Source organism: Arvicola amphibius, chromosome X (genome assembly GCF_903992535.2).
Source record: "Arvicola amphibius chromosome X, mArvAmp1.2, whole genome shotgun sequence".
NCBI classification, from domain to species: domain Eukaryota; kingdom Metazoa; phylum Chordata; class Mammalia; order Rodentia; family Cricetidae; genus Arvicola; species Arvicola amphibius.
Genome location: NC_052065.1, coordinates 90,546,949 through 90,690,175, shown reverse-complemented (window position 1 = coordinate 90,690,175; position 143,227 = coordinate 90,546,949). Strand labels below are relative to the sequence as shown.

At 40.5% G+C, this 143,227-nt stretch overlaps 1 protein-coding gene and 2 pseudogenes across 1 annotated transcript; 2 read left to right on the top strand and 1 right to left on the bottom strand.

Annotated features, from left to right (window-relative positions):
• Positions 1-23,715: 23,715 nt before the first annotated feature.
• Radx (RPA1 related single stranded DNA binding protein, X-linked) lies at positions 23,716-102,246 on the bottom strand. The gene is given in 17 exon segments (XM_038317327.1): positions 23,716-23,846; positions 31,172-31,339; positions 32,977-33,267; positions 51,161-51,228; positions 72,165-72,340; positions 72,991-73,157; positions 74,377-74,538; positions 75,990-76,094; positions 82,310-82,375; positions 82,378-82,431; positions 82,537-82,576; positions 82,578-82,604; positions 82,606-82,630; positions 82,826-82,934; positions 89,790-89,982; positions 92,825-92,967; positions 101,610-102,246. Coding segments are annotated over 17 exon segments (2,562 nt in total).
• A 14,022-nt stretch (positions 102,247-116,268) lies between these two features.
• On the top strand, positions 116,269-117,149 carry LOC119805558 (annotated as a pseudogene).
• A 23,190-nt stretch (positions 117,150-140,339) lies between these two features.
• Positions 140,340-141,046, top strand: LOC119805512 (annotated as a pseudogene).
• Positions 141,047-143,227: the final 2,181 nt, after the last annotated feature.

Genomic DNA, 143,227 nt, shown 5'->3' with positions numbered 1-143,227 from the left:
AGGGTTTCTCTTTAGGTTCTCTACATTGCACTTCCAGAGAACAAGAATGAAATGGTCAAACTATAGGGCTTCCTTCAGCCAAAATACCATTTGCCAGTCTCTCGTCTAGGGCCGCTTTTCAAAAGCTCTTACATGTCACATGTGTCCCTGTTGCCTTTCCTATTTTTGTCCTCTCAGGAGTGCCTTTCTAGTTTTTTGACCTCTGCACACTCCCACTTCAATACATGTGCAAGAAAGGGTGCTGGGGTGGGAGGGTTCCAGTAGGGATAGGGGGCAGCGACCGCTGAGAGAGGCAAGGGAACACAACTAAGTATATATGAGAAAGCCATAAGGAAACTTGCTCTTGCGTAATGTAATTTTGAAAACAATGTATAAAAAAGACAAAAACTTCTTAGGAAGCATCTTAGTAAAGATGGCCTTTTTTTCGTCTTCCTGGCTTTTCAGACGAGATTACTTTCCTATGACTATTTGCCTGTCTGTGTAAGTTCGTCACTGTGGCCTCCAGCTGCAGTAGATGTTTCTGTCCATAAGTTACTGACTATGGCTATTCACACCAGCTGAAAGGCCATTTCTGAAAAAAAAATAGTTAACTGACCCATGTTGACATTTTTAGAGTTAAAATGATGTCAAACACTCTCCTTGATTCTACACTCCTCCTCAGCTGAACCTACTGCTTTAAGGAAAAGAACTCAATTTACATTTCCATTTAAAAGCTAAAAATACACACAAGTAAATGTAGACTGGATTGAACACAATAACGGAATGCAGGCATTTAATGCCAGCGATTTTGACATCTGAAGGTCGTAACTACGTTTCTCCTTTTCCTAAAACTCCTCATCTTCTCCACGAAAAGATAGGTAATTACCACTAGTCACAACAAATATTATTTCTCAGAATGTATAATTTATTAAAATGGTTCCAGAGAGCTCTGTCTTCAGCTCAGTCTTTATAATGATTTCCTATTGCTATGCCACGTCCTCCAGATCTCCAGGTAGCACCCAGGTTAAGGACTGACTGGCACCTGGGTTGCCGCTTTAAAACCGCTCAGTTGCAAACCTCTCCTGGGTTCCTTTCATATGCAGGCGATTCCACATCACCTGCTGCTTTCCACTGTACCCCATCCACATCCACTTCTGTCCTTGTTCTATGCAATCAACATGCTTCTCTTGCATCCTTGTGACATGCAGTCTGCCAGCTGCATTCAGGTGTAGGCACAAACCGTCTGAATTACGTTCTTCTACTAATCTTCGAGATATTCAGCTCATGTCCTTCAAATGGGCCTGCTGCCTCTCACGTTTTTAAATATTAGGTATGTGTGTGTGTGTGTGTGTGTTTGTACACGTGTGTGTTACTATGCTCCCATTGAGTTCAGAGGCTGAACTGTGGGGGTCAGTTCTTTACTTCATGTAGGTCCAAAGGATCAAACTCAGGTTGACAGCAAGTACCTGTTGAGAAGAAACTTTTTGTACACTGTGAAGATGGATCTCTGCTGAAGCACTTTCTTATTGGTTTATTAAAGAGCTGAATGGTCAATAGCTAGGCAGGAAGAGATTAGGTAGGACTTCTGGGGACAGAAAGGTTTTAGGAAGAGGAAAGGAGGACTTGCCAGCTGGCCCAGAGGAAGCAGGACATGCAGGAGGAGAGGTAAAAAGTCACAAACCATGCAACAGCACATAGATGAATAGAAATGGGTTAATTCAAACTGTAAGAGCTAGTTAGAAACAAGCCTAAGCTAAGGTCAAGTTTTCATAATAAATAAGTCTCTGTGTCATGATTTGGGGGGCTGGTGGTTCAAAAAAGCTTGTTACAAATGGCACCCAACCCAGTTGGTAGAATATGAGACTCTTAATCCCAGGGTTATGGGTTCAAGCCCTTCATTGGACAGCACGTGTAAATGGATTATTTGGGGGAGGGCTGCCAGCTCACAAAAATGACATGGAGTCTTATTATTAATTATGACAGCTCTATAGTTTAGACTTATAATTTAAACTAACTCTTATAATTTAAACTCTTATAATTTAAACTAACCCATTTATGTTAATCTACATTTTGATGTTGATTCCCAGACAGCACTCCATGTCTCCAATTTCACATTTATAAGGACATTGCCATTACGATCACAATGAGTCCTGAGTCTACCTAAAGCCAGCACCATAGCCTCCACTGGCTCCATTTCAGGGATTTTGCCTCCATTCTATCTTCTTTAGCTCATTGCCATGCAGACTCTCTACATTATCATTGCTCTCTCTAGGCAACCTCTGAGATTTCTCATTGTCTACTAAAACTCTCTCATTTTCAATTCCCCAGTACTGATCTTTGAGTTAATCATTGTCATGTTTATTATTATCATAATGTGTGTTCACGTATGATACGCACATATATATGTGAGTGTGTATACACATGAAACAGTACTCATGACAACCACTTTGCTGAGTTGATTCTTTCCTTCCTTCGTGGTATCTGGGAATCAACTCATGTTATCAGCCTTGTGCAGCTGAGCTATCTCACCAGCTCATGTTGCCATGATTTAATAACCTGAACTCTCATATTTATAACCCTTACAATACTCTCAGTTCACAATCTCTTAACTCTAATAACATTAATATTCAATGATCTGCTTTCTAGCAGTTTATATAATATTTTCCCTTGCCACATTTCCCCTTTTGAACTCCATAATGTTTTTGTATTAATTTTTAGTGCTTTGCATGGGATATGATGTATAATAATTAAAAGTATGGGATGTGGAGTCAGAATATCAGGTTTCAAATCTTGTATTTGAAAACTACCAGTTCCTTTTCCATGGGAGAAGTCAATCAGCTTGTCTGTATCTCAGTTCTGTTCTTTATAAAATGGACATGCTGATACTAGGACTTCAAATTGTCCTTGAGATTGTCACACTTAGAATACTTGGCACACAACTAACAGAGTACTCAGTATTAACAACTGTCCTCACAAAGGGGAAGAACACAGGTGTTTTTCTTTTCTCATTGTTTGTGGTCCTAGGGATTGTATCTTGGGGCCTTGTAAAAGTGTCAGGCAAGCACTCTATCATTGGGCACCTTAAAAAAATCTATCTGAGGAATGGAGAGACAGCCCAATGATAGAGTTCTTTCAGAACATAAGAGCTTCAGTTATTATGAGTGACAATAATGAGAAATAAAAAAGAATTAGAATGGACAGAATATGAATTTTATTTTATTTTATTATTTTCTTGGTTTTTCGAGACAGGGTTTCCCTGTAGTTTCTAGAGCCTGTCCTGGAACTAGCTCTTGTAGACCAGGGTGGCCTCGAACTCAGAGATCCACCTGCCTCTGCCTCCCGAGTGCTGGGATTAAAGGCGTGCGCCACCACCGCCCGGCTCCAGAATATGAATTTTAAAGAATGGTTTCATTTCCCCCATGTCTTGTTTTCCCCACCAAGATGGCAATATAGTAGTTATTTGGGCATGAAGTTTATAATTGCATTGTGAATTCATTACATAGGTCTCGTTAAGAAGATTTAATATTAGATATTTAGATTAACAGATGATATAAATCTAAAGAGTAATTGACATCACTTCATTATTCACCATTTATGTACTGAAAGCAGAACACGAGAATTGGTGAACTACCTTTTTGCCAACATGCTCTGAAATACAATTCCCCCAGTGCACTCTTCCACAGTTATTTCCAAAGTCCTGATGTTCTCACCTGTTACATTTGTTCCCTTTTAAGGTGCATTGCTTAGAGGTGCCACAATTAAAAGGCCTCCTTATAGGAAAATGAAGAGATCTGCCAACTATTAAATTAACCCAAGACTCAGAAAGAGAAAAATCTCATACTTTCTCCTCATTTACAGATCTTAGCTTAAAAACATTTATATGTATGCACCTGAGTGGGAGTAGGTGTAGGTATAGGCTTGAAACTGGGAAGGGGACTGTGGTAGTTTGAATGTAATTGGCCCCCACAGGCTCATAGGAAGTGGTGCCATTAGAAAGCATGAACACGGAGTAAGTATGGCTTTGTTGGAGGAAGTGTGACACAGTCTCCTTCTGCTGCCTGCGGATCCAGATGGAGACCTCTCAGTCCCCCTTTCAGCACTATGTCTGCCTGCATGTCTGTGCTTCCTGCCATGATGATACTGGACTAAACCTCTGAAACTCTAAGGCATCCCCAAATAAATATTTTCCTTTAGAAGAGTTGCGGTGGTCATGGTGTTTCTATACAGCAATAAAACCCTAACTAAGACAGAAGTTGGTACCAGGAACTGGGGTATTTCTGTGATGGGCCTGACTGAGGTTTTGTTTGGAGGAATGTAGATTTGAGGATTTTGGATTAGGGAAGCAGTGGAATGCTTTAAGTAGGACTTAATGGGCCATACCTGTAGGCACATGGAGGACAGTGGTGCTGAGGGTCATTTGAGTTGTGGGGGCCTGGCTGAAGAGGTTTCAGAGGAGAAGAATTTTAGTATGTGGCCTACAGACTGTTTTGTGATATTTTGCAAAAGAATGTGACTGCTTTCTGCCCTTGTCCGAAAAGTTTGCATAAAGCTAAATTGAAGAGTTTTAGCTTGATTTTGTTGGCAAAAGAACTCTCAAAACAGCTTAGTATAGACTCTGTTGTGTGGTTATTAGTGTTCATTCTTATGAATATCTATAATGAAAAGGAGCAAGTTGAGCAAGGAAAAATCTAAAATGTACAATTTGAGGGTCCCAGGAAGTGGAATGGAGCTAAATCCTGTGTTCTGGGAGATAAACAGATTAAAGATATTAAGTGGAATAAAGGAAGTGGTGACCTTAGAGCAAGACTCCACTCAGCTTAGGCTTCCAACTTGTGAAACGGAATTAAAGAACAATTAGGTCCAGGTGTGGTGGTACACACCTTTAATCCCAGCACTCAGAAGACAGAGGAAAGTAGATCTCTGAATTGAAGGCCAGCCTGGTATATAAAGCAAGTTCCAGGACAGCCAAGCTTAGGCGGTGAAGGAAATCATCAAAAACAGAAAGCTGGCGAAGATGGACTTGAACATGGGGGACATGTTCCAGCCCCAGCAAGCCGTAGAACTTGGCAGCTTTGGTCATGTGGTTCTGGCTTTAGAGTCAAGGATAGAAGAAAGGGGTTATGGAATTCCCCTCCCCCCACCCGCCAGGACTAAGGAAAGCCACTGAGAACAGATGTTTGGCAGGGGTGCCCCTGCGTGGAGGCCCAGATGCCATTGTGTGAAGTTCAGAAGGTGAAGTCAGATTGCCTTGGATACACCAAGATTTTGCAGATTCCAGAGCTGTGAAATACTTTGCCAAGGAAAGCTGCTAATAGAAAGTGGAACCAGCCCAAAAAGAAGAAGTGTGTGGCAGTCAACAAAGCTGAAAGGAATAGAAGATCTTAAGAGCACTTTGATATTAGACATGGAAATGCAGAGTTCGAAGTTTGCCCATCTGGTTTTCAGTCTTGTTGTAGTACAGTATTTCCTCACAATGCTACCTTTTCTCCAATTTAGAATAGTAATGTATATCTTATGCAATTATATGTTGGAAGTATGTGATCTGATTTTTATCTGATTACAGTTAAGAGATTGCTATTAGTCTCAGAAGAGACTTTGGACTTCTATAGACTATTTTGAAGGGACTTTTGAAGTCTATAAATGCACTTTGCATTATGATATTATTACAAGCTTATGGGACCCAGGAGTAGAATGCAGTAGTTTGAATGTAAATGCCCCCCCCCCCAGGCTCATAGGGTGTGAGCCTATTTGTTGGAGTAGTTTTGGTATTATTACAGGAAGTGCATCACTGTGTGGATGGGATTTGAGATCTCATAAACTCAAGGCCAATGTGGCACACACCTCTGAAACTGTAAGTTGCCCTAATTAAATATTTTCTTTTATAAGAGTTGCCATGGTCATGGTGTCTCTTCAAAGCAATAGAACTCCTAACTAAGGCAGACACTAAGAGTGGGGGTATTATGGAAGAGAGGGGGGGCAAAAGGGCACATGAGATATAAAAGTGGAGAGAAGCTTTGGAGGATGAAATGATACAAGGTGGGGCAGGCTGGAGAAGTACATGAAAGAGAAGAATCAGTGAAAAACTGAAAATGCCCCGGCGAGAGAACGCAGCTCACCAAATCAACTAAGCAGGGTTCACATGGGCTCACAGAGACTGAAACAGCAAGCACAGGGCCTGCATGGGTCTGCACCAGCTCCTCTGTATAGATCTTTTGGCTGGTAGCATGGTGTTTTTGTGGGACTCCTAATAGTGGAAGCAGGTGTGTGTCTGACTCTTTTGCCTGTTCTTCGGACTCTTTTCCTCCTATTAGGTTGCCTTGTCCAGCCTTGGCATGAGGCTGTTGCCTTGTCTTAATGTATCTTAGTGTATCTTGTTTTGTTGTGTTTGGTTGTGGTTTCTTGGAGGCCTGCTCTTTTTTGATAGGAGACAGAGGGGGAGCAGATCCAGGAAACGGGTAGTAGGGGGAGCTGGGGGAAGTGGAGGGAGGGGAAACTGCAGTCAGGATGCACTGCATGAGAGAAGAATCTATTTTCACCGTGAAATGTAGGACTGTGTATGCTAATTTAAAATTAGTTAATAAAAACTCAGGTTGCCTTATCAACATAATCCATGAATACATTAACAGTTCCCTGAATGGGTAAGTCATAGGGCTTGCAAATATTGATACAGACTGACACAGCACTGTCAATCAGATTTCTTGCTGCCTAGGATAGGAATATTTGAATCATAAAGGATGGGGGAAGTAGGTGTGAGGCTAGAGGAAGCTAGGGCTGCTGAAAGAGTGCGGGAAGACCTGAGCAGCACTAGACTATTTAGTACCGTCTTCCTTATCCACTTACTCTATGTATTTGCACATATACACATATATACACACGCTTTCCTAATTATCAGTAATTATAAAAAAACTAAAGGGCTAACAGACAGCAATAATATAATACATGACACATTAACTTAGGCAGAAGATGCCAAAAGTTAAGCAAAGACCATGTTAAGGAATAAAAGTAAAGCACATCCTGCTTGGGGAGGGCTGGCGCACGCCTTTAATCCCAGCACTCAGGGGGCAGAGGAAGATGGATCTCTGTGAGTTCGAGCCCAACCTGGTCTACAAGAGCTAGTTCCAGAACAGCTAGGACTACACAGTGAGACCCTGTCTCCAACAACAACAACAGCAAAAAAAGCACATCTTTTCTGACAAAATATTATCCATTCCTCAATTCTAAAATGAAGAAAATGTATACTTTGAAGAAATCACAATGATTATACTCATTTTAATCTGTCTGGAAATCAGGGTCCACAAAACAGTATACCTTTATGTCTTTTTAAACAAATAATTGTTTATGGAGCTATGTTTCTAGGTACCTGGACCCCCCAGGTGAGGTGGGAAGCATTTAGACCTGCCTGGAAGTATGAGAAAGGCACTAAAACCTTGTTATGGGGAAGGTGTTATAGAAGAGCTTCGAATGTTTACACAGATTCATGAATTACACAGATGACTTATTTCCTAGCTCCGACATGTCATGTTCCTGTCAGTTTTTAAAACATTATTTTAAAAAATTATTACACTAATTTACTTGTGTGTGTGAGCATGTGCCACAGAGCATGAGTATGTAGAAAAAATGGGGAAAGCCTAAGAAGTTACATATGGAATAACAATCAGAGTTGGTAGTCAAAGGAGGACTCTAATCAGATACTGTTTTCATGCAGAGAAACAGTTCATTTGCAATTTATATCTGTAAAAATGACAATGATTTCAAGTACAATAGTTTGCTAAATTTATCTAATCAAATTTATTTAATTATACCCATCATTTCTTCTACAGAGGGGAATTCCTCTTCAATCTTTTAAACCGCTGGTTCTCTACCTTCCTAATGCTGTCATCCTTTAATATGGATTCTCACTCATGTTGTGGTGACCTCCAACAAAAAATTATCTTCGTTGCTGCTTCATAACTGTAATTTTGCTCCTGTTATGAATTTATATATATATATATATATATATATATATATATATATATACATACATACATATATATGGTTTTCTATGGTTTTAGGTGACCCCTGTGAAATGGTCATTTGATGTCCAAAGGGGTTGAGACCCAGAGGTTGAGAACCGCTGACTTAAGCTTTAGTACTTTAAGGAGTGAAGCTAATGTTGCAGCCTCAGCCCAAGAAAATACAAAGACATTTGTGGTTTATATGGTCTTAGAACTCACAGTGTGAGTGGATAGACAGGCAGTCAGCAAGTGAGAATTAATTGTGCATTTTAAGAGATTTTAAAAACAATTGGGAAATAATGCAGGTATGCTTAAGGAAAACCTCTTAGAAAAGATATTTCAACTGGGATTCAGAGACAGAAAGACAAGCAAGCAAAAAGGAGTTCATGTAGCAAAGCTTCCTAAATTGGACAGATTGTTAGACGGTCATGGCAGTTGATGTGGACTGGATTGCTGGGTTGGGGGAGTAAGGTAAGTGATGCAAATCCTTTCAGGTGTGGGAACATTTAGATTTTATCTGACGAATCAAAAAACAATCCCTAGGGGATTCGGAGGAGATGACTGGTGTAGCTGACCCATATAGGAAGGCAATAACCCTGGCCGTGGTACAGAGAATACTAAGAGCAGAAATAACAAACCCAACTTGGAAGATTTGGGGATTGTTCTTTTGGGGGATGCTAGTAAATAACATTCACTAGACTGGTTGTCATAGTCATTTTGGAGTCAACATTGCGGTACAAAGAATCAGAAATGACTCACACGGGGGGAAAGGGAAGTGAAATACATAGAGCTCACTGAGGGAAGTGCTTGCTGCATAATAGCGAGGACCTGAGATTAGGTTCCTGGCACCCATGTGGTAAGCCGTGTGTCATAGACTGTGTCTGTAACCTCGGCACTATGGGAGTGTTCAAACAGGCAGGTCCTGGAGTGATGCCAGTGAGTCCTTGTCTCAAAAAGTAAGAAGGAGGGGAAGGAAGAAGGGAAAGGCAGGAAAAAAACCCACAGCCAAACAACATAAAAACAAAAGAACAACCAACCCCAGTGGAGAGAAACAGGAGAAGGAACCCAAGGCCAACCTCTGGCCTCCACATGTGCACGCACAGGAGAATATACCTGCAAACATACATGCTCAAAAACCACACATACACATGCACGCAAGCACACACACCAGAAAGAATACCAGAAAGAAGCTTGGCAGTGTAAGACATTATCGCATGCCCAGAGAAAGTCTGGATATTAATAAAGATGGGGTTAAGTATATTTTTTATAAGCCACTTTCCCAGACACTGCGGAGGGTGAGAGTCACAAGGAGACCAGCTGGGAGGCTCGCAGTGGTTTGGGTAAGAGATGATGCTGACCTGGACTTGAATAAGATCAGCAGAGGTAGGAAAAGAAAAAGGGTGTAAGGAAGGGTATTGGAGGTAGAATGAGCAGGGTTTCATGCTGATTGAGATGTAAGAGAGAAGGTCAAGGAATGTCAAAGGTTACTTTCATGCTGATTGAGATGTAAGAGAGAAGGTCAAGGAGTGTCAAAGGTTACTTTCAGGTACTAAGACAGAAAGCATTTTTCAGGTACTGGACATGGAGACGCGAAAAGAAGCCACTGTGGTTAGTACTCGGAGCGTGAGGTGAAGTCAGAATGGCAGGCAGTAGTCCTGTGGGTCCTGGATGAGTAATGGCTTCATAAGGTGTTTCCCTCACAGCAGGATGGCAGACAGCTGAGACTTGCCTCTCCTGAAAAGCTATTTTGGGAGCTAGCGATGGATCTTAGGTGCTGGCATGCTTGTCCACCATGCACAAAGTCCTGGGCTCAATCCCCAGCACCGCGCAAATCAGAGAAGCAGCACACAGGCTTGGAATCTCAGCACTCCAGAAGTGCAAGCAGAAGGATTGTGAGCTCAAAGTCCTCCTCAGCTACAAAGAGTTCTGAAACCAGTGTGGGCAACACGAAACCCTGGCCCCAGAAAATGACTTTGGTTGCAGGATAGGTTTGGATTGAGATGGGGGAGATCAGTTAGAATCTCTTGTGGTGGCCTGAGAATGAGGATGACGTCATGGGAATGGATCTAGCCAGTCAGATCTAATGCTCATGTAGGGCAGAATTAGTCAGTTCATTTGGATTACCGTCTTGTTTATATACATAGTGAAGTCCAGATCTTATTGGGGGAGTTTATTGTCCTCTAACTTCACCTGTATAGTGTGGCTTTATTTCCCCTTTCGTTTCCACAGAAAGCATTTTTATACAGCGGGTGAATTTTCCACACTGATCAAATCCTTCATTTCCACATAATTTGTTGCTCTAAAATTGGTGAGAGCTGGGGATTCTGAAATGCTGTGAATCTCACCCTGCAATTCACTTCATTAGATACAGTCAAAAAGATAAGAAGTACTAGTTTATCCTTCTCAAATTATTAGCTTTGCTGACATAAACTGCAATTCAAATATAAGCATTTCTTAAGGCAACTTATCCATAAATAGCTTATTTAACTTAAAAAAAAAACTTGTCTGATCAGCAAATGAGTACTTACATGTCCTAAAATTTCAGTTTAAATAACTCAGGAGCTCTGACTTTTCCTGTATATCTGGGATAGAATTTGGTGCCTGTCTCTGGAGTGTTTAGAAAGCATTGGTGGACATTTGTGGGCTGGTAAGAAGACTCAGTGGGTAAAGGCACCTGCTGTCAAGTTAAATTCTTGGAACCTACGTGGTGCAGGGAGGAGGGAACCAGCTCCCACAAATGTCCTTTGACTTCCACACACATTTGATGATGATCAGAAGTTCAAGGTCATCCTTGGCTACATAGTGAGTTTGAGGGCAGCCTCGAATATGTGAGACACTGTCTCAAAAAACAGGAGGAGGTGAAGTATGGTGAAAGCTTGTTTTGATGAAGAGTAAGATAAAACACTTGAAAGTCATAGCTTGAATCAGGGGATAATACTCATGAAAAGAATTCAATAAGAAAATCAATTACTCTGTTAAAATTGACAATAGACAGGTTGGAGAGACGGCTTAGCAGTTAAGAGCACTGGCTGTTCTTCCAGAAGTCCTGAGTTCAATTCCCAGTAACCACATGGTGGCTCACAGCTATCACTGGCATAAAGTTCTACAGGCATAAAATTCACACTCTTAAATACATTAATCTTTGAAAAAATATTTATGATTCATTAAAGATAACATTCATTGTTTAAAAAATTGACAGAGACATGAAGAGATATTTCTTAAAAAGAAGACATATAGTCAACAGATATATAGGAAATTCTTTAAATCTCTGCTCATTAGAGAAGTGCAAACCAAAACTCTGAAGACTACATTTGATACCTGTTAGATTGTAGTATATACATAAAATAAATGCAAACCAATTTTTAAAAAAGGTGTGCCTTCCAATTGGTTATCCAATATCAAATAGCTAGCCCTGAAAACATATATACAGATAGCATTATACAGACTAAGCATGTTAGTTAAGAATATACATTCATGTGCATACACATATATGCACACACTAACAACTAGTGAAGAAAAGTTGGCGAAGAATTTGAAAATGAACGAGGTACCTCTCCTTGGGAGATTTTGTAGGGAGGATATGGAAGAGAGAAATTTTGTTAATTATAATTTTGAGAAAATGTTGAAATAAAATTTGGTCCCTTAATCTATGGCTAGGTAAGTTTATTTCTAATGTCATGAATATGTGTTCCACTGATGACAAGAAGTTGCGCTTATGAAGACAGCATGATTTCCTAAGCAAGACCTGCACAATAATTACACCAACTGATGCGCCAACATGGATAATGAAAATCTCACAAGGCTTGATGAAGAGTTATATGCAATTAATGGATACCAGAAAAGGGAGAATCAGTCTTTTCCAGGGACGAGCCCCATGATAAGTTATCCAATCCCAAGTAGTCATCTCTAGAAGCGAATACATATGAGCACACTCAATGGACTCAGCAGATAGTGCTTTTATATGCATGTATATATAGATATGTAAAAACATAATTGATGAAAAGCTCATGAAGTTGAGGAGGAATAGAGGGAGGAACATGGGAGGAGTTATGGGACCTTGTGGGATGAAAGGGATGTGAACACATTACATTCTCAAAGTGTTTAAAATACAGAAAAAATGCCAAGTCAAGCACACAGTGACTTGGGAGACTGCATCAGGTGTTTATCTCCAAGGGCGAATTCATAGATTATCATTATCATTGCTATTATTAGTATTATTTTTCTTTCTCCTGTAGCTGCAGGTATCATTTATAGAGACATGCCAGATGAAGAACATAATTATCCAGGGTGCAGGAGTAAGGACATTTGGTTCCTATATCACAAAACTATGATGAGCAAGGAGTGCACAAAGTCCTGGAGGTGTATTGCATCCTTGGAGACAGCCTCTTTGGGTCAGGGAGGCCCAGAACTATGCAAAGTAACTGGGGAGATAGATCACAGGTACACAACTGTATGGGCATGCACAAAATAGATTGTCATTGGGGAAGAAAGAAGTGTCTGTCCCCTATTGTCCACAACTTAGCATGGCACTAGCAGTTTGGCCTTGCTTATTCTTACTGACAATAAATTATTTTGTAGAGTATCAGCAACAGAGAAGGTCATTCCATGACCATGATGCATCAAGGCAGTAGCGATAAATTATGAATACAGACTAAATGTGAACAATGTCAAAGCCACAAAATAAAAATTGACTATTTATATTTATTATGTATACAATATTCTGTCTGTATGTAGGCCAGAAGAGGGCAGCAGACCTCATTTGGTTGCCGGGAATTGAACTGAGGACCTTTGGAAGAGCAGGAAAAAAAATTGACTAAGTAGCCCCTATCTAGCTAGTGTAAATGGCTATTGCTTTTTCCAAAATGATGGTAGTGTCTGGCTGATCTTTGCCATTTATAAAAAAAAAAGAACTTATTTAGAAACCACCAACGACTTTTCCTGACTTTCTGACAGCATGCAAATCCAAAATCAACCCAGATATGTTCAATATGTTCTGCTTTGGCCTGGAGCTTCCTCGTTTTTGCACTGAAAGCCCAACATCCTGGTAATTGCCATAATTTCAACCAAATAAGATGGTTAGCCAATATCCTGCTTCCTTAAATCACCTAAAGCATGCATAGTCTTACGGAGATCCTTCATGGTCTCTAACAGTGCACATTTGTCTTTTGTTGTACTGAGTGATTAACTCAACATTTTTAAACTACAGGCTTTCTTACATTTTATTTCTGTGATTATAATGCAATTACATCACTTCTCCATTTATTTGCCTACTTCCAAACCCTCCCGTATACCATTCAAGAGAAAGGACTAGGCAGGTCTAGTGGGAAACTGGAGCTGAAGGAAAGGGGGGAGGAACCAGAGAGGAATGAGTGGTTAGGATCATGAGTTGCAGGTACTAGATTGCTTTTCTGGAATGGTGGTCTCCAGCTTTGACAAAGCACGAGGTGGCGGAAAGTCAGTCCATATGCTTTTGTGGGAGGGAACATTGTTCCTTCACCCTCTGCGGCAAAGCAAATAGAAGAAAACACTAAGGAAAAGATGGCACGTACAAATTCACTTCTCCTTAAGTAGTGAAATAAGCACTCTGTGTTATATATATCAACTGCATTACAAGGAGTTTCTATATGAGGGCCATTTCTAGGAAGGAAGAAATCCTTCCTACTTAGCAGTGACAATACTAACAAGGACAAAGCTGAAGTTACAGGTTTAATCATTCACAGTTGACATCATTCATTGTTAAAGGTACAATACTCGTTGAAAGAAATAAGGGTGTCTTGTTATATGCCAAAAATGTTAATTATTGCAGTTATGATTTCTTTGTCTTTTCTCATTTAGGTTGTTATTTCAATTGACACATAAAACATAAAAGTTGTATATGTTAATGTGATTTATGTTTTGATATACATACATACATACATACGTATGGGTAAATCTTTAACCCCTCAAACATTTATTTATGATGAAACCATAAAAATGTCCTTCTTTTGCTTCAAATACAGCTTACAGCATCTTGTTATCTCAAGTCCCCACTGTGCAATAACAGAAATGCAGAACTTCTTGATCTAGCTGCAGCGATGTTTCTCTAGCCCTCCTTATTTAATTGTTTTTTTTTCCTTTTTACCTTTCTCTATTTCTTTTTCCTCATCATTCATCCCTTCTTCCTTCTCTCTTTTCTCCATTCCTCTCTCCCTCCTTTTTGATCTAGGATCTCACTGTGTAGTTCAGGCTGACTCTGAACTTAGGATCCTCTTGCCCCTGCCTTCCAAGTGTTGGAATTATAGCCACGAATCACTGCCACCTGGCTTCTATGCTAACTTTTTAGAGTCCGTTTATTTTATTTTGCATGCGTTTTAAGGTGGGGTTCTCATTTTATTTCGTATACTGCCCTCAAATTCTTCATTCCTGGGCCTCAGCCTCCTGAACAGTTCTGATATCAGGGTTGTATCATGATACTTGGCTTAGCGTGCTTAATATCAAAACAGATTAGTTAATGGTGGTCTTTAGGAAAGTGTTGCTCATGCAAGTATCATATAAGTAGGAGTGCTTCCTGTTAGAAAGTCTGTTCAGAGACACATATTAACATGAGGGTCTGTATGTCTTTTGAAGAGATTTACCACGAGTGACCTGTGGTAAATAATTTAAATTCAGCAGCAGGGCACTCATATTTCAGACAATATTAGTTCCTACTGTACACTTGCGAAGAAAGTTTCAACAACAGGACTAATATTTACCTAGATACTGTTTGTATTTCTAAAACAACAGGAGAGTCAATAGTAGAATATGGTTGTGCACAGCCAAAGAAACCGGAAGCACCAAGGATCTCGAAGCTCGAATAAAAAGGAAGTTTTTGTTTGTTTGTTTGTTTTTTCCCAGACTAGGCTTAATCTCCAATCTTCACTAGAAAAATGCATTACTCTATTTTTACAAAGTCCAAGGACATATAAAAGTAGAAAAATCTTCAGCGGAGGCTAATGAGATTGTTTTAGCTTGAAAAGGAAATGTACTCAGCTGAACCCCTAGCAATGCCTAGGGCAGATTACAAGAGACAGCCAGTAGAGTGCTGGGGTGGTTTGAATAATTGGGTGCTGCTGAAAGACTCCTCCCAGCGACAGTCCTCGAGTCAGAAGAGGAGCAGCCTGCCTTCCGAACAGTGTTAGAAACGGCCATATTTCAGGTGCTATTATTAAGTCAGGGTCTATTCCTTCCTTTTCATGGTTCTGAAGTCTACTTAAATCTATTTTCGTTATTTTCTTACAGACAATTCTTGCCTATGATAAACACCAAATACTAAATTCATTTGCTTATAGCCCTTTCTCTGAAATAACCCTCCCTCACAGGCCCTCTGGCTAAGTCTGGGTTAAATAAATACATACACCTAGTCACAGTATAAATGACTGGGTTCTGAAGTCTGCTTCTTCACAGCGTTAGAAAAAAATTTACTTTTCTGCTATGTTTTAAGTTTTTTTAATTAATTAACTTTTCATTCTATGTGCATTGCTATTTTGCCTGCAGGTATGTCTGTGTGAGGGTATCAGATCCTCTGGAACTGGAATTACAGATAGTTGTGAGCTGTCATGTGGGTGCTGGGAGTTGAACCCGGGTCCTCTGGAAGAGAAATCAATGTTCTTAACCACTGGGCCCTCTCTCCAGACCCCCCCCCCCCAAACCATTTACTTTTAAAGTGACTTCTCAGAAGTACCTTCCCTCGTACAGTTAATAAAGAGGATGCATTGGTTTACTGAAGAACTCATTAGGACACCTTTCCAAAGGAAAAAGCTTTAGTTCTGATAAGAATTATTCTTCTGTGGACTTTTTAATGGGGGACATTTCTTTTTTTCTTTTTTTGGTTTTTCGAGACATTTCTTATGGAGTCATTTGCATGTATTCATCCCTTAGATAGACCCAAATCTTCATGCACACCTTCCTGTCAGTTTCACTAGCTTACAGTATGCTATTGTCTAATAGTACTAATGGATCGGTTTTACAGTTTCACGGAAGCACACAGAACCAGTTGCCAGGAGACAGTGAATCCAGCTGAGAAATTTGAAATAACACCGAAATTGAAATGTTATTTCGATGTTGACAGAGGTAAAGGCGCAGCATAGTAAAAGGCAGTTGTCTACCACATGCTGAAGAGACTAATACAGGTATGTAAACCTGAAAGTAGGAATCATTTCCCTAGGTCTTCCTGTCCTTGGGACAAATTAAGAATATTGACTAAGAGTAAAATAATTGCAAGTAGTTCTGGGCCAGGAAACTTAATGTAAAATTGTAATACTTAAATTTCTTTGCCAGATCGTCCATTAATTCTAGACGGGAATACAATTTTAAGTGAAACGTAAACAGGAATTCTCTCAGGACTCAATCAGGACTTACCAAAATTTGCCATCTGTATTGTCTGGTTGCCAGTCTTTGGAGAATTGAAAATCACAACTGCATCAGCATTCTTTCCACTCGCTGTTTTAATTTTATCAGTAAATGTGCAATTGCCTCTTTCTATCAATGCAATCCAGGGCTTATCAGTGTTAGTAAATTCAGTGTTCTGGTCGCAAGCTTGATAGTTATCATCCTTGGGGATGCCCACCACTCCCATCGCATTAGCCACTCGTGAAGCTAAGCCGTAGACACCACACTCACATGTATCTGTTATGGTATCGTTGCTGGTTGTGTTGAAGTAAGTCACAGTCACATAGGCATTCATTGAAAACGATGCTGTACTTTGAAGTAAAACGGCAAAAATTGCCAGGCAATGAAAAAACCTGTTCTTCGTCTTCCAATCCATTGCTTGTTCATTTGATCATAAAACTTAAGATGTCTGCAGATATTTCCAACTACCAGTCACCATTGTCCACTAATGTCCTCTCTAAACAGAAGTTTGAAATTTCAGTTGCAGGCAGGTAACTGATCTCACCTCCAGCAACATAAGCTCTGAATGCACCAGCTCTTTTTCACTTTATCTACATTCCCTTCTGCCTGTCCCTCCTCCAGCTGTACACACCCAGACTCACAACCTTTAGCCAGACTCTCTTCGTAATTATAACACTATCAACTTTACTCTGCCTATCGATATATTAGGATTGGATGACTTCCTGCCGAAAAGTTTTTTTTTTTCTTACCGTTCCAGCTAATGCACTTTCATAAACACGGAGTGAATTGGAATGACTCTTGGGAATCCCACGTGACAAGTCTGAAAGTCACCTCTCCTGGAATATTTCAAACACAAAACTGGTTTTCCAAGCCCTGCTGAAATACGCTATCAGCGATTGAGCCAGGAGTAAGTTCAAATCCCTACTTTTAATTGCTATGACACTAGCAGAAAGGATTTTACTACCCGTTCCTCTCCAATTCTCTTTGTGAGTTATTTTTTAAGAAGGTTCCCCAAGGAGTAGCCTCTGTTACCTCATTTACTCATTAGAAGTAAACATACTTTGGTAGTTTGCAATCTCTTTGAGTACAGTGCCTTGCTCACGGTAGACAATCAAATATTTGTTCATTGTTATCTACAGGCTGCTGGGTTCCATAATTTCCCCTCAGGTTTTACACTCTGCAAGGGAGTGTTCAAGCCTTCCTTTTCAACACTGAGAGCTTTTACATTCCTCACCCCCCTCCAAATGTATAGACAGGTTTATTTCACTGGCTTCTTTGTTTCGAGCACGGCTTTAACTTGAGACTACAATAGATCCTGGCAGCAGTTGCACACATATTGCCAGAACGTCAAAGGGTCCAGGCAATTTTCTGGGATGGGGTGATTACAATGTGTGCTAAGGGCTGCTGAAGGAATAGATGAGCAGACAAGGCAACAAATGTCAGGAGTCTCATTGGGCCAAGAGTTAGCAATCTATACAAACAGGTATCAGGCTGTTGGAAGAAGCAGAATGCTACCAGGTCAAAATGAAACTAGCTATACTGGCGGTCCAAAGTCCAAGGCAAGTAGTCAGGGGCACTGGGGGAATCTAGCAAACAGTCAAACCGAAAATAAGAAAAACTGTTGATGGGCAGGAATAATGAAAGGGTTTCTTTTTGTCTTTTCTTGTGTAACTAAGATATTAATGTAAACATATTCATAATATACTAATAACTACGACTGAATTGAAAAATGTCAAGGCCTATGTTCTATTCAAAAGTAAACCCAGGGTGTTCATAGTTTTTCCGTGGACACCACCATGGTGGTGTGCTAAATACAATGGAAATGATAACACTGAAAAGTTATTATTGCTAATATGTTCCCGCCCCAAACTTTCTGATGGTCAGTTATTAGTGGGAAATTTCCCATCAGCATTCAGTCTGCAACATAATGAAGTTGCAGAAAGTTAATTTAAACTTTTCTATCAGGAAAATGAGATCATTTAAACACAGATTCATGACAAGCTAGTGAAATATGATGGGTGAGCCCCCAAACACTCCTTTCAACCCACATTTTCCTTCTGGACATCATTCTGGGCCTTCCAAACATCAGCTCTCCCATAACATTTTGTGGCAGAGCTGCTGTACCGAAGACAGTGTCACTACACTCTTCGGCTAAATTGCTCAGGTGACGTGCGTGACTTTATATGGTTACCAGAACTATATGACTTGTATCTGAGCACATTTATGTTTTTATTTTTATGGTATTCTTATAGTCACAACTTTGATAATTTTAAATTGCTCTTAAAGCTTTCGTGGTTAAGATTTAACAGAATAAAAATACTCAATTTTCACTCTAACTTTTTTTTTTTTTTTTTTTTTTTTGGTTTTTCGAGACAGGGTTTCTCTGTAGCTTTGGAGCCTATCCTGGAGCTAGCTCTTGTAGACCAGGCTGGTCTCGAACTCACAGAGATCCGCCTGCCTCTGCCTCCCGAGTGCTGGGATTAAAGGCGTGCGCCACCGCCGCCCGGCTCACTCTAACTTTTAAAGTAATTTGTGGGGAGGTATTAGTAGTTTCCACACTTGTTTAGTGGTTTTATAGTTTTGTTTGTAGAACACCGAAAACACAGCCCTTCAGAAAGTTACTAGAATGATGATTCATGGCTCCCTTACTCTAACATCCTGCATCAGGACCTGCGGGGATGGGGGAGTGCAAAAAAATTGATTTTATTTTACTTTACTTTGCGGTGCTGGGAACTGAGACCAGGGCCCCATACATGTCAGATAAACACTCCATTGCTGGGCTAGACTTTTAGTATATATTTCTCCTTTTACGTAACACTTCCAGGTAATTCCTTTGCACAGAGCCTTGCGTTTCATCTCTAGCACCAAAGAATCCAGTGTGGCGGTCCATTTTCTCTAATCCCAGCACTTGGGAGGTAGAGGCTGGCAGATCAAAGTTCAAGGTCATCCTTGAATATGCTGAGTTTGAGAACAACCTAGCATACATGAGACCTTGCTTCACAAGACACCTGGATGCTTATTTGTATTAAGCTTGATATTCTGAGTATTTATGAAGTATCTGACACACTACACTTTTCACAAATGCCAATTCTACAACTAGTGTCACATTTTTCTGCAAATACAAATCTCTCTGGGACCCTTTGTCTCCATGTGTACACAAAAGCGGGTCAAACTAAGATCTACCTATAATACTTTTACCATATTTAAAACAAGATAAACCTATGAAAATGAAAGTTACATGAGCCTGAGGGGCAAACATGTTGTGGGGAAGCCTAGAAGAAGCTGATATGACCAAAACACATTATATATGTCTATGAAACTTTCAAAGAATACAGAAATATTATCTTAAAAAAATACTATTGCTTGTGTCATTAGCTGCACAAGACTGGGCCTTGCCAACATTTCATGGGGGCGGGCATGAGATTCTATCTTCTCCCAGTTGCTGGGCACTGAAAAGTAGCCTATGTTCCAGTAAAAAAAAAAAGCCTCCATTCATGTTCATAGAAGCAACCTTAATTCAGTGTGTCATATCCAAAATGAGAATGCTGGAGGGGGACTTCTTAGGAAGAAGGAGGGCTTCAGTAGAAGAGGTAGAAAGAGTGAGGGTGGGAATTAGTAAAAAATACCATATATGTATGAAACTAGAAAAATGTACTTGCTCGATATTTTTACCAAAACTATGTATGTATGAACATAGGTGTGTATGTGTATACTACTGCAATACAAACAAGTAGGTCATTAAATTCAGTGATTTTTATGATTATTTGTGATGTAGTGATCTATTACAGTTGGTATCTTAATTATTGTAAGATGTTCTTAACAGAAAAGCTCATTTTCAGAAACATATGGCTATAATGAAAAGAGAGAGAGAGAGAGAGAGAGAGAGAGAGAGAGAGAGAGAGAGAGAGAGAGAGAGAGAGAGAGAGAGAATAAAGGCAGGTAAAAAGTTGAGGCTAGAGGTAGCATTGCTATAGGGATAAATGGCATACACTTTCTATCTAGTGTTTTATGTGTGTAGCTGTGACACACACACACTCAAATATAACCTCAAGTGAATAAAATCATCACACAATCCCCAAATCTCATTTTTACCTATTTTCAAACATTTTTTTCTAAATGTGTTTTACTAAAACAGCTGATCACTGAAGTAATGAAGTGCATTTCACCTCCTCATTAATTTACCTACATAATCTTTGGTACTCATGCTTATGAGAGAAAGGAGAAAATGCTGAAGGTACCTAAAAAGATGATCGGTGAAACAGCAAACACAAATCACAAAATAACTTCAGAAAAATAGACATTCAGACCAGAGACAACCTAATGATGCGAGAATGTCTTTGCAAACTACACAGCTAACAACAGATTAATATCAAGGTAAAGAATTTCGAGTTAAACACAAAAAAGTTAAATCAACCAACCTATACATGATCTAATGATCTGAATGGAGAGTTCTTAAAATAAGAAACAGAAATGGCAAATCAATACTTTAAATTGCTGACCTCAGCCATTAAGAAAACGTAAATTAAAACTACTGCTAGATTCCATTTCTCCCAGCCATGCTGGCTACCATCAAGAAGACAGATGGCAATGAATACTGGAAAAAATGTCCAAAAAAAGTGGAAACCATATTTACTACTGGTAAGAATGTAAATTTGTCAGAAGTAAATTTGTGCAGCCCGTGTGGAAATGTGTATGGATCTGTCTCAAAGCAATGGAAATAGAACAGTCGCAACCAAGATATACCACTCTAGGGTGCAGAGCCAAAGTCCTCAAATCAAAAGTCCACAAATCAAAAGGTACTTTATGCTGTGACCGTGACTCCAGTCTAGGCACTCTGATGTCCTCTTTTGGACACTTCAGTTGCAGGTGCCCTTACTAACATGTGCCTATACCTCTTCCCCATCCCCACATAATTAAAAAAAATAAGAAATCAGAGTTCTGCTGGGAAGAGGCTTCCCATTTAGTCAGCATGTTAATCATTCTTTAATAAAAATTACTTAAAGCAAAAAGCAAATTAAATACATATTTGGCAGAGAATATGTTTTCAAATTATCGCTTCACCAACTTGCCCAAGTATTTTAATATCTACCTCTCATGTGCTATTCAAAAATTAGAAATTCTAGGGAAAGACTATGGTCCTTGAGTGCATAGTATTTTGTCATTCACCAACTGACTTGTTTCTTGGAAGATGGCATCACACTCGTATATTTGAAATTAATAGTCTTCGGATGGTAGTTTGCCGCTTTCTTTTGGAAACAGCTACAGCAAATATGTACCTTCTGCAATAGCCAGAAATATGAACACAGATGTTTAACTCTGAATTTTGATAAATATATTACATAGATTATTTATATTAGTAAAATATAAATTTCTTAAAAACTTAAAAACATTTATGCTATTTTATGTGTATGAATGTTTTCCTTACGTATATTCATGTGTCCCGCATTCATGCCTACTACCTACAGAGGTCAGCAGAGGGGGTTAGATACTCTGGAACTGGCTTTAGAGATGGTTGTGAATCAATATGTTGGTGCTGGGAACCAAACCCTGGTTCTCTGCAAGAGCAATAAGTTCTCTTAATCACAGAGTTACCTCTCCATCCCCAGCCCCTGGCATATAAACTTCAATATAAGAACAGAAAGTATGCCTGTGTAGACTTTTTATATCTTTGTGCCTTTCAATTAACAGCTATGTCAATTCCCCCTTATGTACGTGGTTCTAAAATCAAACTGCCCTTTAAAAATAAACCCCAGAAGGACGGAAAACATGAGCAAGGAAGTCTGGACTGCGAGGAGTGCTCCCACCCACTGAGATGGTGGGGCTGGTCTATTCGGAGCTCACCAAGCCCAGCTGGACTGGGACTGAAAAAGCACAGGATAAAACCGGACTCCCTGAACATGGAGGACAATGAGGGCTGCTGAGAAGCCAAGGACAATGACACGGGATTCGGACCCTACTACACATACTGGCTTTGGGGGGGCCTGGCCTATTTGGATGCTCACCTTCCTGGACCTGGATGGAGAGGGGAGGAACTTGGACTTCCCATAGGGCAGGGAACCCTTAGTGCTCTCTGGACAGGAGAGGGAGGGAGAGTGGAGGAGGGAGGGGGTAAATGGGAGGCAGGTAAATGGGAGGCAGGGAGGAGGAGGAAATTTTTACTAAATAAAAAAAAATAAAAAATAAAAATAAACCCCAAATCCTAAATTCTACTTGAAAAATGACAGTCTTGAAACCAGTGAGAGAAAATCACCTTGGATCACTTATAACCACACGTACACATATATGTGTGTCATTCAATATGGAAGACACACATGAACTGCATTCAAAATAAGACAGGAGAACAAAAGAGTTATTGCATGTTCACTTATTTAATACCGCTACGAAACTAGTAACACAAGGATTCACAGTTTAACCCTCAATACAGTTACAAAGAAAATTGAACACCTTTATGAACAAAATACAGTATGCCTTTAAGTTTGTAGGCTGCCTATCACACTGTATAGCACACATGATGTCACAAAATTATAGGGCCATAAAGAATTCTTGCCAGTTTAGACCTCAACCACAATCAGATTCATCTTGATACAGAAATATTTACTCTCATTTGACATCTCACTTATTTAGCCACATGTCTACGGCATGGGTGGGCTCTGTGTGTGCATTGTCAATTTGGATGCTCACCTTCCTGGACCTGGGGGGAGTTGGGAGGACCTTGAACTTCCCATAGTGTAGGGAACCCTGACTGCTCTTTGGCCTGGAGAGGGAGGGAGTGGAGGTGTGGGTGGAGGGGAGGGGAGGGAAGTGGGAGGAGGGGAGGAGATGGAAATTTTTAATAAAAATAAAAAACTTATATGATAACGTTCTTCAATATATTCATTTTATAGCAAATGTAGAGAAGGGAGGGCAGCTGGATCATTATAATCTGTATGCAGGTTTCTGGACATGATAGGAATTACTTTGTTTACAATAAATGTAGGTGATCACTTTTGGAGAATGATAACTCGGTCTTTGAATTTGTAAAGCAAGATTTATCACCATATGTGAATAAAATCAGGGAGATGTTAAATTGTGTTGGCCAGGATGCATTGTACCGAGATGTTTGAACAAAAATACACTTTGCAAAAGGAACAGTATAACATAAATTGTTACAAGTTAATAGTCACACACCACTGAAGAAACGTCTGACAGAAAATTGTCTTGATGGTTTTTCCAATAATGAATCTAGTATGAAGTGAGAATGTCAAATACAAGATGAACTGAAAACCACTTAACTTTAGAGTTCTTGGAATATTCTGATGAAAATACCAAGAAAAGAATAGATTCTCTTTAAAGCAGTATTCTACATATACCCTATAATTATTTTGTGTGCTAATCTTTAAGAAGCCCATTCCGGACTATAAATTTTCTGCAAGCAGACCTCCACTTTATTGTTACCCAAATTACAGATATCCAAGATACAGATGATGTGGACTCTATCCAGTTCAGCTGCTGCTTTTATAATATCACCTAAAAGTGAAAAACAGATGGTAAGCATTGTAAAATAGTTAAATATTTACTTGGATTTATAATCACACAAACTGATGATCTTTTTCTTACAATATTAATGATGGCTCTAATCTTCTTTGTAGTTCATCACATGCATTTACGAAACTTCTCCAGACAGAAAGCACATCTATCAATAGGTGCAGTCAATAATATTTTTACATGCATTTCCTAGAATATTTAGTTTTCTGTTTCCTTTTCTTTTTTACAGAGTAAAGCAAATCTACATATTTTCAAGGTCACAGACAAACATCTTAGATTTTAAAGAAGTTTGAAGATTAGCTATCTTATTTTTTTTATATTCTTCTCCTTTTTTTAAAGCAGCAGAAGCAGAGACACTGATGTTATGACTGATACCAGTCTTTTTAAAAAATATTTCTTATGGTTTATTTAACTTTATTTTATGTTCATTGGTGTGAAGGTGTCAGATCCCCTGGATCTGGGTCTTCAGACAGTTGTGAGCTGCCATGTGGGTGCTGGGAACTGAACTCTGGGTCCTCTGGAAGAGCAGTCAGTGCTCTTAACTGATGAGCCATCTCCCCAGCCCCTAGTTATCTTATTTTTATATGCAATTAATTATTATTTTGGAAAAATCTACAAGGTCTAAAGCAAGTTACTGACTGATTGCATTACACTTGAGCAAGAAACTGTACTCATGCTCAGCCACTGTGGCTTTAGAGCTGCTTTGTAACTACAGCACAGTTCAACCTACCACATACAGTACAGTAATTCTCATCTCTGAAATCCATATAGGGAACCCTCGTTACACAGAGGATAAAGTGTTTTCTAAATATATGAACATTATTCTGTATTACACTACAGTTACGAACTGTTGTTCAATGGGTACATTAACAATAATTTCGCCGGGCGGTGGTGGCGCACGCCTTTAATCCCAGCACTCGGGAGGCAGAGGCAGGCGGATCTCTGTGAGTTCGAGGCCAGCCTGGTCTACAAGAGCTAGTTCCAGGCCAGGCTCTAAAAAAGCTGCAGAGAAACCCTGTCTTGAAATACCAAAAAAAACCCCCAAAACAAAACAATAATTTCATGTATACATATATATGTAAATATGTATATCCTTCTACTTCATGATTAAAATTACATCAAGAAATATTTTATATCAGTAAGATTTGCTAAATGATTTGTGATAAATGGCTAAACATTTACAAAATATAAAGCTAGATCCTTATCTCACCCTCCACGTGAACTAATTCTAAATGGGTTAAAAATTTAAACTGGCAAAGCAAAGCCCCATTAATGACAACTTAGCCCACTAAAAATTAAAAGGTGAGCAAAGGACCTGAATATAAAGTTCTCCAACGACATATATGTGGCCTATATGTCCATGAAAAGCTACTGAAACCATTAGTAATTATGAGAAATTTAGAACTAAGAATACCACCTGTCCATTCGTACAGCTATAAACAAAACAACAGACTTCAAGATGTCCCAAGGATAAGGGTACATGGGGGAAGTCTTGCGTTTGATCCCTGGAATTCACAGAATTGAAGAGGAAAACTGAATCCTACAAGATGTCCTCTGACCTCCACATGTACTCCCATGGCATACATGTGTGTGTGACACAGTGTGTGTATGTGTGTGTGTCTGTGTGTGCACGTGTGTGTGAACATAGACACATGCACGCACACACACACACACACACACACACACGGGGATACAATTTAAAAATAAACTTTTAATTATTTAAAAATTAACCAAAACAATCAGAAATTAACGAATTTTGGTAAGGCTGTGGAGAAACTAGGCTATGCATATATTGCTGGTGGGATATGTTAAATAGTGTAATTGCTATAGAAAACAGTTTATTTCTCAAAAACTTACACATAAGAATAACATATAATTGAGTAATTCTATTTCTAGGTATTTATATGCACCTGAAGAACTGAAGACATGGATCCAAAGGCATGCATGTATACAAATGATCATAATTGAATTATTTACAATATCAAAAGTTGTAAATAAGCTAAATTTCTAGAAATTTAACAGATGAATGGATAAACAAAATGTGACATATAATCCAATGAGAAATCATTCAGCTATAAAAAGAAATAACATTGTGATACATATTCTAACACGGATGAACCCTGACCATGTTATGCTAAGGTAACCAAGCCAAAAACAATAGGGCAAATATTTTATGATTTAAATAAAATACCTTTAATAGGGCAATTTAAAGAGAAAGTGGAAGAGTTACCAAGGAGTTGGGGAAGAGGAAATGAGAATTACTGCTTAAGTTTCTGGCATTTCATCACAATAACAATATATATGGAAGGAAAAAAACTATAAAAAATAGCCTCAAAACAGCAATTAGGGTATATGTATGTATATGTGCATGTGTGCGTGTGTTTGTGTGTGGAGGTCAGAGGTCAACCTTAGGTATCATTCCTCTAGAGATAAAGAACCTTGTGAGAGTCTCTCACTGGGGCCAAGTACTTGCTGAACAGTTTGTGCTGGCTGACCTCCAAGCACCCAGGGATCTGCCTGTCTCTGCCTGTCACCAAGCCCACATTTTACATAAATGCTAGGGAATCTGAACTCAGGTCATCATGCATGTACAGCAAACATTTTACTGAATGAGCCATCTCCCCAAAAGAGGAGTGAATTTTTATAGTTTTGAACCAGTTATGCCTTTGAATATGACATAAAACGAGGAACCACAAATATATCATTATTTAGCTGAGTACTTAGAATAAAATTATTTGAATACCAAAGTATGCCCTCCTTTCAATAATTGTCAAACTGGGTAAAAGTACTTTTAATATACAATGAAAGATATTTTTTTCAATATGAAAAGACAGGCCACAAGTTAATAATAACATGAATAATATTTGCTGGGTGGTAGTGGCACACACCTTTAATCCCAGTATTCAGGAGGCAGAGGCAGGTGGATCTCTGTGAGTTCGAGGCCAGCCTGGTCTACAGAGCGAGTGCCAGGACAGGCTCCAAAGCTACACAGAGAAACCCTGTCTCGAAAACAAAGAGAATAATATTCGTAGGAAAATGTAAAAAATGCTAGCAGTAAAGTTTCTAGAAAAGACAAAAATAAGCAAATAATTAGGTGACTTATTTATACATAACATGCCTGGCCTGGCTGGAACCAATCTTTAACACTCTTCAGTGGGGGCCCATTAAAGCAAATTTTGATTTGGTCACACTGTAGAATATTTTGTTGTTCCTGAGTAGAATGAGAAAGCTCTTTCTATAACGGCATGACAATTTTCCAAGGTGTACTTAGGGGGAGCTGATTAAAAAACTGTGTCTATTGAATTCCAAAATACAACATCCCTTCATAATAAAGGTCTTACAGGGATGCAAGGAACATACCTAAACATAATAAAGGCAATATACAGCAAGACGACAGCCAACATCCCCTTCTAAAATCAGGAACAAGACAAGGTTGTCCACTCTCTCTATATCTATTCAATATAGTTCTTGAGGTCCTAGTTAGAGCAATAAGACACCAAAAGGAGATCAAGGGGATACAAATCAGAAAAGAAGTCAAGCTCTAACTATTTGCTAATGATAAGATAGTTTACATAAGCAACCCCAAAAATTCTACCAAGAAACTTCCTTATAACTCATAAACATTTTCAGTAATGTAGCAGGATACAAGATTAACTTAAAAAAGTCAGTAGCCCTCCTGTACACAGATGATAAAAGGGCTGGGAAAGAAATCAGAGAAACATCGCCCTTCACAATAGCCACAATTAGCATAACATATCTCAGAGTAACTCTAATCAAACAAGTGGAAGACTTGTATGACAAGAACTTTAAATCTTTGAAGAAAGAAATTGAGTAAGACACCAGAAAGTGTAAAGATCTTCCATTGTCTCGGGTAGACAGAATTAACATAGTAAAAATGGCAATCTTACCAAAAGCAATTTACAAATTCAATGCAATGCCCATTAAAATCCCAGCAAAATTCTTCACAGACCTCGAAAGAATAGTATTCAACTTCATATGGAAAAGCAAAAAACCCAGGATATCCAAAACAATCCTGTACAATAAAAGAACTTCTAGAGGCATCTCAATCCCTGACTTCAAACTCTACTACAGAGCTACAGTACTGAAAACAGCCTGGCATTGGCATAAGAACAGACAGGAACTGAATAGAAGACTCGGATGTTAATCCATACACCTTTGAACACCTGATTTTTGACAAAGAAGCAAAATAATAACAAATGGAAAAAAGAAAGCATATTAAACAAATGATGCTGGCATAACTGGATAGCAAAATGAAGAAGAATGAAAATAGACCCCTATCTATCACCATGCACAAAACTCAAGTCCAAATGGATCAAAGACCACAACATAAAGCCAGCCACATTGAACCTCATAGAAGAGAAAGTGGGAAATACACTTGAACGCATTGGCACAGGAGACCACTTCCTAAATATAACCCCAGCAGCACAGATACTGAGAGAATCAATTAATAAATGGGACCCCCAGAAACTGAAAAGCTTCTGTAAAGCAAAAGACAGTCAACAAGACAAAATAGCAGCCTACAGAATGGGAAAAGATCTTCACTAACCCCACATCAGATAGAGGTCTGATCTCCAAAATATACAAAGAACTAAAGAAATTGGTCATCAAAAGAACAAATTATCCAATAAAAAAATGGAGTACAGACCTAAATAGAGAACTCTCAACAGAGGAATCTAAAATGGCTGAAAGACACTTAAGGAAATGTTCAACATCCTTAGTCATCAGAGAAATGCAAATCAAAACAACTCTGAGATTCCATCTTACACCTGTAAGAATGACCAAGATCAAAAACACCGATGACAACTTATGCTGGGGAGGTTCTGGGGAAAAGGGAACACTTCTGCATTGCTGGTGGGAATGCAAGCTGGTACAGCTCCTTTGGATGTCAGTGTAGCAATTTCTCAGAAAATTAGGGAACAACCTTCCTCAAGACCCAGTAATACCACTTTTTGGTATATATCCAAATGATGCTCAATCATGCCACAAGGACATGTGCTCAACCATGTTCATAGCAGCTTTGTTTGTCATAGCCAGAACCAGGAATCAACTGAAATGTCCCTTTACTGAAGAATGGATAAGGAAAATGTGGTACATTTACACAATGGAGTACTAGATAGAAGAAAAAATAATGACATTTTGAATTTTGCAGGAAAATGGATGGAGCTAGAAAACATTATTTTGAGTGAGGTAACCCAGAAACAGAAAGACAATTATTACATGTACTTACTTATAGGTGGTTTTTAAACATAAAGCAAAGAAAACCAGCCTACAAACCACAATCCCAGGGAACTTAGACAACAATGCAGACACTAAGAGAGACTTACATAGATCTAATCTACATGGGAAGTAGAAAAAGACAAGATCTCCTGAGTAAATTGGAAACATGGGGACTTTGGGGGAGGGTTGAAGGGAGAGGGGAGAGGCAGGAAGGGGAGCAGAGAAAAATGTAGAGCTCAATAAAAATAAAAAACTATGTTCCTAGAATTCAACTTATGTGCATTTATTTGATGGAAAAATTTAATCAGTAAACATGGCAAACAAGTGCGAAAGAACAGACAAGGGAAGACAAGGGGAACTGTCACTGTTACACAGGATTTTTCTGCAACTGTTAGAAATTTTAAATTATTACTGTGTGTAGCCTTTGTGATTGAAAAGAGAGTCGCTATTTGTGTTTACAAGATGACAACAGTGAGGCCGGGCGGTGGTGGCGCACGCCTTTAATCCCAGCACTCGGGAGGCAGAGGCAGGTGGATCTCTGTGAGTTCGAGACCAGCCTGGTCTACAAGAGCTAGTTCCAGGACAGGCTCCAAAGCTACAGAGAAACCCTGTCTCAACCCGCCCCCCCCCCCCAAAAAAATAGATGACAACAGTGTTATCCCATGAGCCACTGCTTTAGAGCACCAAGCCTATTTGATCTCTTACATTAGAAGTGGGAAAGGAATGGGAAAGTTTGGAATTGGGCCAACTTTCAGATTCCAATCCTAGCTCTGTAATTCATGTTGGCGAGACACTGAATTCCAGTGTAGTTACCTTTAAACAGGGGGTAGCAGTATTCACTGTGTCAGGCTCTCTAAGAGCATTAGTTAGTTGAAAGGCCAGGCACACTGTTCAACACAGAACGACACCAACACTATCATTTTTACTGCTGTGCCATAAAAAAGTGTTATCTCACTCACAATGAATCACTTTGTTTTTTTTTTCTCCTCTAGTGATCTGTGTCCTTCATGTCCAAATATTAACTACCTAGCAGACTAGTACCAGGCACTTTTCATGTGACCACGCTAATGACGACTGGAAGAATACTGGCACTAGCCATGAGCAGATAAGTGAGAACTCTGACCTACAAATGTATATCAATAATTGCATATGCATATCCCAGAAAGTATGTGACAGGGCAGATATGACACAAAGGGAAAATATGAATACAGAAATATTTCCACTAGTTAGGGGATTTAAGACTACTGAAAACCCAAGGGGTTGCAATATAGGAAATGATATTACAAATTAATTAATCATCTCTAAAATAGAAAAAAAATTCCGAATCTCATAAATTTAGATACTGAAACTCAGTTTGTACAAGCAGGCATGCCAAGTGACATCATCAGGAAGAGTTAATAAAATATGCTCCAAATCAAGAGAACTTCCAGAGTTTCATCAGTTTGGAGGGACCCACCCGAAACTTGCAATAAATGGCTTTCTTAAATGCTCTTTCAACTGTATTATCCTGTTGCACTCAATGAAAATGACTAGAAGCTTTACCACTTGCTCAAGAAATAGAGACTACAACAGAATAAACAACCATAATTGCAGAGTTAAGTTTTTAAGCAAAGAATGGAGAACTTGGTATTGTAGGAAGAAGCATAAATAGCTAGAGTTTCATTATTGGGCTCACATATAGTCTTAGCTGTCCTGAAGGAGCAGAATGTATACATAGCACTTGAATAACCAAACATTTATGAGAAACCAATTATTCTGTAGAATTGCTAGCATATTATAATTTGAGGCAATTATACAGCAAAAATATAAAGGACAAAAGGGAAGATTTACACTAATTCATGTACATACCCTGTCAGTCTGATGAAGTAATTATAACCATAAAAGGGTTCTTTATGGCTCACTGGAATGGAAACACGCTATTTAATTTATTTAAAAGACACACTCACATTTAAGTCTTAGGGGATACACTTAGCAAATGAGTTAAGGCTACAGTAGTTTAAATAATAAAATTGAGAAAAGGTGACAGTTCTTTATAGTATTTTTTTTTTCTGAACAAAAAGAAGAGTTACCTGCAATTGCCTTGGGATCTGGCACTCTTTCACGGCCACGTGCTTGTGGTGGGTACACACAACTGTAATTCATGCAGGTCAATAACGTGTCTATTTGAGATGTTTTCACATCCTCTGGAGAATACATAGGTAGGAATGGAACATCAATCGCAATCTCATGGTTCAAACCTGTGAGTGAAAGATCACACATTATTAAATGTTCAGTAGAGTAGCATATTTTGCTAGTTTCAGTTTCCTGGTTTGATCATAATGTGTGTCTAATAGTTTGAGACCTGTAAAAACCTGTTTACCCATAGGGAACGAAACTCAAATTGATTTTGATAAGCTGTACCTTCTCACCAAGGTTGCCTGACAATCAAAAGACCCTTTACCATACCTTAGCTCTATACCTTTTATCTCTGTATTAAGTTAAAGCATGAAAGAGCAGAATTTATGGGTTATAAAATAACATGATATAATATACTCATTTGTGAGATTTATTTAGATATGCCTCACTGTTATAGGTGACTATGTATGTTATAAAGTTAAGGTAGGAATAAGGTATCTCATATATTTTCATTGCTTTGCAAATCAAAACTAGTTGAACATAAAAGCTCATTTGTAACTGTGTTAATAATAACTTTACATGGTATATTTAGACTTAAATTTTGTTTTAATTAGAAAATATTATTCTAATATTGAATACTTGTTTTCTCTGAAACAAAAGTGGTTAAGAGACTCAGGAAATGTGATTTTTAATCATGGCCTGCTTTCTGCTCAACTTGAATGTGAGACTTGAAGCCGTATAATTTTTCTTTAGCTCTAAATTGAATAGGCAATCAAATAAATAAAAGAATGTTCTTTCTCCATTCCAGAAAGCTCAGGGAAAATTACTGCCAAATGGTAGTAAATTGGTTATCTTTATGGATCTAGTAACAACTACATTCTATCCTTCCTTTAAAATTCATAAATGCCTCATGTTTCATCTCTAAACCACCCTTGAAAACAGGTAAGATATCATTTATATAAAAATAGCACAGTTCTAACATTGATCCGATCTGGTGAACAGAATGACAAATTTGTGTTCCTTATACCCTTGCTTTTAGCCGACTCATAGCCAAAGCTAATAAAAAGTGACAATTACATATGAGTCAGATGAGAAGTACAGTCAATCTGCTTCAGTCTGTAGCATGTTAAAAAAAAACCATTCAGTCTCTGTGTTTCTTTATGACTCTTTGTTTCTGTGGTTATTTTATGTGACTTATGGGAAATCTTGGGCTAAGTTTTATTTCCTAGATATGGAACAAAGTTTGGTAGTGTACGTGACGAGCTCAAGCACCATTATCAAGAGAAAACCATCTGAAAGTTAGATCTTTCGTTATCTATGGATATTTATACCTTGTACTAGATGCACGCATATTTACATTAGAGGAAACAGGAAGGAATGGACAGAAGGGAATAATGGTGAAAACACCACTGGCAAAAGTTAGGACCAAGATCAACAGAGTAGTTATGTCAGTCATGGGTAAAGGACTCCCTTAGTTCCCATTCTCATCACCCCCCAAATTTCTAAAGACTTGCCAGTGTTGAGACGCCAACCAAGCTGATCTTAATTTCATAATTAGTGCTTCCCTCATTTAGTTTGAGCCAAAGAGAAATCCCCCCTTGGACTTGTGTCTGGGAGAGGGTGCTTATATATTTTAAGTCTAACTTCTAACTATATTTAATAAGTACATTAAATTTTACACAAATACACAGATAAATAAATACAAGTAAATACATTCAATTAATAATATTCAAGAATAAGAAAAAAGCAGTTCACTTACCTAGGATGGTTACTTCAAAATGGCCAAGGCTTCGAGCACTCGGAAATTCATCGAGTTTGGGTGGCTTCCCTTCTGGGGGTACGTACTTTGCAGGTTGAGTATTAAACTGCTGGGCGAGAAACTTCCCATGCTCCAAAATAAATTTCCGTGGAATACTTTCAGGATAAACATGACTGTAGTGTAGGTGGTCTCTCAAGCAGAACATCTTGTCTCTCCACAGCTGACTCTCCCAGCCATCGCTTGTTGTTCTTCTGGACCTCCCTCTGTAACTAACGCTTGAACTTTTGCAACCTGTTCAAAGCACAATGTGACAAGCACAATGGGCCCATAAACTAGCTAAATCGAGGCATTCATTACATTAGAGATTAACGAGGAAGAGTTAAGCAGCTTTAAGATGAAAACCGAGTATCCAAAAGGTACTTCTTATTGAAGTAAGGAAAGGGGAGTCTGCAGTGATGGCTCAGTGGTTAAGAGCACTTGTTCTTGCAGAGGACCTAGGTTCAATTCCCAGTACTCACATAATGATTCACAACAGTTCATAACCCCAGTCCTAGGGGATTTAGCACCCTCTTCTGTCCTATGCAAGCACCAGGAACATGTGTGGTGCAACAACATACGTGCAGGCAAAACAACCATATACATAAAATAAAAAAATTAAAAATGTGCAAAAGTTTTGAAAAACGTTCAGAAAAAATTAAATTTGCTTTCTAAATAAATTTTCCTCCAAATGCTCTTGAATAAACATGTTCCTTTTATTGTATGTAATTCAACCAAAGTGAAATCAAATTCATTACAATAGTAATATAGTAATATTCATTCATTTCTTTGTGTCAGTAGCTTCAACTGTCAATTTGATAAAGCCCAGAGTCAGCTGAGGGCATCTCAAGTTGGGGACTGTCCAGATTAGGCTGTTCTGTAGCCATGTCTGTGAGAAATTACCATAACTGTAGGCAGTTTAATTCCTGGGCTGTAAGACAGTTTAGCAAGCCAAAGGAAGCAAGTCAATAAGCAGCGTTCCTTTATGGTCTCTCCTTCAGCTACCGCCTGAAGGAGGTTCCTGTCTTGAGTTCCTGCCATTAGACATACCCGTCAAGATTGACTCTCACATGTACATCAAGTTGCTTTTGATTAGCGTTTTATCACAGCAACAGAGTAGCACACCGGTATCATTTGTATTTTTATAGAGTCTCATGTAGTCCAGGTTGGACTATTAACTCAATATGCAACTGAAACTTGCCTTGAACCTCTGGTCATTCTCCCTTGGGCTCTTGAGGGGCTCTCAAAGGTTGGGGTTGTAGGTGTGTGTCAGGTAACTATGGAAATCATTCATTATTGGTAGAAACCACGTCCAAAATAAAACTTAATTTCTGCTAAAAGTAATCTAACAAATACAGTTATTTTGTCGAATAACATTTCTCCTATAAAAGTTTACATTTAGTGTGTATGATACTCCTTCCAGATACACATAGCTTATGATAAAGGAAAAGGGAAGTAAATTGAGATAAATATCTCAGGACTGGGGCTGGTGAAATGGCTCTTTGGGCAATGGTGGTTGCTGCTGAGCCTGACAATCTGAATTCAGTCCCCTAGGCCTCAACATGGGGTGAAGAGACAACTCTCGCAAACTATCCTCTGATTTCTACATGTGAGCTCTGCTGTGCACACATGTGCACACAATCAAATGTTAAAAGGAGGTCTCTAATATTATTCTTTTTGTGTATAATAATGCATGCATATATATGTATATACACACACGTGCGCATGTGTGTGTGCGTGTGCGTGTGTGTGTGTGCATAGAGGGCCAGAAGTTGATGTTGAGTATTTTCCTATATTGCTCTCCACCTTATCTTTTGAGACAGGTTCTTTAACTGAACCTGACACTTACTTATTGTCTAGACTGGCTGGCCAGCAACCTCCAGGTATCTTGCCTGCTCTGTCTCCACGGCAGTGGAATTACAGGTATGTTCTCTGCTTGTCTTTTTAAGTGGGTGCTAGGGATCTGAGCTCAGTTTGTCAACCTTGCAAGACAAGTGCCTTGTTGAATGAGCCATCTGTTTGCTACTAAGAAACCAGTTTATTATCTATGTGCAATGAAACTGGTATGTTTGGTTTCTTTTTTATATTTATTTATTTATTTATTATGTATATAACATTCTGTCTGTGTGTATGCCTGCACTCCAGAAGAGGGCACCACACCTCATTATAGATGGCTGTGAGCCACCATGTGGTTGCTGGGAATTGAACTCAGGACCTTTGGAAGAGCAAGCAATTCTCTTAACCTCTGAGCCATCTCTCCAGCCCTATGTTTGGTTTCTAAAGCAGAATATACGTTATCCCTCACACAGTATGAGAGTTGTTCAACAATTATTGTGTACCTGTTATACATCAGACATTGTGCTAAGAAATTTGGCACGACTAAATATTTTGATTGAATAACACACCTTTGGGCGTAAAGACACACTCATGCTAAAATCAGAACAGAAATTAGATGTAAAAATCAGACTTTCATGTTGTCAGTTCTACTAAGACAAGCTATGAGCAACTGCATTTTGAAGTTAACCAAGTTTGCCAAGTTGCTTCTTGACAATTGTTTGTGTCCTGTGGTCGACTCCTGTCCTAGCATAAGAAGCCTTGATGAGACAGAGCAACATGGCTTCACTGTGGTTAATACACCACTCTTGGCAATTTCAGATTTAATCCTCTATCAAAATCCATACACCAACCACAGTGCTTGGTTTTTTAAATTAGCTGGCCATCTACTGAAAAAATGATTCATGTTAAAAAACAGCATCAGAAGGGAGGATATAGAAACTGAACACAAACTTCTTTTCATTGGGAATCTAAAACACTGCAGTGCCACAAGAGTTATTTTAAGTTCAAAATCAGGCTTATGGATGTTCTTATGGTGACTATTGATAAGGAAATGGATAAACAAATGACCCACACATGAAAAAAAAAAGGAATATACTCCAAGGAAACAGGCTTAAATAGAAGATTGAGAACTGATTTTACTTTTTAAATTCCCTATAATTAATCCCTTTTATTTAAACTAATAGAAGTACTTGGGACAACAGGAAGTACCTGAGCATAGTGGCACAAGCCTATAATCTTAGCAATTCAAAAACTGAAAGTCAGAGGCATGAGAATTGTGACTTAAGAGACACAGGCGGGCTGTGTTTGTGAGACAGTGTCTAAAAGAAAAAGATGAACAGCAGCAGCAAGTAACTTGATCATTCCCACAGCATGATCAAGTCATATGGTATCTTAATCTTTTAAAAATAAACACTTATCTTACCTTATGGAAAAATTACATTATTGAACTTGTCAGGACTAAGTCATGAGCACACACCCCCACAAACCCACACCGTCCCCCCCAAAGTATTACTAGAGACTATAAGGGTAAATACATGCTTTATGAAAATTTCTCCTAAAACCGTGCTTTATATTTTTATCTTAGAAATTTCAGATTATAATTTCCTACTTCAGTTACATATTCCTAACAAATGAATATCAAATAAGTACAGGCAACACTGGCATTTACAGGTTGTGAATAACTACATGTTCAAGAAAATTGGGAAAGAGACAAGATATATTCAGACTTCGCGTCTTTCTAAAAATGAGATGAAGAATCATAAACTAGAATTCTTTTCTGTTTAGTTTGAGCACTACTAGAATTAACATACAAATACACATCTGTTTATCATATGAAAAATGGAAAGACATGTCATTAAATAGATTAAAAAGTTATTCCTGTGGGCTAGAGAGATGGCTCAATAGCTAAGAGCATGGGCTACTCTTGAGGAGAACCTGAGTTCAGTTCCCAGCACCCACACAGCAGCTCACAACTGTCTGTAATTCCAGTCCTGAGGATCGGATGCAGACATGCATGCAGGCAAAACACCCATATACACAAAATAAAAATAATTTTAAAAGTAGCCATCCACAGTGAGAGTGATAGAAGCTAGGGAACAGGTAAAAAATTAAAGTTCTTTAAATTTGTGTTCTTTGGCAGAGTTGACTTTGGAACTAGGTTAATAATTAACCAAATGATAAAACAAGTATTATCTGAATATATTTAAAGAAATCAGTCCCTAGCATGAAGATAAAAGAAGTGAACTTAAATATATCCACCCAGTTTATAATAGAACCATTCAGAAAGGAATATTACAAGTTATCAAGCTATAATAGTGGGGTACACCATAAAAACAAAAGGAATTGCAAAAAAACCACTCAGAACATTATTCTGAGCCTTTTAAATTTGTGGTTGGTGTTATAGTTTTGACATGTCCCCAAAAGGCTCAGGTGTTGAAGGCTTGCTTCCCAACTGGTGGGTCTATTCATTGAGAGGCGACTGAACGACAGGACTCAGGTGTAACCAATGGATCCAGCCCTTGTTGCTTTTCGGATCTGCAAACCCTTGATGGCCTGGGAAGTTTCACGGGTGTTCTTAAAGTAAACACAAAGATTTGCAGCTCTTGATTTGAGTGGTTTTATAGGGGTTTCTGGGTCATGAGAACAGGAAACCATTTTCACAGGTCACATCAGGCTGCTTATGGGAAAAGGAAGAGCAGAATCCGGTTTCCTGTCGTGGAATAGGTTTCCTTTATTTTTAATTTTGTATTTAAAAATTATTTGTTGATTCAAATTGGAAGTATAATTGTGAAATTACATTTTGTCTTAACACTAACTAAATCAATACCTAATAACCAATACGGTAAGGAAGCACTTTTTCTCACTCTGCCCTCTGTAAATGCTTAGAAACAACAGCTAGCCAAGCGTATGTTCAAACCTATAATGCCTTGTCTATAAATGCTAACTGCTATAGCTCTGTGGGGGAATGGTTGATTTCATGTCTGGATGTCTGGGGAAAGAATGTGCAAGAGGACTCTGTAAACACGCTGAAAAAAAAACCAATAGGAAAATTCTTCCATCCCCCCACCCCCCGCTATCATACATCATGATGGTCATATGAACAATATAAGCATAAATGAAGAATGCCTGACTCACAAATTTGGCAGACTGTCACTAGTAATGAGAGTGATAACAAAAACAAAACAAAAGTAAAAACAAAGAAAAACAAAACAAAACAACAAAAACCACCAAAAGAAGCAAAACCGAACCAAAGCAACAGCAACAAGTTTACCCCACAACTGATAAGTTCTGAAGAATACTTGGGATAGGAATCGTTATTTTGGAAGCTGAGAAAGAAAGACAGAAAGTACATTTTTCTTCTTAAGTAAATGAAATACATCCTATGACCATTTGGAACTAAGCATTTATCATCAGTACCTGACAACATCAAGAAACAAGGAAACTTTATAACCCTCTAGAAAAGTGTTGAGTGTGTTAAGCTCCTGCCCCCACTAGGTAACAAGGAGCAAGGAAAAAAATAGTTGGAGTGGGGAGAATAGAGTGGAAATGGTGTAAATACAGTATTCATGTATGCAACTCCAAAAATGTTAATTAAGGAAAGAAAACATGTAATTATAAAGATTAGACAGAAATTGTCAGAAGTGACTGGGCAAGAAACCTGGACAACCAGAGTTCAGAGCAATCAAGAGAACACTTAGTCCAAATACAGACAAACTGAAAACAGGAAGCTTTATGGGCGCTAACCTGGCTGTGGACTGCCCCTCCCTAGCTACAGCAAGGTTCTTGAAGAAGGAAGCCAAGGTTCATTCTGTGGGGCCCTGGTCCTGTACACCTTACTTACAAATTATGTCGCTTTTTTTCTTTTGTTTCTCTTAGGTTGTGTGTGGGGAATTGGGTGTGTGAGCCCAATGAGTGTGTTCGGAGGCCAAAGTTCAACGTCAGCTAGCTTCCTCGATTGAGCTCCACCTTAGTTTTTTTCTTTTAATTTTATTAACTTTTATTTTCACAGCAGCTATTTTGATAATATTCCCCGCCTCCCCTAACTCCTCCCAGAACACCTTTCCCTTCCTAGCCACCTAACTTCATGTTTCTCTTGCAAAATCAAACACCACCACAAAAAGCAAGGGAAAAAAAGCCTTGAAAATTAATGTTTTGATATCCACCTTACTTTTCGAGACAGGATCTCTCACAAAACCTAGTCTATTGAGCTAGTTTGGTTGGCCAGTGAGTTTGGGGTACCTACCCATCACATGCTGCCCTTTCCCACCACTGGGTTTGTTGTTGTGCACTGCTGCGCCTCATTTTTTTACCCCCCTGGAGATGCGAACTCAGGTCTCCACGCTTGAACAGGCACTTTACTCACTGAGCCATTTCGCAGCCCAATTTAGATCTCTTCCAACCTGCCAGGGCATACCTGAAGTACAATACAAGGGTCCTGACCCCTGGTTAGGGTAACTTACTGAAGGCTGGAAAAGCAGCTGGTATACCTTGGGAACGCTGTGAAGCAGACAAAGCACCTGCAGAAATCTGGAGCAAGAGACGGGAACTCAGATGGAAAAGTCTAAGGTCACGGAGGATAAGTCAGCTTGAAATTTTGGTTTTGAAACTGGTGCATTCAAATCACACATGTATCCTAGGTCATTTGGAACAGGCTCTCTCTAAGTTGCAAACTCAAAAAAGCTCTAAGAGCTTAACTTTCACTTGAGGTTGCTCTAAAGGCTCCGTGGAAGTCTAGCTAAGTCCTGAAGGAGGACCACAGCCTAGAGCCAAACTGCTAAGGTTGGGGCAAGTGGTATTTCACTTTAGCTTCTGTTGCTCCAAGAAATGTCTGTCAGGACAATAGATGGACATAGTTAAGGAAAAGAGAATTCTGCAGCTACATACAATGAGTTTCAACCAAGAGCTGGAGGAAGTCACTAGACAAAGGGACATTCATAGTTTTCAAAAATAAAAAAAAGCAGCAAATCTTATGGGGAAGAAAAAGCTGATTTGTGTAGCCACTGCATCATAATATTCTAATGTTCAGTTTACAAAAAGAAGCCAAAGCCTTACAAAGAAGAAGGTGGATATAATGCATTCAAAGGATGAAAACAAGTGAACAGTCCCTGACAAGACCCGGACACTGGAATTGCAGTAAAAGTATTTTTAAACAAATGGCTCAAATATGCTTTAAAAATGGAAAATTAAAAAAAATGTTTAAAGGGCTAAATAGAAAATAATAGCAATACAGGCAAAACTCAAAACCAAACCAGAGAAACAATACTTGAATCAAAGTCAAAAATATCAAAGAGAAAAAAAAACCCACAATAATAAAAACTAAGCAAATAATAATCCATAGGGAAAAACAATAACAGAATAGGAGAATTCACTCTAGGGCTTCAGTAGTAGTTCTGAGAAGGCAGGAAGAGAATCAGCAAAATGGGAGGATGATTAAGGAGCAGAAATGAAAGTTTAAAAAAAAAAAAAACAGAGCCCAGGGAACTGGTGTGGCAACATGAAGCTGACCATCACTGATATTGTCAGAGTTATAAAGGAAGAAAAGGAAGGAATGAGTTCTTGAAGAAATAATGGCCCTAGATTTCACAATGATATAGATTATAAGAAAATGGGTGAAAGGCACGCCAAAAGAAAGACACACAAAAGCAAGGGAGAAGCAGCCTTGGCAAGGACAAAAACGTGCTCTGCAGCAGAGTCCTCATAAAAACCCACAGGGCCAAAAGGCAAAGTGGTGATTTCGAATACTGGGGAAAATGTTAAATAGAGATTCTATATGGAGCAAAACATTACTTCAAGAATGAGTGGGAGATCAACACATTGTGAAGAGAGAATAGAAAACGAGCGTTTTGGTTAGCACTCCATTTAACCTGCAAGGACTGCTAAAGGCATCAGGTGGACGCCAAAGGACACAGAGCTGTACAGAACCTTGATGATATATCAAGAATAAAGACCTTGGGTAAAATTACCTTCATTGACAAATAGCAAAGTTCACATAGCTGCGTTTTTAGTTCTTAACTCTAGTTGTTAATTTTCTATATGAAATCAATCACGTTTGATATGTATAAGACATAATTAAAAGCCAGGCAATGGTGGCGCACACCTTTAATCCTAGTACTTGGGAGGAACAGAGAGGAAAGGAATAACAGACGGATCTCTGTGAGTTCGAGGCCAACCGGGTCTACAAGAACTAGTTCCAGAACAGGCTCCAAAGCTACAGAGAAACCCTTTCTGAATAAACAAAAACAAAACAAAAAACAAAAAAACAAAAACAAAAACAACCCCCCCCAAAAGAAAGAAAAAAGACATAATTAAATGTCATGGGACACATAATGCACATAAATATAATCAGGGAAGACAAAAATATAAATAGTGGGATATAAATAGTTGGGGACAGGGAAATATGTCTTTTTATACTATTGAAAATTAGTTGTTGATTCAGGCTATGCTTCTATAAATTTAGAATGTTAAATTTAATCTGTATGGCAACCATACGTCAAACAGTTAGCGTTCCGTATTCGTGACTTCTACAATTATAGATTCAATCAACTTTGGATTAAAAGCATTTAAAAACTATTGCCCATATTGTACATGTACATACTCTTGTTGCTGCATTGGTCTATGAACAATACAGGGTAAAAACTGTATACTGAGCATTTATAGTGTACTAGATATTACAAATAATCTTGAGATGATTAAAGTATACAGGAAGATACATCTAGGTTAAAGTCAAATAGTACAACTTTTTATATAAGAAACTTGAACATATGAACATTTTGTTATCTGCTGGGAGTACTGGCATCAAAGCCATGCATGCCTCAAGGTGCAAATCTATCTTCAAATACACACATACATGTACAGACAAGGAAATGATATAATAATCCAGATTGATTTATATAAACACGCCACTTAAACACAGAGTAAGGCAGAAATGCAAGAAATGAGGAAAAAGCAAAGCATGAGACATAGGAAACAAAAATTTCAAGTGTGTCCATCTTTCTCAGTTATAAAATTCAGTATAAATCAAAGACTGTAATCAAAAGCATAGCTTAGCAAGCAAGTGGAGAAAATGACACAAGCATTTGCCCCTCTAGATAGAAAGACAATGTAGGTTGAAAGCAAACACTAACCAGATGAGAACTAGAGTCACTGTTAATATCAGACCAAATAGACTATAAGCCAGCAACTCTTGTAAAAAAGAAATTATCTACTGAGAAGAGTCAATTCATCAAACTATGTAATAATTAGAAACATGATTTTTTTTTAAAAAAAAGCAGATTGCCCAAGCTCAAGAGGAAAGCATTAATAGAATTGAGGGAGGCCATTTTACACTGGTAGCTGGAGATTTCAGTATATCATCTTGAATAATAGCTAGAGCATCTAGCTAAGACATGAATAAGGAAAATGACGATTGAACATTGGAAACCAAACAGAAGAGATTATACACACACACACACACACACACACACACACACACCCCTCCAATCCCCAGAAGTAAAATACACATTCTTCCCAAGAATACATGAGATATTACCCAGAAAAACCATATGCTTGGCCACAAAACAAGTCTCAATAGCTTAAAAAAACCCTCCAAAATCTTCAAAGCAACTTTTATAACTGCAACAGAATGAAGTTAGAAACCAATAATGGAGAAAAAAAATAAGAGAATTCACAGATCTGTGAAAATGAAACAGCACACTCATAAGCAACAGGTCGAAGACAAAATTATAAAGGAAATCACAGTATCTCGGGGTGAATGAAAAGGAAAATACAGTATGAAACCTAGGAGATGTGATGAGGTGCTGGTGGACCACTGATGCTTGGAGATGCTGATATTAAGAATTTCCAAATCAATAGCCCAACTTAATACTGTGAGGAATTAGAAAATAGTGTTTAGAGCAGACATGCAATAGAGGATATAAAAAACCCTAAACTGCTCTTTGAAAATATCAAAATTATCTTGTGTATATGTGTTCACATGTATGTGCATGCATATGTATGTGCATATTCATGTGTGAAGTCAGAGGTCAAATGCTGGGCATTCTCAATTACTACCTTTTACCCTAATTTCAATTCTATTTTTATTGATTGATTGATTTAGTGTGTGTGTGTATGTGTCTCTCTGTGTGTATGCATGTGTGTATGTGTGTGTTCATCCTCATGAGGAGGTCCAAGGACAATTTAGAGGAGCTGATTCTCTCCTTTATCATTTGAGCTGAGGAGTTCAAAGTCAAGTCTTTACCTGCTGAGGCCATTTCACTTGCCCTCTACCTTATTATTGTAACCATTTTAACATTTATTTTATTATTTTGAGAATTTGATTAGAGTACTGAATTTACATCATTTCTACCTTACCGTCTCTTCCAACTTTTCCCACACCCCTTCCCTCCCACTCAAAATTCATGATCTCTTTGATCAATATAAATACACACATATATGTAAGAGTGCACACGTATGTATATATAAATACAACCTGCAGAGCTAACTTAGTATTGCTCATAGTCTCTCTCTCTCTCTCTCTCTCTCTCTCTCTCTCTCTCTCTCTCTCTCTCTCTCTCTCTCTCTCTTTGTGTGTGTGTGTGTGTGTGTGTGTGTGTGTGTGTGTGTGTGTTAGGGCTGAATACTAGGGATTGGATAACCTACTGGGGGCTCTTACCTTCATAAGACTGATTCTCTCTTTCTCTTAGAAGCCATGGCCTATAGTACTTCATTTCGGGGTGGGACCTGGTTTTCCTTTCCCCACCCACGTTGGAATGCCAACTGTCATTCTCTTACTGGCCTAGAATTTAACAAATAGGCTAGGCTAGCATGCCAGCAAGCCCCAGGGATCCTCCTGTCTTTGCCTACCAGGGCAGGAGTTACAAGTGCCTTGGGCCACACCTGTATTTTTTTAATGTGTGTGCTAGAAATGAAAACCTTTGTTTACATACTTGCATAACAAGCACTTTACCAAGTAAACTATCTCTTCAGCTTGAAAACTGTCCTTAGGTAGAGTGGCTAAGCAAAAAGAGAAGCCACAAATGACTAAACTTCGAGATGAAAGTGTGATTCTTTAGAGAAATAATATTGCACTGGAATACTCTATGTGATTATGTGCCAATAATCCAGATAATAGAACAGATGCTTCGTAGGAACAGATAAATGGCTGAAGTTTACCCACAAGACATAGACATTCTCATCAGACTTTTAACAAGTTGAGACTGAACTAACAACCAAAACCTCATCAACAAGACAATACAGAAACAGATGGCTTCACTGGTGAATTCTAGAAAACATTTACAGCAGAACTGAGCTAGGGTATTGCTCAGTAGAGTCCTTGGCTAGTATGTGAGAGGCCTTAGGCTTAGTCCCTGGTATAAAAAAAATAAGCACAAATCCTCCAAATGATTCTAAAACAGAAAACGCAGGAACACTTCCTTTCCCATTCTACAAGGCCAGTATTACCAATACCAAAGTCTGATAAAGGCACTCAAAAATTACATACAAATATTCTTTAGCAATGTCTCTTAATACAGAAGCAGAATTATGAAAAATTATCAGCAAACCAGTATCAACGGATTATTAACAAGATTCTGTGCCACAACCAAGTATGATTTATTTGAGAACCATTTGAGTTGTTCAACATAAGGAAAGAAATATATCACATTAATTCAATGATGACAATACCAGGTAATTATCTCAAATGGTGTCAAAAGGCATTTAACAAAATCCAACACCCACTCATGATAAAAAGCACTTAGCTAACTAGGAATAGATGGGAATTTGCTTGAGTTGAGTTGGCAATGGTACTTTATAAAAGATAAAAAAAATAAAATCTTTAATTAATGGAGAAATAAGAAAGACTTCTCCCTGTCTATGACTGTACCACCCTGAACGTGCTGGATCTCACGTGAAAAAAAATTTCCCTGTGATCTAGCACAAAATAAGGTTTCTCACTTTCCTCATTGCTACTCAACACTGCACTTTAAGAAAGAAAATGGGAAAGAGAGGTGAGAGGAGTGAAAGAGAAAGAGAGAGCTGGTAAGGTAAAGGCTAAAGCAAATGCTACCAAGTCTGATGACCTGAGTTCAGTCCCTGAGACCTACATGTTAGAAGGAGATGCCTACTTCTAGAAGTTGTCAGAGGTGTACATAGGAATAGTGACACACACCCACACGCACATGTGCCATTTCACACTCCAAATGAAATAAACATAACACGAAATTTAAAGATTAAAAATAAATGAAAGGAAGAGATGAATGGCCTCAAGTTGGAAAGGTACTGTAAGATTAACCTGTCTGGGAGCTGGAGCAGTGGTTTAGAACACTGGCTACTCTTCCAGAGGATCCAGCTTCCATTGCCAGCGTCCACATGCCAGCTCACAACCACCTGTAACTCCAGTTCCGGGGGAATCGACGGCCTCTGCTAGCCCCTACAAACACTGCATGCATGTGGTGCACAGAATTACATGCTGGCAAAATATCCATCCATACACATAAAAATAAAGAATTCTTTAAAACATTTCAAATGTCAACGTTCTATTTCAGATTGGCTTCACTCTATAAAACTCAAAATCTTTAAAACAGCAACAACATTACCCTTAACAACAACAAAATTACCCTTACTTGCAGATTATATGATGGCATGTACAGGAAATCTGTCAGAATCAAGAGTAAAGTAATTCCAGATAACAAAGTAATTTAGCTAGTTGGCAGGACATAGGATCAAGGCACAAAAAAACCATGTCTTGTGGATTCACATCCAGAAACCATAAAGATACTTCGATCAATGAACCAAAAGCAATTATTGAGCAAATGAAGGGAACATCAATTCCAAAAATCAGTAAAAACAGACAATAAATATATGAAAATATATTCAACATCGGAGAATATAAATAAATGACACACTGAGATTCAATTTCACCACACTCAAAATAGCAATCATGAAGAAAATAAACAAGAAATGTTTATGAAAATGGGAGGTAGGAACTCTTCTTTGGTAGGACTATAATACAGCCAGTGTGGAACTAACTGAGGATGTTCATAAAAGAAAAACTATTTTACAATCCAGCTATCACAATTCTAGGCATATGCGTGAAGGAATCAAACTCAGTATACAAGAGATACCTGTACAAACATGTTTATGTACAGAACTGTATCACATCCAAATTCATATATTTAAATTCTGTCAGTACATCACATCATGATCACACATAAGAGATGAGGTCTTTAAAGAGGTGACTGACTGAAACCACCAGTTTAGGTCCTAATTCAGATTGGTGTCCTTACACGAAGAGAAATCTTGGACACACAAGTATGGATGTATACACATGGTGGAAACCGTATAAAGAGAGCAAGATGGCGATGCACAAGCCAAGGAGAGGGGCCTCAGAAGAAACTTAGCCTACGCCAAAGCTTTGTCTCCAGACTGTGTGTAAACAAATGTCGGCAGTTCTAATCATGGAGTGTATAGTATCATTATTTCAACCTTGCAAATGAACAGTTGCTTCTGATGGGAGTTCCCAGCCTCTTCAGTTGAGACAAAATGTGGGTACCTGAGGCTTAACGGTCACTAATCCCTTTTCTATTTTCAATTTACATCACCATATAGATTGAATCGATTATATTTTCAAAAGCATGTCTCATTTCATTTCTTGTTTTTCATTTTTTAAAACTATACTATATGCTCCTGGCTTTCATCATCACTTCCCGGCTTCTTTGCCTCTAGAATGGTTTTCTTTACACTTGCTGTCCCTATAGACATCACAGTCAAGTCTTAAAATGAAAACAAAACCAGGCCACTCTTTCTGTTTATTATCTTCCAATTCTTTGTCTTGATGTCTCTAAAGTCCAAGATTCTTCATATAATATCACATGTCATTCATTGAGTTAGTCTTTGATATTTCTTTAGGTATTAGACTACTTCCTGCCTTTTGTTTTATGCTGCAATACACCAAAACTTTAACAGATCCAGGTAGTGGTGGTGCACGCCTTTAATTCCAGCACTTGGGAGGCAGAGGCAGGTGGATCGCTGTGAGTTTGAGAGGTCTGGTCTACAGAGCAAGTTCCAGGACAGGCTCCAAAGATACACCAAGAAATCCTATCTCAATAAACCAAAAATGAAACAAAACTTTAACAGTGCCCCAGACCTTAGTAGGCCCCCTTACCTTAGTTAGCACAACTGACTCCATGATGGAAATACCATTCAGACCATAAAACTCAGCACATAGCCGGGCGGTGGTGGCGCACGCCTTTAATCCCAGCACTCGGGAGGCAGAGGCAGGCGGATCTCTGTGAGTTTGAGGCCAGCCTGGTCTACAAGAGCTAGTTCCAGGACAGGCTCTAGAAACTACAGGGAAACTCTGTCTCAAAAAACCAAAAAAAAAAAAACAACAAAAAAACCCAAAAAACTCAGCACATAGACAGTATCTCCTGCCAAACTGAAAACAAAGGCCTACTCCATCAAAGTCTATAGTTCTGGGAAAGTTTCTCAATGCACTAACCTTGCTTTTTGGCTTCTGTAGTCCTGTTTCTTGATAACTGCTCTTGTTAACTGGAGTATATCATCCCAGGTAATGTGCCTTTTCTGCTTAAATGCTCAGCCTGAGAAAGGCTTGATATAACACTGGGATCCTAAACGCCCACTGTAGTTTCTGGCTGGCTAACAAAGAATTTCTATTAGCTTAACCTGTGTCCAAGTAATCTTTTTGGTGGCTACTGTTGTATTTTGAATATTATATGAAATTTCTTAGTTTTGAACTGCTAAAATTGATCTTTGCCTATATATCTGGTAATCTGTCAAAACTCTGCTGATCTTTTATGAATTAAATAGGTATTACACGGACACAAGTTTCTCAGGCCTATTTTTACTTTTCTTAAATGGAAAAACTTTGAAAACAGAAACTAATGCAGTATCAATATACTTACCAACCAGAATTATGTAGTTTTTAACTTATGTTTGTCATAGCTGCAAAAGTATTTTAATGTTTTTCTTTTTTTAAGTTTTTTCTTTTGTCTGTTTTTTGTTTGTTTGTTTCGAGACAAGGTTTCTCTGTCCTGGAACTCACTCTGTAGACCAGGATGGCCTAGAACTCACAGAAATCTGCTTGCCTTTGCCTCCTGAGGGCATGCTCCACCATTGCTCCACATATTATAATGTTTTAAATTTATTTTTGGTGTGGAAAAATTTCAAATGTACTAAAGCTGGCCTGCAGGCCTGTCGGTGGGACATCTCAATCACTAGTTGATTTAGGAAGGGTCAGCTAGGTGGGTCTGAGCTTTATAGGAAAGGTATTGAATGACAGCAAGGGAGTGTGCCAGTGAGCAGTGTTTCTTCCTCGTCTTTGCTTCAATCCCTGCCTCCAGGTACCTATCCTGAGCTACTTCCCTGGCTTACTTCCATGATGGATTATAACCTGTAAGCTGAAACCCCAGGTCTCTTTTGTTTATGGTGTTTATCAGAGCAACAGACAACAAACTAGAACAATTACTGAGCTATGCTCACAGCCTCCGGAAATAAGCATTTTTCAAAAGGATTGATTATTTTAAGTATAGAGAGGCATAAATACCCCAAAAATTCAGCTAGAGAGATGCTTCAGTGTGTGTGCTGGCTAGATTGTTGTTTTCTTTTGGTCAACTTGACAGAACCTAGGGTCATCTTGGAAGAAGGTATCTTACTTGAGAATATGCTTCTATAGGATTGGGATTGGCCTGTAGGAAAGTCTGTAGATCATCATCTTGGTTGATGAGCATGTGGGAGGACCTTGATCACATGAGGCAGCGCCACCCCCGAGATGGCGGTCCTGGGTGATTTCAGAAGTCAGGCTGTCCAAGTCAGTAAGCAGAATTTCTCTAGGGCTCCTGCACCTGCTCTTGCCCCAACCACTCCAGATGCTAGACTACAAATAAGATGCAATAATCCTTTCCTACCCAACTTTTGGTTACGGTGTTTTATCACAGCAACTAACACAATGATCACAGCAACTAACACAATGAGGCAAGCATTACCCATACAAACGTGAAAATAAAATTTCCAATTTCGGGAACCTAGTAAAGCACGTGCCTGTGATCTCAGTGCTTGTATGGTGATATGGGAGGAGAGAGAGGAGATGCCTGGGATGTTCAGAACCCAGATAGCCTGGTGTCCATAGTGACAAACAATAAAGATATCCTGCCTCAAGGTGGATGGTAAGGACTTACACTCAAAGTTCTGCTCCGAGTTCCACATGCCATAGCACAAATGCATGTATACACACACTCATGAGGACACACACACACATTCCATACACACACACACACACACACACACACACACACAATATCAACATTTTGTATCATGTAACAATCAATAAAAACCATACAAAAAAAAAAACCCCGTGGACCAGTTTACTGACACATCATATTTAAGAAAGGAAATGTCCACAAAATGACAGTCTCACCTTTGTCTGGGTGGAGGACTGAAATAAAATTCACACCAAAAGGCAAGATGGATGCCGGGCGGTGGTGGCACACGCCTTTAATCCCAGCACTCGGGAGGCAGAGGCAGGCGGATCTCTGAGTTTGAGGCCAGCCTGGTCTACAAGAGCTAGTTCCAGGACAGGCTCTAGAAACTACAGGGAAACCCTGTCTCGAAAAACAAAAACAAACAAACAAAAAAAAAAAAAACAAAAGGCAAGATGGAGTTAAAAGGCTAAAATGTTAAATCCAGAGAGACAATCCCTTGGTTTAGGATTCCACTGAAAGCAAATAATTCTAGTGGTATTCTACCAGTACGAAATGATATTATGAAATCACTTCAGAAACCAACCCTAAGCTCACACTAGTTGACCCAATAGCAAAGAAAGGAAAGAGGACTTGCTTAGAACACTGCATTTGCCCTCTCCTCCCTTGAAAGTCCCCTACATGGTAAAATAAAACCAAAACAAACAAGCAAACAAACAAACAAAACAAAGACTTACTTAAATCTACCCATTCTGACTGTCAATTTAAATCAAGCCTACTTAACCTAAACTCCCATGTTAACTAAAAAACTTGTTCGCTGTTACTAAAGGAACAAACTTATAATTATTTTCTTCTGGTTACTTTTACTCAGATAATCATTAGCCCACTTATTGATACAAATGATCTTTTCCTAGTAGTGCTACTGGATAGCAGGACAACATTAAACGGGAACATTAAGACAAATGTGTTGATGAAAGTCACTCTTAATGTAGAGCAAAACTGCTTTTGTTTTATAGTGAAGCTGGTTACATTTTCAGTGTGTGTACAAGAGCACCTCCAAATGGACAGAAGGGTGCATGCTCCTATATTTGCTAAATGGGAGACAGTTTCTTTTGTTAACAAGGAACATATTTTGTGAGCTTTTCTAGAACTGTACTTCATAACAGATAGTCAGAAAATACTGTTGGCTAGTAATCAAATAATGTGACATCTGAATTTTTCTAGCAAGATGAATAATAGTATATATATACTCATGTGCTCAACTGCCTTTTTGAATACATTTTTTTCTTTCAAGTGTTGCTGTTTCTTGGAACATCACTCGTAAGATGAGTTTAAAACATACTAGGTATATAGACGTATATATATTTCTTTTAGTTGAACAAGCACTTCACTGTTAGCGGCAGATAGGATCACAAGCACAAACTTATCACATGGTCATGGTCATAAGACTCTCTGATGAGATTGTGACCACTTCCCTTGCACACATACTTGCCCTCCTTCCTGAAGGTATCGACCTTAACCTTCCTTTCTGCTTGTCAGTGTTATCTGCATTGTGTCCGGGGTTAATCTATTCCTCCTAGCCAATAGCATTTCTATGTTGATGGTGGATCACCCTTAAAGCATATCTTATCATTTTAATACATGGTAGCTGTTCAGATAAGATAAATTTAAGAAAAATGGATTAACATACAATCCCACACATTTGTGAGGTGCAATGAAATGCTTAAATATATGTATACAATATGTAATTATGAGATCAGGGTAACTGGAAGATCTATCGCCTCATAAACTTAGCATTTGTATTTGTAGCCATTTGTAATCTTGTCTAGGTATTATAAAATATACAATTAACTGTCAACTATCATTACCTTAATGTGCTATAGAATACTACAAGTAATTTCTGTAAATTATACACTGCTAACTTATAAGCATTTTATCTCCATGCTTGGATTCCTATTCCCAGAGTCTGGCAGACATGATGGCAGTACCAAACAGTACTTTACATGATGACTTAAACTAATATGAAACACTTCATCTTTTGCTAGTAAACTCAAATACTAAAGAGTATGCAATTGAGTTCTATAACTTTTAAAAGGAATAATAACAAAACAGCAACATACGGTATAAGGGTAGGTAGCGTCTGCTTCCTTTAGTTTGTGCAGAAGAATGTGGCTGAGGCACAGGAACCCTGCAGAGGATACAAAAATTGAGATAACCACACATTATAAAAAAGAGACTTAGATGGAAAAAAATCCATTTGAGTCTATTCAAAATTTATTTTAATTCAATACATTTCTTAAAGTAATACACTGAATATACATATAATTACCAAAATCCATATACGATATAGTTCAAAACACTGCAATGGTGCTAAATTTTATTATAAAAGAAAACATTTAACTTCATTATATATCAGCTAAAGATGGGAGCACTTTTATTCTCCTCTGGGAAACTTCAACATGAGTTCTCTGTTTTCAGCAGTTCTCTACTGCTGCAGATCCACGCTGATTTCCTTCAGCAAGGAACTGCTCTCTGCCTCTTCTGCTCTATTAGCTCTTGTTTGTCTTTTAAATTTTAACGCAGTTATTATTTCCTATAGAATCATCCCCTCATTTTTAGTCAGGGATAACTGATCCTTTTATATGTTGAGGCAGTACCAGAATAGACAGAATAGCATCCAGTGTTGTTGGATGCTGTCCTCTGGGCATGGCATGGTCATTGCCTCCTAAACGATCAGCAGCTGGTATTACTAAAGATAGCCCAAGACTGGGCTCACTGATGTTCCTTCATAGAGGGAGGAGGCTGAAGAGGTCCTAGCCCTTCCCAAAATTCTGTAAGCAGTTAACAGTTGCTAGGAAGGGGGGAGGTTCTTCAGTGGTGTACATGCTTATAAGCTCCCCATATCCCAGTAAATGACCCCTTACCGATGCTCTTGTCAACAGTCCTAATCAAAGCCATTGATGCAACAAGCTGGGCCTGGGGAGAATCACTACTTTGGAATAGATGTTTTTACCTTCCCAGAAAATGTTTACCCAACACTTGGCACCTTAATCCAAGATACAACAGAGATAAACATACAGAGAAACACCATTGCCTCTGTTGTGGGCTACGAGACATACAAAATGAAGCTAAGCCATCTGAAGGTGGAGTGTCTGTGTGAAGAACCCTGGCATGGTTGGCCTTCCTGGTGTGGTACGGAATTGTTTGCCTTCCTGTTTTAGTAGCCCTGGCACTGCCCCTGCTCTGGGTGAAATGACATGCAACCAAGGCTGCTGTATTGGAAGGTGGGGTTCCCCTGAAGAATTTCAAAGTGACTGCTTTTCTTACGTGGTATGGAATGCAAAACTCCTTGATGGATGGCATTTATCATGTGAGATGTCCCTCAAATGGCTGATGAAGGACATATTATAATCCACAAAAGTAACATGTATGGGACAGGGTCTTATGTAAGCTAGGATATCAGTTCTGTGGCCTTTGCTCCGGGCAATAAGGCAGGTAATTGAGTTCAAAACTAGAATGACTGCATATGAAATGGAGGAAATACAAGAAAAACCATGTGGATACAATCCCCTGTACTAACCACTGAATTAGCAGGAAAAATAAAAGATAAAGGGAGAAAGGGGAGAACTGAAAAGGATAGAGGAATTGGCTTGCCATTTCTTATTGGGACATAAAGAAAAGAGTACCAATTATATATGTGCAAATAGCCTCTCTTGGGACACCTAAACTTGGATTCCATGGGAAGAATTGGACAATGAGGAGGGACAAAATGAGACATACATGATGCAAGATACCTCTCAGATCTGACCTTTAATACAGAGAGAGGGAAAACATGAATACAGAGGGGGCTTAAAAATGCTCCAGTAAAGTGAACTACTATAATCAGGGAATAGCCTGACTATAATTATACATCTTTCTACAGGCCAAAGGCTACATAATGAGGGAAATAATTCCTGGATCAACCGACTTATAAGAGCCCGTAGGGACACTTGATTATCACTAGCTGATGTCCCCATGAACATTAAGGACCAGAAGACAATAGAAGGACCAGCATTAATGACAAAAATGAGCAGACACAAGCAGTCTTTGATGCTAAGTTCACTGGGCCAGATAAGACTGTATTCACAGAACAGCCAAGGAAGGGGTTGATTCAACAGGGACCTAGGGACCAGTATGGTGGTTTTGCTGAAACCCATGGTGGCACACAATTTTTGAGAGTAGAGAGACTGAATGACTTAGATTGGCATGCAGGTTTATAAGGTGCTAAGGCACCGAAGAGGACTTAAGAAAGGCAAAAGCAGCCGGGCGGCGGTGGCGCACGCCTTTAATCCCAGCACTCGGGAGGCAGAGGCAGGCGGATCTCTGTGAGTTCGAGACCAGCCTGGTCTACAAGAGCTAGTTCCAGGACAGGCTCCAAAGCTACAGAGAAACCCTGTCTCGAAAAACCAAAAAAAAAAAAAAAAAAAAAGAAAGAAAGAAAGAAAGGCAAAAGCAGACTAAAATACTTTTCCGGGTCACTCAAAAGCGAATGTGGTAAGATGTGGGTTAAACAGTGTTTCGAAGGAAAAGCGTGACAGGAAGCCAAATTCAATTATTGTTTTTATGCCTGAATAAAAGTTAATGAAGGCATAGAGATAGAGCAGTGCAGGCGAGCAAGACCGTGCTTGTCTCAGGAGTGCAGTCAGCCTCTAGAATAGCCCACGTCTCTTCTATAAGAAAGGATACTGGGAGTGAAAACTGTTTGTCCAGCTCAAGGCCCTCTCAGGTGTGGTCAACAGAAAAGGCATCAGTCAACTGAAGGTTGGCCAGATGCAAGGAGCCTGTGAGGGAACAGCAGGTAGTCTTGACCCTGGGTGAGTCAGAGCAAAGAAAGCCTGCCGTGGACTGTGGCTGGAGCTGGGGATATGCGAAGCATCCCTGTGGCAGCACCCCAAGATGAGGTAGTGGGATGGCTCACTGAGAATGACTGTGGATTAGGGAGGGCGGATGAAAGTAGTGCTTCTTATCTGTGCCACAGTATCTCAACTGTTTTAGGGAACAACCGACAGATGCGACGGAATCCTTTCTTGCTATACTGATGTTCTTTACTTTTGCCTTAATTTCTCACTTCTGAGATAAACAGGCCTTTGTTTGGAATGTCAGGTGGTGGACTTCAAAGACCTTGCTCACACTTTGCAAGACAATTCGGGGTTGTAGACGCTATAATGCTAACCACAGAGTTTTGTAGATTTAGAAAAGTACTCTGAAAACCATTAAAGCACACCCGAAGGAGGAAGGAGAGAAGAGCAGTTCATAAAGAGCACGGGAGATACACAACAAGGTGAATGAGAAAAACTCCTAATAGCCATGCCTATAAACGTTAAAATGACGGTTTGAGAGTGTGGACAAAGGTGTCCTGAATGGGTAGGAAAAGATGCTCCCAGAAGCCATATGGTTATTGGATGAAAATTCTATTACCAGGGATGGACTACTTCCCTTCGTGTTGTTATCTAGGGGAGATTCTGAGGCCCCCAAAACAATATAGGCTACTAATATTGCTGCTGATTGCCCATCAGAGCTAGGTTGTAACACTTCATGGCTGAAGACACCTTGGTTTAAGGACATGAAGAAATCAAGCTGGAAGGGAGCTGGAAGCTTCCTATTTGTTGGCTAGTTTTCATAGTGTTAGGAGATACTATGTAGGCTGTTGGGGAGGAAAAATTACCAACACTCTTACGTAGCTGTGGACTCTGCCTGTTATATCACCAACATACCAGGCAAGATATGCCCACTGCCGCAATAGTGGAATGACTGTTTAGATTTAAGGCCTGCTTCAAACAAGATAATTTGAATCTGGTATTATAAACACAGTCAAAAACTCATGGGTGAGGAGATCATAGGCCCTGGCAGGGAAGCTGCAATTACTGTTTTGCTCACTATGTATTCTGTATCTATTAAGATGTCTTCTACACATTTACATTTATTCTCATAGATTATTGCTGCGATAATCCTTGGCCAGGGAAGCTTATTTTTGAAGCAGCTAGCAGTTACCGTATAGACTCATATCGGTCAAAGTGCTAAGAATAAGTGACTATTGAATATTTAGCTCTAAATGGGACATATACATATCTAATTCCCTTATTGGTTCTGAGAAAAGGGAAGAAGGAGTGACAAGAATATAAGAGAGTTAAGATAGCTTTCTCCAACCTGCTGCCATATGCAAACGCACAAGCCTAGTTGCAGTTTCAAAGCCCTAGAACCTTCTGTGTTTGCCAGAAACCTTTTCTGGGTAGGTCACTTATTCCTTTTCCGTACCATTCCGTAACCCATAACCATCCGTAAACATCCAAGTTCATTTCCAGACCTGAAGCCTTAAAACTTATTCATTTGGGAACCACTTTTGTCTGAAAAGTCACTATTCCTTCCCCCCACTTGCCACTATCAACAAATACAGAAGCCTAGTGTCAGAGCATGGCCTATTAACCCTCTTTGTTTCCTGATAAATCCTTCCTGGATAAGCAGCTTTCCAGTCCCTTGCCTCATCCCCTCCCACTCTAGTCCCCCATAGCTATCTCTAAACCAACAGGCCTAGCTCCAGATAAGTGCCCTTTGAATCAGCTTTCTTTGAGAACCATTTGTCTTCGTTAGGGTTTCTATTGCTGTGAAGAGACACCATGACCACAGCAACTCGTATAAAGGAAAACATTTAATGGGGCAGGCTTACAGTTTCAGAGGTTTAGTCCATTATCATCATGACAGGAAGCAAGGCAGCATGCAGGCAGACATTGTGCTAGAGAAGGAGCTGAGAGTTCTTTTCTTACATCTTGGTTTACAGGCAGTAGGAAGTGCTCAGAAACGGGCATGGACTGAGCATATATGAGACCTCAAAGCTTGCCTCCACAGTGGCACACTTCCTCCAACAAGGTCACACCTACTCCAATAAAGCCACACCTCCTAATAGTGCCACTTCCTTGGGGGGGGGGGCACTTTCCTTCAAACCACCAAACCATTTTTGACTGAAGGGATGATTATTTTTTCTCCCATCCTTCCCTCTGCCTGCTGCCATTTCTGCATCTATGGGCCTAGTTCCAAATAAATTGTTTGGGAACTATCTTTCTCTAGTCAAATTAAAATCCATCCACCAGTTTAACTGGCCTGATCTAATGAAGGTCAAATTATCACATCAAATACAACCAAAGAGAGAAGTCCCCATGTCAAGGTCTAATTACAAAACCAAAATGAATATGAATGACTAAGGCAGTATGTCTTCCATCAAATCTACTAGTCCTACAGAAGTGTTCACTAATGAGAATTACTTATATGAACCCAGGACATCAAATATAAAAGAATGATCACAAATTTTATCATAGAAATCAAGGAATTTAAAGAAGATATGAACAAACATTTCAATGAATTTCAAGAGATTAACAACAAATACTTGAGTGAGGTCCAAGAAAATGCAAATACATGGCTGAATGAAATGAACAAAGGTAACTGAGGATTTGTAAACTGAATTCCATAAAGAGACAAAAACATTGAAAAAAACATATGATGAAATGAAGATGGAATTAAAAAACTCAAATCTCAGTTAAAAAAATCTTGGGGAAAGCCTTACAAGTAAAATTAATCAAGCAGAAGATGGAAATCAGGACTTGAAGATAAAGAACATCTAGACAAAATAAGCAAAAACTTTAACAGCACAGGAAATGTGGGATACCACCATAAGACCAAATCTTTTAATTATCATCCTAGATGAGAGAGAGGAATTCCAGGTCAATGACATAGAACAGATCTTTAACAAAGCAACAGAAGGAAATCTCCCCCAAACTAAGGAAGGACATATTCATACAGATACAAGAATAACTCAGAATACCAACTAGATAAGAGCTAGTTTCTAAAAAAGAAACACCCCATGGCATATCATAGTAAAAAACACTAAATACACGGGACAAAGAAAAAAATATTGAAAGCTACAAGAGAAAAAGAGGCATTATTTGTAATAGTCAGAACCTGAAAGCAACCTAGATGCTCCTCAACTGAAGGACGAATAAAGAAAATATGCTGACCTGGGGGAGTGGGAATGAGAAAGCAAGCTCCACTGGACTGGGAGCAGATCCAGTCCAGGGATATTTGCGGGCCAGGACTGAGCCAGCGATATGGGTCAGAACAGACTTGAGACAGTGAACTCCACAGGAACAGGAGTGGGACTGAACTAGCTACTTAGGTTGGAGTGGGCCTTAGAAAGCAAGCTCCACGGGAGCTGGAGCAGATCCAGTCCAGGGACATTTGTGGACCAGAACTGAGCCAGCAACCTGGGCCAGAGCACACCTGAAACAGCGAACTTCACAGGAACAGGTACAGGGGAGTAACCACTGAGTGAGTGTGCCAGAGTCAGAGACCGCTGAGGGTCAAGACATGAATCTGGGACCTTCAAGGGAGTAGACCTAAGCCAGGACCCCTGTGGGTCTAGGCATGAGTCTAGGACCTCCCAGGAACTAGGCCTGACCCAGGACCTCTGCCAGTCTGGGTGTGAATCTGGGACCTCCGAGGGAATGGGAGGGAACCAGATATCTCTGCAGGTCTAGGTGTGAGTCTGGGACCTCAGAGGGAGTAGGCCTGAGCCAGGATCTCTGTGGGTCTGGGCATTGGTCTGGGACATTAAAGGGAATAGGCAGGAACCTGGAACCTGTGCCAGTCTGAGCGTGAGTGTGGGACCTCTGAGTGAGTAAGCCTGAGCCAGGTCCTCTGTGTGTCTGGGCACATCTGAGCCTGGGAACTTTGAGGGAGTAGATTGGGGCCAGAAACCTTTGCAGGACCAACTCCAAGCCAGGGACCTCTGAAGGAGCGGATCCAGATCAGGGTTTACAGAAACAGGTCAAAGCTGGTAACGTAGGCCAAAGTAGGCCTGAGGCAACAAACTCCATCTTGGGCTGGAACAGGCCTGAGGCAACAAATTCCTCAGGAGTGGGACTGAACCAAATACCTAGGCTGGAGTGGACATGAGAAAGCAAGCTCTATAGGAGTGGAAGCTGATCCAGTCCAGGGACTCTTGTGGACCAGGACTGAGCAGACCTAAAACAGTAAACTCCAGAGGAACAGGTACAGGGAAGCAACCGCTGAGTGAGTGAGGCAGAGCCAGAGACCACTGAGAGGCCAGACGTGAATCTGGGACTTTCAAGAGAGTAGACCTAAGCCAGGACCCCTGTGGGTCTGGGCATGAGTCTAGGACCTCCAAGGATCTAGGCCTGGGCCAGGAACTCTGTGGGTCTGGGGGTGAATCTGGGACCTCCGAGGAAGTAGACTGTGTAGATCGTGTTAAGTTGGGGCATAACCCCAGCCACTGGCATCCATCCCAGCTCCCTGGCCTGGGAGTTGCATTAGTCTGGACTCTAAATCCCAGCATGCCAGGTTCTGACCCCTCCCCCAGGGAGGGTCAGGACCAGAGGGGTCAGGACCACTCCCACATGGTATTTAAGTGGGCTTCCAGAGGAGGAACATGTGGTTCTGGGTTTGCATGTGCTCCATGTTTTTCTGTCTTCCCGTCATACGCTCAGCCACCCGAGAGCGCCATATTTAATGGAACAATGAGTATTATAATTTGGTTTGATCTGACCTAATTGGATTTCTTTGCACTGGTAGAGCCACCCATCTTAGGAATTTTAACTAACACAATGGAGTGTACCACCACGGAGCCTTAGTTTTTCTTGTGGGCCCAGGATCCAGATCCATGCTGGAAAACGGGCCTTCATGCACATGTGCTTTGCCAGGCAAGTTTGGCTTCACTTGGTGAGTTCCCCTTTTTAAACTGCATGCAGGTAGGGTTTTGGAGTGACCCATTTGCCTTTCAGGCTTTTGTTGAAGTCATGGCCATGCCTAAAGCCTGACACACACACACACACACACACACACACACACACACACACACACACACGGCAGAGGCTGGGCCTCCTGCTGAGATGAGATTTTTTTTGGGTGAGGGAAGATGTTCCCAACCAATTTCTCATGTACCGGTTTCCTGACTCAGCGCCGTTCCAGTGGAAGCACTGCAAAGGGCTTGTATCACAGGCATGCATTATTTTTAAATGAGCCATCAACTCTAGAAAACCTGAAATTGGTAAAGCTTTCTTCTGACTTCTTGAGGGTTCTCCTTGGGACCCAGCCCAAAGAGTGGTCAGACACAAGGCACCCCATGTATCTGTGTGGAGTGTAGATGGCGAGGAGATGCAGGCTAAGCTGACTGCTTGGGAGAATTGGCAAGGTCTCACAGGTGGACAGAGGTGGGTGTGGCACAAACAGCCTTGCCCACTCTAAGTCTGTCCCATCAGCACCTGGCTGAGGCCAATCAAGGAGTCAAGGAACATTGCAATGTCTTGTATCTTTTTCTTTCCAGGGATACTAAACTGTGTCTATTGTTGAGGCTGCAATTTGATGAATGCATGCATTTAGGAAGTATTTTCCCATCTCCCTCTTATACCACTACCCCTCATTTTATAGCCTAAAATAATACTTACTTTTGGATTTGGGTTCTGTCCTTGGCAACGATTTCTGTCTTTAAGAATAATATGTAAATATATAAATAAAAATATCAATGTGTAAAAAAAAATAAAGTGGGTTTCTTGCAATCCCTAGCCGATTTCAAATGCCCTTAATCGGGCACTTATGAACCTTTTAAAATGGGAATGATCTAACTTAAAGCAAATTATGCTCCAAAGCCCACTTTTTTTTCAAGTATGGCACTCCTGTTCTTCCCATACCCTTCTGCTTTTCTTTCTTTGTTCATTTGCTACTGCAGGGTTCATGCCGCACACAATTCTGTCTCTGTGTGTTCATTTGCCAATGGTTTTTTGTCCCACCCCCCACTTCCACTTCTTTCACTTTGCTGATTCATTATCAGTGCTTTGCCTCCCCCACCTCGCACATTACTGCCCCTCTATAGCTTCAAGAGCGCTCTGCTGCTGTGCAGCCATTTAGGAGATCTACTGCCTTGTCCTGCCCCCACTTCCATTTCAAAATGCTTCAACGCCATGCACTCCTGCGTGCCCAAAAGAGCTGCTGGCTCCTGGTCTGAATTTGGACATCTAAATCTACCTCCCTTTTCATTGTCTGAGGACGACAGAGACATGGTGCGGCCTGTTCATGGAGATGCATATGCCCATCAGTTTCACTAGCTGAAAATATCTCTGGTCCAGCTTTTTAGCTAGCAGGCAATCCCAAGTCCTCTGCGGGTCCAAGTGTGAGTCTGGGACCTCTGAGGGAGTAAGTCTGAGCCAGGTCCTCTGTGGGTCTGGGCACACCTGAGCCTGGGAACTCTGAGGGAGTTGACTGGAGCCAGAGTCCTTTACAGAATCAACCCCAAGCCAGGGACCTCTGCAGGAATGGATCCAGACCAGGAACATTTACAGAAACAGCTCTGAGCCAACAACCTAGGCTAGAGCAGGCCTGAGACAGCAAACTCCAAGGAAGTAGAGCAAAGCCCAGGAGCGCTGAGTGACCTCCAGGAACACAAAGTGACCAACAGGGTAACTAGAACCATGGCACTGACTGTACCACAAGGAACAACCATCTGAGCCTTTGACTCACTGGTACCTAGAAGATTAATCAACAGAATCACAGACAGCCCCAGCTAACTATTAGAGGAAAAGATGAGGAGAAAAGGTAAGAACACACACAACCCCACAAAGAACAACACAGCACCAATAAAACCTAAAGACCCTACAACAGCAAGACACAGAAAGACAATTATCATATGTACTCACTCATAAGTGGTTTTTACACATAAAGCAAAGAAAACCAGCTCATAAATCACAATCCCAGAGAACCTAGACAACAATGAGGACCCTAAGAGGGACATACATAAATCTAATCTACATGGGAAGTAGAAAAAGGCAAGATCTCGTGCGTAAATTGGGAACATGGGCACCTTTGGAGAGGGTTGAAGGGGAGGGGAGAGGAAGGGAAGGGAGAAGAGAAAAATGTAGAGCTCAATAAAAATCAGTAAAAAAGAAAATGTGCTACTTTTATACAATGGAGTATTACTCAGTGGTAAAAAAACAATGACACCCTGAAATTTGCAGGCAAATAGATGGAACTAGAAAAAAAATCATCCTCAGTGAAGTAACCCAGACACAGAAAGACAAACACAGTATGTACTCACTCAGAAGTGGATATTAGATGTAAAGCAAAGATAATCAGGCTAAAGTCCACAGCCCCAGAGAAGCTGGGTAACAAAGAAGACCCTAAGAGGGACTATGGATTCCCCTGGGATGGGAAAATAGATGAGATCTGGGTAAACTGGGATGGAGGCTGAGTAGAGGGGAATGGGGTGGTGGAGTTGGGGGCAGGACAGAGGGGATGAGCAATAAAAGAGCTAGCTTGATAGAGGGGTCCATTGTGGGGTTAGGGAAAAACTTGGTGCCAGGAAAGCTCCCAGGAATCCACGAAGATGAGTTCAGCTATGACTCCTAGGAATAATGGAGAGGGTACCTGAACTGGCCTTCTCCTGACAGCAGATTTGTGACTACCCTAATTGTCAACAGAGCGCCTTCATCTGATAACTGATAGAAGCAGATGCAGAGATCCACAGCCAAGCACTGGGCCAAGCTCTGACAGTCCAGCTGACAAGTGGGAGGAGGGATTGTATGAGCCAGGGGGTTAAGACCATGATGGGGAATGCACAGAGACAGCTGACCTGAGCTAAAGGGAGCTCATGGACTCTGGACTGACAGCTAGGGAGCCTACATGGGACCGACCTAGGTCCTCTGCTTCTGAGTGACAGTTGTGTAGCTTCGTCTGTTTGTGGGGCACCTAGCAGTGGGTTCAGAACCTGTGCCTGCAGTATAAGCTGGCTCTTTGGAACCAATTTCCCATGCAGGGATGCCTCACCCAGCCTTGATGCAGGGGGAGGAGCTTGGTCCTGCCTCAGTGTGATATGACATGCTTTGTTGACTCTCATGGGAGGTCTGCCCCTTTCTGAATGGAGGAAGAGGAGGGAGGGGAAACTGTGCTTGGTATGTAAAATAAATGAAAAAATTAATTAAAAAGAGGAAAAATTAAAATTAAAAAGAGGTTAGCCAGGGGCTGGAGAGATGGCTCAGCAGTTAAGAGCATTGCCTGCTCTTCCAAAGGTCCTGAGTTCAATTCCCAGCAACCACATGGTGGCTCACAACCATCTGTAATGAGGTATGTGCCCTCTTCTGGCCTGCAGGCATACATGCAGATGGAATATTGTATACATAATAAATAAATAAATATTTTTTTAAAAAAATGATTAGCTATTTGAGGGCACAGGGGTATGGGAAGGATTGGAAGGAGAGTTACCTGGGAGACGGGAAAAAAGAAAGGGAGAGCAGAAAGTGATGAATTCTATTTTAATTTAAAATTTACTAAAAAAAGAATGTAAGATACAGAGGAATGGGTGGAGGAGTGTGGAATATTGTCCTTCAGATATGGCTGCCCATTGCTCTCTTGAGCTTTCAATAGATGGAATTACTGCAGGATTGCTACCCAATAATCGTTCTACTTCAGTACTAGACAGTAGGGGTGGAGATTCAAAGGGTGGTATTCATGAAGTCACAAGTCTACCTAAGGATGTCTAGGAAGTTATCAGCTGGCTGGGAGGAGAGGGTTTTTTCCTTCAGTGTTAAGTGAATTCCAAGCAACCCCTTACACATGTTCCTGTAAGTAGCCCTTCTCCACTCATCTCCCTTCCTGTAAGAAACCCTAACTAAACTTACTGGTTCACCCAGAAAGACCTAGCTGATAATTTGTTTAATCTACTGTTGGTGCCTTATCTGGGGTGAACAGATGTTTGTTCATCGACCTAAAAAGTATCCATCCAATAAATGTCTATCATAACAAACAATACTGTACTCAGATTACAGGTTTGTAAATGAATATAGTATTTAAGATTAAGTTTTCTATGAGAACATTGACTATATTTAGTTTTGTAACACCATATAGTAGTTGCCAAACAGCTGTTTATTGAACAGAAATGGATAAAAGGAGAAACATCTTATATTAAAGGAAAGGAGAATCACAATTTTAAATAGAAATATTTCAGCCAGGCCATAGTGGCACATACCTTGCCTTTAATCCCAGCACAGAGGAGGCAGAGGCAGGCAGAGCTCCGTGAGTTTGAGGCCAGCCTGGTCTACAAGAGCTTAGTTCCAGGACAGGCCCCAAAGCGACAGAGAAACCCGGTCTTGAAAAACAAAACAAAACAAAACAAAAAAGAAATATTTCCATTTGATTCTTGCAACAGTTTGTGATGAGGAAATATTGCTTCATTTCCAAAATTAGAAGAAACAATAAACACTATTGTTATTTTCTTTAGGTGCCCCTCTCCAGAAGTGGAAGGTAACTCCCTATTCCTGAACACACCATGTACTTCAGATATAGGGCTCAGAGTTCACTGAACTGAATCTAACCTGAAAGCCTCCTCCCTGAGGGTACCCATGGTACCAGAAGGCCCCATGCAAGCTTCCAAAGGAGGGAGGCAACCAACAGTCCTATCCAGCCATGATGTCTATGAAACACAGCAATGAATGGCATGGCAGGATGACTCTAAAGGGATAGTAGTGGCTTCAATACTTTGGCAGTAACCAACAGTTTTCTAATTGGACTTAAGACCTGTTGCCAAGTGGGAAATCATAACTGGTACTGGAAAGCTAACCAACTACCCAGGATGCTGTGTATTAGATGAAGATGTGCTACATTTGTCTATGCTATGGAACATGTGGTTTTTTATGCTGTGAAGACCAGTTGCATTCTTTTATGTTGCATTTGTTTAACTCTGTGAAGCTATGTTATTTTGCTTGGTTAAAACACCTGATTGGTCTAATAAAGAGCTGGATGGCCAATAGCTAGGCAGGAGGTAGGCTAGGCAGGGCTGGCAGGCAGAATAAATAGGAGGAGAAATTTGGGAAGAGAAGATCAAGGATGGGAAGGAGAATAGGACTCCAGGAGTCAGTCACCCAGCTATACATCAAGCCACAGAGTAAGAAGTAAAGAAAGGCATACAGAATAGAGAGTGGTTAAAGCACAGAGGCAAAGGGGAATGGGATAATTTAGGTTATGAAAAGTTGGCTAGAAATCTGGCATTCATAAGTAAGAATAAGCCTCTGTGTGTCTATTTGAGAATTGGGTGGCAGGTCCCAAAAGAGCAAAGTGTAAGAAAAAAAACCCAACTACACCAGGACCAGTGAACTCATGGGTCTTTGAGGAAAACCTACAACCGCCATTCTGCTAAACTAATATAATATGTAGCTGCATTATATTAGTAATTTGTGCTTATACCCACATGCAAGTGTAGTCCTCACCCCATCAACAAGGAAACTTCTCTTTGGGACAGTTGGACACCATTACAGAAAACCACAACCAATAAAAATGTACAGTTGTGGAGTCCAGTCCTAATGAATATATCTACAAAACTCTCCTGCACCCAAGGCTCATGGTTCATTGCAGAAAAACGATTGGAAAGATTGCAAGAGCCAGCGGATCAAGGAGTTTGCTCTAAATTGTGTCTCCCAGTAATGTGAGAAGCTACACTCATAAAGTCTCATCAACATGATTGCTTAAATGGGAGAATAAGGACAACAACACGAAACATGCCAAAGTGGACAAGGGAAAGCCCTGGAGGCGGAGAGTGGGAGAAATAGTTCCTCCAGAGAAGAGCATACAAATTGGCTATCCCATACCAAATGGTCATCCCTGGAAACAAACATACAAGCAACATTACACGGACTGAGCAGGTTGTATCTACGCACTTAGGAAAATATGTGTATACACACATTCATACATATACGTAACAACAATTAATGAAAGGAGGTCTTGAATTTGAAAGAGAGCAAAAAAGGAGTATATGGAAGGGTTTGAAGAAAAGAAAGAAAAGGGGGAAATGATGTAATTATAATTTCGAAATTAAAATAATTAAAACTAAAAATAATTAAAAAGATACAGAAATGTCATGTTACATTATACTGCTCATTTTACTTTATCAGTATATTTCTTTAGTCTCATTATGTTCTTAATTCTTATAATTAGTTACTAGTGGACTATAAAGGAGCATCCATGAATGATGAAAGCATCATCTGACTATAAAATTTTAGCAAGATATATTTTACATGTTATTAATTTTTTGTTTTTTTTTTATTTTTTGAGAAAGGCTTTCTCTGGGTAGCCTTGGCTGTCCTGGAACTAACTCTGTAGCCCAGACTGGTCTCAAATTCCCAGAGGTCACCCTGCCTCTGTCTCTAGAGTGTTGGGACTAAATGCATGTGCCACCACTGCCTGGCTTATGGTATTAAATTTTAAATTAGTGAAACATTATTTCTACAAATGATTAAGAAAACAAAACTCTGAGAGAACCCAAAATAAATAAAAGTTAAAATATACCTGTTTTGCAATCCTTAAGCAGTATATATTGCATATACTTATAAAAGTGTTGATTAGAAAATGCTTTTTTTCCATTGTTTAAGCTAGCCAATTTGGTTGTATTCTGATGTAAGAGTCCCAATATGCTAGTACATGTTTTGGTATTGGGATGTGAGATTCTTTTATGCCACATAGTTACCATCTAGTAAAGAAAAGAGAGGCTATGAATTTGAAAGAGGGGGTATACATGGAGGGTTTTGAGAGGGGAAAGGAAAAGGGGAAATGATGTAATTATAATATTAAAAATTAAAAAAAATGTGGACGTTTCTTTGAAACTATATTCTAAGTTGGATCTGAGTTTTGAAATGTGTAATAGAAAAAGTCTAAAATTCCGTGGAGATGTTTGTAGAAATCTCAACTTCAAAGGAAAACCTCAGTGGGCTCAGGGTGAGGAGTGAGCTGCAGAAATCCCTTATCTTCTTAGACAACGCACTGTTATGAGCCAAACATGCCTAGGAATACAGACATGACAGGCTCATCTGCTAGAGATCAGACAGAAATAAAACGTGTGTTATTGAGAAGGTGATCCTTCTTATGCAGTCTCAAATGGCTTGCTCATACTCTATTCTGTATGCACGGAAAGTTGACCTTATAAGTGGTAAACCTAGACATTTACCTGAGGGTATTTCTAATCAAAATGTGGGAAGACCCCTTAGACTCTCCTTCTTATTCAGACTAAAATATATAAAGAGTGATACCCAATGGAGGGGGAATCGTCAAGCAAAATAACCCCAAAATTCAAATATTTGGGAAACAGCCAACCTACAAATATAAAATGGAAGGAAGTTTGCTCTGGACAGATCACCAAAGGTGTGGCTGGAGAACCAGCTGCTCAGAGATTTGTCTTGTATGAAAAATAGCTGTGCAGTGGGAGAGCTCTGTTGAAAAAGTGCTCTCCACGCAAGCATGTGGGTCTGATTTCTCTCCCCTGAACCCACATAAAAAGCCCAGCGCAGTGTCATGAGCTAGTCATCAGAGTGTTGGGGAGGCAGAGATAAGCAGCTCTCTTGTGTGGTCTGGAGAGACAGCGTAGCCTAGTTGGCAAGTTCCAGGCCAATAAAGATGAGGCCAGAAAAGCCAGGTAGATAGCTCCTGAGGAGTAATCCCCAAGGCTGTCTTTAGGCCTCCACGTGCATATGCACACACAAGGAAATACAGATGTATGAGAAGACATACACACACACACACATAGATACACACACACAATTGAAATTATGACTTGAAGATGATCAAGTTCAGAAAAATAATCAAGACAAAAGATAAAAGCATCATATTTTATCTCATATGCAGTGTGTGTGTGTGTGTATGTGTGTGTGTGCGTGCGCACACGCACACGCGTGCACATGCATGTGTATGTACAGTAACATTATTTGGGGAATGGAAGAGGACCAAGAGAAGTGAAGAGGTGTAGATGACAGAAGATAATGGGGAAAGATAAATATCAAGTTTTATTTCATATGTAATAAAGATTTCTGCACACATACACAAACATTAGAGCAGAAGTGGGCTAGATCATCCGATGAGGAGAGAGATCAGTGAAGAGGATAAGAGATAGACAGTAATTAGGGGGCCAACATGAGTAAGGTATACGTATATACATGTATAAAGACATCATGATGATAGGCCATTTGCGGGTCAGGGAGAAACCTGGTGCCAGGGAAACTCCCAGGGATCCACAAGGATGCCCCCAGACAAGACTCTTAGCAAAGCTGGGAGGTGGTGGCACACGCCTTTAATCCTAGCACTCAGGAGGGAGAAGTAGGCAAATCTTTGTGAGTTAGAGGCCAGCCTGGTCTACAAGAGCTAGTTCCAGGACAGGCTCCAAAGCTGCAGAGAGACCCTGTCTCAAAAACAACAATAACAACAACCCCCCCCCCCAAAAACCAACAAAAAACCAAACCAAACCAAACCAAAACAACAACAACAAAACCAAAAAGACTCTTAGCAGTAGTAGAAAGGGTGCCTGAACTGGCCATTTGCTGTAATCACATTGGTGACTGCCCTAATTGTCGACAGAGAGCCTTCATCCAGTAACAATGGAAGCAGATGCACACATCCACAGCCAAGCACTGGGCCAAGCTCCAGGAGTCCTGTTGAAAAGAGGGAGGAAGGACTATACTAGCCAGCGGGGAGGATTGTACTAGCCAGGGGGATCAAGGTCATGACAGTAGAACCCACAGAGACAGCTGACCTGAACTAATGGGAGCTCACAGACTTTGGCATGTCAAGAAGGGAGCTTTCATGGGATGAACTAGGCCCTCTGTATATATGTGACAGTTGTGTAGCTTGGCTTGGTCTGTTTGTGTGGCTCTTAGCAGTGGGATCAAGACATGTTTGTGGCCTTGAACTGTTTTTTGGGAACCTATTCCTTGTGCTGCTTTGCCTTGCCCAGCCTTGATGTAGTAGGAGGAGCTTGGTCCTGCCTCAACTTGATGTGCTATGCTTTGTTGACTCCCATGGGAGCCCTGCCCCTTTTGGAATGGTGATGGAGGAGGAGGGGTTGGAGGGGTAGATGAAAGATGGGGGAAGGTAGTGGGAGGAGAAGGGGAGGGGAAACTGTGGTCAATATGTAAAATAAATGAAAACATTTAATAAAAAAGATATCATATGAAGTCCATTATTTTGTACACTAATTAAAATTAATATGTGGTTGGAGAGATGGCTCAGCAGATAAATATGATTGCCACCAGTATTGATGACCTGAGTTTGATCCCTAAGACCAACATGGCAGAAGGGAGCAAAGAACTCTTGAAGGTTCTCTTCTGACCTCCATGTGTATACCATGGCATGTGTATGCCCGCATATAGGTATACACATACACAAGCACACACAGTACATAAATATACGTAATAAAATTAAAAATTAACTTTAAAAGATTAGGCTTATGATCAGAGATCCAATCAACCATCAAAATAGAAAGTTTGCTTGTTTAAAAAACCAGAGGATGAAACAGACAGGATAAAATGAAGAAAAGATGTCAGACTTCTGGCATTCCGCAGGCAGGAAATGAGCTATAAGAGAGAAAGAACTTTCTACAAAGGATTCCGGTAGCACAGGAAATAACCCAAAGGATTGACAAGTGGGAATACATGAGCTCAAAAATACTCTGCATAACAAAGAAATTATGAATAAGAGACAGCCTACAGAACAGGAGAAAATCTTTGTCTTGTATAGTTCGTACAGGGGCTCAATATCCAGAATATATAAAGAACTGTAAAAAGTTTATCACCTGAATCCAAAACTTCTTATAGATAAAATAGAGTTTTCCAAAAAGAGATGCAAATGGACAATAAATATTTTAAGAGTGGTTAAACATCCTTAGGTATAGAATTTAAAACTACTTTGAGGTGAAATTTCATCCCACTCAGAACGGCTACCATTAAGCAAACAGATGGTAGTAAATGTTGGTGAGGATGTGAGGGGAAGAGAGGGATCCTTATTAACTTATAAACTGCCGAGGAGTATGTAAACTGGTGGGACCACTATAGAAATCAGAGTGGAGGATAGTCACAACTCAAAACACAAATGTTATAACTGAGCTATACCATTCTGTACATATACCCAAAGGACTCTATATTCTGTCACCAAGATATCTGCATATCTATGTTTACTGCGTCACTGTTCACAACAGCAAGGAAATGGAATCAGATCATATTTTCATCAGCTGATGAAATATGAAGTATGAAATTTCCTCAGCTGTAAAGAAGAGTGAAATAATGAAATTGTTGGAAAAATGGATGGAACTACAAAGTATTACATTAAGTGAAATAGGCTAGACTCAGAAAGGCAAATACATTTTCTCTTTTACACACAGTTCCAAGATTTTAGTGTGTGTGTATGCGTGTGTGTGTGTGTGTGTGTGTGTGTGTGTGTGTGTGTGTGTGGTACAGGTTACAGAACTATATAAATGTATCAGTGAGAAGGGGGAAAGATCTTAAAGGAGTGGCAAAGAACAAAAGAGGTGAAAGAAAACATGTGACATGAAAGAAAAAGAGGGGCTATGGGGATAGGACAGGAACCAAGAGAAGGGACAGGAAGCCAGTTAAGGCCTGCCAACAGACATAATAGTGGCATTAAAATAATGGGAATAACCAACCTTTTGTATTGTTATTGGTGTTTTGAGACAGAGTCACTTTATGTTGCCTTGGCTGGCCTGGAACTTGTGGTATAGACTAGGCTAGACTTCGACTCACAGAAATCCATTTGCCTCTCCTCCTGACTGCTAGGATTAAACATGTGAACTATCGTGTCCAGCTTCTAAACAGTTTCTTATAGATTTAAGCCCTGCTCCCCAAAATGATACTCATTAGGTTATGAAGATATTGATAGACAGGCGTAGGTCCTAGGGGAGAGCCAAGTACTGTTATACTGCTAAATGGATATGGTATTAAAACTAACTCTGAAGGACGTGTCACTGTAACTATAGAGCAATGCATCTCTCAACCCTCATCTGAGAAGATTGCATTTGCAGAAGATTATCACTAACACAGAGTTGCATAAATGGTCAGAATAACTGCAGAGAATAAGAGACTACAGAATATCCAACCCTAAAGGGAACATATAACACAGCCTCTCCCAAGGCTCCAGGATCATTGCAGAAGAAGGATGGGAGGAGCTTCATGAGCCAGAGACAGTAGATGCCTACAAGGAAGCCACATCTTCATGAGCCAGAGACAGTAGATGCCTACAAGGAAGCCACATCTTCTGGACATAGCAAGGCACCTGAACATATGACCTCATTCTGGCTGCAACTGCATGTACAAAATGTGTGCATTCCCAAATCATACCAAATCCCAGTATTGAGAGGGGAGTTGCATACACAACCCAATCCTATCTGTGGGGCTACTGACAATTGTCACACGATGGAAGAAGGAGAGACGATCTCTAAGAGTGTAGCCCGGGGTATGTTAACCAATCTTCGGTGGAAGACCACACGTCCAAGAATATTTGGGCAGCAGAAAACTGTCTTGAAGGATGTTTTTAAAGGACACAAAATGGATGGCTAGAGACATAAAGGAGTGAATCTGGGAAGAGTTGGAGGAGGGGTGTGCATATGATCAAAATATGTATCAAACTTAAGAACTAATAGAATACAGTATACATAAAAGTACCACCATGAAATCCATTACTTTGTATGATAATTAAAATTTTAAAACAATAAAATAAATAAGTAGATGCTTATAAAAAGAAGAAAGGGCAAGAATGATCCTGAAAAGGGGGTGTCACCTCGTTGGTCCTAAAGTGTGGGGCAACCTTGCAGGGCTGAGTGACTGAAGCTACCGTAGAGGCCTGGAAGACACAGTATTGATCCCCACAATACGTCTGCATTTCTTGAGAATCAGGTGGAATTTGCTACACTAAGATTTAAGGTGGTTTTGATCTCATCATTCCGCCTCCCGTTGGAGTGTCTCTTTTTCGGAAGGGGAGGCTTGTGCTCGTCCTGCCGTACCACTCTCGCCTGCACGCGCACCTTGCCGCTCTTCAGCAGTCAACTGCTGAAGAAGTTTCACCAGGATGACCCCCCTGGATTTTCTTCACACTGAGACTGGGAACAAGAGTTGAGGAAGGTGTAGGTTCAGACTTTTTAGTTTAATTTAGTTTTTGTTTTTCTGGGTTTTTTATTTATTTATTTTTTTCATTTTATATACTAATCCTAGTTACCCTCTCTGCCTTTCTCTTGTCCACACCTGCTCCTTTTCTATGCCTCATTCACTCCTCAGAAAGGGTAAGACCTTCCTTGGGGAGTCAACCAAGTCTGATATACCAAGTTGAGGCAGGACCAAGCCCCTCCCCCGTATCAAGGCTGAGCAAGGTATCCCACCATAGGGAATGAGCTGCAAAAAGCCAGCTCATGCATCCTCATGTCTTTAATCCCAGCACTCAGGAGGCAAAGGCTGGAGGATCTCTGTGAGTTTGAGGCCAGCCTGGTCTACAAAGTGAGTTCCTAGACAGGCTCCAAAGCTACAGACAGAAACTCTGTCTTGAAAAACAAAAGCAAAACAAAACAACAAGAGCAAAAAGATCGTTAGGTTAAGGCTTTGAAGGATTACTGTGACAGAGTGAGCGCTTTTGTGTGTGAATGAAGTACATGGATTCAGAGAGAGATAGGCAGCAGGCAAATGTGAGCTCTGAACGGTGAATCTGCTGTAGTCATATGACAGAAGTTCTAACTGAGTACATCAGAACGAGACCTAATTTGGAAACAGTAATTACAGATGTGATTTGTTAAGCTGAGATCATAGCCTTGCACAGCACTTCATGTGGGTGATTCCAACACATGGGAGGCTAAAGAAAGGAAGAGGTCCCAGGCCAGTCTGGCCTACATAATGAGATATTATCTAAAGAAAAGATGAATTTGTACCAGAGCAGAGTGTTTCCCCAATGCAGTATGAATGGTGTCCTTATAAAGAAGGGAAATTTGGGGGCTGGAGAGGTGCCTCGGTAGTTTAGAGCTCTTGTTTTTGCAGAGGACCTGGGTTTGGTTCTCTGTTCCCATACAGTGCCTCAAAATTATCTGGAACTCCAGTTCTCGGGGACCTGGCCTCCATGAGCACCAGGCAAGCAAGTGACACACATACACACATGTATGCAGGTAAAACACTCATATGAAGAAAATAAAGTAAATATAATTTTTAAAGGTGGAAAACCAGACTGTCAGGTAGCGAACTCCATGTGAAAATGAAGGCATATATGTACATATAGCCAATGACTTACGGATTAGCACATGGGCCTTGAACAAGTCTTCTTTTTGCGCCGACACTCGAAATCATTGGTGAAGACTGAGAATGCGGAGAGTCCACTGGCCTGTCATCTTGAGGTCTTTTGCTACCTCTTTCATAACGATGACCTTCTCTTCTAACCGCCTGAGAAGTTGAGGGCTGATCGTCATTCTAAAACCAAGTGTTAGAAAAAAAATGCTTTAAAACAGACTCACAAAATGCTTTCTCTTCTGAGAAACTCTACTAACTTTCATACTTTGAAGAGTTGAGCAGAATGTTGTAATTATATTGTTTTTATACATATTGCTTTAATCTACTTAGTATTAAGTTTAAAGAAGATAAAAGTCCTCTTAGTCTATTGTAACTGACCAGACAGATTAAAAGATTATTTCCACATATACTTTAAAATACTGCTAGTCATAGCTTTAAAAAAGGTGAACTGGCCAGGCAGTGGTGGCACACACCTTTAATCCCAGCACTCGGGAGGCAGAGGCAGGTGGCTCTCTGTGAGATTGAGGCCAGCCTGGTCTACAGAGCTAGTTCCAGGAGAGGCTCCAAAGCTACAGAGAAACTCATATATTCCATCTAGCCATTAAAGACATCCACAGCAGACTTGAATTATTTAGAAATCAAAGACAGGATCTTATGCCTTAAGAATGCAGAGGCTTGTCCCTTGCCCAAAACTGCCAGAAAAAGGACATGAAATAGGAACAAAACTCCAATATTTTTCTCTCAGATTAGGAGTTAATACATAAAAGTATCACTGGCCATGATGACCCTTGTGCTGTCAGAGCTGTGCAGGGAGACTTCCGGCACCATACCTCAGGTGCTGGTGCTTCTGATGCTGGGGCACTCTCATCTGCGTGCTTGTGGGGGATGTACTTTATGGCAGCAATTATCCCCTGAATGGCAATGCGCTTCTGTTCCCTGTACTGCAAGACTTCCATCACCTTCTTCACTTCGCTGATAGCTGTCAAGAGCAGCTCAGCTGCAAGAGAACAAGTCCCAAGCCAAGGTAAGTTTGAAAGGGAAAAATCTGATTTAAAGCAATTAAAAAATTAAAATTAGATTTTTGATGTAGTCTTACAATGTGAACCTGCCATATGAACTTAATTTTTGTGAGACTTTGTGTTTATATTTGGTATCCTCTTAAGTAATTTTCATAAAAATAGGCAAAATACATGTACCATTCCAATTGCGATATAGGTTTCTAGTCTGGTCTTTATTGTAACAGAAACTGTACATACTGATTATAATTTATAGACCTTGGACCTATATTTTAGGCCTTGGACTTGCCACAGGGCAGGGTGCCTTGTACTCTCTTAGGATTGGAGGGGGATGGGAGGGTGTGTGGAGGGAGTGAGAGGAGGGGAGGGAGTGAGAATTTGGATTGGTATTTTTTTGAAGTAATAAAATAATAATAAAAAATAAAAACAAAATGTAAAAAATATAGATCATATTTCAAACTATATATTATTGTTTATTCACTGCCCAGAAAAACACATTTTCATGATTTCAACTATATATAACATATTACTAACATAGGACACCCAAGAGGATAGCAATACATAGATGATAGCTCAGTATTTGAATGCTTATTGTCTCCCAAACATGCAATTATCTCCAGATTGAAAAATGAACACACATATTTTAAACTTTTGACTGCCCGATATCAATTCTGCTTAAAAAAAGTTAACATTAATCTTCTCACCACGAATCCAATTCCAAATTCAACACCACATTTCCTCTAGTATTACTTTTTATTTAAAATCAACACTCAATCATGTTATATATAAGAGAAACATCACATAGCCATCAACATCTGGATATCAGATTTGTAGCACCTCATTCAGATAACAACGTTCTTCCTATGTAATTTAATAAATAAGATTTCCAGTGTTGGAGCTGATCTTAATGGCATTAAATTGTTGGAGGTGATCTCCATAATATTAAATCAAGATATTATCCCCAAGTTAGTCTTCCATCTTCTACATTCTCTCTTTGTTTTTTTAGTCTAATAAAATAAAAACATAAACCTTTAGGAGACATAACATATAATTTATATCGATATTTGGACAAAATTATTGTCACTAAGGTATGATCCACATAGGCTCACTCCTGTAAGCAAAGGGAATATATGTGACAATAGAAATAACATACATTAAACTTGTAACATTAAATAAAGGAAATGACAATTATAACAATACCTCTAATAAAGCGACTGTACTTGGAAAATGTCTCTGGAACTGGTGGATAAGGGTAATATCCACCAATAACAGCGTTCTTTATTTCTGAATCAGTCTTTGCTTTAATCCACTGCATACAATTTTTTACCTTGGTATCATATGTATACGGATTGCCTCTGTGACCTGCTTGCAAGAAGGGGGAAATGCAAATAAACAAACATTTTTAAAAAAGATAAAGAAGTAACTGAAATACATTGGGCAGACTTTTTGTGAAAAAAAAATCATCAAAAGTCTCTCATTTTATATAAAAAGCAATTTTACTATGCAGAATATAGCAATTTTACTTATCTAGTATGTAGCATATAATTATCCAGTGTCAGTAAATGCACCCTAAGAAAATCAGACATATCAGAGCTCAACCGAATTTAAAACTAGAACTGTCTTTGTGATAATAAAAATCACAAGGGGGAAAATCCTGAAACTTCATTCTAAATGGTTGGCATCTTCTGAAAAGCTGTTTTTTGATAACTTATTAACTTGATAGTATGGTGTAATCTCAGAACTGAAATACATATGGACAGAGTTTGGGGTTTAAATTCATGTTCTAAGGCAGACTTTAAAATGGCACATTTATCAGACATTGTTAATATTTACAGAATATTGATAAAGACATATGCTATACATTTCATAAAACTCTCGACAAACTCCTTAATTATCAGCATGGTAGCATTCTGGTAAATACCTCATTCTACACTATTCCTTCATAATCTTATTGGTTTTAAAGGGAAAATAATGTGCTGCTGTTCCTCAGTATTTATGAGTGATTAATTCTACCCATGATCCTTGTATATACAGAAATCTATAGATGTCCAAGTTCTTTGTATAATATGGCATACTATGAGGATACAACCAACGCACATCCTCCTGGATAATTTTCATAAGCTCTGGACTACTTCTAATACTCAGAACACTACAAAATCACACACACTATTTCTACATTGCTCAAGGAATAATGACAAAAGTGAAGTTTGTACATTTTAGCACACACACACACACACACACACACACACACATATCCCCTAAATACTTGTGATATGATGTTGTCTGAGTTTAAGGATGTGTAACCCACATATAGAGAGGGTTCAATATATTTGTAGACAAACAATAAGGCTTATTTAGTTATATAAATTAAATGTGAGATTTGGAGTCAAATTTTGACCCACATTTTTATTTGATACGGTGTAAAAATAATGTTAACTGAACACTTTGATCTTTTGGCTAAGACCAAGTGTGAAAATCATGTTAACCCTCCATTGTGGTACTGAGCCTAACAGTCTTCAATGTAACAAGCAATATTTCTATTTTCTATATAAAGTAGTAATCAAAGTTTCTCAAATGACACAAATGCAATTTTCCCATGAGCCGTGAAGCCATTTCCTACCAGCAGTAATACAGAACTAATCTAATTCATAAGTCAAATACTGGTTATTAAAATATTTTACAGTCATAATGATGTCAAAATACAGCTACCCTGAAATTGAATGTTATATGGTAGAAGTTAATATATACTAAATGGTTCTAGTGAAAAGACAGTGTATTACATTTCCAATAGAAAGCTATAAAGAAGTACTCACCAGCAATAAAAATGCGGCTCTCATTTGTAGTGGTGAGGTAAAGCAGATTAGGTACTTGACTGTTATTTCTAACAACTCGCAACTGAGTGCAGACAAGACATGTCACTGCAGAAAATGGAAAACACATGTGAAATTGCATTTCCGGTCCAAAGAGGAGGATCTACTGGAAATTCTCCCCAAGACTTAACAGAGGCAGACACCAGAAAGAACTTTTCCTATGATGCCAATTTAGATTTACTAGGTAAATTTGCCAGTGTCGAGTCTGCCTGAGATGCTGCATTTTGAATGTGACCAGGTATCCTCTTGCTGCCTGTACTTGGATCAAACCGGGATCTGATGCTACCTAGTATGTTCTTATTTATTTCTTTATCTTTTTAAACCAGGGGTCTTTCCTTTGGAAAGTTCAAGGACTACATGTAAGTAAAGCAAGCTGTTTATTGTGTAAGAATCATTCTATTTGGGAACATCAATGTGAGTACTTGTTTTCTATTGGGAAAGGAAACAGCTTCTTTGAGATACCTCCACTGATTTCCTCAATACAATACTGACCCCCTGCTCACTTGAAACCCTTCCATCAGAGGAGGATATAGAGTATTAATTTGTATTTGTTTATATGGGTGATTTATGTCTTAAATAGTTACCTTAAGACTCAAGGAGGGGATTTATATAACCTCTTAGTTTCTGTTCATCTTGCTAACCTACTTGATAGGTTACAAATGTGACTCTAGTGAGATTATAATGTCTTCAGACCTTAACTACTTAAAACCCAATCATTTTAAAACTACCTATGACATTATTCTGCAGTCCACACCAGCCAGGGAATCAGGTAAGCAACCTTCATTCTTGCTCCACTCCAATTCCTATCTCCCCCTCCCTGTTCTGGAGAATATCACCTGCTGTGGCCTCTCCTCCCTGCTTCATTCCCAGGGGTCCACAGCAGATCCTGGCAACACACCCAGCTTTCCTCCCTCCTGTGAACCTCCTTAGTTTCCCCCTCCTACCACATCCCCATTCCTGAGTGGTAAGTTCCCAATACCTAGAAACACACACTACCCAGAAACTCCAGGGGCAACACCGGGCAGAATCTCAGAAGTGTTCCCTGCCAGGCAACCCACAACAGCCACACATTCCAAAGAACCAGAGAGGGCAACAGAAACCATGGAATAAGACATGCACCCAACAAACCCAAGACCAGATATCAGCATCTAAAACTACAATCATCACAAACCCAGATGCCTAGACACCAGTATACAAACACAATCAATAACAGACACTATGTCTCCACTAGAGCTCAACAACCCCACACCACAGTAGGCCCTGACAGATGCAATGTAGCTGAAATACAAGACAAGGACTTCAAAGTAGCTATTATAAATATGCTCAATGACCTTAAGGAGGATATGAATAAATCTATTAATGAAGTCTATGAACATACATACAGTGGAATGAAATAAAGAAAACTGTTCAAGACTTGAAAGTGGAAATGAAATCAATAAAGAAAACCCAAACTGAGAGACAAGTGGAAATAAAATTTCATTACCCTAATCTTATTGGGTACTTCAACTCACTGCATGCTAAAATAATTTTGATTTAATAAACTAGAACAATAAATAAATAAACAAGTGTAAATTCATGTCATTATTCAAAAGTAGGCTTTGTTTGAGAACAAAAATTTCTCCGCAACATAAGCATAAATTCATTTTCTATTGCTATAATTGCTAGTTCTTCCTTCTGTAATAATGAAAATAAAGAAAATCCATTAAAGTTTTAAGAATGGCTTTAACTTTTTTACATTTTAAAAATCAATTAAGCTTATTTTTCACTAATTTCAAACATGAATAAAATATATTCTTATGACACTCTCCCTACACCTTCTCTTTTCCATACTGCCAATAATTATACCAAGAAAACAATTTCGAGCCGGGTGGTGGTGGCGCACACCTTTAATCCCAGCACTCAGGAGACAGAGACAGGTAGATCTCTGTGTGTTCATAGCCAGCCTGGTCTACAAGAACTAGTTCCAGGACAGGCCCCAAAGCTACAGAGAAACCCCACCTCAAAACAACAACAACAACAACAACAACAAAAATCAGCAGAATTAATACTGTGTAAAAGTCTATACTACTAAGAGCAATCTACAGATTTAACATGATCCCTTGAGATTCTTTACAGAGCTAGGAAAAAACAATTGCAAAATCTGCACGGAAGCATGATAGATCCTGAAAGGCCAAAGCAATCTGGAGCAAAAGAGTTATGCTGGAGGTATTACAATATCGGATTTTAAACTGTGCTAGTGACATGATAACAAAACAACATTATATTGCCATAAAGTAAGCCCATAGTGCATCAGTATAAAATTAAGACCAAGGCACAAATTTGTATAGCTACAGAATCTGAGTCTCAACATAGGCATGAAAATGTACATTAAATTGAGAGTCTATCTGAACCCCATTCTGAATGCCTATCATCAAGGAATGAAAAATAACAAATGTCAGTGAGGATATAGGGAAAAAGAAACAATACACTATTGGTGGGAATGTAAATTATCCCAGTCACTCTGAAAATACATAAAGAGAGAGCAATTCCTGTGTGGTAACTACATATTTGTGTACGCCATCTCAGAAAAACAAAACAAAGCAGAAAACCCAACAGAACAATTGGCACCCAAATAGGGAAGATCAGTTGAATAGCTCCCATCATTAGGACTAAGACAGCTCATCTGTCTGAAAGTGGCATGGTCAGTGGTTTCTTTCCAGTATGGCTACCTTATCTCATGTGGTATAGGATGATGTGATTCTTCATGTAGGGGCAGTTGAATGCTCCTCACAATGGCCAAAGGACTCGCGACTGAGACTGAGTATTTAAGGGTGGAGTGTCACTGGGAGAAATGCTATAGTGGTCATGTCGTAAGGAGTAGCATGCACTTGTAATGAATGGAACCTACAATGTCAATCAGGGGATAACCTCCAAATGACTGAGGGGATAGGAAAGATATTGTAATCCCCCAAAATATCACGGATGGCATCACAAGCAGGCTGTGGCAGCATTTAGCAGCCTTTGTTGTGGATAATAATAAACCATGCCACTGAAGTTCAGCTGTCTTCCTAGAAAGAGTTTGCCTGAGCAGGGGAGGAATTACATAGAGAAAAAGACAACTGCATGTTATCTTCTGTGTTATATTATGATTTAGCAGTAAAAGTTGGGAGGGAGGTATATGTGTTAGATGGTGTGGTAGTTTGAATGTAACTGGCCCCCATAAGCTCCTATGGAATGGTACTATTAGGAGGTGTGGCTTTGCTGGAGTAGGTGTGGCCTTGTTGGAGGAAATGTGTCACTGTGGGGGCAGCTTTGAGGTCTCATATATGCTCATGATACTGTCCAGTGTTTCAGAGCACTTTCTGCTGCCTGCGAAGAAAGATGTATTAGCTCTTGGCTTCTTCTTCAGCACCATGCCTACCTGCACACCACCATGTTCCACAACGATGATAAGGGACTAAACCTCTGAACTGTAAGCCACCCAGTTAGAATTTTCCCTTTATTAGAGTTGCTGTGGTCATGGTGTCTCTTCACAGCAATAGAAACCCTAACTAAGACAGTTGGCAATTTTTCGTTTGTCTGTTTGAGACAAAGTTTCATATAGTACGTAGCTTAGGTTGGGCCTTAGGGTCAATCTATAACCAAGGCATGACCTTGAACTGCTGATCCTCCTACCTACACCCCACAAGTTCTCTTAGATCACAGACACAGACCACCACTCCCAGAGGTTTTCCATTTCTTAGAGTGGGCAGGTGCATGGAGAAGAGAAGAAAATTCGATCTGTGCTAAGGATTTTTTTCCTGGGAGCCAAAGAACTGGGGCCCATTGGAAGAATTAGATAGTGCAGAGGAAGAGAGTGCCTGACCTCCAAAACGAAGGGAGGAAAAGTCTACAATTCAGCATGCAGATGGAGCCTAAATAACAGCCCAGTAACAAGACTATGACAATCAGAAAATGTTCTGCCTTTGTGTGAATGGGAAAGACTTCTACACAAGAAATGAGAACTTCTCAGTGTCTTATGGGGAAGCTGTAAGACAAGGGGGAAGCAGGATCAGTTTCAGTGCTGTGGAAGCAGAGACCAAGCAATGTAATTATCCTTCCCCACCTGAAACAAAGGCCACATGATGTGAGAGAAATCATTATCCTTTTCAGACAGGCCTGTCTTAGTTTGTTTTTTTTTTTTTTTTATTGCTGTAAAGAGACCCCATGACCACAGCAACTCCTATAAAGGAAAACATTTAATGGGGTGGCTTACAGTTTTAGACATGCAAGCCATTATATTCATGGTGGGGAGCATGGTGGCCTGCAGGCAGATGGGGTGCTGGAACTGAGAGTCCTACATCTTGACTCAAATGCAACAGGAAGTCAACTGACTGTCACACTGAGGCAAGTTTAAGAAAAAGAACCTCAAAGTCCTCCCCGATCATGACATACTTGCTCCAATAAGGCCACACCTCCTAATAGTCTACATGGACTCACTTTGGGAGCCATTTTCTTTCAAACCACCACAGGTGTCTATAGGTATAATACATAGAAAAGAGAATTAGAGAGAGTCGGGCATGTATGTGAGGGGCAGGGTTTTGGTGCTCAGTTTACCAGGCTGGAAAGGACTGTGTTCACAGCTACTCTGTCAGGGAACTTAGGGAAGTAAAAGGTTTAGCAGCTCACTGAACGCCGTGGTATGAGGTGATCTGCTGAACCTGAATGGATTTAGACCACCATGCAACCTAGGCTATAAAATATGACAGTGATCAGGATGGAATGAGGAAAACAAACAGCAGACAATAGGGCCTGTCTGAGTCCCTCAATGCCCTTTAAAAATAAACTCAGAACGGATCAAAGCCCTTAATGATAAGTCCCGAAACTACTAAAGAAAGAACACTGTTAAGATGTACGAGCATTGCAATTACTTTCTGAATGGCGACCCAAGAGCTTCACAAATAATAGCCAGAATTGGCAAAGGGGATTGAAGTCGATTTCAAAGCTTCTGCAGAGCTAAGAAAGAAAATATCAGAATGAAGATAGTTTAAAAATCAAAGAAAATATTGCCAACTAGCTATTTTTTGACAGAGAAATTAGTATCTAGAATATATGGAGAACTAAAAAAAAATCCATGTCAAAAGAACAAGTAATGTGATCAGTAAAAGGGGAACTGAACTGAATGTACACTTCTCAAAAGAACAAATGGGGGGCGGGATGCAATCAGTCGACAGAGGGCTTCTCCAGCACTCAGGAAGCCCCTGGCCTTACTGTCCTGCACCACAATAAGCTGGGATGCACAAGAGACTCTTTTTTAGAGAGAAAAATACCTACAAATGGTTGATAAATGCACAAGAAAGTATTCAACATTCTTAGCCATCAGGAAAATGCCATTAAAGAGCACACTGAGATTCCATCTCAGCCCAGGCAGAGTGGCTACAATCAAGAAATCAAAAACAGTTGATGCTAGGCAAGGGTGTATAGTAAAAAGCAAATTGTAAACAGTGCTGGCCAGAATTAACTCGTCCAGAAACTATGGAAGTCAGTATCGAGTTTCCTCAAAATCCTGAAACAGAGCTTCCTGTGGTTCAGTCATAAAACTACTAGGTTGCCATCTGAAGGAATCAAAGGCAATATAAAAGAGATGCCTGAATACCCATGTTTACTATTGCATCATTTGCGATAGGCAAAATATATAAAATTAGCCTAGGCACCCATTAATAGATAAGTAGAAGAAACTATATATGTAATTTAGCCAGTCATAAAGAATGAAGTCATGTGATTTCCAAGAAAGTGGATGAAGAATTAGGGATTACCATGTTAAGCTAAATAAACCAAGATCAGAAAGGCATGAATCAGGATTTCTGTCACTAGAAGAACCCACACTTTAAAAAAGATAAGAAAGTAGGAAGGCCACTATTTGGGAAAAGTAAGAGGACCAGATGGAGGTGGGCTGGGAAAAGGCGAGTAGTACACTGTGATTTAAATCCTAAGCCAACTCCCGAAGAGACCAAACAGTGATGAATATAGACTACTAAAGACTTCAACATGGCAAAGATTTGAAATGATTTTAGATCGTTTGGTTTCTGCCCCATTGTCATGCCACTTCTCTAAGTCATATCACTCTCCCTCAAATGTGTGTGTGTGTGTGTGTGTGTGTGTGTGTGTGTGTATTCTTTTAGGTATATGAGTATTTTGTCTGTATGTATGTATCTTAACCACGGAGCCATTGCTCCAGCCCCTATTTTACTATTTCTAAGTTCATGCTGCTGTTTCCAAAAATAAAGCAATAAAAGATTGATTACTTGGGTAAATGTTTTCAAAGACTTCTGGCTGAGATGTAGAATACAGCTGCACTATGAATGGTTGTTTGAAGTCCCATCAGCAATGTGGATCCAGCGATATAACCAAAAGTCTTCACTATTTTCTATGTGGAAAGAAGAGTAAAATAAATGAAGGTCACTGCATGCATATGGACACAAGACTCTTCACACTGAAACATTCACTAACACTTTCAAATTTAAAGGCTCACCTTTCTTTTTTGTCCGTTGCACCCTTCCCACAAAAGTTACACACACCAACTACATCACAGATTCCCCTTTTCTGGCATATCGTCTAGTTCAGCTCTGAAAACAAAAATTTAGATAGATGTTTTATCTTTAAACAGTGACAAATCATTCTTCAGTAATACTATGAAAGTAACCTATCTGAATAATTTGATAAGGCATAATTTGGCGTGGATTTTGAATAAGATATAATTCATTACATTTTGGCTACTAACATTTTAAAGATTAAGAGACAATTACGAGGAACTGTTTTACCTTGTAATAAATCGGTTACTTAGTTTTGGCAATTTCCATTCTGATTTCAATTGCTTTTCCGGAATGATAACTATGTTAGTGGGAGGCTCTCGAAGATTCAGGCAGATTTCTGAAAAAAATATATATTACTTTAATATACTATTTCCCATATTAAGGAATATGTGTATGCATAAATTACAAAGCAAAAGCATTCACTGAACAATTTTTATTTTTTGTTTGAGACAGAGTTTCACTGTGCATTCCTGACTGCTCTGAAACTCACTATGTAGACCAAGCTGGCCTCGAACTCACAGAGATCCAGCTGTTTCTGCCTCCCAAGTGCTGGGACTAAAGGTGTGCACCACATCCAGTTTAGACTGAACATGTTTATCCTCTCCATTAAACTCAAGGTATAGACCAATATCAATGATCTGCCACCTGCTTCTAAAACTGTCTTTCCTCCACAAAAATGTGCACCATATATTTTCTTTGTGAATAAGTGTTTTCTTAATGTTAAAATATTTTATTTTATATGTGGTCTTATCCAAATGATACTTGGTTTTAGTTTTGAACATCACTGGAATGGAATCATTTTGTGCACAGACTTCTAGGACGGCCTTTTCCATGCTACATAACACTGCTAAAATTTATCCCATACTGGCTGAGTGGAGTACTTTAAAAATTTATTTTTAAAAATATTTTATTATTTATTCACTTATTTCATTTCAAAACACAAAAACTTTGCGAAAGCCGGGCGGTGGTGGCACACGCCTTTAATCCCAGCACTCGGGAGGCAGAGGCAGGCGGATCTCTGTGAGTTCGAGGCCAGCCTGGTCTACAAGAGCTAGTTCCAGGACAGGCTCTAAAAAAGCTGCAGAGAAACCCTGTCTCGAAAAACCAAAAAAAAAAAAAAAAAAAAAGAAAAAAAAAAGAAAAAACTTTGCGAAAAATGTTTTTTTTTGAGAATTTCATGGGCTATGTTTCCATCCCATTCTCCTCCTTCAGCTCCTCTCATGCTCCCCTCTTAAATTCCCGACCTCTTCTTCTTTAATTGCTACATATATACTTGTGTGGGCATACATACATACACACATATATGTCTGCATATGGTGTGATGTGTAACTTGCTGAATCTATTTTGTGCTGCTCATATGTATATGTGTTTAAGGCTGACCACTTACTTCGGAAACCTATCATGGGTCTTTTCCCTTTCTCTGCAGCCATGATTTGCCTACAGTCTTCATCTAAGAGATCGTCCCCATCCATCTTGGCATGTCAACTGGTGTTATCAATATGCAGCTCTTATTTAGGTGACCATATTACTAAATAATATCCATTACTAAATAATATCCAGACATGATAAACTAGTACAGTTTAGATGCCTCTTATTGTGTTGCTGTATAGCTGAATTATCTCCATATTTTGAAATTTGTAGAAGAGTTGTTACAAATATTATTATATGTATTCCTATGTACACAGGTAAGGGTTTTTCTAAGGTAGTATAGGAAACTCTGAATTATACTATATATAAACATTTGACTACATGGGACAGATTTCTTACAGCTCTGAAATACTATGATTCTTAACCAAGTACACTTCTTTCAACTGAAAACACTCAGAACAATCATTTTACTATATATTATGCAATGTGGTCTAGACATCTCAAGATCTCAAAAGTGTCTATTATTTGGTTATTTCATGAATATAACTTTTGAAAAAGAGGGCAGAAAGAGAATAGAAATATATAAAGCTAAATATTACCAGTGGGGAATATATCCTTAGTGTTACAAGAGATGTTTCATCATTATAAACTTACTTCGTCTTTTAAAATGATTATATAGTTTTTCTTTAACTTGGATCTTATACATAAATATCAAAAGAACCAAGAAAAATAATCACAATAGTTTGTCTAACAACATAAAACACATAAACGGCAGTGACAGTAGCAGCAGTCTCTAATCCCTTACTAATCATCTCTCCCTGACTATATAACCCGCCCTATTTATTCTGCTCATAATACTTAGCTGCCCTGCTATTTTCCTAACCCTTTTTACACTTTCTCCTTTCTTCCTAATTATTCCACTGTCTTGCCATTTCTTTCCTCAACTAACTACATTTCTATCCATAACCTCTCCTTTTACCTACCACACTACTTGCTATAGCCATTAAATTTTTCATTTTACTGCTTTTTGCTATTTTGCCTATCTGTCATCCATTGGACTAATGCCTTAATGGTAGACTATTCATCCATTATTTACCTGTCTGTAGCACGGTGACATAACTGCCTTTGTTCTCTTCATTAAATAGCGTGAGATATGTTCTCTTAAAGATCATAGGTATACAGTTCTCAACTCAGCTTAATATTAGAATCAACTGAGGAGTTTTAAAGATATGCAGATGCCTTGGTCTCCCCAGATTAATTAAAACAGTATCTCTGGTAGGGGGACGGTTCCAGTGTTTTTTTTAAAAAAGCTCTCTAACCGACTCTAATATACAGCCAGCGCTGAGAAATAGTAAATATACAGCCTAGACAAACTGTAACTTGCAGTTAGCTGCTCATTTCTATAAACTAGCATTTTACAGGAACACAGTAATAATCATTTGTTTGCACATTAACTATGGCTGCCTCCTCTTTCCACAGGCAAAGATGAGTGGCTACAGTGTAAACCCTATGGCTAGCTGAGACTAAATTATTTATTTTCCAGAATTTTGCATCAAGAATTTACTGATCTCTGTAGAGAAAGAAAAATAAAAAGTCTACTACTAATCAGAATTATATGGGAAATAGAGACAGCTACTACATTAATAAGCAGCAAAACTGTTTTTAAAGTCTAAAAGACATATTTAAAATATATTATCTTCAAAGGTCACTATCACTTTAAAATAATTATGTATGTGCATTTACATATTGGAAGGCAAATCTTATGTTTTTAAGAACAGTTTTCTATCATGAAATGTGGGCTTATGGTTGTGTTCTGTTTCAGGGTTAATTTTTTTTTACAGTGGGTGCTTATTTACTGACCTAGTTTTCATGTGGTATCAAGGCTCAGAAGCAACCACTAGCATTAGATATCCCCATAGAGGTACCCACAGACATGTAAGAAGTCTCTAGGTCTAGGCTACCTTACTCAACGTGTCTTCTTTTGCTTCACAATTTTATTTCTTTTAATTTTTAAAATTTATTCTTCTCTCACACAATATATCCTGGCAGCAGTTTCCCCTCCCTCCACTCCTCCCAGTCTCCCTCCAACTCCTTCTTCCTCCAGATCCACTCCTCCTCTGTCTCCCTTCAGAAAAGAGCAGGCCTCCCAGGGATAGCCAACCAACATGGCCTAAGAAGCTACAATAAGACTGGGCACAACCCTCATATCAAGGCTAGATGAAGCAACCCAGTAGGAGGAAAAGGGTCCAAAACACAGGCAAAAGAGTCAGAGACACCAGCCACTCCCACTGTTAGAAATCCCACAAGAATATGAAGCTACACAGCCATAACACACATGCAGACGACCTAGCGGAGGCCCATGAAGGCTCTGTGATTGTTGCTTCAGTCTCTGTAAGCCCCTAGGAGTCCTGCTGGCTGAAATTGTGGGCCATGTTCTCTGGAATATTTTCAACTGCTCCTGATCTCTTATTTGTGGATCATAGCTCTGAATCCTTAAATTTGAGTATAGAAAAAGAAGTTAGGACAGAAGCCAGCAAACTAAGGGAAGATAGTGGGGGCTGTGGATGAGAAGGATCTCTGGAGACAGGGATAGTAGGGCACAGGGCTATGAACGGGAAGGAATGGGAAAACAGGCCGGGGACTTAATTGTTAAACTAGAGGAGAGAGGAAGGGTAATACTGAGTGTGAGGGAGGAAGGAGAGGTAAAAGATGTTTGGAGAAGTCATAGGGAAACAATTTTATAAGCTTACTTGAAAGATGTATACTATATTATTGTACACACATACACACAAATACACACACACACACACACACACACACACACACACACACACACACACGCACACACTACCACCACCACGACAACGACGACGACGACGACCACCACCACCACCACCAAACTAAAAACAAAAAACAAAACCCAAATGACACCAGGCCAAGGAAACCTCCATTTGAGATTTGGCCAGGAAATCCAATGTAATTTCTAACTGCATTCTAAACAGTTACCCATATACCTACAGATAGTTGTAGCATTCACCCTTCCTTCTGGAATTGATAAAGACTATTCCAGTATCCACAACTGATCACAATAATAAGGAATCGTAGGTGCCTAGTTCCAATAGATTGTATCCACAACACAACTCATGCACCTAAAGTTCAGCGAGAAGTGACGAAGAGAGGGCAGGCAGATTGTAAGAACCAGAGAACCAGGAGGCCCACTGCTAATAGTATCTTCTAGACACGACGAAGAAGCTCCAAATATCAGCTCTCAACAGCATGGTTGCCCAAAGGAGGCATGCATGACAATACCTGAAGCATGATTAATAAAAACTCAGAGATAGATATTGGGGTTCAACCTGAAGACCAGAAAAGCAAAGTAAAGCAGCCAGCCACTGGCTCTTACCACTACCTCAGTCTGAAAATGGTGATCCTGCCTCCAGGAATCTCAGAATGACACTGTGTCAGCTGTCTCCTCCCATTTTATAATCCTTTCTAGGGCTGGGATTAAAGTCATGCACTGTCCGGTTTCTATGGCAAGCTATTGTGGCTACTGGGATTAAAGGTGTGTGTTATCACTGCCTGGTCTGTAAGGCTGACTAGCGGGGCTGTTTACTCTCTGATCTTCAGGTAAGTTTTATTTATTCAAATACAAGTGAAATGCCTCTACAAACACCAGCTGACATGCTAACATAGATGGGGTGCATTTCATAAGATGCTACCTCTAATTAAAGAACTAAAAGCAGTATATGACTGCTGAGAGAGAAAATCAGTTTTCTGCAGCTCTCTGGCAGATCATCTCATCTTAACTGGTCAGCTCTAAACATATATACATACAAGCAACAGTAAATGGAAACACACATGGCCTATAATTGTTAAGTACATATGTGTACTTATTATGTATATGTGTATATGTCAGTAATAACTGGATAAGGGTCATGAAGTAGAGAGGAGGATACAGGAGGACCTGGAGGAAGGAGAGTGAGAGATAGGTACGGTAGTCAAGTATAAAATTCTCAAAAATATTTTAATTTAAAAACAGCTCTAGTCTATTAAAACTATAATCTAGTACAAGGAACTCTGGACTAGGTCTCAAGAGAATTTGTTAATCTAGTATTGTCATAAATAAAGACGTTTATCATATCTGCTATTGACTACGAATGCCCATTCCTTACTAAAACAGTCAGTCACTTCGATGTCAGTTTATGGAATATAATTTATCATTTCCTAGGGACAATCGTGTATGTTGTCAAGTATTAACAGCTTCTTCTGGCAAACTTTTGTTGTATTTTCATAAGTAATGCCCAACGTATCTAAACCTTTTATGATCCAGTCACTAAAGTATACACCGTGTAAAACTATAAGCTGTCCAATTGCTTGCATTGTCCAACTATATCGATTTTTAGTTTGCTATTTGTGCTAGTGTTTTGTTTTAAAACAAAATGCCTCAGAAAATAAACTGACAGTCATTATGGTTAAAAAATGTAGTTTTTCATTTTTTTCTACGGTAACTGTTTAGTGATGTGAAGGACTAAATGTGTAAACTAGGTAATAATTTTGTTCCTAGCAAGAGTTAAACTAAGTCTGCAAATGGTTAAGATTTTAATAAAGAATCATGTGTTTGTCTCAAATAAATCAATACTTTAAAGGTAACTAATAACATCTGCTACCGTTTTCTGAATCAGCTTAATGAATTAGTTGAGAAATGGAGAAAACACAGAAATACAAGTTCAGAAAAAATATTGTAAGTTATCAATGATACCTAAAATCTGATTGAGGTTATGCAAAATTGGGGGGAAAGACTAAATTTCCAAAATTACAAGCATATCTAATAATTACAAAATTTACTAAATGAATACCTCTAAGATATTTGGGGAAACTGGTTATCAAAACTTTGATTACAATACTAATTAGGGAAATATCTCCGCTGGGTTTTGTGGCACACACATGTGATCCCAGCTCGTGGGGAGCTGAAGCAGTTCTACTGATATGTTTCATGCCAGGAATTTCCATGAAGAGACTGGATTTTAGAGTTAGACCTTGTTTTAAAAAATAAAAGTCCTAGCCGGGCGGTGGTGGCGCACGCCTTTAATCCCAGCACTCGGGAGGCAGAGGCAGGCGGATCTCTGTGAGTTCGAGGCCAGCCTGGTCTACAAGAGCTAGTTCCAGGACAGGCTCTAAAAAAGCTGCAGAGAAACCCTGTCTCGAAAAACCAAAAAAAACAAAAAAAAAAAATAAAATAAAAGTCCTTTCAGGATTATAAGAATTATCAACATTTGATTAATGAAAGGTTACATAATAATAATGTATTGAATTTGTTTCTTGATTTTTATAATTGCACTGTGATTGTGCAATAGAATGATTTTTTCCTTTTTTTTAAACAAGGGCTTGCCACAGAGCACACCCCCACCCCCACACACATCACCCCCACATAGAGTCTCACAATACACACACATACACAATAATAAAAACATGTTTAACTTAATAAAATTCCTTTCAGCATAGTACTTAATAGTAACTATAAAAGGTATTCAGGCGATTAACTAAATATTACACACCCAAAATGAACAAAACCAAATTGAAGCATACCCTAAATGGAGCTCATTCTTTGGTCAACAATAAATGCCTCAGATAATCTTTCTTAATAAGTGCACTAATAAATTAATCTGTGTATTAATTTAGGAACTGCTTGAATTTTTATAAAGGAATTTAAACTTGTCTGTTTCTAACAGCTTCAGTAATTTTGACAGACTTTTACCTGATATGACACTCTGCAAATTCATATAAGCAAGATAGCCATGATAGAACAACTAAGTGAATACTTAACCCATTGTAGAAATTAGTTTCATCTGTGGATCCACAGGGTCAGGCTGGATTCTGAATGGGTAGCTATTCTTCACAGAGTAATCTTGAAGCAGAAGAATCAAGCCCACTTTCAAACTTTTATACCATTCTGGACACAGAGTATTCCACATAATCACTGACACCATGCCAGTACTGTCAGCGACTTCCAAATAGGTCTAGGAAAAGAGCGAAAGCATATGTACATTTGCAATTTTTATCTATATGGGTGACGCATGAGGTATTATCGGTGAAAATTTATGCTGATAGAAAAATAACACTTAAAGTTTATTTTTTTTATTCGTAATGATTCAGTTGTGAACTCAGCTAAGATAGCTAAGTGAAAAGGCGAAGCTGCCGCAAGATACTGGAAGTCAGCAGTATAGTACTGACTTACTGTGTGAAAACAACCTTCAAAGGCACAGAGCAAATCTTAGTTTTGATGACTTTTCCCATAATGCTTAACCCAGTGCCAGGCACAGAGTAACCACACAATACAGTTACCGAGGGGATTAGATACGTCTCAAACTGTGGGGATCTTCATAGCATTCCTCATCGTTTGCATGACTGCAGGACCTTGCTGTTTATTCCTTTATCCTATAGCACTTCAGACAGACCACTGAGTAGACATAATCCCATCAATGCTCTGATGACATTAATTCACTCACACTGGTACCTTAGGGTTTTTTATAAATTGCATGGGAATTATTTCTGTTATACTATTTGACAGAAGGCAATACTAATGCCAGAATCGGTATTGTTTAATCTGGGAATGGTTGAATAAATATTTTGCAGCATGAAATATGTTCTCTGTTTTAAACTATGAAGATGGACAACACTGGTTACATCTAAAGAATAGTATCCCAAGTTTTCTCTAGCTTTTTAAATTTATTTTCAAATGATATTTTATTCTAAGATCCTTTTTCTTACCAATGACAAATTTCAGCAATTCATTCTCTCAGTGATTAAATAGATATGTATCAAGTCCGTATTATCCTCCAGATATGTTAGTCACTGAGGAGGATAAAAAGCTAAGTCAGACACTAGCTCTAATAATAGCTAAAATGGAGGACTTGGTATGATCCTAAAACAGTTCCATCATTTACCAGTATTAAGAAATTGTATCCTCATATCAGCTCTATAAGATATATACAATCAGCACCTCCATTTTGCTGATCAGAAAACTGAAGCATTAAGAAGACAACCAATGCCATAAAAATCTGATACAGCTGAGACTAAAAACCAGTTTATCTGCACACAAAGCTATATGACATACATAGTTGCATACAATCTAACACATATACATATGTGTGTGATACACAATGGATATGTGATGTGTATATGAGATTTAAATATAAAATTTTATGTATGGCATATATACAACCCAGAGAGGGGATAATATTCATCATTTTAGCAGTGGATATTCTCAGTGGTACAATCTTCTATAATATTATTCTCTTAATATATCTTTCTATATTTTCTCTTAATTCCCTTCAACAAGTATACATGACTTTTACAAATCACAGTTAATAAAACACATAAACTAGCTCATGATGCATGAGGAACTATGGTGTAATATTAAGGTTTTTTTTTAAAGCGGAGTATAAATATCAAGAAAATAGATATATGAATCTAGAAAACACAGAGCAAGGTTAGTAGAAAAGTGTAGGAGTGGACTGACAATTAGAAAGTTACTAGCAAGCTGCACGTGGTGGCGCAGGCCTTTAATCCCAGTACTCAGGAGGCAGGGACAGGCGGACCTCTGTGAGTTCAAGGCCAGCCTGTCTACAGAGTGACTTTCAGAACAGCCAGGGTTATGCAGAGAAACCCTATCTCAAAAAACAAAAAAAACAAACAAGCAAACAAAAAACAACTATAAAAAGAAAGAAAAAGAGAGTTCCTAGCAAACATTGAGCTGAAGAAAAGGCCAACTAATTGTATTGAGAAGAAAATGGAAGGCAAGAAAAAGAAAACATCTTCAAGAAGAAATGGTTCAGGGATTTTTCCCCCTTACTAAATTGTTTTCCTTTAAAATTTTTTGACTAATCTCTATATGCCAAATTTCAAAGAATTTTTAATGGAAAAAATGTAAGCTTACATTTTAGTGCTTTAGAAATTTAAAATTTAAAGGAAAAAAATCCCCGGACAATTTCTTCTTGAAGATGTTTTCTTTTTCTTCTCTGTGCTTTCTAAATTAAAAAAAAATCACAGAAAAAAATATTTTGGCTTTCCACCCTCTGGTTCCTAAAAGAATTTCAATGAAGCGATTCCTAATGATAGTCTGCTATATTCATAGATAGGTGCCTAGTCCGATTGACATCAGAGAGGCGTGATCTAGCAACTGATGGAAACAGATGCAGAGACCCACAGCCAAACAATAGAGAGAGCTAGGGGAACCATGCAGAAGGCGGGGGAGGAAGGACTGTAGGAGCCAGAGGGATCCAGGACACTATGAGAACATGGCCCAAAGAATCAACTCACCAGGGCTCATGGGGGCTCACAGAGACAGAAGCAGTAATCCCACAGCCTTCATGTGTCTGAGCTAGGCCTCTGCAAACGTTATGGTTATGTAGCTGGATGCTCTTGTGGGACTCCTAACAGTGAAAGTGGAGTTGTCTGTGACTCTTTTGCCTGCTCCTGGGAGCCTTTTCCTCCTACTGGGTTGCCTCTTCCAGTCTTGATATGAGGGGTTGTGCCCAGTCTTATTGTAACTTGTTAGGCCGTGTTCAGTTGATATTCCCGGAGGCCTGCTCTTTTTTCTTTTGAGGGGAAGCAGAGGAGGTGTGAGTGTAGCGAGACTGAAAAGAGTGGAGCAAGAGGAAACTGTGCTCAAGATGTCACATATGAGAGAAGAAGAAAAGGAAAAAATACTTGGAGTTAGTGAAAACTCTGAGTGCACTTAAAGTTATTAATTTCAACCTGTGAAATATTATTTAAAGGAATATATTTTGCCAATAGAGAAGTGTGCATGTTATAATCTAAAATTTAAATTAAGATATGTTATTTAAGCTGTATGTGTACCTGATATGGCTCAATCATCCTTCTATTAGGTTTCCCATAGTATCGCAGTTTTGATTTATGCAGGATCCTCACAAGCAAGGCAGGAAAATCCTTTCTGTTACTCCAGGTCATTTCAAGATGAGCAAGAGAGATTATTTTGATGTCTAGAATATAAAAAGATAAAAATTGTATTTATTGCATCATCATAGTTTCAAAGATCCATTTTAAGGTTAAAAAATGGTAGTCAGACAATATCTAATGCAACTCCTTCTTGCAAGCTAGGTCTTTTTAAAAATTTAAATCAGAGCCTATCTATATAGTTCTTCCATATAAATTCCGTACAAAGAACAACTAAAATGTTATAAGACTTATCATATAGAATTAGATAAACACTTACATAAAATAAAACAGTATTTCTTCTAATTTGCATTCTACCACACCTAACAATTCCATTACATTATGCAAATCTTGGATCTAAAATCATCTCTAGATATTTTCCTCCAATCAATTTTTCCTTTAATCAATATACTTATTTATCTTACAAAAGTCAAAAGTTGTGGCACTGGAAATGCGTTGGTTCCATTGGTGAAAGGCTTGCCTTACAAGTGCAAGGAACTGAGCTCAATCACTAAAATTCCATGTGAAAATGCCAGGCATACATTTGTAACGTGGAGGAAAGTGGATTCCTGAGACTCACTTGCCAGCCAATCTGCCTATTAGTGAGCTAAAAGCCAACAAGAGGCATTGTCTCATAAGAGATGGACAGTCTTCCTAGGGATGACAAAATGGAAGGCAAGGAATCCACACACGTGCCACGGTCCATGTAAGCCTATAAGCCTACATTTCCATACAAAGTATGTGCATGCATGGACACACACACACACACACACACACACACACACACGCACACACACCTGCACATGTGCAGAGGTGATTTTTAAAGTACTGTCTAGGATGAACTGGAACTCATGATCCTCCTGCCTCATTGAAGCAGGTGCTAGATTACAGGCATGCACCACCACTCCGAGCAGATTAGAGAACTGTTGCTGACACATTCTGTATTGTCCTCACTTCCGCTTCATGTGTACACGGTCCAGCTTCTCTGAACATCCCATATATGGCTCTGGTTTCTCACCTGCTCTTCCGTTTCTGTAATGCCTTCCTCCTAGATATGTAAGTGACATCCTCCCTCCTCTCTCCAGATTGTGCTCAAGGCACTGTCTCAGCGATGTCCCTAACTACGCTACTGAAACCCACCCACATGTATTGCCCACCCACACTGTTTCCCCAGATAGCACTTATTATTTTCCCATACACCATATAATTTATTTTGAAGCATTTTAACCACTGTGTCTGTTTAAAAGTTCTTCATCATCTTTAAGGATTAACTTTTAAATCAGATTTTAGTCTTCTAGCATTAAAGGGGTACCATCTCCAATTGTCTCTACATTTTGTTTTCATAGCCCACACAATTTTCAAACAGAAATTTGTATCACAACCTCTATGTATTATACATATCTAACATATTTGTCAGAATATACTCCATTTCCATTTCTATTTGCTAGTATTTGCTAGTCATTATTTTCTCAAGGAAGTAATACTTATAATTGAATTTTATTAAGTTTAAATGTTATATTTTAAGTATTTCTATAACTCATGAAAGCCAAATTTGCAGTATATTAAGGCACTGTAGATAGTTTTACTTCCAAATTCTCAAAATATATTACTAGCACAGACTCAGAGGCCCTAATAGTTGATATGATATAATTAAGCAATTTCCTTTCCAATATAGTCAAATTACAGGAAAGCTTTGAATTATCTACAGTGAATGTGGAGCATCCTTGAGTACGGCAAATGCATCTCCTTTATTTACAAACTAAAATGAATTCAGTTAGCTATGTTTAGACCTCACTTGGCCAGTTGACAACCTTTCAAAATTGTGTTTTTAACTTAAAAACTTTATAGAACATAGATATTCTCAAATCTAAAACATAATTACAGGCAAATTGTAGATAATGAGCTATCCATGTAAATTCATTGCAATACATACGCTTCATTATCAAAAATGGATGAAAGAACTTAGATATTCAATGCAAAATTTAGACAATAAACAATGAAATGCTTATTCTCAAAATTTTGAGTCTCAAGACATGTTAACATTCTTAAAAATTAATAAATGTCTTTTCTTAGGGGGAGTTATTATATGTACTTATATAGCCCTGGATGGCCTGGAACCTGTTATGTAGACCAGGCTGATCTCAAGCTCAGAGATCCATTGCCTCTGCCTCCTGAGGGCTTGGATGAAAGGCTTGAGTCACCATGCCTGGTCAATAAGATATTAAATACCTGGAAAAGCTTTTGTTTATGTGGGTTATACTGATTAGCTGATGTTTACACTATACACTTAGAAATGAAGCAATCACAAATCAATTTAATAATAAACCTAAATATATTACTACAAACAACATTCTTTTGAAAAATGACTATTTTTTTTCCAAAAAAAAAAAAAAATCAGGACTGGGGACTATAGCTTGGTTTGCAGAGCACTGTCCTAGTACGTATGAAGCCATGAATTCAATCCTCAGTTCTGACAAAAAGAAAAAAAATCAACATTTGGAATGACTGGGAATTCAGCTCAGTAGTACAGCACCTTCCTAGAATCTATAAGGCAGGTCCTAGATTCAGCTCCCAACATCACACACACACACACACACACACACACACACACACACACGACGCAAAAATTGCAGTGAGAAAGTGAGATTATTTTACATTAGTATGAATCACTTTAGCTTAATAGAAAACAGATTCTTGGGGCTGGAGAGATGTCTCATCAGTTAAAAGCACTGGTTGATTTTTCAGAGGACAGAGGTTCAAGTCCCACCACCCACAGGTACCACCCAACCATTTGTAACTTGAATTCCAGGGGTTCTCTCACCTTCTTCTGGCCTCTGTAGGCACCAGACAATCATGTTTTACACAGATACATGTGTAATCAAAATACTCATACTCGTATTGGTATGTAATAATATCTGACCTCCAGACCCCACACTTAGGCACGCATACTTTCTCACCCATTCACATATGCCCTCACATATATGACTCTTAGCAGTATCCTTCTTAGAAAAGGATAACAAACATGAAACAAAACTGAAATTAAAGACTGGAAAAAAGATATATTGGTTTAGTGATGTTAAAAGTGTGGTTTCTGCTGGATACGTATACCAGGGACCTTGATAGAAACACAAACTCATAGGACTCTACTGCAAGCCTAATGAATCAGAAACTTAGGGTGGGACTCAGGAATCTGTATTCTAAAATACGTTTGAGGGGCTGGAAAGATAGCTCACTCAGAAAATTGCTTGTCTTACAAACATGAGCACTTGTGTTTGATGCCCAGAAATACCCCCATTTAAAAAAAAAAAACATGCACGGTAATATATCTCAGCACGGTAGAGACAGAAGCAGAGTGATCCATCTGTTTTGCTGGGCAACTAGCAAGCAGCAAGCCAGTGAGAGATACTGTTTCAAAAATAAAATGGTGGATGGCGCTTAAAGAATGAAGTCCCATGTTGTCCTCTGGCCTCCAAACACACATGTGCACATATGCAATTGTATCAACACAAATGCACATGCACATCAAAAAAAGAACCTTTGAGGTGTGAGTAGACTACTCACATTCATAAGTATTACCCTAACTTCCAACAAAATGGTAACCATCATTATCAGAATGAATAAAACTTGAGGCAACAAGAACTATGCAGGAAAATTGTCATACTGGCAGGACAACATTCATCAATGATATTAACCAGTTAATATTGTTAATAATACAGTTAATAATGTGTGTGTACATATTGTGGGGATCCAGCTCTATCACTCTGCCTTACTCCTTTAAGACAGGGAGGGTCTCTTACTCCTGTCTCAAACACCACAGTACCAAGCCTTTTATTTAATGTGGATGCTGTGATCTCAAGTCTTCGCAAGCATGAGACCTCACTGTTCTCCTGCTCCTACCTACTAAGGCAAATCTTCAGCCTCAAATACTTTAGGACTAAAATTGTCGTCATAGAACCTTCACCCAGTGACTGATGGAAGCAGATACAGAGATCCATAGCTAAGCACTGGACCAAGCTCCCAAAGTCCAGTTCAAGAGACAGAGGAGCAATAATATGAGCAAAGGGGTCAAGACCTAGAGGATATACCCCACAGGAAACTGAGTTAGTGGGAGCTCATGGATCCTGGGGCTGGACAGCTAGGGGAACCTGTAAGGACCGAACTAGGCCCTCTGAATGTGGGGGAACCAGTAGGGTGGTTTGGTGTGGGACCACTGCACATGGGCATCAGGATTTATCCCTAGTGCAAGAAACTGGCTTTTTGGAGTCCATTCCCTATGGAGGGGACACCTTGCTCAGCCTAGATACAGGGTTAGGGAGAGGGGCCTTGGTCCTGCCTCAACTTGATGTGATAGATTTTGTTGACTCCCCCATGGGATGCTTTACCCTCTCTCAGGAGTGGATGGAAGGTGGGTTGGGGGAGGGTGAGAGGAGTGGGAGAGAGAGAAGGGAGAGGGGACGGAGGGGGAACAGGAATTGTTATGTAAAATAAAAAGACTGTTCTAAAAATTAAAAAAATAATAAATCGCCATTAATCACAATAGTTTGAAAAAAAGAGTAAAGTGTGCTGTAAAAACTATCAGTACAGCCAGGGCTGGTGATGCAGACTTATAATCTCAGTTTGTTGAGAGTCTAGGGCAGAAAGACAGCCTGCTTGGGTTATAGAGTGAGGTGAAGACAAATCTAAGCAACTAAATCAGACCCTGTCTCAAAATAAAAAATAAGCGCTAAATATTTATCTGTGTATAGTTGTTGCTGAGCATGAGCAAAGTTCAATTTCAATCTCTAGCAAAACATGCACATGTGAGTGCGCTCGCACAGAGAGAGAGAGAGAGAGAGAGAGAGAGAGAGAGAGAGAGAGAGAGAGAGAGAGAGAGAGGAAAGGAGAGAGAGAGAAAGAAAGAAAGAATGAAAGAAAGAAAGAAAGAAAGAAAGCAAGCAAGAAAGCAAGAAAGCCAGCCAGCCAGCCAGATTTGGTGGTATACACTCTTAAGCCTAGGACTCAGGAGGCTAGGGGAAGAAGAACAGAGGTTCCATGCCAGCATGTGCTGTAGGCCATCTCAAAAATAAAATAAAATAATGCTTGGTTTGCATAAGTGCTGTGGTAATACAATCAGACCCAGTAATTTACATACTGTTTAGGTCTGTTTTCACTATACAATGGTAAAAGTCAGTAGTTTTCTCCAGAATTTGGAGAGAACGCTCAGCAGTTAAAAGTATTTATTGCCGCCGGGCGGTGGTGGCGCACACCATTAATCCCAGCACTCGGGAGGCAGAGGCAGGAGGATCTCTGAGTTTGAGGCCAGCCTGGTCTACAAGAGCTAGGTCCAGGACAGGCTCTAAAAAAAGCTGCAGAGAAACCCTGTCTCGAAAAACCCCCCCAAAAAAGTATTTATTGCCTTTGCAGAGGACATGTATTCAGTCTTCAGCATCCACATGGTCCATAAGCATCTCTAACTCTAGTTTCAGGGCATCTAACACCTGCCTTCTGAACACCAGGCACACACAAATTGTGCATATCCATGCATGTTGGCAAAACACTCATACACACAAATAAAAATGAATAATAGAAAAGATAAGATAAACAACAAACGTGGGGGCATAATGGTACACAAGTTTGTAATCTCAGAGACTGCAGAACTATGAATTCCTGGCAAGCCTGGACTGTAAAGTAAAACCTTGTCTCCAAAATCTCGAGAAAATCAGTGGGTAAAGGTGCTTTCCATCCTGCACCCATGGTGAAAGGAGGGAACCGACACCCTAAAGGTGTCCTAAGACCTATACACACTCAAAGTGACATCTAGGTACTCCTGTGTTCGCTGCCCTGCCTCCCCCATACTCACGAATAAATAAATAAGTGTAAAAACTAAAACTACAAAACAAAACAAAACTTGGTATGTCACAGTGTCTGTAGTCCCAGCACTTGGAAGCTAGAGTCAGAGGCTAAGAAGTTCAAGGCCAGCCAGAGGTATAAGAATCTGCCTTAAAAGAATAATTTTTTAAAAATCAATAAAAAATAGGAAAAGGACATTTGCAAGGTTGCAATGTGAGCTTCCACTTTTCAAGGAGGGTGTAAACAAGGAATGAGCAAGATAGAAGCTTTTCTGGTACCTGCAGTTTTTTTTCTAGATCTTAATGGACTCGAGTGTGACCGAATAACCATGCAGAAGTGTATGACTGATGGGGTTGTACAAACCCTTCTCATGTTACTGTGTAAAGCTAAAAGTCACTAAAAAGATTCAAAGGCACAGAACATGAGCAAAGTTTACAGAAAATGGACAGGACACTACAAAAATAAACTGCAGCATAAAGCATCCAAAGAAATCCATTAAATGAATAATAAAATGACAAGCTTGGTGGGTGGCTCAGCTGTAAGGCCCTTCCTCTGGGGCTCTCTGGAGACCTCAGGCTCAGTTACTAACTCTAGAAAGAAAAGAGGCCAAAGCCAAAAGACACTATTTTAGAAAAGAAAGATATGGGTAAATGGAAACTCATACATATTTGTTCAATTCAAATTAGTACCAATTTTCAGAAAACAATTTATCAATATTCAATGAATTAAAAAAAAACCCTACTGCTTGTACTTGCTTTTTGGGAACACATTTTCTTTGAATGTATACCTTGCTCAGACTAGATATAGTAGGGAGGGTCTTGGACCTTCCCCAAAGCAAAGTGCCTTACCTTCTCTGAGGAGTGGATGGGGGGCAAGGTGGGGTGAATGGGTGGGTGGAGGGAATGGCAGGAAAGAAGGGAGTGGGAACTGGGATTGGTACACATAATGAAAAAAGATAGTTTGTTTTCTTTTTTAAAAAATAAAATAAATTTTAAAAAACCCTCAGCTATTCTTTAACTCTGGGAATCCATCCTTTCAATAATTCTAAACACAATGAAAACTCACACATCCTACTTGTATTTGGCATTTTTTTTACAATACTGAGCAAGCTTAAAATAATAAATTACTCAATTACATGGGTATAATCATAGAAGTTATCATATTTCTATAATGTGGAATATTATACTTATAGGAATACCTCAGAGGTGCCTGAAATGCATTATGTGGAAATATCACATAATTAATTTTATGTTTTCAAAAATGTACACCAAATTCTTCAGCTTGCAGTTTTGATAGGGCAAAGATGCATTTCACTGCATTCCAAAGTTTATGATCTAGAATTTCCAACACACGGTGGACCTGAAGTCCTGATCTTACTCACTTCCTAGATTTTACTACCATGGCTTTAATAGACTTGGACCTCTCGATTTTAACACAATATGTTTTAAAATACACAGTTTAATTTTTTAACACGTGGACATTGCTTTTTAAAATAAAATATCACTTTGATATCTACTGGCCATGACTATCTTAAGAACTGAAATCAAATATACTTTCATATATTATTTATAGGCATAATATGTAATTATTTGCCCTCTTTAAATTCTGAATCAATTGTCCTCTTATAAATTAAATTCTAAAATTATAAATGAACATTTATACCACAGCTACTTTGCTTTTATGTCTTAGTTACCTAAGTAACCACAAATGTCTATTAACATTTTCTTTTCTCAAGTAGATATGACTATAAATACATATTTCTGAGCCAGTTACCTTCTAATGTTCAAATTTTGTTACTATCGCTTGCCATAGTAAGATGCTTCATGACAAAAGGGAGTGGGGCTGAGCAAAGTGGCTCACTGGTACCATGCTTGCTTAGCATGCAGGAAATCCTGGTTGGATCCTCAGGTATAATCAAGTACTCCTGGTAATCCCAGAATTTGGGACACAGAGGCAGGAGGAACAGGAGATTTGAGTTAGCCTGGATATATTAGACTCTGCCTCCACAAACAAAAAAATATCTAAAACCAGTAAATATAGAAGATTACAGACTTTTAATTTTTTTGCCTCTGTCCATTTTCTTATATGTTTAGCCTGTAGTGTCATCATCTGCCTTAACTTCAGGTGCTAATACACAAAGATTTTAAAAGAGTATTTATTGAAGACAAACTGCCATTTTCACGTAACTTCCTATTTCTGATCCAGGAAATATGAACTTCCTGTATCAAGAAAAGGGATCATTTGAAGCCTTTCTAAAATCATCACACCTTCTAAGTAATATTTGTATGACTTTTACACTCGATGACATAAACATGATGTCCTACTTAATGAAAATTATCACATCACAGAACATCTCCTTTGAACAAATGTTCAACGTTAAAATATACAATGCTGCATGGTTTTTATGTAAAATCCAAGTCAATACACCCTTCGACTTATGTATTTTTCACAGCTGAAATGGGACTGCAACTAAGATTAACACCAAATATAAATATTGAACACAGAAGGAGTGCTGAGAATCACGTCCTCAATCTTTTTGCCAAACTACATTTAAAGTACACTCTGGTATTCCAAGAACAGCACTCTGCAAGCAAACCAAGAGGAACAGGCTGTTTATCCCTCTTTGCTTAGAATGAACAAAACAATTTTTTTTTTTTTACCTGTTAGCACGAGCTAACACGTGTTTTTGTTGTTGCTCTTGTTTTTGAGACATGGTGCCTCTCTGGGTCTGAGTTCACCCTGGAATTTGCTCTCAGTTCTCTGCCTCAGCCTCCCCAACTGGGGAGTCTTCTGGGGGTGGACCACCACGCCAGGCTCCGAACATTTTTAAAAACCTGCCCCGTTTCCTCCGACTACTTACTGTTAAAATTGAATTCCTCAGGTTGCTTGTTGGTCTTCCAGATATCTCCGTAGGGATCCTCGTTGTTCCACAGAGCCAGGTAGTGACTCCTGCCGCCTCTTAGGGGCCTCTCTGGCTTTTCCTCCTGCGCTCTATTTCTAAATGGAATTTCTACCGAAACGACATCTCGGGTCTCCCCACAGTGGACCTTATCTATGCACAGGATTCCCTGGCCCAATCTTTTCTCGTTGTAAAGACACGAAACTCTGAAAATTCTCACTTCTATGCCAACTTTTAGAATATTCTGATAAACGAGAAAGTTTAAGCTGGGGTCTAAGAAACACTTCTCCTGGTACACGCCGTCCGAGATGGTCACATCATAGCAGTAAAGGGGAAGCCTGGGCACTATGTCCCGTGGCTCATCCTCTAAAAGGTATCTTTGGACGGCCAGGACAGTGACAGGCACCACTTCGCTAAGGGTGACACACTGTTTAGGGGAGCCGGTTATTTGTTCGATAACCTTTTGGATCCAAGACTTACGCTTTTGGCTAGCCCCCCTTCGAATCACTCCTCCTGAAACCCCAGCCTGATTTCTTTCGGGGTGCTGCCGGTAGAGGCCAGAGGGTCCAGCCTCAGGCTGACCGGACTCACCAGACATTACGAGATAACTGCGAACTCTTCCTACTCTGAAAAGCTTATTTGTCCCGTCCAAACGCCGGAGAAAAGCCGCGCACTCCTAACGGTCGCGCCACGCGCCTGGACGCGCCGAGCCGTCGGAGCTGACTGGTTTGGTCCCGCCCACAAGCGAGATTCAGACGATTCCACGCCTGCGCATCAGCTTTCCCGCCTGCGCTTGGAGCCCCTAGTTTGAGACTTCGAGACAATGTTTCTAAAGAGAGCACGAGAGACGTAGAGACGTAGAGACGTACGTGGCCTACCTTGGGTCTTTGGACTCCTGCAGCCCATCCAGTTCCATCTTGGGGAGGGGAGGGAGGAGACTGGGAGGAGAGAAGCCTGGTTGTCAAGGTTTCTAAAGTACAGCAGCAGCGGCGGCGAGGAAGAGCAAGGAGCGCTGCTGGTTCCCGTGAAAGTAGAGCATGGAGAGGTAGTGGAGGTGGGAGGTTGGGTGGGTGGAGGGGTGGGGGGGTTGGAGGAGTGGAGAGGTGGAGGGTTGGGGGATGGAGGGCTAGGGAGAGTTGAGGAGTGGGGGATGGGGATGGGGGAGATAGAGGAGGGTGTAGGAAGTGGCAAAAGAGGCTCTAGTAGTCCTAAAACAGGGACTTGGGCCCGCAAAAGAACGTAATTTATCATGTTCATGTGTATTTACGAAGTTAGTGCTTTGTAGTTAAGAAATAGTTTCTTAAATTTACACACATTAAATTAGTAAATATACCGAACATGTTAATTTTTGTCTCCATAGTATGATCATAATCAGATAATATATGCACAGCCTTCAGGGAAGTCGCTGGCACAAAAAAACTTAAGTAAAAAAATTAGCTGCTATTGTTATTAGTTATTAGTATTATCATAATTATCTGGAGTAGTTCCCTGAGCGCAAAGCGGGTGAATTAGTAAGTGCAAATGAAAATTTAAGAATGTAGAATTGGCTTGCTAAAGATCTACCTTCAGATTATACTTTTTTGCTGTTTGTGACATCCTGTGCCTTGCTTTCTACTTAGGAGAGCTGTAGGGTTACTTTTTCCTAGAGAGATGGCACTGGTGACACCAAAGGGAATGATGGCAAACCAAAGAAAAGATTCCCATCCAAGTCCATGCTATCAATCACATGCAATAAATTGTCGGGGCTTTCTTATACGCACATGGGTAACCCCAAAACAGTTCCATTGTGGAAAAAAGCACAGGCTTCCAAAACTTTCTGTGGAACTGAAACAGGATAATGTGCAGTGAAGGTGGGAGGTAGGTGGGAGGGACGGCGTGCCTAGTGAGAGTCCAGTGATACCCTAACCCACTTCTCCTGTGTGGGCGCAGCAAGCCTGACCTGAGGATCTATTTTTTGGGGGGGGAGCTCATAATGCTCTGACCTAAAGACAGAGGGAACCATGCCATGCTCAGAGGACAGTGTTCGATACTGTGAGTCTTATGAAGCTCTGATGGGGCCTCCCTCACTAATGCCAGAAAGATCTCTGCTGCCCCCAAACCAATGTGGGATGAAGGAGGTCCGCCTGCTGTCCCTGCTGGGTCTCACAAGATCCTGCTGAGCTAGGTCTTGGGGAAAATATGAACCTGGAAATTTACTTCTATTGCAGGACAGAGCCTGGTACTGTTCCTATCATTCTGTGATGGCTGTTCCTGCCCAGTGATCAGGCCTTCAAAACTAGAGCAACACTGGCCTTTCAGAGAAGGTTCCAAAATTCCAAACCCCTGAAACAGCCTTTGTGAGACCTCTGGGCCTTTTTGCATAAAGTAAGTTCATGGACCTCAAATTTACCTTATTGCCTGCCTGGAAACCCCCCCTTATGTGCTTTAGAACTGAGGATCACCATGGGTGTCCCTGGCAATGCTGGTGACGGAAGGCAGAGGAACACCTGAGCTTCCCACATACTGCCTTTTCCGGTTCTTTACTCCTAAGTTGGACTTTTTAAAATGCATTTTTAAAAATATAATACCTAGCACAACATACTGAAAGGAAGCACAGTTTCAAAAACTGTATTTCTTAAATACAAAGCAAATTTCAAAGATAATTGTAAAGTGAGTATATTGAGCAGAATAATGTAGCACGATTAATAGAAACCCAGAGACAGATACTGGGGTTCAACCTGAAGGTCAGAAAAGCAAAACAGTCAGCCACTGACTCTTACCTTGACCTCAGTTCGAAATGGCGATCCTGCCTCCAGGAATTCTCAGATTGAGACTATAACTGAGAGCTGTCTCCTCCAATCTTATATTCTTATATAGGGCTGGGATTAAAGGCTTGTACCACTATCACCCAGTTTCTATGGCAAAATAGTGTGGCTACAGGGATTAAAGGTGTGTGTCACCACTGCATGGTCTGTAAAGCTGCCCAGTGAGACTGTTTTACTCCCTGATCTTCAGGCAAACTTATTAAAAATGCAAATGAAATATCACTACAGAATAATCAGAATTAAACATACAATATTTATTAAGTGTATTGTCTGCTATCATATACAAAATGTATTAACTTTTTAAATAGCATATCTTAAGTTTTTTTGATTCCCATTTTTAATTTAATTTTTAAAACAATCTTTTTAAATTTTATATTACCAATCCCCATACCTCTCCCTCCTCACCTCCTACTACCCCCACTTTCTCCCCCACACTCCCCATCCACTTCTCAGCAAGGGTGAAGCCTCCAATGGGGAGAAAACAAAGTGTGGCACATCACTTTGAGGCAGGAACAAGGCCCTCCCCCATGCCTGTATCAAGGCAGAGTAAGGTATCCCTCCATAGGGAATGACCTTCAATAAGACAGTTCAAGCACTAAAGATAAATTCTACCTGTGGCCCCCCAAACTGCCCAAGCCACACAACTGACACCCATATTCAGAGGGCCTAGTTTGGTCCTTTGCAGGCTTCCTAGCATGCCAATCCAGGAAGTGAACTCCCACTAGCTCAGGTTAGCTGTTTTTGTGGGTATCCCCAGCAGTGGCAGTTATATTTTGGAAGTGAATGGCATTTCATTTTACGATTGGCTTCTTTGGTTCTCTGTCAATTCCCCAAAGTGAATGTTACCTTACATATTTCAGGAAGAAATAAATAACGGTGGGATCCATTTTTCCGTGCATTCCTTCATTTATTCATGAAATCACAGAGCCAATTCCATTGCAAATGGGACTTTATAGGAAAACCAGCCCAACCTGCTCACTCAGACTTCCTGAGCACAACTTACCTTTTAGTGTTCAGATGAAGTAAACTGTAAACACGATTCCAACAGCAGAGCTAGATCTTAAGGTGCTGGGACTGAGCTTGCAGTGGGACTGTGGATTTCCCAAAGACATCCAGACTAATTTCGAGCTGTATTCAACATTAACTGAAAGATACCTGCCATTACCTTTGGTCAAAATCATTTTATGAATGATTATCTGCATAAACCTTTGCAGTTTCAATGTTTTAAATGGGTGTTTCTGTTGCAAGGAGGGAGTGGCTTGTTTGTCCCGGGCGCCCAGCTAGCTTAGCCCCGAAATAACCACACAGAAATTGTAGTAATTAAATTCTGCTTGGCCCATTCTCTAGCCTGTGATTGTCTAACTGACACATCTTGATTTAACCCATTTCTAGAATCTGTATATTGCAATATAGCAGTGGCTTATGGGCAAATTTCTAGCCACTGTCCATTTCGGGTCGAATAGGCATGGCTTCTCCCTGACTCTGCATCCTTTCTTTCAGCATTCAGATTTGTTTTCTCTGCCGACCTAAGATTTTCCCTATCAAGCCGAGCCAGTTTCTTCATTCATTAACAATGAAAGCAACATATAAAGAAAAGGATCTCCAACACCATGTCTCCAGGAAGAATTTCATAGTGATTCTATTATTACTCTATTATCCAGCTTGGCTGTGGACATGTACACACAATGCATCTAACTCTGAAAATTAAAGAGTTATTCTTTTAGCATGGTGCTGTTTTAGGAAGCCTCAAAAACCTTTTTTAATCCATTGGAGTTGTCTCATAATTTATCGTTATACGTCCTTTATTTGTATACTTGGCAAGCTTACTATTAAAAAGAAAACCTGTCTCCAAACAATGATTGCCGTATTTCCTCATACTCCTGTTTCATGAGTCTGTTTTAACTATTCTATTATTTTTAATATTTTTAAACTGACGTATACATTTGAAATCAGTAGTTTTACAAATGAGTGCGATTCTTGGGGTTCTCACCACCTATGTAAATATCTGCATGCCACATGTATACCCCACGCCCAGGCTTCCACCTTTTACTTTTTCTAAATTTGCTATCTTCCATAATCACCATTCCCAGTAGTCGTCTCTTCTAATTTCCAGTCCTTTCAATTTTTCCTTTCCTCCACATATGGAAGGTAAGATGTAGTATTTGTGTTTCTACGCCTGGCTTTTATTTCTCTCTCTCAGTGCCTGCAGTTGGACCCATTTTCTAAAACAGAGAAGGATTTCATTAACTTTATAAGCTAGGAGAGGCTTCAAATACGTATGCACTGATGTATTTGTTGCCTCCACGAGTTGTCCACTTCTATCATCCATTTGTGCTTTTCTCTGTCTCTGCTAGTTGGAGGATCCTATGTCGCTGTAAGTTTCCATTGTGGCAGGGGAGAACAAGACAGAGTATGGTGAGTGTGCAGGGGACTGGACAGTTGGAAGGGGTGGTGTCCGTGCTTAGACTGAAGGAGACAGGCCTGAGCCACTGTAAGTTACGGCGTCCGCCGAATTTGGGAGGAGTAGACAATGGCCGCAAAGAAATGGGCAACTACAGCTGTTTGAAGCCAGAAGTGGGAGGGTGGCATTCTTGCTTACAGCATACAGAGAGGGTGGGTCCCTATTCCAGTCACAGTAACAGGGATGATGTGTCTGATTATGTCAGACCACCAGCCCTATATGCAAATGATAGCAAGTGGGATGAAACCAGCTGCCAGTCACGTATACTGTAGGAATAGCCATATATCCTGAGGCAGGGCAAGCCAAGTGTCTGACCAGTGTGTAAATAACAGGATGTGGGGGTGAGCTTAGAATCAGGGATACAGCTTCATGTACAAACCCTTGACCCAGGGCAGGCAAAGCCATAGATGTTGGAGGCAGCACAGGCACTGGCAGGCTAGCTTACATTTTCACATCCCTTGCCAGGCGAACCTCCTGGTAGATCTCACTGACCAACCAAAAATGAGTAATAAATAATATTCCTCCATGAACCTAGTCGCCACGTGCCAGTGTTCTTGTCCACATCTGCATCCTGAATCGAAATTCCCCCTTTGGACGAGGGCTCCTCTGGCCTGTGGTTTCCTATGAGAAGGCCATCTTTCTGATGCAGTTATTCAGGCTGGTCCACACTGGTTCAGGGCCAATTTGTGTACCCCTCCGTACCCAGGTTCTCCTTGTCTCCGTCCGGAGCAGCAGCTCCCCCATCATCATTCCACACCTGCACCCGAACACCACTGTGTCCTGCGGCTGGGCCCCCGCTCACCCTCCTCCCCCACCTCCCACCCCTGCCTCATGCCCAAAGAAAAACTAGGGAAACCAGGCTGAGGGTCCCTGGCCACTCCCACCCCCTGTGTTCCTTCAGCTAGGCACATCGCCTGTGTTCCTTCAGCTAGGCCCACCTCACCTTCTGTCCCCATTGCCACCCTCACACCCACCTCCACCCCCATCCCATGCCCAAAGGAAAATTCAGGGAAGCAAATCCATGTGATGCTCTAAGTAAAGCTTTATTGAGAACACAAACAGAGGGGCGAGGCTTGTCAGCCAAACAGGGCTGGCCATGGGAAAAGTTGGGCAGGATGAATTGATGCTCGATAGATACATGGGGCCGTCCATCAGAAACCCAGAGCCAGCCAGCAAGCCAGGAGCAGGTCAGGTAGGAGCCATCACTGACGTCGACGACTACTACGACGACGACCAGGATCAGGCGGAGCCACCTGAGAGATGGTGGTGGACTGGAACAGTTCGCTGAGGAGCGTGTTGTTGTAGACAGTGAAGTCCAACAGCTCCGGGGTGATATACATCTGGGCACCTCGGCGTTGGGCCTCGCTGATTGCCAGCTCCAGCACTCTGCGGACCAGGAACTCCAGGATGGCGGTCAGCATGATGGGCGCCGTTTCGCTCAGTCGCGCGGCATGGCCGGCCTCCCGAAGAAGGTGTTCCACCAGACTCACAGACAGAATCAGCCCGGCTCTGGAGGTGCGAGCACGGCGAGTCGACCCCTGACGAGCTGATCCCTGCCGAGAGGACCCCTGATGAGAGGGCCCCTGACCAGAGGACGACGAAGAAGTCGACGAAGATGAGGACGGCGGCGACGACGACGATGAAGATGGCGCCGCCGCCTGACCAGACGACGACGCCTGAGCAGACGACGACGCCTGACCAGAAGACGACGCCTGACCAGAAGACGACGCCTGACCAGAAGACGACGCCTGACCAGAAGACGACGCCTGACCAGAAGACGACGCCTGACCAGACGACCCTTGGCGGCTGCCCTGCCTGGTCCGGGGCATGGTGGCCTCGAGGTGCGCCCTCAGGCGCTGGCTCGGCTCTACCTGGCTGCTCCCTGCTGGCCGGCTGGGCTCTGGGCCTCTACCCTGATCGCAATGGCCCCCTGTGCCCTCGCGGCCCCTCACGGTTGTCGCAGCCCACCCTGTCACACTTCCGCTCTTACTGATGACGTGTCACGTGTGGGATGACTCCCAGCCAGCCCTCGCTAGGGGCGCTGTTGCCACCTTGACGCCCTGGGTGCCCTCTAGGAGGAAAGACAAAGACATCTGTGGTGCTGTGGAGAAAAGTCCTTCACAGTCTTGGCTTCTAAGGTGCTGTCACCACGCCCACCCATTAAGTGCGAGCTGCTTATCCCTTGCCCGCCTCCGCTGTCCCCCTCCCTGTGCCACCAGTAGCCCAGGCACCACTGTAAACCTGAGGGTTTTTTTTCCCTTTTCGTGCCGGAGATGCAAGCTCCGAGCCCCACGCGTCTGGAGCAAATCCAGAGCTACAGCTTTCCTGGTCCCAGGAACTCCTTAGCCCCTACTCTGCCTTCTGCCATGCATGTCAGCTCATGTCCGAGTTGGGCAGGTCCTGTAGGCGGGATCATTTTGCAAACAGTCGCCTCTTATATGTGCCCGTTTGCTTAGAATCCTGGGTACATGATGCTTCGTGCCCAGTACACAGTTCCTTGTGTGTCACATCACCTATAGAATGGTTTGAACGAGTGTCCCCCATTCCTTCCCACACCCAAATCATAGTCCACTGTAGGCACGAATCATTTTACTCATTTCTTCATACTGAATGAGGTTTCTGCCCTGCCCGGCCCCCCTCAATAAACACACAGAAACTGTATAATTTGCAATACTGTTTATCCAATAGCTTAAGTGTATGTCTAGCTAGCTCTTACATCTTCTATATTTTTATTTCTTTCTATTATTTCTATTACTATTATATTCTATTATTATTTTACATTTCTATTATTTTATATTTCACCATGAGGCTTGTGAACTACCAGCAACGTTAGCTGGCGGCTCATGTCTTTCTCCTCTGGCAGGTACATGGCTTCTCTCAACTCTGCCTTCTTTCTTCAGTTGAGTTTTCCCTCCTAGCTCTACTCTGCCCTACCACAAGCCAAAGCAGCATCTTTCTTCATTAACCATTAAAAGCAACACATATACAGAAGGACTTTTCACATCATCCTCCTATGCTGATTGGGACTTGAGTGTCCTCCAACTTTTACAAACAACATGGGCATTCCCCAGTCTTCATAGGTGAAAAAAAAGAGCTTGACATCTATCAAGTTTTCAAATGAATATTTTCAGAAAAAGTATTTTATCGGGGAAAGAAAGTGTGAGTGGGATTGTCCAGTAGGGACCAAACATAAGAAAGCATGGATGCCTGGCCAAGTCCTTCAGAGAGACTTGTGAACCGAGACGGTGGGAGGTAAGGAGGAATGTAACAAAGGAAACTTTCACAAAGCTGAAGAAATGGAGTTTATGTCTGGATATTTAAACATTGAGAAGGGGAAGATGCTGGTTGGTTTTTTTTTTTTTTTGAGAGAGAGAAGGCATACACATCAGCACATCAGGCATTCCAATCCCATTTATTTCCCCATATCTTTGCATCCACCCTCTGTTCTTGTATCCCCAAAATTAAATAAATTTAAAAATGAACAAACAAACAAACAAATCTCAGCATGTAAACTGTAGCTGTGGCCCACTTATCCACAGAGTATACCCTTTAGTCCATATGTCTTTCCTTGGGTGTACTGCAATGTGTCATTGGTTTGATTTGAGACCTCTGGCTTCTGCTACACTATTGACACTGGGCCATCACCATGACTCCTCCTTCATATACTGGTTTTGCCTTAGTGGGGATCCTGCTGTTTTCGGTCTGTAGGTTCATCCCCTTCACCTGTTCCAGCAGTTCACTGAGTGGATGCTGGACTGAGCTAACTCAGTCCTGCTTCTGGGCCTGGTGGTTGCTGGGTTGATCTCTCTGACAGCTTTCCCTTATAGTCACTGCCCGAGTGAGTTCTCCATCCCTGCCCTGGGTAGCTCACCCGAAGCAGCAGACCGCAAGGAGCAAGTCCAGTTCTGTTCTCACTCCTTCAGCTTGGCTCACCTGTACCCACATCACCAGGGCCAGTTCTACTGAAAGTGTTGCAGTTGGTGAGGGGCAGGGCAAGCACTCCCACTCTCATGCCTCCATGGACAGGGGTAGTGCGAATTCTAATTGGTCTTAATAATAAAAACCCAGAGTCAGGTATTAGGGGGTGAAAGCTGAAATATCAAAGAAGCAGAGAAGCCAGCCAATACTTCTCCAAATGTTCAGACTGAATAGGCAAGATCCTGTCTCTAAAATCCCTCAGACTCAACAGATTTAGGATTTTGTTTTAAAAAGAAAAGGGGGATATAGAAATGTGGTTAATGTGGTAATGCAAGTTAGAATAGAAAACAAATTAGGTGTTACCTTTTAGGCTCACCAAAATAGAATAATGAAGTATTTCTCTGAATTTGTCAAATGCTAATGACTAGACTTTGTTGATGTCTATTGCCTGAATATATTATATATCCTTATAGTATACAATATATAGTTATTGTACTTGTGGTTTTCTCATATTAATTGTAATCTTTTAAATTTTCTAAAAAAGGGGAAATGTGGTGATATTTTGCTTGTGTTCTAACAAATAAAGCTCGCCTAAAGATAAGGGTGCAGAGATAAGGCACTAGATAGCCATAGAGGCCAGGCAGTGGTTGCAGACACCTTTAACCCCAGCACTCGAGAGGCAGAGTCAGACAGACCTCTGTGAGTTCAAGACCAACCCTGGCAACACTAGATTGAGCCAATGTCAAGGAGAAATAGAGTTGGAGTTCTGAAGAGACCTTTGATATCGGGCATGAAGATACAGAATTTGGAGTTTGTCCAGCTGGTGTTTAGGCTTTCTTTGGTCCTGTGTTTCCTCGCTATCCTTTCTTCCTTGCATTGTGGAACTGTAATGTATCTCTTGTGCCATTAAATGTTGAATCTGTTTATTTTATTTTATTTTATTTGGTGCTAGAGTTAGGAGAGTGCATGAATCTCAGGAGAGAATTGAACTTTGGACTTTAAAACATTGTTGAGACTGTGATAGACTACGGAGACTTTTGGAGTTAGACTAAATGCATTTTGCATTATGATATTTTTACAAGTTCTTGGGGCCAGGGAGTAGAATTGGTAGTTTGATTATAAATGGTTCTCATCCTCTCATAGAGTTTATTATTATTAGAACGTATAGCTTTATTGGAGTGGGTATGGCTTGTTGGAGGACATGTGTCATAGTGGAGGGGCCTTTGACATTGCCTATGCTCAGGATACCATGCAGTGGCTCATCTCAGCGAGAAGTCTTTAGGCTCTTCTAGATGTAGAACTCAGAGGAAAGTACAACAGAGGTGTTCTGAAATATTGGATCATCTGAGCCATTCACTACCATTAGAGTGAATGGTTCTCAGGGGGTTTTCTTCGATCACACCTGACCAGAATGACTCTACACCCTCTAATTTTCCGTGGAAACAAAAGCATGCCCGCTTCTCCAAAGTAGCATACCTTTTGACTTAAATTTTGAAGTCCAGGCATTTTTAAACTATATATGTTGGATTAATCCAGAAACATTTATTATAAAATATCTTTTAGCAGCTTTTGTTCTTTTCTCAGCAGTCAAACTATTTAAAGAGAACACAATAGTATACAGTATCCAGACTCTCTTTTATGTGGCTCCTTAATGTTACTTTACTCCCCCATTAAGGACCTTATTATTTTAAAACTATATGTTTCTTTCTTATAACTGTTTATACCTTTACTTTCCCATGCCTATGAACATTTTTAAACAAACTGTTTAGAGGTTTTTATTTCTTGTCTGAATCTGTCTTTACTGCATATCTCTGTCTTTTCCTTACCTCATGAGTCTTTATACTGCTAAGCATCATGGCTTTGTCTAAGTGGGCAACTTTGGCCACTGGTTGTACCCCTTGCCTTGGTTCCCTGAAGGATTAGTCTCATGATGGTGACTATGGCCACCTTTGGGACCCATGATTTCTGTCCCAGCTCTGGGAAGCTTTTCCGTCAATGTTGCCACCTAGTAGCGTGCCATCCACTATTCATAAACCCCAAAGTTTAGTTGTAGGGCTTCTTAAACAAGCTGCCTGTGTTTGCCACTAATACTGAGTCAGGAAGCCATCTGTTAAAGGATCACTGCCTCTGTCTGCCACTAGCAAACAGAACCCACCCGAGAAAAAGGGGTTACCAAGAAGCTGAGTTTGCCTCTGTTTTTGTGTGTTTAGAATCATTTTTAAAGCCTTTTTCAGGCCTTATGAGGAATTTTTGGCCCCATGTTGTAATGCCAGATGTATCATAATTAGTCTGAATAATAAAAACCCAGAGTCAGATTGGAGTAAATGCTGAAAGATCAGAGAAATAAATGAGTCACCCACTAGAGAGACCTTACACCTCTATGATATCCTCAGACAAAAGTGAACTAGATTCTTTCTCCATGAATTCTCAAATTGAATACCAGGAGCTCCTGTCTCCTCCCACCGTATATTTGTCTCTCCATCCTGATGGAGGAGGGTCATCTGTCTATGTGTTACTTTCATTGGTTAATAAAGAAACTGCATTGGCCCTTTAATAGGACAGAAAACTAGGTAGGCAGAGTAGACAGAACAGAATTGTGGGAGAAAAAAAGCAGAGTCAGGCAGACATCTCAGGCAGTCGCCATGTCTCTCCTCTCTGAGAGGGACACAGGCTAAGATCTCTCCTGATAAGCTACCACCTCGTGGTGCTACACAGATTACTAAATATGGGTTAGTCAAGATGTGAGAATTAGCCAGTAAGAGGCTAAAACTAATGGGTCAAAGAGTGTTTAAATGAATACAATTTGTGTGTTGTTATTTTGGGTGTAAAGCTAGCCGGGTGGCGGGACACAGCCCACTGCTCCTTCTACACCACCCAGCCATATCCCTTCCTGTTTCCACCTCTTTAGTGCTGGGATTAAAGGTGTGTGACTCCCAAGTACTGGGATTAAAAATGTGAGCCACCACTGCCAGGCCTCTATGGCTAACTAGTGACTTAGTTCTGTTCTCTGATCTTCAGGCAAGCTTTATTTATTAGATTACAAGCAAAATATCACCACAGCCAGCTTTCCTGCCTGGCACTGGTGACAAGGGTCCAGGAACATCTTTCCCTCATCCTTGCCACATGTGACATTTGAGGGGATGATGGGGTCAGCTCTCCAGCTCTCATACCTTCAGGGTTAGCTCAGCTGCATCCCACCCAACAGGTCAGCTCTAGTGTGCTGCCCAGGCAATCTGTAGGACCTGCTCTCCTGCCTGGTGCAGCTGGTAAGGGGCAAGGCCAGCTCTCCCACTCTCATGACCCTGGGTGCCTGCCAGCTCTTTCTGCCTGCTGCAGGTGGCAAGGCGTGAGGGGTTGGGGACATCTTTCCCTTACCTATGCCAGCACTTACTAGCACACAAGGGGGGGGGGTGGCAAGATCTGCCCTCCTGATCTAACACCCTCAGGGTCTGCTCACCTGTGACCCTAAATTATTTTAAATAAATGAAAACCACAATTCTTACTGTCTCTTTTCCAAAAAGAATATGCACGTGTGGCTTTTTATAAACAGTATACAGAATTCCAAAAGATCAGTGATGAAAACATTGTTCTCTGAAAGCTGGAGAGATAGCTCAGTTGGTATACTGCTACCCTTGCAAGCAGGAGGGTCTGCATTTGATCCACAGAACTATATCCACAATGTAAAATCACTTGGGAAGTATATGCATAGCAGAAATTGAAGTCAATGGGTTATTGAATAAAAAAAGCACAAAGTCATGGGATAGGGAGGGCAGGTGGATCTGGGGAGGAGTTAAGGAGACAAGTGCAAGTGGGTGAATATAATCAAAAGTATTATATGAAAATAAATTTTAAAGTGGGTGTGATGAAAACAGAGCTAGGAAAGTGGAGACAAGTACATCTGCGGGGCGGCACTCGGCTAGCATAACCTTCTTGGTGAGTTCTAGGCTGATGAGATACCCTGCCTCAAAAACAAGAGAAGGTAGACAGCACCTGAGGAATGAATGATAGCCAAGAATGTCTTCTAGTGTCCAGAGGTATGAACACACATATGCCAACTCAGGAACCCTGCCCGCCCACACTTTCCCAAGTATATATGCTTTGTCGTGTTCATTGCTAAGTCTTGAGTGTCAAAAACAGTGTGTAACATAGTACTCTACATAAGTCCTCAATAGTAATTTACAATTGAATAAACAAAATTATGAAACTTTACTGGATTTACTACAAGTACCATTAAGCCTCGTCTTTCTGTATTACTTGTTTAGAAGAGCTTTAATTGAGCCTGGTGTGGTGCACACCTTTAATTCCAGCATTCATGAGGCAGAGGGAGATCTGTGAATTTGAGGCCAGCGTCATCTATATAGCATGTTCCAGGCCAGCCAGGGCTACATAATAAGATCTTGTTTCAAAATAAAATAACTTTGTACATATTTCAAATCTGTTTTATTCCCAGTCTAAACTATACACGAAATGTAATTTATGAATACAGGTATTATATGATGAAATTCTGGGTCCATCTGATCCAGTGAATTTAGGAAAGATGGCTTTTTGACGCTGATGCTTGGCAACTGGATAATGTTTCAATAGGAAGAATGTTTGCTTTTAGCATATTGATAATAAAGATGAATGTGACTAAGGAATGCGCATACATTTGTAGCCAAATGTGTGCATTACTCTGTGTTAAGAGGACAACTTGGGTAATCTTACAAGTATGAATGCTCTCTGGTGTACTGTTATTAAGCACATGCCTTAGGATTAATTACAATACACAATAACATAATCAGTAAGCTAAATGACTTTGAGAATCCTATAATGGGTAACCCTTCTCAACTGGAAGACTTGTTATAATGCCTCTATAGGTAAAATGGTTTGCTTTGCTGCATTGTTTGTATTTGATTTGTAAAAGATTTCTCTATTTTTGTTTGATGTATATGTTTTGTCTACATATATACAACGTGTGTGCTGTGCCCACAGAGGCTACAAGAGAGAGCATGGTCGCCTAGAACTGGAATTCCACTGAATGTGAGCCACCATGTGGGTGCTGAAAACTGAACCCAGATTCTAAGGAATAGCAACCAATGCTCTTAACCACTGAGGCACTGCTCTAGTCCTGGGACAATGTTTTATAAAATGGGCATATTGTAAGAGTCAAAAGACTTTAATATAATGTGAAATGGCTTTGTTAGTCCACTAAATTCGGTGTGCATATCAGCCTCGGTGACTTTCTTCACCTTTAAAATTGCACTAATGAAAGTAGTCATCATTGTTGTTGAAATATGAGGTTAGTTCATATGAGTGAAGTGCTCAAGATAGTGTTTGGCACTGTGGAAAAGTTTATTAAAATGCTATTCGCTGTTACTGTACTTTCGTTAAAAGATAAGACACATCATAAAAACAATAGGTTGGCAGGCCGCCTCCAGGCCAAGCCTAGGGGCTCAGCATGCTGCAGCTGCCCCCGTGAGTCCCTGCAGCTGCCCTTGCTGAGGAGCTTTGCAGAGTGGAGCCTGCGAGCTAACCAGAGCCAGAGGCCCAGAGCCAGCAGGCTGGCATCCGGGAGGCGGCAGCACAGAGAGGGCCCCAAGCATGCCCATGGCCCTGGAGGCCACCATGGCTGACAGCGGCCCCACGTGGGGCGCAGCGTTGGCGCCAAGGCCCCTGGGCTGGGCAAAGGGAGCATGGGGCCTTGCGTCTACTTCCAGAGCCCCCTGTCCCCAACCAGGGCGGCCAGCGAAGGCCCGGGAGGGGCGCAGATGATGATGGGGGCCGCGGATGATGATGGGGGGGCACAGATGATGGTGGGGGACGAGGATGATGATGAGGGGGGGACGCGGATGATGATGGGGGGCACGGATGATGATGATGGGGGGGACGGATGATGGTGGGGGGCGCGGATGATGATGGGGGGCGCGGATGATTATGAGGGGGCACGGATGATGGTGGGGGACGCGGATGATGATGGTGGGGGACGCGGATGATGATCGGGGGCACGGATGATGATGAGGGGGGGACGGATGATGGTGGCCTGGTGAGAAGGCAAGGGAAGGTCACTGTCAAGTACTACTGCAAGGAGCTATGGAAGTGCCTCAACCTGGAGGAGTGGATCTTAGAACAGCTTACATGTCTCTAAGACTGCCAGGAGGAGGAGATCCCAGAGCTGGAGATAGATGTGGATGAACTCTTGGACCTAGAAAGCGATGATACCCAGGCTGCTAGAGTGAAGGAGCTGTTAGTTGACTGTGACAAACACAGTGAGGCCTTCATCTCTGGCCTGCTGGACAAGATCCGGGCATGCAGAAGCTGAGCACATCCCAGAAGAAGTAAGGGTCCTGACCCAGATGACCATGGCTCCCACAGGACAATTGCTGCCCCCAACCCTGTAGCAACAGCAATACCGGGGGACCCTGTGTCCAGGCCTGGTGCCATGAGCAGGGATCCCTGTGCCCCTGCCTAGGGGCCACTTAACTTACTTCCCTTGCCCTCAGTTTTCCATTTTTGGGTTTTTTTTTTAAAATTGTTATTAAACTGATTGGACTTTTTGTGTTTTTATATTGATTCGGAGGCACAGGCCCTTTGAAAATAAAGCTGGGATCACATGACCTTGGAGCAGCAAAAAAAAAAAAAAAAAAAAAAAAAAAAAAAGAGGCTTCCAGAACTATAGGAAACCATTAGGTCACCCATTCATTTAGGTTTTTTTCAAATTGTGCATTGAAAAGCACTAATGAGGTATAAAACCAATTTATTGGTCATAAGCTGAACATAAAGTCAAGACAAAAAATCATAGCAAATATATCCAATAATTAGAATAACTTTGTAGAAGATTTGTCTTATTGGGGCTAGAGAGAAAGTTAAGTGCGTAAGAGCACTGACTGATCTTTTAAAGGACCTGGGTTCAATTCCCAGAATAAACATGGTAGCTCACAACCATCTGTAACTCCAGTTCCAGGGTATCCAGTGCTGTCCTTTGACCTCTGAGAGCCCTGCATGCATGCGGTGCACAGACATACATGCAGGAAAACACCCATGCACATCAAGTACAAATAAATCTTTAAAATTTTGTCTCAAATAGTTTGGCATGTACATGAGTAGAGTATGACGTCAGATGGATTTCTTGTTGTGAATTGTTCCCAGAAATTTTTATAAGACTCAATTTATTAATTGAAAATGCATGAACAAGAAATTGTTATCACAGACTCATCATTTTGGTAGTTCTTGACTTCTTTTGCCGCTAAGTGCCTCAGAAAACAGCTTATATTTATTTTCGTATCCTTATTCATTAAATATTAGGCATATCATAATTTGTGGATGATGTCCTCCTTCCATTATGCCCATTCAAATTTGACTTTTAGTTTTCATAAAAAGTTGTATGCATGTATACACAGACACGTGCGCGCGCACGCGCGCGCACACACACACACACACACAGAGACAAACACACCACATTCATGTGGAGGTCAGACTTCAACTTCCCAGAACCAGTTCTCACCTTGAACCACGTAGTGCCAAGGACCAAACTCAAGTTATCAGGCTTGACAGCTGAAGAAGGACGCTTAACAGAAATCCCACACTAGCTCAGAATTGAGAATAATAGATGGCTATTTATTAAGGGTTCGACTCACAAATCAATATTCTCTGCTGGATTTGAGAATAGCAACCAAATCCCACAGCTGGAAAAAAGAGACAGGACGCATGCTTTACATTGGCATAATTAGTATAAGAAGCCACACCCAAGTGGGCAGGTAACTTAAAGACTACTGGCTGTAGGATTTCCTAAAGCATCTCTCCCTTTTTAAATAAGGGAGTTTTAATTCTAATACATAATTATATACAATAAGAACAAATATATTCAATAATTATTCTATCCTGATGAGTTTAAGTCTTGTATTGTAAATAACTTGGCTAAGTTATGAGAGGAAAGTAACTACAAGTATCTAGTCTTCAACCCCATTGAAGATCCCAGAAGGTAAATAATATTACTTGAATAAGCAGGAAGTGCAATCAAGCAACTTCTAAAGTATGCAAGAAATAACAGAGACAACTGGCTGCCTGGGCATTACCCAAAGTCTCATTTGCAATGTTGAAGCAACTAATTTTGGCTAAGGCCTAGAGTAACTGACAGACCATTTTCAGAGGCAAGAAATTTTTCGAAACCTTCTTACCCTGTCTTGGCAAGATTTGACAGTCTTTTTCTTTGTGTCCTGCTTATCCATTTCCTGATACCATGTACCTTGTCAGCAGTTGAGGCATGGGCAGTTCCTTGCCCAAAGGCCAATTTTGCCAAGAAGGAAACAAACTCCGAGTGGAGTGTCTTCAGTGCTCAACATTCTCTTGGGAATAGATGGGTGCTGCCAGGACCAATCATGTCTCACTTCAACAGAAACCAACATTATTTAAATGTCATATTCTAGAGCTCTTTGAAGTGGTTGAAGATTACCTATCTATGCAGAATACAATCTCTATGTATCTAAAGAACCTGATTAGTGTAACTATAAATATGACAAACATAGATGAATATTAATCTATAATTCTTAGTACCTATATATCTTAAAGACTAAGATTTTATATTAGAATATTAAACAATCTTTAAACAACTGTGCAACACATGAGGACAATGACCTCAAAATGTAAACAATGTATAAGTATCTTGATCAAAGATAGAGATGTACATTGCAATATGATAAAATTCTCCTAAAATTATATCAATATACAAAAATGTTTTATGAGGGGGCTAGAGAGATGGCTCAGAGGTTAAGAGCACTAGCTGCTCTTCCAGAGGTCCTGAGTTCAATTCCCAGCAACCACATGGTGGCTCACAACCATCTGTACTGAGATCTGGTGTCCTCCTCTGGCGTGTGGGCATACATTGAGGCAGAATGTTGTATACATAATAAATAAATCGTTAAAAAATGTTTTATGGCAGAAGTAGAAGCATGCATGCATACAATATGACAAAATAACTTTGCCTTGGTATACAAATATGGTAGTCTAAAATAGGAGCATATTCAATATAATTTAAGTTTGTATCAATATACAAGAAGCTATACCAATGTAAACTGCCTATACATAATAACTCACAAGTATTCACTCTATTACTCACTATCATTATTAGTGTGAGTAAGCTCACACTAATCTATTATCCCATCCAATTTTCCCTTTTTTTTGCAAAGAGATCCATGAGCCTACAAAATTCCCCTACAACACCCAACCCAATACCAATTATAATCAACCCCTAAATGATGTCTCTAATCCTGAGGACAAATATTGTTGGGAGAGGGGACGTTGTCTACTAAATTTACTTTCAGCTGTCATGGGTGTGATGTACTTTCTATAGGATGTGAAAGTAAAATGATGGTTAAGTTCCAAGATTGCTGTCTGGTATAATTGCAAATAGTCTCTGAGTATTCAGTAGGGTTTTTCTGAGGTTCCTATGCGGAGTTCTGGCCAGAGTGTTGTAAAAATAGGCACCATTTCAGTTAACCAAGTGGGAACCATTTTGAACAGCTGGTACGTGATGTAGGTTTGTCTCCTATCTATCTGATGATTTCATTGCTTAATTAATAAAGAAACTGCTTGTCCTAATAGGTTAGAACATAGGTGGGTGGAGTAGACAGAACAGAATGCTGGGAAGAGGGAAGTGAGGCAGATGCCTCAGGCAATCACCATACCGCTCCTCTCTGAGCCAGTCACCATGAAGCCAGCCTCCAGGTCAGACATGCTGAATCTTTCCCAGTAAGACACCACTCGTGGTGTTACATACATTATTAGATATGGGTTAAAGCAAGAGATGTGAGAATTAGCTAATAAGAGGCTGGAACTAATGGGCCAGGCAGTGTTTAAATGAATACAGTTTGTGTGTTGTTATTTCGGGGCATAAGCTAGCCGGTGGCCGGGAGCTGGGTGGGAATGCAGCCCGCAGCTCCACACTACAGGTACCCAAAACAGGTCTTATAGTAGCACTAAAAGCATCATGACATCATATCTACCAGGTGGAGTTGCTGTTTGGCCCCGTCTTCATCTTGGAAACTTCAAAGATTACTGCAGGAAAATTCATTGTTCATTGCAGAAAACGTAAACATTATTTATATAGACATATACAGACAATGAAAGGTACATGATAGACAAAACAGATATGAAGAAAAGCAAGTTTTTTCTAAAAGTAAATTTTTTTCTAAATTCTTTTTTCTTTCTGTCCCATATCAGATGGTTCTTGACATGAGACAGAAATTCTGAATATTACTTTTAACAACATGCTTGGATGTAGAGGACAGAGCCATTGTCCAACTCTAAAACCAGGTCTATATATTCATATGTATATACATTTATATGTTTAAATATATGTGTATCAGTTACCTGGCCTCATAAATCCTATTCCTTTTTCTCAACGATCCTTAGTGGATAGTTATTTTTCCATCTGTCAGCATTCAAACATCCAGGGTCTCTTGAATTTTTGAAGATGAGTATTTTCCCACAAAGACAGAAACAGAACCCTGCCTGTTTTCCTTACTACCTGTATGGTTGTCACTGTTGTGGATGAGCTGTCATTTAATTTTCTCAAGAGGTTTCTCTTTTTCAAGCCAAATCTTTATTAATTTTGATGATGTCCATAGTTTTTCTTCTTCTGTGGAAACAAGAGCAAAACCCCTTCCCCAACGTAGCACATCTCCTGGTTTCCATTGTGAGGTCAACACATCCTTTAAATAAACTGGCTGATATAATACAGAAGACTTTTCTATTATCCAATGTCTCTCTGCTGATGTTGTTCCTTTCTCATTAGCATTAAGAAAATTCAAGGTTAATTAAGACATCATGTAATCTATTTCTGGGGATGTTTTCCACCCCTTTGTGTTTGTTTAACATATCCTTTATAGTTCAATTTGATCTTTCTATAACTGTCTGACCTGTAGGATTGTGTGGTATATCTGTAATATGCTTTATATTATAATAAGCAAAAAAACTGTTTCATTTTCTTAGAGACATATGCTGAAATAATATCTGTCTTTATTTGTGAAGGTATACCCATGATGGCCATAACTTCTAATAACTGTGTGATTATTGAATCAAACTTTTCTGTGCTTAAATCAGTTGCTCACTGAAGACCTGAATAAGTGTCAATGGTGTGGTGTACATATTTTAATTTTCCAAATTCTGAAGAGTGGAATACATCCATCTGCCAGGTTTCATTCCCTTGAGTAGCCTTTGGGTTAATCCTTGCCTGTAGTGGTGTTTTGTTATAGAAAGAACAAGTAGGACACCTCTTTATAATCTCCTTAGCTTGTTGCCATGTAATAGAAAACTCTTTCTTTAAACCTTTGCTATTGACATGATGTTTTTATGAAATTCTGAGGCCTACAACACATTTCCAATCCATAACTGATCAATTTCTGTATTAACCTTGTGCTAGAGGACCTGGCAGACCCATATAGGATTGGATGTGTGTTATGTATACAGGACAAAGCCTTTTCCTGATTATGTCTTGTACCTGGATAAACAATGAAGTCAATTCTGTATCATCTGGTATAAATTCAGTGGTTTCAATATGGAAGACAACTCTTTCTGCATATTGTGAATTAGTAACTATATTAAGAGGTTCTTTAAAATCCCTTAGCACCATGAGGTTAGGATATAATTCTGCCTTCTAGACAGAATTATAAGGGCTTTGTTCTACCTTCCTTAATTTTTCTGATATGTAACATGCCTTCCCTGATTTATTTGCATCAGTATAAAATGTATGTGCTCCAGTTATTGGAGCATCACGTACAATTTGAAGAATAATCCAAGAAGATCTTTTTATAAGGTTAAGTATATTGCTTTTGGGATAATTGCTATTAATTTCTCTCCCCAAAATAGCACAAGCTCTTTGCCATGCTTCATTGTCTTCCCATAACTTTTTTATTTTACCAATAGTGAAAGGCATTTCTTATCAATCTCTGCTGGGTCTATACCTGCTAGTTGATGAAATCTCAATTTACCTTTTATAATTAATTCAGAGACTTTTTCCACATATGTTTTTAATTTTTTATTTGGTTTATGTGGTAAAAAGATACATTCTAATCTAGTATCGTCTCTCCACATTAAAATTCCTGTAGGAGAAATTCTGGAAGGCAATGCGATTAAAATACACTTAAGATTTGGATTCACCTTATCCACATGTGCCTACTGTAATTTCTCCTCAACAATTGTCAATTCCTTTTCTGCTTCAGCTGTTAATTCTCTGGGACGATTCAAGTCTTTGTCACCAACTAAGGTTTTGTTTAAATAAATTATTAGATGAGGTATTATCACAACAGCGGGTCATAGACTGAAAATTTCTCCTAAGAATCTTTGAAAGTCATTACAAGTGTGCAGCAGGTCTCTTCTAATTTGTGCTTTTGTGTCCTAATTTGATATAAACCTATTTTGTAATCTGGGTAATTGACAGAATCTCCTCTCTGTATTTTTTCAGGGGCAATTTGTAATCCCCATTTTTGCAGGAAGCCGATTTGCCGGACGCCATTACAAGATGGCACGGAACCCCTGCACCACCGAGTAAACAACTCCATATTAGGCAAGGCTGTAGACAGAACCTCTTGCATGCACAGTAGTGCGCAGTAATCGTGGCCATTCCCGTGGCCGGGGGCATCAAAAGACAAGCAAGTAGCCAATCCAGGCACAACCCGTGTCTGCTCTCCCTATATAAGCAGCTGCAGTTTAGTCTTCGGGCCCCTCACTTCCTGCTCTCGCTTTGACCAAGAGGCTCCAATAAAACGTGATTTGAGAAGAATCCTCGACTGGTGGTTGTTCTTCCCTGCTGGCAAGGGGGGTTCGCTGCACATTTTGGCAAAACTTTATTTCTTCAAACATTCTTTTTAAAATATCTATATTTAAATCAGATAGCAAAATTTCATCCATGTAATTGTAAATTATAGACTTAGGAATTTGCTTCCGTATTATTTCCAGTGGCTGACTTACAAAGTATAGGCACAATGTGGGCATATTGAGCATTCCCTATGAGGGGACAGGATATTGATATCTTCTAGTAGGCTGAGAATTATTATAAGTAGGCACTGTGAAGAAAATTTTTTCTCTATCCTTTTCTTGTAAAGGTATAGTGAAGAAAGAATCTTTCAAATCAATATAAGAGGCTATACTATTGGTAATAGGGAAGGCAGAGGAATTCCAGACTGTAGCGGACCCATAGGTTGAATTACCTTATTGACAGCTCTTAGATCTGTCACCAGTCTCCATTAACCAGTTTCTTTTTAACAACAAATACAGGAGAATTCCAAGGGCTGATTTATTCTTGAATATGGTAATCATGCAGTTGCTCTTTTACCAGCTGTTCTAAAGCCTGCAGTTTATCTACTGTTAATGACCACTGTTTGACCCATATTGGTTTCTCACTTAACCATTTTAAAAGTAGGGCTGTGGGCACCTTTAAAGGTTCGCTAGTTGCTTTATATTCTTGTACAGCCTGAATGGCTGGTAACCTTTGTGCATAGTACCTTATAATATCCTTTCTAGAATTATAAGTTACTGGGACTGCAGGAATGTTAATCTGGGTATTCTATTGCTGCAGCTGGTCACAACCCCATACATTTACTGCAATATTAGCCACATATGACCTCAGCTTTCCTCTCCTACCTTCTGGACCAATGCAGTCAACCCATCTAGTGCGTTGTTTAACTTGAGATATGGTTCCAATTCCTAGTAATTGTGCATCTGCCTCTTGGAAGAGGCCAATTTGGATGCCAAGATTCTGGAGTAATGATATTCATATCCACACCTGTGTCTACCAAACCAACAATTACAATACCATTTATAGGCATTCTTAGCTTTGGCCTTTGATCATTTATAGAAGTCTGCCAGAATATATGTTTCCTATTTCCTATCAGAGTTTTTGATTTATCCTCCATGTTTATGCCATCATCTAGAATAGTATGGTCTTTTACAGAAGGCTCTGGATTTATTTAAATTTTCGTGGTGAGACATGTCCTCCACAGTGACTGGGAATGACTGGGCCACTTTTGACCTGGGGGTCTGTGAAAGGTCCCTCAATGATTTTCCAATGATATTAGGTTGCCTTGTCTGTCTTTTGTTGATCTACATTCATTGGTCCAATGTTAGCCTTTGTCACACTTCTACATATACCTGAAGGCTGAGTCCTATTTCTTGCTATTCCCAGAGGAGATATTACTCATAGGAATTCTGTGCCTAAAATCACTTCTCAGATGTCCTATTCTACCACAATTAAAACATTTGGCATTTTGATGTCTCCTCATTCTTTAGAAATTGCTTCTCCTACCCAAGATTCAGTATTATAGTCAAATGTCTCAATGTTCATTTTATACAGAATCCATTCATCCATAGATACTAATTTAACCTTTAAAGGCCCAAGTATTTTTTTGCATTCTTAGCTGGCATTTTAAAAGCCATAAATTCATTAAGTATTCATCTAGCATCTGGGTCTGTTACTCCTATTTGTACAGCCTCAGTTAATCTTTTTTAAAAGTCACTAAAGTGTTCTCTTTGGCCATGTTGAACTCTGGTAAATTATTCAATTCATTTTCCTAGTTCTTGAATCCTGTCCAAAGCATTTAAGGCTGCTTTGTGGCATAGGAACAACATTTGTTCATCATAAAGAGCTTGAGCCTGTGTGAGCATAAGTGCCTTCACCAAGAATTTGATCTTGGGAAGTCTCAAGTCCTTTTGTATTTCCCTGTTGTTCTAAAATTTTAGCCTTTTCCTTGAAATAACATCTAAACATCAACTGTGGCCCATAATCCAGGACTGCATAAACTAACTGAATCGAGTAATGTGCTATTGCCTTGATGCTAGAAGCCCATGTCTTTATCATCTCCCTAACAGATGAGGAATGCAAGCCATAAGTTATGACAGCTTGCTTAATTTCTTTTAGATCATTGATCCTATAGGTATCCATTTACATTCTTTGGATCCTTTTGGGCCTTTAGAACTTGATGCTTGTCAGAGTAGATTGCAGGGTAGGAAGCTAAGACCTTGTGAAAGTCATCTCTGACAGCTACTGGTGATGTTGAATCCTGTCCATGTGCCTAATTTCCCTATTCATCAGCTTTAATAATTTCCTCAATCATTTCAAATCTTGTTACTATTGTCTTTTGTAAAGCCTGAATCTCCTGTCCTGTATATATTTCTAGTGATTTCATTGAGGCACTTAGCACATTTGATTCCAAAGTCTGAAGTTTCTCCTTTAAAGATAACACCGCATCCTTGGACATTATTTGGATAGTGTGCAGGTTGCCACCCTGGAGAGAAACTCTATCTGCTTACCTATCATAACTTTTTTTTTTTTTTGGTTTTTCGAGACAGGGTTTCCCTGTAGTTTCTAGAGCCTGTCCTGGAACTAGCTCTTGTAGACCAGGCTGGTCTCGATCTGAGAGATCCGCCTGCCTCTGCCTCCCGAGTGCTGGGATTAAAGGCGTGTGCCACCACTGCCCGGCCTATCATAACTTTTTAACAAGTTTTGATTGTCAAATGATACAGCATGAATTCTTTCAGATAATTTCTTAGTACTTTCAGATATGAATTCAACTTTGTCTGTGAAATTAATGTTACCCTTTTCAATAGTATTAATCTTTCAGGGAACTTTTAATTTTTGATGGTATTAATCCTGTCAACTAGCTGTTCATTATTAGTCTGTAAAGACTGTATCATTTCTAAAAGTGCCACATTCTTCCTTAATGATATAATATGAAGAAAAAACTGAATCCCAATGTCCAATAGATGGAAGTATCAACATAACCGTATAAGCCTCGCAGAATAAAATCCATAGTATTAGCAAAAAAGTTACTAAAAGTTTCAATATTAACATAGTCTTCCTTATTGACTTATTAATTACTTGTTATGAAATCATTAGGTGTAATGGTCTTTATTGTCCAGCAGATGTCGAGGTTGCAGAGTCAGGACTAGCAGTGATGTAACTGGTGGTGACAGGAATGGTCCTGAGCTGCTTTAGTTTCCCACCTTGGTACTGGTTCAATACTGAGGAATATGCTTTGCCTAACAAATTTAAAGCAATTAAATCAATTCCATACATGAAGCAAGAAACCCAGAACTCATGGGCAGGGAGCACAACTGGAAGTTGCATAATTTGCCACATGGCAAGGAACCACACCAGGGAACTGAGCCAGGGAAGGTGGCAGTGGGGGTGTGGGACATAAGTGTACTTAGGAAATTACCAAGTCACCACATGCAGTAAGCTCTGCTGTGGCAGGGGTTCTACAAAACAAAACAAGAACAACAACAACAACAAAAAAAAAACAACAAGAAACCTCTTAGGTAAAAGGAAGCAAAGCAGGCAGGGTTGGGAGACATTCTGGGCCTTGGATCAGCTAGGCCTTTAGGCTGTCCATGCAGTAGGTGTGGAGTCCAAATCCACATGGGCACCAAATTAAGAAGGATGCTTAAAAGAAATACCACACTAAGTCAGAATTGAGAATAATAGATGGCTATTTATTTAGGGGTAGACTCACAAGTCAGAATCCTCTGCTGGGACAAAGAACAGCAAGCTAATCCCACAGCCAGAATAGAGGCTGGACGCACACTTACATCAGCACAAGTACTATAAGAGGCCAAGCTCAAGTAGGCAGGTAACTTAAAGGCTACAGGCTGTAGGAATTCCTACTGCAGACAGCAAGCATGTATATCCAATGCAGTTTTATTTGACTCTCAAAAGTATAGATCTATGTGAGACACAAATTTAAGAATGGAGATTTAGATAGTTCCAAGATTTGGCCTTGCCCTTTAGTCAGACTGATGAATATCTTAAATATCACTATAGAACTTTCATCCAGCAACTGATGGAAGCAGAGGCAGAGACCCACAGCAGAACACTGGACTGAGCTCCCAAGGTCCAGTTGAAGAGTGGGAGGAGTGAGAATATGAGCAAAGAGGTCAAGACCATGATGGGGACACCCACTGAAACAGTTTACCTGAGCCAATGGGAGTTCACCAACTTCAAAAAGACAGGGAAGGAAAGAACATAGGTCCAAATTAGTCCCTCTGAATATGGGTGACAGTTGTATGGCTGGGGCAGATTTCAGGGTCACTGGCTGTGGCACAAATATTTATTTCTACTGCTTGTACTGGCTGTTTGGGAACCTATTCTCTTTGGATGGATACCTTGCTCAGTCTAGATATAGTAGGGAGGGCCTTGGACCTTCCCCAAAGTAATGTGCCTTACCCTCTCTGTGGAGTGGTTGGGGGGTAGGTTGGAAGGTAGGAGGAGTGAAAAGAAGGAGGAGAGAAATTGGGAACTGGGATTGGTATGTAAAATGAAAAAAGACAGTTTGTTTTCTTTTATAAACATTGAATTAGATTAAATTAAATTTAAAAAGAATGAAGATTTCGGTCCTATAATGATAGACCAGTTAGCAAAGGCATTGTCTCGCAAGCATGAGGACCTGATTAACAACTCCAGAACCTATGTAACATGACAGGTGTCATAGCATATGGTTGTAATATCAGTGCTGGGGAGCCAGAGACAGGAAGATCCTTCTGACTTTCTGGCCAGGCAGCCTAGCCTAGTCAGTGAGCCCAATGAGAGACCCTGTGCCAATAACACAAAGCAAGAGCCTGCAAGTGGGTAAAGGCTTTTGCTGTCAAACATGACAACTCTGAGGTTAATCCCAGGGGTCCACACATGGTGAAAGGAGAGAGTCACCTCTTGTGAGTTGCCTCCTGACGCTCCATGCGCATGCTGTGACATACACACACACACACACACACACAAACACGCACGCACGCAAGCACACAAGGACACACACACACACACACACACACACACACACACACACACACATGAAATCCTCACTAGCTGCTTGCTGTCTGTCTTCCTTTCTCCCAGGGCACCAGCTTCCCCTGAAGTGACTCCCATTCCCTGTCTATATTTTGCTCGTGCCCGAAGCCCCAAAAGTTCCCTGTGTATGTCTTCCCTTATGCTTTTACTGCTTGAAGTCACCATTTGTGTCCTTTTCAGCCACAAGCCCAGCAAGCTCCTCCTCCATAATCTGTTTTTAGCTCGTGTGCAGGTCTTCTGTTTCTAAGCTGCTCTGGGCCCTGGGACTAGGGCAGAGAGTGGACAGGTGTTTTGCGATTTCTAGACAGAGAGTGGCATAGTTCTTTCTCCTCTGTGTCCACCACTGCAGTGTTCTTGAAGAGAACAGAGGAATTTCTGTCCTTGCTTGAGGTTCTCTTAGATCGAAGGGGCATGGGATTGTACATTGTGTCTTCCTCTGTAAAGATCTTATTCCATGGACATGACAAATGGTTCCTTACTCTGGGAAATCTTAGTGTTCTCCAATGTAGGCCTGTGCCTTGTTTTCCATGTCTGCTCCATGTGACCTTTAACTGATCCTCCAACCAATTTCCAAGATAAGAGCTTTAGCTGTTCTTGTCCCACAATAATACTGGTATCCTTAAAATGTGGCACTGGATCTTTTGGTGGAGTGGTTGGTTAGATGTGTGTGAAGTAGCCACCATACTTAATCTTAGTTCATAATAAGCATCCTTTGGATATGCAATGTTTGTTCTTTTATATTTAAATGAGGTGAGGTATCAAACCAAGCCAGGGCTTCAGGTTCAAGTAGAGTTTTTGTTTTTGGGTTTTTTGTTTTTTTCTTATTGAGTCAACATCTCAAAGCTTTTCTGGTGGTAAAGAAAAGAAAATGAAGTGCAGAAAAAAATCACCAAGGCATAGGAAAGAGTTATCATGGAAACTGTAAGTCGTGCGTCTGTAATGCTGTGTGTCTCAGGATGACTTTATAAGGGCAGAGATTCTCCATTCTAATTCCTAGTTCTCCATTTTCCCACAGTAGAGCAGGGTGTGTCCCTTGTTGAAATGTACCTTCAGTGCCTGGTCCTTGACCACTGTGAAGAAACCTTCTGAAGCTCGCGCTGAGGATGCAAAGGAAGCATTAGCAGCGCTAAGAGGATGTTGGTACCAGTTTCTTTCTCTTTACTTTGCTAGAAATAAGACTGAGACTCTCTTAACCATGAAGTGAAGCCCCAACAGTTCTGTGAGTAACAACAGTTAAGCGTGTATCCTCCAGACCCTGACAGCAAGGGAGATACGTTCTCCCCAGCAGTGGCAGTTTTTGAAGCAAATGGCATTTGATTTTACAATTGACTTCTTTGGTTCTCGGTCAATTCCCCAAAGTGAATGTTACCTTACTTATTTTAGAAAGAAAGAAATAACGGTGGGATCAAATTTTTTGCATGGTGCTGTTTTAGGAAGCCTCAAAAACCTTTTTTTTGTTTTGTTTTGTTTTGTTTTTTATTTTTATTTTTTTGTTTTTCGAGACAGGGTTTCTCTGTGGCTTTGGAGCCTGTCCTGGAACTAGCTCTTGTAGACCAGGCTGGTCTCGAACTCACAGAGATCCGCCTGCCTCTGCCTCCCGAGTGCTGGTCAAAAACCTTTTTTTAATCCATTGGAGTTGTCTCATAATTTATCTGTTATGCATCCTTTATTTGTATACTTGGCAAGCTTACTATTAAAAAGAAAACCTGTCTCCAAACAATGATTGCCGTATTTCCTCATACTCCTGTTTCATGAGTCTGTTTTAACTATTCTATTATTTTTAATATTTTTAAACTGACGTATACATTTGAAATCAGTAGTTTTACAAATGAGTGCGATTCTTGGGGTTCTCACCACCTATGTAAATATCTGCATGCCGCATGTATACCCCACGCCCAGGCTTCCACCTTTTACTTTTTCTAAATTTGCTATCTTCCATAATCACCATTCCCAGTAGTCGTCTCTTCTAATTTCCAGTCCTTTCAATTTTTCCTTTTCCTCCACATATGGAAGGTAAGATGTAGTATTTGTGTTTCTACGCCTGGCTTTTATTTCTCTCTCTCAGTGCCTGCAGTTGGACCCATTTTCTAAAACAGAGAAGGATTTCATTAACTTTATAAGCTAGGAGAGGCTTCAAATACGTATGCACTGATGTATTTGTTGCCTCCACGAGTTGTCCACTTCTATCATCCATTTGTGCTTTTCTCTGTCCCTTCTAGTTGGAGGATCCTATGTCGTTGGAAGTTTCCATTGTGGCAGGGGAGAACAAGACAGAGTATGGTGAGTGTGCAGGGGACTGGACAGTTGGAAGGGGTGGTGTCCGTGCTTAGACTGAAGGAGACAGGCCCTGAGCCACTGTAAGTTACGGCGTCCGCCGAATTTGGGAGGAGTAGACAATGGCCGCAAAGAAATGGGCAACTACAGCTGTTTGAAGCCAGAAGTGGGAGGTGGCATTCTTGCTTACAGCATACAGAGAGGGTGGGTCCCTATTCCAGTCACAGTAACAGGGATGATGTGTCTGATTATGTCAGACCACCAGCCCTATATGCAAATGATAGCAAGTGGGATGAAACCAGCTGCCAGTCACGTATACTGTAGGAATAGCCATATATCCTGAGGCAGGGCAAGCCAAGTGTCTGACCAGTGTGTAAATAACAGGATGTGGGGGTGAGCTTAGAATCAGGGATATAGCTTCATGTACAAACCCTTGACCCAGGGCAGGCAAAGCCATAGATGTTGGAGGCAGCACAGGCACTGGCAGGCTAGCTTACATTTTCACATCCCTTGCCAGGCGAACCTCCTGGTAGATCTCACTGACCAACCAAAAATGAGTAATAAATAATATTCCTCCATGAACCTAGTCGCCACTTGCCAGTGTTCTTGTCCACATCTGCATCCTGAATCGAAATTCCCCCTTTGGACGAGGGCTCCTCTGGCCTGTGGTTTCCTATGAGAAGGCCATCTTTCTGATGCAGTTATTCAGGCTGGTCCACACTGGTTCAGGGCCAATTTGTGTACCCCTCCGTACCCAGGTTCTCCTTGTCTCCGTCCGGAGCAGCAGCTCCCCCATCATCATTCCACACCTGCACCCGAACACCACTGTGTCCTGCGGCTGGGCCCCGCTCACCCTCCTCCCCCACCTCCCACCCCTGCCTCATGCCCAAAGAAAAACTAGGGAAACCAGGCTGAGGGCCCCTGGCCACTCCCACCCCCTGTGTTCCTTCAGCTAGGCACATCGCCTGTGTTCCTTCAGCTAGGCCCACCTCACCTTCTGTCCCCATTGCCACCCTCACACCCACCTCCACCCCCATCCCATGCCCAAAGGAAAATTCAGGGAAGCAAATCCATGTGATGCTCTAAGTAAAGCTTTATTGAGAACACAAACAGAGGGGCGAGGCTTGTCAGCCAAACAGGGCTGGCCATGGGAAAAGTTGGGCAGGATGAATTGATGCTCGATAGATACATGGGGCCGTCCATCAGAAACCCAGAGCCAGCCAGCAAGCCAGGAGCAGGTCAGGTAGGAGCCATCACTGACGTCGACGACTACTACGACGACGACCAGGATCAGGCGGAGCCACCTGAGAGATGGTGGTGGACTGGAACAGTTCGCTGAGGAGCGTGTTGTTGTAGACAGTGAAGTCCAACAGCTCCGGGGTGATGGACATCTGGGCACCTCGGCGTTGGGCCTCGCTGATTGCCAGCTCCAGCACTCTGCGGACCAGGAACTCCAGGATGGCGGTCAGCATGATGGGCGCCGTTTCGCTCAGTCGCGCGGCATGGCCGGCCTCCCGAAGAAGGTGTTCCACCAGACTCACAGACAGAATCAGCCCGGCTCTGGAGGTGCGAGCACGGCGAGTCGACCCCTGACGAGCTGATCCCTGCCGAGAGGACCCCTGATGAGAGGGCCCCTGACCAGAGGACGACGAAGAAGTCGACGAAGATGAGGACGGCGGCGACGACGACGATGAAGATGGCGCCGCCGCCTGACCAGACGACGACGCCTGAGCAGACGACGACGCCTGACCAGAAGACGATGCCTGACCAGAAGACGACGCCTGACCAGAAGACGACGCCTGACCAGAAGACGACGCCTGACCAGAAGACGACGCCTGACCAGAAGACGACGCCTGACCAGACGACCCTTGGCGGCTGCCCTGCCTGGTCCGGGGCATGGTGGCCTCGAGGTGCGCCCTCAGGCGCTGGCTCGGCTCTACCTGGCTGCTCCCTGCTGGCCGGCTGGGCTCTGGGCCTCTACCCTGATCGCAATGGCCCCCTGTGCCCTCGCGGCCCCTCACGGTTGTCGCAGCCCACCCTGTCACACTTCCGCTCTTACTGATGACGTGTCACGTGTGGGATGACTCCCAGCCAGCCCTCGCTAGGGGCGCTGTTGCCACCTTGACGCCCTGGGTGCCCTCTAGGAGGAAAGACAAAGACATCTGTGGTGCTATGGAGAAAAGTCCTTCACAGTCTTGGCTTCTAAGGTGCTGTCACCACGCCCACCCATTAAGTGCGAGCTGCTTATCCCTTGCCCGCCTCCGCTGTCCCCCTCCCTGTGCCACCAGTAGCCCAGGCACCACTGTAAACCTGAGGGTCTTTTTTTCCCTTTTCGTGCCGGAGATGCAAGCTCCGAGCCCCACGCGTCTGGAGCAAATCCAGAGCTACAGCTTTCCTGGTCCCAGGAACTCCTTAGCCCCTACTCTGCCTTCTGCCATGCATGTCAGCTCATGTCCGAGTTGGGCAGGTCCTGTAGGCGGGATCATTTTGCAAACAGTCGCCTCTTATATGTGCCCGTTTGCTTAGAATCCTGGGTACATGATGCTTCGTGCCCAGTACACAGTTCCTTGTGTGTCACATCACCTATAGAATGGTTTGAACGAGTGTCCCCCATTCCTTCCCACACCCAAATCATAGTCCACTGTAGGCACGAATCATTTTACTCATTTCTTCATACTGAATGAGGTTTCTGCCCTGCCCGGCCCCCCTCAATAAACACACAGAAACTGTATAATTTGCAATACTGTTTATCCAATAGCTTAAGTGTATTTCTAGCTAGCTCTTACATCTTCTATATTTTTATTTCTTTCTATTATTTCTATTACTATTATATTCTATTATTCTTTTACATTTCTATTATTTTATATTTCACCATGAGGCTTGTGAACTACCAGCAACGTTAGCTGGCGGCTCATGTCTTTCTCCTCTGGCAGGTACATGGCTTCTCTCAACTCTGCCTTCTTTCTTCACTTGAGTTTTCCCTCCTAGCTCTACTCTGCCCTACCACAAGCCAAAGCAGCATCTTTCTTCATTAACCAATAAAAGCAACACATATACAGAAGGACTTTTCACATCATCCTCCTATGCTGATTGGGACTTGAGTGTCCTCCAACTTTTACAAACAACATGGGCATTCCCCAGTCTTCATAGGTGAAAAAAAAGAGCTTGACATCTATCAAGTTTTCAAATGAATATTTTCAGAAAAAGTATTTCATCGGGGAAAGAAAGTGTGAGTGGGATTGTCCAGTAGGGACCAAACATAAGAAAGCATGGATGCCTGGCCAAGTCCTTCAGAGAGACTTGTGAACCGAGACGGTGGGAGGTAAGGAGGAATGTAACAAAGGAAACTTTCACAAAGCTGAAGAAATGGAGTTTATGTCTGGATATTTAAACATTGAGAAGGGGAAGATGCTGGTTGGTTTTTTTTTTTTTTTGGAGAGAGAGAAGGCATACACATCAGCACATCAGGCATTCCAATCCCATTTATTTCCCCATATCTTTGCATCCACCCTCCGTTCTTGTATCCCCAAAATTAAATAAATTTAAAAAATGAACAAACAAACAAACAAAGCTCAGCATGTAAACTGTAGCTGTGGCCCACTTATCCACAGAGTATACCCTTTAGTCCATATGTCTTTCCTTGGGTGTACTGCAATGTGTCATTGGTTTGGTTTGAGACCTCTGGCTTCTGCTACACTATTGACACTGGGCCATCACCATGACTCCTCCTTCATATACTGGTTTTGCCTTAGTGGGGATCCTGCTGTTTTCGGTCTGTAGGTTCATCCCCTTCACCTGTTCCAGCAGTTCACTGAGTGGATGCTGGACTGAGCTAACTCAGTCCTGCTTCTGGGCCTGGTGGTTGCTGGGTTGATCTCTCTGACAGCTTTCCCTTATAGTCACTGCCCGAGTGAGTTCTCCATCCCTGCCCTGGGTAGCTCACCCGAAGCAGCAGACCGCAAGGAGCAAGTCCAGTTCTGTTCTCACTCCTTCAGCTTGGCTCACCTGTACCCACATCACCAGGGCCAGTTCTACTGAAAGTGTTGCAGTTGGTGAGGGGCAGGGCAAGCACTCCCACTCTCATGCCTCCATGGACAGGGGTAGTGCGAATTCTAATTGGTCTTAATAATAAAAACCCAGAGTCAGCTATTAGGGGGTGAAAGCTGAAATATCAAAGAAGCAGAGAAGCCAGCCACTACCTCTCCAAATGTTCAGACTGAATAGGCAAGATCCTGTCTCTAAAATCCCTCAGACTCAATAGATTTAGGATATTGTTTTAAAAAGAAAAGGGGGATATAGAAATGTGGTTAATGTAGTAATGCAAGTTAGAATAGAAAACAAATTAGGTGTTACCTTTTAGGCTCACCAAAATAGGATAATGAAGTATTTTCTCTGAATTTGTCAAATGTTAATGACTAGACTTTGTTGATGTCTATTGCCTGAATATATTATATATCCTTATAGTATACAATATATAGTTATTGTACTTGTGGTTTTCTCATATTAATTGTAATCTTTTAAATTTTTTAAAAAAGGGGAAATGTGGTGATATTTTGCTTGTGTTCTAACAAATAAAGCTTGCCTAATGATAAGGGTGCAGAGATAAGGCACTAGATAGCCATAGAGGCCAGGCAGTGGTTGCAGACACCTTTAACCCCAGCACTCGAGAGGCAGAGTCAGACAGACCTCTGTGAGTTCAAGACCAACCCTGGCAACACTAGATTGAGCCAATGTCAAGGAGAAATAGAGTTGGAGTTCTGAAGAGACCTTTGATATCGGGCATGAAGATACAGAATTTGGAGTTTGTCCAGCTGGTGTTTAGGCTTTCTTTGGTCCTGTGTTTCCTCGCTATCCTTTCTTCCTTGCATTGTGGAACTGTAATGTATCTCTTGTGCCATTAAATGTTGAATCTGTTTATTTTATTTTATTTTATTTGGTGCTAGAGTTAGGAGAGTGCATGAATCTCAGGAGAGAATTGAACTTTGGACTTTAAAACATTGTTGAGACTGTGATAGACTACGGAGACTTTTGGAGTTAGACTAAATGCATTTTGTATTATGATATTTTTACAAGTTCTTGGGGCCAGGGAGTAGAATTGGTAGTTTGATTATAAATGGCTCTCATCCTCTCATAGAGTTTATTATTATTAGAACGTATAGCTTTATTGGAGTGGGTATGGCTTGTTGGAGGACATGTGTCATAGTGGAGGGGCCTTTGACATTGCCTATGCTCAGGATACCATGCAGTGGCTCATCTCAGCGAGAAGTCTTTAGGCTCTTCTAGATGTAGAACTCAGAGGAAAGTACAACAGAGGTGTTCTGAAATATTGGATCATCTGAGCCATTCACTACCATTAGAGTGAATGGTTCTCAGGGGGTTTTCTTCGATCACACCTGACCAGAATGACTCTACACCCTCTAATTTTCCGTGGAAACAAAAGCATGCCCGCTTCTCCAAAGTAGCATACCTTTTGACTTAAATTTTGAAGTCCAGGCATTTTTAAACTATATATGTTGGATTAATCCAGAAACATTTATTATAAAATATCTTTTAGCAGCTTTTGTTCTTTTCTCAGCAGTCAAACTATTTAAAGAGAACACAATAACATACAGTATCCAGACTCTCTTTTATGTGGCTCCTTAATGTTACTTTACTCCCCCTTTAAGGACCTTATTATTTTAAAACTATGTGTTTCTTTCTTATAACTGTTTATACCTTTACTTTCCCATGCCTATGAACATTTTTAAACAAACTGTTTAGAGGTTTTTATTTCTTGTCTGTATCTGTCTTTACTGCATATCTCCGTCTTTTCCTTACCTCATGAGTCTTTATACTGCCAAGCATCATGGCTTTGTCTAAGTGGGCAACTTTGGCCACCGGTTGTACCCCTTGCCTTGGTTCCCTGAAGGATTAGTCTCATGATGGTGACTATGGCCACCTTTGGGACCCATGATTTCTGTCCCAGCTCTGGGAAGCTTTTCCGTCAATGTTGCCACCTAGTAGCGTGCCATCCACTATTCATAAACCCCAAAGTTTAGTTGTAGGGCTTCTTAAACAAGCTGCCTGTGTTTGCCACTAATACTGAGTCAGGAAGCCATCTGTTAAAGGATCACTGCCTCTGTCTGCCACTAGCAAACAGAACCCACCCGAGAAAAAGGGGTTACCAAGAAGCTGAGTTTGCCTCTGTTTTTGTGTGTTTAGAATCATTTTTAAAGCCTTTTTCAGGCTTTATGAGGAATTTTTGGCCCCATGTTGTAATGCCAGATGTATCATAATTAGTCTGAATAATAAAAACCCAGAGTCAGATTGGAGTAAATGCTGAAAGATCAGAGAAATAAATGAGTCACCCACTAGAGAGACCTTACACCTCTATGATATCCTCAGACAAAAGTGAACTAGATTCTTTCTCCATGAATTCTCAAATTGAATACCAGGAGCTCCTGTCTCCTCCCACCGTATATTTGTCTCTCCATCCTGATGGAGGAGGGTCATCTGTCTATGTGTTACTTTCATTGGTTAATAAAGAAACTGCATTGGCCCTTTAATAGGACAGAAAACTAGGTAGGCAGAGTAGACAGAACAGAATTGTGGGAGAAAAAAAGCAGAGTCAGGCAGACATCTCAGGCAGTCGCCATGTCTCTCCTCTCTGAGAGGGACACAGGCTAAGATCTCTCCTGATAAGCTACCACCTCGTGGTGCTAAACAGATTACTAAATATGGGTTAGTCAAGATGTGAGAATTAGCCAGTAAGAGGCTAAAACTAATGGGTCAAAGAGTGTTTAAATGAATACAATTTGTGTGTTGTTATTTCGGGTGTAAAGCTAGCCGGGTGGCGGGACACAGCCCACTGCTCCTTCTACACCACCCAGCCATATCCCTTCCTGTTTCCACCTCTTTAGTGCTGGGATTAAAGGTGTGTGACTCCCAAGTACTGGGATTAAAAATGTGAGCCACCACTGCCAGGCCTCTCTGACTAACTAGTGACTTAGTTCTGTTCTCTGATCTTCAGGCAAGCTTTATTTATTAGATTACAAGCAAAATATCACCACAGCCAGCTTTCCTGCCTGGCACTGGTGACAAGGGTCCAGGAACATCTTTCCCTCATCCTTGCCACATGTGATATTTGAGGGGATGATGGGGTCAGCTCTCCAGCTCTCATACCTTCAGGGCTAGCTCAGCTGCATCCCACCCAACAGGTCAGCTCTAGTGTGCTGCCCAGGCAATCTGTAGGACCTGCTCTCCTGCCTGGTGCAGCTGGTAAGGGGCAAGGCCAGCTCTCCCACTCTCATGACCCTGGGTGCCTGCCAGCTCTTTCTGCCTGCTGCAGGTGGCAAGGCATGGGGGGTTGGGGACATCTTTCCCTTACCTATGCCAGCACTTACTAGCACACAAGGGGGGGGGGGTGGCAAGATCTGCCCTCCTGATCTAACACCCTCAGGGTCTGCTCACCTGTGACCCTAAATTATTTTAAATAAATGAAAACCACAATTCTTACTGTCTCTTTTCCAAAAAGAATATGCACGTGTGGCTTTTTATAAACAGTATACAGAATTCCAAAAGGTCAGTGATGAAAACATTGTTCTCTGAAAGCTGGAGAGATAGCTCAGTTGGTATACTGCTACCCTTGCAAGCAGGAGGGTCTGCCTTTGATCCACAGAACTATATACACGATGTAAAATCACTTGGGAAGTATATGCATTGCACAAATTGAAGTCAATGGGTTATTGAATAAAAAAAGCACAAAGTCAAGGGATAGGGAGGGCAGGTGGATCTGGGGAGGAGTTAAGGAGACAAGTGCAAGTGGGTGAATATAATCAAAAATATTATATGAAAATAAATTTTAAAGTGGGTGTGATGAAAACAGAGCTAGGAAAGTGGAGACAAGTACATCTGCGGGGCGGCACTCGGCTAGCATAACCTTCTTGGTGAGTTCTAGGCTGATGAGATACCCTGCCTCAAAAACAAGAGAAGGTAGACAGCACCTGAGGAATGAATGATAGCCAAGAATGTCTTCTAGTGTCCAGAGGTATGAACACACATATGCCAACTCAGGAACCCTGCCCGTCCACACTTTCCCAAGTATATATGCTTTGTCGTGTTCATTGCTAAGTCTTGAGTGTCAAAAACAATGTGTAACATAGTACTCTACATAAGTCCTCAATAGTAATTTACAATTGAATAAACAAAATTATGAAACTTTACTGGATTTACTACAAGTACCATTAAGCCTCGTCTTTCTGTATTACTTGTTTAGAAGAGCTTTAATTGAGCCTGGTGTGGTGCACACCTTTAATTCCAGCATTCATGAGGCAGAGGGAGATCTGTGAATTTGAGGCCAGCGTCATCTATATAGCATGCTCCAGGCCAGCCAGGCCTACATAATAAGATCTTGTTTCAAAATAAAATAACTTTGTACATATTTCAAATCTGTTTTATTCCCAGTCTAAACTATACACGAAATGTAATTTATGAATACAGGTATTATATGATGAAATTCTGGGTCCATCTGATCCAGTGAATTTAGGAAAGATGGCTTTTTGACGCTGATGCTTGGTAACTGGATAATGTTTCAATAGGAAGAATGTTTGCTTTTACCATATTGATAATAAAGATGAATGTGACTAAGGAATGTGCATACATTTGTAGCCAAATGTGTGCATTACTCTGTGTTAAGAGGACAACTTGGGTAATCTTGCAAGTATGAATGCTCTCTGGTGTACTGTTACTAAGCTCATGCCTTAGGATTAATTACAATACACAATAACATAATCAGTAAGCTAAATGACTTTGAGAGTCCTATAATGGGTATCCCTTCTCAACTGGAAGATTTGTTATAATGCCTCTATAGGTAAAATGGTTTGCTTTGCTGCATTGTTTGTATTTGATTTGTAAAAGATTTCTCTATTTTTGTTTGATGTATATGTTTTGTCTACATATATACAACGTGTGTGCTGTGCCCACAGAGGCCACAAGAGAGAGCATGGTCGCATAGAACTGGAATTCCACTGAATGTGAGCCACCATGTGGGTGCTGAAAACTGAACCCAGATTCTAAGGAATAGCAACCAATGCTCATAACCACTGAGGCACTGCTCTAGTCCTGGGACAATGTTTTATAAAATGGGCATATTGTAAGAGTCAAAACACTTTAATATAATGTGAAATGGCTTTGTTAGTCCACTAAATTCGGTGTGCATATCAGCCTCGGTGACTTTCTTCACCTTTAAAATTGCACTAATGAAAGTAGTCATCATTGTTGTTGAAATATGAGGTTAGTTCATATGAGTGAAGTGCTCAAGATAGTGTTTGGCACTGTGGAAAAGTTTTTTAAAATGCTATTCGCTGTTACTGTTCTTTCTCTAAAAGATAAGACACATCACAAAACAATAGGTTGGCAGGCAGCCTCCAGGCCAAGCCTAGGGGCTCAGCATGCTGCAGCTGCCCCCGGGCGTCCCTGCAGCTGCCCTTGCTGAGGAGCTTTGCAGAGTGGAGCCGGGGAGCTTACCAGAGCCAGAGGCCCAGAGCCAGCAGGCTGGCATCCGGGAGGCGGCAGCACAGAGAGGGGGCCCGAGCATGCCCATGGCCCTGGAGGCCACCATGGCTGACAGCGGCCCCGCGGGGGGCGCAGCGTTGGCTCCAGGGCCCCCTGGACGGGCAATGGGAGCATGGGGCCTCAAGTCTTCTTCCAGAGCCCCCCCCCCGTCCCCCACCCGGGTGGCCATCGAAGGCCCGGGAGGGGCAAGGATGATGATGGGGGGCGCGAATGATGATGATGGGGGGCAGGGATGATGGTAGGGGCGCGGATGATGATGAGGGGGGGACACTGATGATGATGGCCTGGTGAGATGGCAAGGGAAGGTCACTGTCAAGTACTACTGCAAGGAGCTATGGAAGTGCCTCAACCTGGAGGAGTGGATCTTAGAACAGCTCACATGTCTCTAAGACTGCCAGGAGCAGGAGATCCCAGAACTGGAGATAGATGTGGATGAACTCTTGGACATAGAAAGCGATGACACCCGGGCTGCTAGAGTGAAGGAGCTGTTAGTTGACTGTGACAAACCCACTGAGGCCTTCATCTCTGGCCTGCTGGACAAGATCCGGGCATGCAGAAGCTGAGCACATCCCAGAAGAAGTAAGGGTCCTGACCCAGATTACCATGGCTCCCACAGGACAATTGCTGCCCCCAACCCTGTAGCAACAGCAATACCGGGGGACCCTGTGGCCAGGCCTGGTGCCATGAGCAGGGATCCCTGTGCCCCTGCCTAGGGGCCACTTCCCTTGTCCTCAGTTTTCCATTTTTGGGTTTTGTTTTTTAAATTGTTATTAAACTGATGGGACTTTTTGTGTTTTTATATTGATTCGGCGGTGCAGGCCCTTTGAAAATAAAGCTGGGATCACATGACCTTGGAGCAGCTAAAAAAAAAAATGGCTTCCAGAACTATAGGAAACCATTAGGTCACCCATTCATTTAGGTTTTTTTCAAATTGTGCATTGAAAAGCACTAATGAGGTATAAAACCAATTTATTGGTCATAAGCTGAACATAAAGTCAAGACAAAAAATCATAGCAAATATATCCAATAATTAGAATAACTTTGTAGAAGATTTGTCTTATTGGGGCTAGAGAGAAAGTTAAGTGCGTAAGAGCACTGACTGATCTTCTAAAGGACCTGGGTTCAATTCCCAGAATAAACATGGTAGCTCACAACCATCTGTAACTCCAGTTCCAGGGTATCCAGTGCTGTCCTTTGACCTCTGAGAGCCCTGCATGCATGTGGTGCACAGACATACATGCAGGAAAACACCCATGCACATCAAGTACAAATCTTTAAAATTTTGTTTCAAATAGTTTGGTATGTACATGAGTAGAGTATGACGTCAGATGGATTTCTTGTTGTGAATTGTACCCAGAAATTTTTATAAGACTCAATTGTACTTCAATCCCTCTTCATTACAGATGAATAAATTTGGACAGAAAAGGCTACCAATGTGAACAAAATCATACAGTGATGCATGTCAGAGCTCCGAAGCTTGTAGCCAGGTTTCCAGCTTTAAAAGCCACATAAAGGCTTTCATGCCACTTGGACAGACCTTGCATTATCCCCCCCTCAAAAAAAAACCCGCTTTTTTTGTTTTTATAACATGAATTTCTGTATCAGTAAACATTTTTGTTTCTATTTTTGAGACAACTTGTGTATGTTTCTTTTGTAGGCCAAATTGGTCTGGTTATGTTATGTAGCCCAGGATGGAAGTTCTGATCCTCCTGCTAGGATCACAAATGAGCACTTTGCGTCTGACTAATTTTTCTCTTCTTTTTAAACGATTTGTTTAGAATATAATATAAATACATCATTTCCCCCTTCCCTTTCCTCCCAGAAAATCTCCCCATATGACCCCCTTGCTCTCTTTAAAATTCCTGAGCTCTTTTTCTTTAATTGATGCTGTATTCATATATTTCTACAATTCCTAAATATATAAATATAATCTGTTCAATGGTATTTATATGCATAGTTTTCAGAGCTGGCCTATTTTGCCCACGCTCAGCATCCCTTCGTTGCCTGTAGTTCTTTGGTTAGGGCTGCGGTATTACTCCCTCTTCCATCTATGTTGACATGTATATTGGTGTCATCCTTGTTCAGTTCATGTTTAGACAGTCATGTTGGTGTGAATTTATGGGTGTCGCTTCTGGCATGCCTAGAAAATACAATCTCACAGCAACGCTCCATTACTCTGGTCCACTCTGCTCCATCTTCTGCAATGATCCCTGAGCCTTAAGTACAGGAGTTGTGTTGTAGATGTATCAGTTGGGATTGGGCTTCATAACTCTGCATTTTGATTGGTTGTGGGTTTCCATCTTTTGCAAAGAGAAGTTTCTTTGATAAAGGCTGAGATAGGATTATGGCAGTTTAGTAAAACTGCTGGCAGATTTAGGTTCTCCTCCAAGATCCATGACTTCACTAGCCAGAGTTTACAGTATAAGGTATGATGTCCCTCCTGTTTAGTGGCCCTTACGTTGAATTACAGAACTGTCAGTTATTGCTAGAGTATGCATGTCACCACCGTATCCTTCGGGATACTATGCTATGTTGTTGGTCATTGCTGTAGTTCATAGACATCACAGCTGGATAGGACTACTGGTTGTTTCTTTCCCCTTGGAAGTTTGCATGGTTATCTTCTGATACCATGAAGGTTCATCCTCATAGAGGAGGCTCACAGGTAAGATATAGCTCAGATACTCTGGGTTTTGTGTTTAGAACACAGTGTCTTCAGAAACAGGGAATTGCCTTTAAGTTCTGGGAGGCAACCAAGGGCAACGAC